The sequence below is a fragment of the Styela clava genome, chromosome 2, assembly GCF_964204865.1.
Source record: "Styela clava chromosome 2, kaStyClav1.hap1.2, whole genome shotgun sequence".
NCBI classification, from domain to species: Eukaryota; Metazoa; Chordata; class Ascidiacea; order Stolidobranchia; family Styelidae; genus Styela; species Styela clava.
The window spans coordinates 29,481,967-29,583,411 of NC_135251.1; the positions used below are offsets into that span (position 1 = coordinate 29,481,967).

At 35.2% G+C, this 101,445-nt stretch overlaps 7 protein-coding genes, 1 long non-coding RNA gene and 1 pseudogene across 10 annotated transcripts; 7 read left to right on the plus strand and 2 right to left on the minus strand.

Annotated features, from left to right (window-relative positions):
• The first annotated feature begins 11,664 nt into the window (after positions 1–11,664).
• LOC120335839 (1-acyl-sn-glycerol-3-phosphate acyltransferase alpha pseudogene) lies at positions 11,665–15,437 on the plus strand (annotated as a pseudogene). The gene is made up of 2 exons (XR_013474366.1): positions 11,665–11,930; positions 12,792–15,437. The product of XR_013474366.1 is annotated as a 1-acyl-sn-glycerol-3-phosphate acyltransferase alpha pseudogene (transcript).
• Positions 15,438–26,716: 11,279 nt separating this feature from the next.
• Positions 26,717–27,756, plus strand: LOC120336162 (calmodulin). The gene has a single exon (XM_039403773.2). It carries the CDS (start codon positions 26,766–26,768, stop codon positions 27,213–27,215), a length of 450 nt encoding a protein of 149 aa, XP_039259707.1. The 5' UTR covers positions 26,717–26,765; the 3' UTR covers positions 27,216–27,756.
• A 10,143-nt stretch (positions 27,757–37,899) lies between these two features.
• Positions 37,900–51,174, plus strand: LOC120330082 (anoctamin-10-like). Its single transcript, XM_078110114.1, has 14 exons — positions 37,900–38,320; positions 41,182–41,300; positions 42,394–42,525; positions 42,853–42,975; positions 43,334–43,581; positions 45,074–45,249; positions 45,578–45,726; positions 46,230–46,285; positions 47,446–47,520; positions 48,190–48,354; positions 48,481–48,672; positions 49,200–49,343; positions 49,616–49,732; positions 50,053–51,174. Exons 1-14 carry the CDS (start codon positions 38,154–38,156, stop codon positions 50,155–50,157), a joined length of 1,968 nt encoding a protein of 655 aa, XP_077966240.1. The 5' UTR covers positions 37,900–38,153; the 3' UTR covers positions 50,158–51,174.
• Positions 51,175–53,602: 2,428 nt separating this feature from the next.
• Positions 53,603–55,871, minus strand: LOC144417592 (uncharacterized). Its single transcript, XR_013473365.1, has 3 exons — positions 55,638–55,871; positions 55,236–55,352; positions 53,603–54,814 (listed from the first exon to the last, which is right to left on the minus strand). It is a non-coding gene; the product is annotated as an uncharacterized LOC144417592 (long non-coding RNA).
• A 1,469-nt stretch (positions 55,872–57,340) lies between these two features.
• On the minus strand, positions 57,341–64,481 carry LOC120335957 (cytosolic carboxypeptidase 6-like). The gene is made up of 12 exons (XM_039403569.2): positions 64,282–64,481; positions 63,505–63,627; positions 63,204–63,328; positions 62,509–62,603; positions 61,782–62,004; positions 61,417–61,546; positions 61,069–61,183; positions 60,503–60,614; positions 59,817–60,019; positions 59,326–59,438; positions 58,493–58,583; positions 57,341–58,024 (listed from the first exon to the last, which is right to left on the minus strand). Exons 1-12 carry the CDS (start codon positions 64,307–64,309, stop codon positions 57,889–57,891), a joined length of 1,494 nt encoding a protein of 497 aa, XP_039259503.1. The 5' UTR covers positions 64,310–64,481; the 3' UTR covers positions 57,341–57,888.
• Positions 64,482–73,845: 9,364 nt separating this feature from the next.
• Positions 73,846–77,529, plus strand: LOC120336585 (uncharacterized). The gene is made up of 4 exons (XM_078110109.1): positions 73,846–74,117; positions 74,986–75,198; positions 75,424–75,892; positions 76,431–77,529. The coding sequence occupies exons 1-4, from the start codon at positions 74,039–74,041 to the stop codon at positions 76,870–76,872; spliced, it is 1,203 nt and encodes a 400-aa protein (XP_077966235.1). The 5' UTR covers positions 73,846–74,038; the 3' UTR covers positions 76,873–77,529.
• A 2,801-nt stretch (positions 77,530–80,330) lies between these two features.
• Positions 80,331–82,131, plus strand: LOC120330469 (uncharacterized). The gene is made up of 4 exons (XM_078120245.1): positions 80,331–80,409; positions 81,342–81,554; positions 81,780–81,977; positions 82,112–82,131. Exons 1-4 carry the CDS (start codon positions 80,331–80,333, stop codon positions 82,129–82,131), a joined length of 510 nt encoding a protein of 169 aa, XP_077976371.1.
• A 19-nt stretch (positions 82,132–82,150) lies between these two features.
• Positions 82,151–83,557, plus strand: LOC144419994 (uncharacterized). The gene is made up of 2 exons (XM_078110288.1): positions 82,151–82,248; positions 82,787–83,557. The coding sequence occupies exons 1-2, from the start codon at positions 82,163–82,165 to the stop codon at positions 83,226–83,228; spliced, it is 528 nt and encodes a 175-aa protein (XP_077966414.1). The 5' UTR covers positions 82,151–82,162; the 3' UTR covers positions 83,229–83,557.
• A 6,295-nt stretch (positions 83,558–89,852) lies between these two features.
• LOC120329206 (ELAV-like protein 1) lies at positions 89,853–100,421 on the plus strand. 2 transcript variants are annotated; one of them, XM_039395744.2, is made up of 9 exons: positions 89,853–90,013; positions 92,381–92,575; positions 92,792–93,081; positions 93,266–93,419; positions 93,675–93,918; positions 94,695–95,177; positions 95,600–95,783; positions 96,622–96,747; positions 97,450–100,421. In XM_039395744.2, exons 2-9 carry the CDS (start codon positions 92,389–92,391, stop codon positions 97,492–97,494), a joined length of 1,713 nt encoding a protein of 570 aa, XP_039251678.1. In that variant the 5' UTR covers positions 89,853–90,013; positions 92,381–92,388; the 3' UTR covers positions 97,495–100,421. The 2 variants fall into 2 exon arrangements, with proteins under 2 accessions (XP_039251678.1, XP_039251680.1); XM_039395746.2 differs by lacking the exon at positions 94,695–95,177 and having other exon boundaries at positions 89,856–90,013.
• Positions 100,422–101,445: the final 1,024 nt, after the last annotated feature.

Below are 101,445 nucleotides of genomic sequence, written 5' to 3' on the forward strand. Positions count from 1 at the left end.
ATACAAGTAAGTCGAGATATTTGTTGTAAAAATTGACGACTTTCTCAATTAGATAAATAAATAATATACATTCATCATACATTTTGTAGCAAATACATTAGGTAGTTACTATCTATTTCAGTACTTTTAAACACTTATTGATAATAGTTTCTTTTTTCATGCACTACTTCGTTTCGGCATCCTTATCCATGTATTTCAGCTTTTGCTCCCTTGTTGGACACGAAGTGGACATAACGATCGTTTCAATATTATGTTGTTGTTGTTCTTGTTCTTTGACACGTTTTTAAAAAGTCGCTTTTCTCTTCGAATACTGGACCAATTGCTTTGAAATTTTCAGTGGTTAAAGATTAATTTTTTCGCTAGAAGGCTATTACTTTTATTTATTTCAAAATTTTGCGTGAATTCTATGAAATTTGATATTTCGTCTAAAATTTTGCTGTATTATTTTTTATCCATGGGAACACGGATTTTAGTCAGTGTCATGACTGGCTGTACGTTTTGATTCTGCAAAATTCTTGCTACTGGAAATTCAGAACTTTTTTGAGGGTACCGGTAGCGTCAAAGGTACCGGTAAGGACTGATTCGCTCTGGTCTAACGTGTCCATATATTTGTGCGTAGCTGTCTTGTTGTTATTGGACACGAAGTGGACATAACGATCGTTTCAATATTATGTTGTTGTTGTTCTTGTTCTTTGACACGTTTTTAAAAAGTCGCTTTTCTCTTCGAATACTGGACCAATTGCTTTGAAATTTTCAGTGGTTAAAGATAAAATTTTTCTCCAGAAGGCTATTACTTTTATTTATTTCAAATATTTCTGTTAGCTCTGTAAGATTTGTTTTGGTTTGCTATGACGTCACTAAACGTTTTACGGATCTCGGACGCCATTTTGTGTCCAACGGACCATCTTGCAATTTCAATTCACGCTGTCACAAGACAGGACCTTCTAAAGATAGAGAGGTTCTGGTACCGTAACACAGCGCGGTGACACTGAACTAACTCGTAGCTGTCAAAAGCTTGAAAATCCATACAAATATGAGAAATAAAAAGATGAAACTTGGCAGGTGGGTAGAATTGTGTTTCTTTTAACCATATTTGAAAGTTTCGCGTTTCTACATTTGAAGGAGGGGGAATAGGGGGTGTGCATTTCCGATACGTCGATAATATCTTTGTCAACCAATTTGCGGCCACCGTGTTTTCGTCTGTTTGATTGCTGTGATGTGGTGCTTTGTTTATAATTTAACGAGTTTTGTTCGAAATAACCGTGTTCTTGAAATATATGACGGCCAGAAATGCAATTAGAAGCCCAATATTTTCACGCTGTCACAGGACAGGAACTTCTAAAGATAGAGTGGTTCTGGTACCGTAACACAGCGCGGTGACACTGAACTAACTCGTAGCTGTCAAAAGCTTGAAAATCCATACAAATATAAGAGATAAAAAGATGAAACTTGGCAGGTGGGTAGAGTTGTGTTAACCATCTTTGATAGTTACTTCTCTCCCCCGGGATAAATATGTAAATCCTATCCTAATACGTCGATAATGGCGATCGATGGCGCGGCGGTGTGGCTCAACGGGCTAAGCGTTAGGAATACGCTCGCCACCGCACCTCTAATTACTCTGCGTGGGTTCGCAGGTTCGGATCCCATGCATGGATGGATATGTGCGAGAGGATTGCTGGACTCCTCGCCGTCGTTGGGTGGTTCACGTAACCGCTGGTCGGTTACGGCTTCCTCCACCACCAAGTCCATGCTTCCGAAAACAAAATATACAGTAAAACTAATCCCTTACCCGACTTGGAATGGTAACCGGACGAGAGGCCGTGGTTCGCCATATGGATAAGCCGTCTTATCGACTTTCCTCTCCCCCGGGGTAAATATGTAAATCCTATCCTATAATATCTTTGTCAACCAATTTACAACCACCGTGTTTTGTCTGTTTGATTGCTGTATGGCTGCGTAAGCGATAGTCTCGACGCAGCAGAAACGATGATCAAGGCTTGAAATCCGTGGTCGCACACTGGTCGTTCGGTCGCAAATACGTCTTTCGAGTGCCGTACTTTGGGGATTTGTATAGCTTTAACCCTTTGTCGTAGAAAGTTAATACGAGCTTTAGCGTGTAGAATGAATGCCGCCAATGCACCCACGGTGAAAAAATTAACGGGTTAGATATATTGGTTTTTGTTTTATAGCGGTTTGAATGAAATTGTCCGCAGACTGGCTACACCACCCTAGGCCTGGTGAGTTGTCCGTGTAGTCGAATTGTCCATCAGCCCTAAACGGCTATTACAGTCACTGTACCAAAAATTGTACCCCGATTCGGCTGGTGTTAAGTTGACGCATGTTATTTAGTAACGTTTTTATGTGAAATGTTTGACTGTGGTTCGATACCTGATCCGATAATACGGTACATAATTGACTCATATCACGAGATATTTCAACTGATGTGATGTTTCAATTGTCACAGGACCTAAAATATCTATGACAGTCCCTGTACCGTCACGGTACCCCGATACAGGTACTGGTAAGTCACCGCCGGTATGTTAGTCGTTGGTCACCGCATATGATTTTTGGGGAATTGTTCTGCGTGTCTATATATTTGAGCATTGCTCTCTTGTTGGACACGTAGTGGACATAACGATCGTTTCAATATTATGTTGTTGTTGTTCTTGTTCTTGTTGTTCTTTGACACGTTTTTAAAAAGTCGCTTTTCTCTTCGAATACTGGACCAATTGCTTTGAAATTTTTAGTGGTTAAAGATAAAAATTTTCTCCAGAAGGCTATTACTTTTTTTTTCGCTATGACGTCATCAAAATTATGTGACTCTACGTGTCCATATATTTGAGCATAGCTCTCTTGTTGTTATTGTTATTTGTCTCCGTCTACATTTTTAAAAAATCGCTTTTCTCTTCGAATACTGGACCAATTGCTTTGATATTTTCAGTGGTTAAAGATAAAATTTTTCTCCAGAAGGCTATTACTTTTTTTTTCGCTATGACGTCATCAAAATTATTGCCACTGGGTGGCGCTACGTGTCCATATATTCGAGCATAGTTCTCTTGTTTCCAATAGGATTGTTTTCATACGACGTTTTAGGCAAAAAAGTTGAATTCGTATATTTCCACCCTCTCCCAGTGTTGCTTGTCTTTGTTAATCGTTTTTGGCTAGTGAGAATTTGGTTTCATGACATATAATTTAAGATTTTAAGTGTACTTCACTATCTGATATTTGGACCAATTCGATCGTGCTACCCACAATACAATATATATACGAACATTTGGCATTACAGGCTATTGTTTGCTTATTTGAGTTCAGTTGGGGTTTACTCCACTAGAGTACGTCAAATAGTACTGGAGAAGAACACGCAGAATAGTGTCTAACTCCCCTATACTTTCATCTTTAGACGATGACCACCACAGGCGTCTAACCCATCGAAAATTCAGACCGAACTTGTTTCGCCAAGATGAGACCAGAATTAACTGAATTAATCTGCTGGTCTGTGCTGTAGGCAATTACTCAGATATAGTGAGTTAAAACAATTCACAAAATAAAAAATGACTGCTGAAGATCCAAGAACCCTCTGCATAAACCACAAACAGACGACATATTGAAAATAAAGTAGTTGCATTTTTGCGCCCAAATGAACAAACCCAAAGTACGACTCGGACAAGTCATATTCATTACAAACGTCATTTTATTTTCAGGCATCACGACAGCCATTATCCATATGCAAATTAGCAATATTTTATGAGATTGTCTGGCTTGCAAGCAGGATCACATACATCAGAAATTACTGTCGTACGGGAAATAACTCTTCGCGCCACATTATGTCGAGCGGAATTTGATGCGAATTTAGCTATGTGACAAAGTGTATTACAAGGTATGGCCAACTAACGCATCCAATTTCGGCATAAAATATAATTTATAGAATATTGGTGATGAGACCGCATTTCGGTGTGCAATATTACTATATGGTTAGGGCTGGGAATTTCAGGGAAAACACTATAATCGATAACCGGGTAAAATTAACCGGTTAACCGCAGCGTGACGTTTGACGTGATAGTTTTAACATTTTACGCCACAATGGTTACAAAGCAAATTCACGTGATTTTATCTGCGCACACTGAATAGACGATTTTGCAATAAAATCGTGAACAATATGATATTTTTACCGGAAACTGATTCAGAATTTATCATTGTCAAATTTTCATAATCAGCAATCTTGTTACTTTATTTATTTTTCACATTTATTGGGACCTTCCTTACCAATACAGTTAATGATATTCCTTTGAATTAAACGCAACAAGAGATAAATTTGCGATGACGCAATCAGTTTTGAAGAAATTGTACATTATTAAGATTATTTGTAACTGAGATGTAATAATGATTATATCGTAAATCTTTGCTGAAAACGCAAAGCGTGCAACACGGTTCCATTACATTTGAACCCATGACGATTGCACCTGTATGCTATTGCACCTATGGAATTTTTTTTGTTTCACGGATAGTTAAACCCATACTAACCCTAACCCATGGGTTTTAGCACCCGAGTATAGATTGAACCCGTGGATATACGCATGGGTTCAAATGTACATGGGTTCAAATGTACGGTCACCGTGCAACACACTTCACCATTAGGAATCCATTCCATATATATTGTTCTGTGTCCGCTGTACCTACACGCGAGCTTCTCTAGCAAACGGGGCAATCGAGGTGTGTAATGCCAGAGAAGACGCTGGTATCTGATTGGTAATTAAAGCAAAATGTAGAAGTCGCCGCACAGTTCTGAAGAGGCAGGCTTGTCCATTAACAATATATATACTCCGTGAAGGGGCTGATGGACACATTTATAATATTTATGAATATAAAGTTGACGAAGCCTGTAAATTTTGTTGTTTTGTATGTCTCTTCGTACATGTAGTCCTATTTAGTAGACGCTAAACCTAAATTTAACAATTTTTATTGAATTGTATTCCACTGGGAATCTCATGGGATGGTAATGGGACAGAAAAATATGTCCCATGGACAAGCCTGTGAAGAGGTGTAAACAGAATACCGTTATCGAATCCCGCGATTCGAATATTCTGAAGATTCTGCTCCTATGAACAGTTCCACTGCAGTGATCAAAGGGTCAAATAAAAATCTCACTCTTTTATGTGGTTGATACCGTTTTTAGACATATTCAATATTACGGGAAATGAACTCGTATTATCTGCCTCTTACCTTACTGGTTTTGCGCATATTACTTCCTACTACCACATTTGTATTTTAACGTAGAAGTCCCGCGACATGATACTCGTAAAGCGTCCTGCAAAATTAAAATGGTGTTTATCTCGCTGTGGGTCTAAAAATTGGCAATCTTTCACGTGTGCCCTTTCGGCTTAACTTCTGATGATGTAAAATTTAATTTGTTTAAATTTAAATTTTAAAAAGGGTAATTAATGAACATGGATATAGTGTCAGAACTTTGTCAAAAGTTCATTCCTACAAATTCGCTACGTTTGAACAAATTTATATATATGAGCTGCTTTGTTTGAATGTTTTTTTGCCAATTGTTTTTCTCATTCATCTCAGTTGTAACACTGTGTTTGTAGAGTATAGATATATGAAATACGCTGGCAGGAGTCTGTGTGAGACAATGTGGATGAGTTTTCGCTACCTCATCAATTATTTTGTATATTAAAAGGCGTGGCACAATTACGGGGAATTCATGCGATTGATCCATATGTAACCTTTTAAGTGTATTACATAGTGATCTCCTTACATCCCTCTTAAGGGGGTGAACAATTCCTAACTTAAATATAATTGTATTTAAATATCCACATAGTGCCGTATATAGCCTACCGGAGCAGATAGTCAGTCAAATACATAACACATTATTAAAAATAATTTTATCGCAAATAGAAAAAGATCCACCACCCCCTACACTGAGCACACACTTCTAAAATGAAAAGCTGAGTAGCAATCTGGTATTACATATCAGGTGCCGGCTAGCACAGTTTTTCTGTCGGTCCACGAGTAATTTTTTTTTTCATATTATTTTTCGCCAGCGTAACTGCATGGTTTCCGAAAATTTGAAGTTTTATTGCTTTTATAGACGATTTGTCTCCGTCGTAAATTGGTTTTGACAAGGGTTGCATCGATTGATCCGTCGCGAAAGCAATAATTATGTAGATTCTCGCAGGTGCCTAAAATTTAGAAAATTCACAAATACGTGTGTTTTAATTCACGTCTCCTCGCATGTACGCAATAAAATAAACAATACCTAAAATAAAAAGATGAAGCGTATTGTATTTCATTCCCAGTATCCTTCGCTCTGCAAACCAAGTATCGAAGTACTTACCAGCAAATAGGATTATTACTCGTTCCATAATTGATGAGAATCATTTGAGAATGTTAACTTAATTAGTGGGGAAATAACAGGTTACAGGAAAAAAACGAAAAGCGCGACAGCTCCCTCAAAAAATAGGAAGCAATGAATTGGTAACTTAATATGGACAGGTGTAAAGAAGTGCAACTTTTACAACCTCCATTAAATTTTGATTTCGGGGTCTAAAAAAGCCATATCTGTGACCCTGCGTCGCTATGCTCCCTATGTGTGTCGTTTTGAATTGCTTTGATATTTGGTCGGCCTATGACTTTACAATTTTTGTTTCTAAATCGTAGATTTATCAGTGAAAGCACGAGCGACCCCGGTATTGTTCTTAGAAAAAATTCATACTAAATTACTATCACGAATGCGCCAATCCCTTTTGAGGAGGCTGTGGGTGAGTAACGAAAGCTGATAGATATTTGCTAGCCTGTTCCCTTTCATAATATGAAGGTGTTTCACACGGTCAAAAATAACACAACAGCAAATTAAAGCAACAAAGGGCACTCAAAATGTATATGTTTTTTACTACATGCCTTGTTTCACTTAAGTATTAATGTAAAATTCTGCAATAATTCAACGTTGGACTTAAAACCACATCGGCGAAATACACAGAAATATATTTGAGATTCATCCATATTTATTCAGAAACTTCCATACTATTTAGTAAAGTAGTTTCCGCTTCCTTACAATCTTTCACGTTTTTTTAAGTTTGTGCTTCGCCGAAGAACCCGAAGTTCCAAATCTCTTAACTTGGTCGCGCTTTTCATAGGAGGCAGTGGCTTATATCCAATCTTCCGAGGGTTTCCCGTTTTTCCGACGCTTGGCATTATTATGCCCGCAGGTGGCATTATAGCGTCGCTAATATGAGATCCTGCAATTGCATATGGTTTTATGTATAATTATTGATAAACTATAATGAGCGTGAAAATTAACTTTTAGAAGCATCATATATTGGGTTGTTAAAAAGAGGTTGGAAACACCCTCTTCAGATGTATCATGCTTTGTTATTTAGCACCGAGTACTTTTCTTCAACGTTTGCCCACTTCTGTCGGATGATACAGCAGGCGACGACATCTGCCAATGGATAACTTGCACCGCAGCTGGCGACCAGTGTAATTTGGCTTTTCGAAAGTTATGTATTAGAATATGGTGACAGCATATATGAACCCATACATTTGCACCCGTATATCCACGGGTTCAATCCATATGCGGGTGCTAAAATCCATGGGTTAGGGTTAGTATGGGTTCAAATATCCGTAGGTGCAAATTTCCATAGGTGCAATTGTCGTGGGTTCAAACGTACGCGGGTTCAAATATAATGGAACGGTATTAGATTGATGTAAGCGTGTCCTGTTCATGTAGCTTATGTATTTGCATACAAACATTTTTTGAAATAGGAGAACCTGTTTTTGGGAGTTCGACACAATAACATCATTTTCTCAAAATTTCGAATACCAACATTGCTTAGCCCTGGACCCGATTTTGGTGTTATAGAATATATTGTTTATTATATATTGTATATCATTGTACATTAAACAATTGGAACTCTAGTCATAGTCAAGTTTATTTTTTTCCATCCAGTAAAAATAACATGCAAAGTTCAAAAGAATAAAATTGAATACACATTTCCTTGGGGAAGGGAAACGGCGTGAAATCAAAGCTGGTTATTTCGCAACGCCACCCAGGGTTCGAATATCCAATTGAACATTTGTAAGCTGTAAAATATTGATGAGCGAGGCTTTAAGAGTTACCAACCAACATCGCGCTATACAGATTACATGAGATTTACGATCGGTAAAATTTATGAAATAGCTTGGGTGGTAGGTTACCAATACTAGCTAAGTTCTTCTCATTGGTCTAATAGTAAGAAAAGTGTGTTAGATGCCACGTGTTAGAAGACATTTGATGAAATATTACAGAGATACAGTTAGGGGTGGGCAGAAATAGAACCACTGTAGACTAGGTACAGTAAGTAGGGGAAGGTGGGGCACGTTGGGACATGGGGCACAGTGGAAAATCAGCTCTCACACTGATACTATATCCGCAATCCCGTCCGCGGTTCGATGTTTCAATCCGCCCTTCGGTGAGTTACAACGTCCCCGCGAACGGACAACGGACGGGTAGAGCGGCGCAAGCTATGAGGTCAAATTGGTTTTGGGAGGTTGAAACTAAAATTTCACCGTTCCAGTTTTTTCTTTTTTCTACTTTAGACTTCCCAACATGACAAACCACCGTCTAATATTTTTCAGCTTTAGTCAACTGTAGAATATTCATAACGTTGGCGAGATGATGTGCCTTCCGAATTTCGCCGTGGGATGGTCTGAAAATATTTGTTTCTTATGGGGAACAATGGACCGGGGTTCAGTGGGACATGCCCTACAAGGCACAATTCGACAGTGTTTGATACAATAAGTGCTTAGAGACCTAGAGATGCGTTATATTTTGTGTAATATTATGGTTTCTTCCGACCCATGGCCCAATATGGAATATATATTCAAGAATCAATATTATTTTCAGATTTAGATTCGAGGAAAGAAATAATCAAATTTGTTTGCGAATTTTTTTGTCAAAATATCTGAACTATTTCAGTTGAACATTGACTTTGAAAATATTAAAGCTTCAAATTTAAAGTCTCCCTGTTCTGCAGGCGATTATTCTGATTAATTGCCTATTTTTAAAGGCATACTTCGTTGAATTTTGACAGACTGACCCATTGTGCCCCAGGGTCTGTCCGAATGTGCCCCACAAGTGGGGTACATTGGGACACTTGACAGACGTTTTTCAAAGCATTTTGGTAGTAAGATGTGTGTCGCAAAGGAATTTCTTATTTGCTGAATAAAAACTACATTTACCCCTCTATGCATTAGTCCCGCCAACTTGAGTGAATATGCAGAATTAAAGGCTCAAAATATGCAAAAGAAAAAAAGTGTCCCAACCTTCCCCACTTTCCCCTAATTCTAAAAGCTGGAGTGCTGTAAATGATTTGATACTACAGGCGTGAGTTAAATCATTTAGCATTTGAATTCACGTTGGCACAAGACGCATGAATCATTGTCACGGAACCTGGTAAAGCTAGGGCATTCCGGGTACCTATAAGTTAGAATGTTTCACAGTCTCAGCTTCGTCCAGCTCCCGCGTTTGTTAGTGTTTTCTTAGATTTCACTACATGTAAACCCTTTAATCATACGTTCAATATTATTTGTCACAAAGAATTTGTGTGTTGTATTCGGGGTAAGAATCGTAGCAGGATATAATAGTGTTCGTCCTCATTGGCGAAATGTATGATTTTTGGGGGAAATTGTGGGTAAAGTATTTCGTTCAGGATAGGCATTCGTGTCCATATATTTGAGCATTGGTCTCTTGTTCGTATTGGGTTTTATACTATAAAACAATATTGAAGTATTAATATAATACAAACGTAATAAAAAATGCAAAATAATAACAATTATATACATTCTATATCCCACTTATTATATATATATATATTTCAAATACTGAGAACTAGACCAGCAAGCGATACAGTACACAATTACAAATCATGTCGAAAAAATCAAATAAAAAACAAGAGAGCAATGCTCAAATATATGGACTTTAAAGGCAAAACGAAATATTTTATTCACAATTTACCCCAAAATCATATCCTTGACGAAGCCGTAACTTACTAGTACCAGTACGGCGTACGGGTACCCGAACTACCCTAGCTTCAGCAGGTATTGTGACAATCATTATTCATTTATACGTCTTTTGCCAACGGGAATGAAAATGCTGAATAATTCGACTCACATCTGTAGTATCAAATCATTCACAGTACTTAACCCTTTACATTACTGGTAACTTGCGCTTTTTCCGCCATCGAGTCCATACATCGGAAATCAAATAACTGACTGACTAATCTCATACCCGACATGGACTATCGACTTCCGCTCCCCGGGATACATATGTAAATCTTATCGTAGTCTACAGTGCGTCATCGGTATCGAAAAACTTCCGACGTTCGCGTAGCAAGATTTCGCACAATCAAAAAGGGAGACAACCGTCACGCTTTACGGATTAGAAAACCGTGTTCCCATGGATAAAAATAATACAGTTTTTTATTGGATTTTTATAAAATAAAACGACATTGCAGTAAACAATATTTAATCAATAATATTCCATCAATCATTAAATAAATTTCATTTTTTTCTATGTAAGTTTGCCAATCAATTACTGTAGATTTTTCATTACCACAAATATCATATATAAATTTAAAAAAAAACATCGAAAATCGGTTTATGCTTCTGAATTCGGTATCTATATATGTAGAAACGGGTTAAAACACAGTTAATAAATTGTAAATTAGGAACATTTATCAAAACCTGTGAAACATTTTTTTATACCGAGACGGATGTTCGTTTTTCTGTTTTGTAAACATTTCACTGGTTTATTTCAGTCCATAATCTACTTGTTTGGTAAAATAATAAAATAAATGCAATAAAGTTTCAATATCTTGTTTACAAAATTTAGACATACTAGTATCCATTAGTCCGAACCGAACCCACGTGATGTATTGTTGAATACTACCGTGTTTCCCCGAAAATAAGACCTACCCTGAAAATAAGACGTAAGCCTGAATTTTGAAAATGATTTTATTATAAGCCCTCCCCTCAAAATAAGACCTAGTTGGAAACGCGAATTTTTTTTTCATCTAGTCGATAGCAAGAAATCTCTCCAATACGTTTTAAATGGTTGATAATCTATGTTTTGCAGTTATTTTGAATTGAAACGTGTTATTTATAAGTAAATGGATATCGGTGTTCATATTTTGTATATTTGAAAATTTCTCTACCTTGTAATTTTGTTTTTAATAAATGAAAACATGAGACATTCCCCGAAAATAAACCCTAGTGTTATTTTTCGGAAGAAAAATGAAATAAGACCCAGTCTTATTGTCGGGAAAACACGGTATACATTTATGCAAAAAGTTTGATCTGAAAAGACCTTAATTTAGTTTCGATGGTTGATGAAAATCAATTTTCAAAATATTTCCCCGACTTCACATTGGGAATATTAAATGACTCTTGCCAAAAAGGCTTGTACCGTAAATAAATACTTTTTTCATTATTATTCCCTTTTAATAACAATTAAGCACTTTTACACAAGTAGATGTTACATCAACATCATTCCATTCCCCAGGAATACTACCGTACCTATAATATTATAATACGAATTATATTCTTCAACATTATACTGCACGCAACATTTTAAAATAAGTTTAAAATGAGTATAATACGCATCACTTAAAACTAAATCTTTCAATTCAGAAATACCATGTCCTTTCCAAATGGCAACATAAAAAGGTTTTCTGCAATATTGCAATAACGATTCATGGGTTCGTTTCGTGTCCAATAACACTTGTGCCACTCAGCGATCGTCCTAACCAACGAACGAAAAAGTGCCGAGAGTTGAGAGACGGACAAGAGCGGGATACTAAATATACTCAGAGATGTGCAATTCTGCTACTTTTGCCTAATTACGGTACGGCACAGAACAATACGATAGCCTACAACTATTACTGAGCACAGTAAGTGGGCATTTCATATTTTTAACTATGGTACTTTTGATTAGTTACGATAACAAGACGAGGCCTAGGGCCCTAGAACAAGGGAAAGAAAGTAGCGTACCGGTACCGTTAGTCTGTACACTGGTAGTTCTGTACCAGTAGTAAGTTTGTTGTTAATGCAGTAATGTGTTTGTTTTTCCATGTCTGTAGATAGCCTAGTTTGATCTAGGACTGTGGTTCTCAAACTTTATGCGCCTGTGGACCCATAATTTATGAATTTTCATACCGAAAACACAATAAAAGAACATAGTACAGAGCTATTCGAACAACATTTAAATTAGCTGCCACTCCGGCACTCCTGACGCTCGCAACACAAATAGCTTACTGATTTATCTTAGGTGGTCTTTTACATCAAGTTTGTTCCTTGCTTTCGTCTTGATTTGAATAAGTGTAGAAAACCCATGTCTGCATAAGAAAGTAGAGATGAAGGGGATAATATTTTAAATGCCATGACTGCATGGCGTTATGCTCATAACTACTTGTTTTTGTGCAATATATTCATGAATATGATATCAAAACTGAATTTTTGTTTTGCACTTCTTTCGAAAACTACAGCAAAAATTGCAGATGTAATGGAAAAAATATCAACGTTTTTTTGTACGAAAGGCCTAAATAGGGATAAGTCGTATATATAATTGACCCGGCTTAACAAAAAATCTCACATAAATGGTGTTAGCATATAACGGTATAGCAAAAATAATTGTAAAAATAGTACTGTAGTAAGCACATACTAATTTTGATCAATACCATGAATACTGTCCTCCATTCCTTTAAAAAATTTCAAGGCCGTAATGAAAGTTTTAATTTCGTTAATATTTACAGGGTATTGTTTTTGATCTCAAAAGACAAGTTTGAAAACTTCGAAATGTTATTTCCAATTGATATCAGCATTGCATCTCCAATTCACTGTCTCCTTGTAGCAGGATTCGCTTCCTTCTCATTAGTATACTGGACCTGTGCGGCCTTTCGCTTTAACATTAGGATGGGATTGTATTATCTATATTTTATTTGTATGGCAACAATGCTTTTACCTTTCATGCTTTGGAATGGGAGATCAAGAAAAAACATGTTATGGTGCTCGTTTGCACAGCGGGTGAGTGGATGGCTTTTTGGATTACATGGTGAAGTTAGTCATATAGAAAATCTAGTCACCAATGGACCTTCAATTATTGTTAGCAATCATCAAAGTGCAATTGATACTACTGGCATGGGCAAGCTATTCACTGAAAGATCTACCATTCTGGCTAAAAAAGAATTACTGTATGTTGGCCCATTTGGACTAGCATTATGGCTTTCTGGTTTCGTGTTTATTGAGAGATCAAATAAGAAGCAGTCATATCAAATTCTTGATGATGTTGCTAACAAAGTGAAAAATGAGGGTCTCTGCGTTTGGATTTTTCCTGAAGGGACAAGAAACACAAACGAAGAAATGTTGCAATTTAAAAAGGGTGCATTTCATCTAGCAATAAAAGCACAAGCACCTATAGTTCCTGTCGTATTCAGTTCTTACAAAAATTTTTTCAATCCAAAAGCCAATATTTTCACCAGTGGAAAGTATGTTATGGAAATCTTGCCTCCTGTATCAACAGAAAACCTAACGTTGGATGATATATCAAAACTTTCAAATGATGTCCGTTCTCAGATGATGGATGTATTCAATAGACTGTCTGCAAACAACTATAATTAATAATTGTGTAAACAAGTGCTGCTGGTTATTACATTTTCAATTTGTATACCATTGCCCTGTAAATTTCATGAATAATTTCGTTGCAACATAACAAATGAATCCAATCTACAGCTATTGATTACGGCATAATGAATAATTGAACTTTATAACGATGCTTACTTTAACTCTGTGATATAGGATTCTTGTTTGGGTGCTGGTGTGGAATGTCATGGTACTCACTAATTATCAATATTAAGTTTAGCTCTTCAATTCGAATATGTATACTCTGTTATTTTATATACATGATAATATTACCTTTACATCACGAACAAATATGTAATGTATGTATAATCTGTTATTTCATATACATGGCAATATTACCTTCACATCGCGAACAAATATGTATACTCTGTTATTTTATATTCTTGGCAATATTAGCGTAACATTGCGATTTTACTTTAAACATATACTATGGAAGGCCCATATTTCAAGCACAACCTTCGAAAATGCAAAGCTAAACACTAGTAATTTTCAGAAAACTAACTTCAAGTTGTTGGACCATAAAATAGGTTAATTTTATCGATCGTTGAGTAAAATAAAAGCAGATTAAGAAAGCTGTTGAAACCAGATTGTTGGATTTAGAAAAACTTGACTAAGCTGTCAGATATTTTGGAAATATTGCTTTCAATTATTTATTTTACGACTAATTTTTGAACATTCCAACATGCCATTAGTTCGCTACAATGATTCCTATATTATTGAGTATTTCTATTTTTTCCGTCATACTGCTTATATGTTTGTTCTGATGTTACTGGCACAGGGTGCACGATACTACTCTATGAATCCTGTGATTTTGGAAATGTTGAAGTTCACACAACACACTGTATTATTTAAATTCTGCTTTTATGTTTCCTATTAATATCTTTCCATCTTAATATTCTTCAGTATTGCATGATATGTTTCCAGAAAGGATTGGGGTAAAGTCAATTTCATCAAAATTTTATTATGCGAGTCTTGCCTTTAGCCATGATTCTTGACCTTGATTGGCAGTTTTATCATTTTTGTTTATTTCTTTTCGGTATTTTAAATCATTTTATCTTGTAACATTTATAATTTTTTTAAATTTGAAATTGAATGTTAAATTTATAATATTAATTAAGTGATTTTAAGTTTTAAAACTTGGGAGCTTGGCAAGGGTGTTTTGTTAATGTTTGGTGGTCTCTAGCCCTATTCCTTAAAGTGTCTGATTTTTGTGGGAATGCACTCAAACATTGAGCAGTAGCCCCTTTTCTACCATATTACACAATACAATTAATGCTTCTGAAACATTGCCATCGAGTTGAGTGGACCCCCTTTTATTTCCTTGAATGCAAAATGTACCTGTTACTTGGTTGTTACTGTGAAAAAAGATATTGCTCAATTTTTTTCTACATGTCCTATATTTCAACTCTAATTTTGCTGTTTTTATATATTTAACTTTTCATATGACATTCGTTACGTTTTTTTATTAAAATATTGGCTGATGTTGGGGTGGTCATATTAAATATTCATGTTTGCTCATTGCTCTTGTATGATCGGAATTAGAACTTAATATTACTGGTTTTGAATTGCTGAATGTCTGGCAAATTACTCAACAATTGGTCACAAACTGCATACCGCTTCCATAGTGAAACCCGGTAGAGAAGGGTTGGGACATCTTTCCGATGTGTTATTTAAATATATATTTCTTGTCTGTTCTGTAATCCCACATAATGTGGTTGTATATGTGTCTATTTGTCAAATATATGAATAGTAGGATAGTATTTGTATTCTGGTTGTGTGAGAAAGGTGGTGAACTGGACAGATAATTTTGAAAACTTTTTTTATACACACAAGTTAAGAACGGACAGTTCTGGAGAGCGATCAAAACCGAAATACCAGCACACGCACGAAAAATACAAACCTAGTTAAAGGAGGCTTGGATCAGAATCGGAAATAAACAATTAAAAAATATGCGAATGTATTGAACTTTTGGGATGTTTTGACTTAACTAATAATGACCGATACAATCTGATTTTATTTTGAATGCCTTGAAAGGGTGGAAATCTAAAATTCAATTTTTTGATAGCAAAATACAGGTATATGTTATTAAAAAAAGTACTGTTCATTTTGCGGTATTTCATAGTGGTATTGCGATAAACCGAAGATATTTTGCATCAAATGTAAACATTGTTTAACCAACCGATAAAATAATAATATTTCCAATTCTCCCAAAATTTGTACAATATGATCCTTACGGAATAAAACCCCTAACACCAGATTACTGTACAGCTGCCTAACGTTCCAATATCAGCATCCCAGTATTATCACCAAAGTAAACAAAAACATAAGGATGAATATCTTTTAAAAAACGAAATTTCGTGTCACTATGTATGAATGATTGCCTATATAATCCCTTCTATTCCATAATCACGTCTGTCTGCGATGTGATTCTGTATTTACCATAAGCCGATTGATTGGCTACATGTCTTGTACAGTCGTTGATTGTTTGTTGTCACGGGCCATTTTCTGATTAAATCAGAACTCTCCGAATGACAAAATGATCAAGTCAAATTTTGGTTTACACCTAAAAAGCACAATAAGGTAATCTCGAATAGGGTGTTAAGCTTAAGTGTTCTCAAACCGATCTAAAAGATGACATAGGGGCTTTATACACATTTCGTTATATCAATAATCACGGAATTAAAACAAAATATGCACCGAATTAAAACAATATGATACAACTGCACAGTCAATCAGAAATTATGACATGCTAAAATAAAATTTAAGTGGTCATGGTATTCGGAACATATTGGGTGAGGTTGTGAACATCTAACATTTATTTGTTCAACTTTGAAAACCAATTCGCAATTTTTAGCGATTCAAACCAGAGTTGTATCGATATCGGCCATATCATCCATTTTTTTGTTATAGGTATTCTTATCGGTATCGGCTTAATGTAGACCTATATTCAGCTCTTTAATGTGATTTAGAATGTTTTAAGAAATCAGTTAGAATACGAATACTAAAATTATTTTTTGCATGAAGGAAATATGTTCGCGGTATTTGCTTCGTTAACTCTGAGCCATGCCCCTCCCCACCCGTGAGTAGAAACGGGAACAGGATCCTGATCTGCTCTTTAGCTATTTTCGCTGCTAAATTTTTACATTGACATTTTTAATATGACATGGTAATTTAGGGTTGCCAACCGTCCTTTAATTCAAAGGACAGTCCTTTTGTTGAGATTTTTGTTCTTGTCCTTTTTAAGATGCTAATTGTCCTTTATTTTTTCCAACTTCGTTTTGCCCGATAGTTATAGTACTGTGTTTGATATCATTTCGTTTTTAAATCGCCTTTGTTTATGTATTTGCAAGCTTTTAATTATTCTTTTTCATTTCGCTTTGGTACGGCTCGAATAGCCAAAGAAATACCAATTTTATTAACAATTTCAAATATTTTACATTAATTTTCCGAAGATGGCAATAGTGGCAACACTCCAAGATTTGAGTGAATTCTAGTTCAATAACTGAAAATTCTATGTATAATTGGTCTTTAAGATTTTAGAATATTTCTCAACTCTGCGATAACGTATTTGGAAAAAAGATTTGACTTTGATGAAAATTCAACATTTGGAAAATTATCTCTTTTGGATAATCTTTCTCCAAAATATCAGACACTTGTAAAAATTGTAGAGCATTTGAAGCTAAAAGACAAACTTAATTTGAATATGTTTGACCTATTTGATGAAATTGCGATCATTCAAAAAAAAATTGGCACGATTCAAAGCACTTCACAGAATGCAGTTTGATTGCGTCAATCTTAAATAAACATTAAATGAAAAACACATGAAGATTTTTTAATATATCTCCTTAGCTTTTATACAGTTTGTATTTCATTGTTTTATATTGTTCTTTCCTGCAAGTTACAAAATAAATGATGACGGTAATCTATGTCCTTTATTGAGACTTTTCATAGTTGGCAACCCTATGGTAATTATATATGTAGAAATATATCAATCGAATATTATTGGATATCATTGTGTAAAATACAAAATAAGTTATATATATTGGCACAGAATCCTATACATTCATTTATTTTACCAGCCATAGTAGCCAAACCCTATAAGTTTTCTAATTCAACATCGAGTTTCCGAGCGCCGGTGCACAATGCATCTGGATCACAAACATCAATTTCTTATTATCTGGAATATCTCTTTTTCAAGCTGAAATAATGTGCACTACGAGTACTGCTCACACACTATTTTTTCAACCCGTCTGCCATGCACACTTAAGGTAATAATTAAATAGCACCGGAATATCGACGTATCGCGTTAATTCGTTGTTATCGGCAACAAAAAGTGGTATCGGTACATCTCTAATACAAACTCATAGACGCCTCATAGACATCTTGAATACCCAGGTAACCCGTTACAAAATTCCTGGCTTGTTTTGAATCAAATTTTTTCTGTATCTTTTGTATTTTTTATTAAAATACCTCTTGCAACGACGTGAAACTACGCCAAATGTTATGTTATGGATCTCCCAAAATATCTGCACCAAGATGGCGCACAACCTGAACATAGTATGTGTACCAGGTCAGGGTTCAGGTTTTGCGCCATCTTGGTGCACATACTTCGGAAGTGCCGACAGCTGCACACGCTGTTAGATTAATAACTTTGAAAACGTGAAAAAAAAAAATCTTGCGATGACTTTCACTTTCATTGTCAATTTAGTATACCTACACCACAGTCATAAGATTTTAACAGGAATGTTTAATTAACCGATATATCAGGGAGACGATTCGAGTAAAAAAGGCAAGAAAAATCACGAAACAGAGCTCGCGGGCCTACTACAATCCTAAAGCAGTTGGATCAGGGGCCTGCTCACCGCTCAAATTTGGCAAAACAAGTGCGTTAATACAATAATGGAGTAGGTTCGAATCAGGGCTTGATTTAGACCAGTGGCTCCCAACCGGGGGTCCGCGGACCCCCGGTTGTCCGCGAAGCATTTCCAGGGGGTCTGCGATTAAATTAAGATTTTTTAAGAAATTATTTGCAGTTTAATATCGTTTTTTTTTGTGATACGATCGAATATTTGCTGCCTATGACAATAGCCTACAAAAACTATTTTGATTTATCTCCCGTAGACCTATTGTGACAAATACGAGTTATTACATAACAATGATAATACGAGAATGCAGCTACGGTGATCACTTTCTCAGTTTTGGTGCGCCATTTTGCCATTGCGCTTTTGATATACAACAGCAGAAATCCTTTCAAGTGTATTCGATTTGACAAAATAAATAAAAAAGGCCACTCGTTTAGTGTTATTTTTGACTTGGTTAAATCTGTATGGAACATTAGGTTGCTGTTTAAGCTATTTCTAATAAAAATTTCAAACTAAACTTCAAATAAAAAACTTTTGAGGGGTCCGCGACCGCTTTGATAACACCAGAAGGGTCCGCAATGACAAAAGGGTTGAGAACCACTGATTTAGACGATGAGACACCCTAGCCTAGGCCACCAGTCGGCAACCTTTCGCATTGAAAAAGCCATTTGGCATCCCTCCCGTCAAACTCAAGCCTGTTCGGAGCCACAACTTCTACTGTAATGTCAGTCAGTGACTAATAAAATTCTCGGAAAACCACTTATGATGCAATCACTTTGGTTCTTACTAAGAAGAAGCCAAATAAATGATGCAATATTTCAGTTTACGATGAAATGAAAGAACTTGGAAAACCTATACCCACCGATCTCGACTTATACTTGCTGTGAGAAGTAATCGACTTTATGCCCCCGACTTTCATTGAATCCCCACTGCTTCTAACAAAAAACTGCTGTAGCCACACTGATTCACGGGAGATTCCTAGATTATGTACTATAACATCACAAGTACATTTAGCTACACGCAAGATACATACGTACAAAACGTCATTGCACCAGCAAACCCGACATCATAATACTCATTTTCAGTGGAATCTTGCTGAATAAAAATTATATATATTGACGCTTACATTCTTTGTTGCTTAGATGAATTAGTATATATATCTATAGATCAATATTTTCATAAAATAAAGGCAGTTAATTTTTAAATTAGAATATTTTGTTCGCAGTTGGAGGGGTTGAAGTTTTTCAAAGTTATACAAATTCATGTATACGGCCTCATTTCAATTTCTTGGTGATCTTTTGAACGGTAAATATATTGGAATTATTAACCTGAATGAAAATATGAGATCTATGAAGTTTTAAACTGACAATGTTCTGGAACAAACCTTTAGGCTACTACTTAAAAAACGATTTTAAGATTGATTGTCAGATTCAATTCAACGGTATTTCGAAAGTTGATCCACATATTGCTTCATCATTTTGGCAACAGGTTCCGGCTAAATTAAACTTCCAAATATGCTGAAAACCGTATTGTAAAAAACATTGTTACAAATTAAATTAATTTAATGCTTTTGTCTAATTACTGTTAAGAACGTTGAAAATTAGTGAAAGTGAAAACATTGTTTTCTGATTTGTCATATTTCTTTTAGTAACAAAGTTTCAATAATCACCTTCCATATACTGTTTCAGCTGTTCAGTGCTAACTCACCCCTCCCCTGACCGGCTGAACATACTGCTGGGCATTGAATATCGCAGTACGCGAGAGACGTCATTTTTCTATAAGTTACAGTACAGATAATTGCTTCTGTCGTCCAATGTGGGGTTGCCTAAAGTTAGGGGTGGCGAAAGACGCGAGTAGTTATTTAGTCAGTGATACTTTGTTGCTGAATTGCAGCAGCTAATTTTACAAAAGAAAAACTCAAAATGACATTTACCTAATTATAAAAAGAACGTTCACATATTCAAATTTTCTCCCAATGCCCAGAACGATATCTTTCATTCGAAATAATAAAATTTGTCCCCTCCAACAGTAAACGCGTAAATATATACTACTACGGTCAACGCCATTGTGGTTTAACAATGTTTTCCCCGACACTGTGTAATAATATTTGAGGTTACGCCACAATGATCGTGGTGGTTACAAGTCACAAGCTGGTTCTCTTAGTTTAAGTGAGGAAATTATTAGTAATACCGTAGTTTTATTGCGACAAGATTATTTGGCTTTCCCAAACTTTTTTGCCCGCGGACCCCTATTTGTATATTTTAGATTTTACGAACCCCCATTCTATGCCGTATCAATTTTTGTTTCCAACTAACGAAAATGATAATGTTTCATTTACAACTAGGGATGGCGGAATCGACTCCGGATTCGATTCTTCGTAGAATCGAGATGAAACAGTCTACAGTCCAACAGACCGAAATAGCAAAAGAACTCTTCCGTAGTAATAATGAAGCATGTATTGAAAATATGATCAATGATAGTATGAGTAGCTTTGAAGTGACTGGCGACGACATTGATGAATTGACCAGGGTGGTGAAGGCTTCAGCTGAGATATCAAAACATTTGAATGACAGAACTCTTGTCATATCTGCGACCCACGAAGAATTGTTGCAATGGTGGCAACAAAACAAAAAGATAAACGTATCCAGACATCGCAGTTCTCGTTCAAAAGTACCTATGTGTCCCACCAACGTCCGCTCATTGGTCCGCTGTAGCAGAAAGAGCATTCAGCTCAGAGAAGCTTCCCGTAATTTTCCCCAAATTTCGATCGAGCTTACAGGAAGACATGTGGACGAATTGAACTTTTTACTATGACAGTCATTCTTTGGACACAAAGTGGACATTCAGATCGTTGTGTTATTATATTTATGTTAGAATTATTGTTATTGGTATGAAAAAATAAGTTTTATCATTACCTATTGGACTAATTGCTATGAAATTTTCAGTGGTTGAAAATTGTAATTTTCCGCTAGCAGGCGTCACGTTTATTAATTTCAAGATTTTTGTGGGCTCCGAGGAATTCGTTTTTTTTGTGCAATTTTTCTACTGTGATATATTGAAAACCCATACTACTCGGTTTGGGCTTTCGTGTACATATATTTGAACATTGCTCACTTGTTTGATTTTTTAGTATTGTTTATTTAAGTGGGTATGTTTTCTAAGCTATGACGAGGAATCGGAATCGAAAATTTAGGAATTTGATAAGAAGCGAATACTTGTAAGTACTCATACTTAGCATTTTTATTTACAACACAAACCACGTCAATGTGATGAATGAGGTTGCTTTCCACTCCACAATTCTTGAAGCATTAAGTGACAAGCAATTCCGTAGTTCCGACTCTACGACAAGTCTCTTGACTTGTATTTTGCCTGAGCTGAAAGTGTTGCCTCACGCATGTAGTTAGATGCAAAGGGCAATAAAATGCTAATTGCCTTTTCTGACAGCATTGGATATTCGTTTGCAACGCTCAACCACAAAGATGCGATGGCTTTTTGATTGAAATCAATCACTGAAGATCGATCAGACTCTTTTCATATCACTGCGGACGCCCTGTGCAGTCATCACGGACCCCTGGGGTCCGCAGACTCCAGTTTGGGAAACCCTGCTCTATACCACAAACAATGGTAACACTGAGAGAGAAAGATTTAATGTTTCGTCAACCAGAAAACAAGCAATGGTACAATAAAATATATGCAAAAAAGTTAATTCGGTATAGACTGGGGGGAACAATACGGCCATAAGGTCATGTTCCCCCAAATTCACCATTAAGATTCACAGTTAATGTATATACATATAAATAAGCTACTTGTTGGAGGGTTGGCTGACTCTAAGCCTTATGTATTGAGCTCAATGAACATGTTTGTCACACCAAAGATCAATGCTGTTTTCTGCTTTGCTGGTTTTATCGATGCCAAAACACATTCCAAAATCCAGTAATAATATGAAGTTGTCCTGGTGATTTTGAATTTGAGGCGGATTGATCTACTCAGGTGCGTATTTTATGATCCGTTTGACACACAAAACATTTAGTTCTAATATACGAGAGAGCTATGCTCAAATATATGGACACGTATCACCACAAAAAATTTGATGACGTCATAACAAAAATGAAAATAATAGCCCTCTAGCAAAAAATATAATCTTTATTCACTGAAAATTTCAAAGCAATTTGCCTAGTAATCGAAGAAAAAAAAACGATTTCCTCAAAACGTGTCAAAGGACAACAACAACAACATAATTTCGAAACGATCGTTATGTCCACTATGTGTCCAATAAGTTGATAATAAGACACAAATTCAAAGAATTTGGGCGTTGATTCCTAAGAAAGAAAAGTATATATATATGCGAATTGTTGAATTCGGGCGTTGCGCTTGAAAAATTAAATAAAACACGGTGTAAACTCGAGCGTTAAACTTGAAGAGTTGAGTGAGTCATGTCTGATTGTAGGAGGTCCTGGTTCAGATACCTATTTATGTGTCAAAATTCTGTTAATAGACATAGCCTACCGCCTGAGACTGAAGATTGATTGTTTGCTTGATTCCAGAAATGTTGATGCGTTCTCCATTGATTTTGTTAATTATAAATATTCTCCTATTTTGATTGACAAGGGCATGTAAACTACACTGCCGAGATAAAGTGGGTTCCACTCAAAAACTAAATACTCCACTGCAACTCTTTTGGGTTGAAATCTAACCTATATTCGATGCCGTACTCCCACGCGCTCTCGTTTCATGGACAAAACATTGTGTTAGTTCCATATATCGATACCTTTGGATCGGAGAAATGCGCCGTAGCCTACTGCAGTGACACGTTTATCTTGACCATGCCTCGCACTTGCTCATTAATTAAGACAATATTAGGTGCACATTAAATTTGTGCTTGTCCAATACAACCAAATGCTCCAATCTCAGAGCTCATCCGAAGACATAATGAAAATTAAATTACTTCATTTACAACCTATTTTTGAAAACCTAACTGAAATCTGACAAATAACACGCAAAACCACAAAAACGAGCCAATGTTTACAACCATATTTTGAATATTCGCCTGCGGTTTGAAACTGTATAAAAAGCGACTGGCCCTATTCTTGTGAAAGCTAATTGATACGTCCCAGACCGAATGATTTCGGCTGACGGCCGTATCGGACTCGCGGACGGTGGGTTGCCTGACAGTGATAAAACAAGTGGCGCATCCAGAGGATATCGATTCATATCCCTGTTAGAGTGTATGTCCTTGAAATGTAACTCTAAAAACTCAACCTATGCTAAATAGTAACGCATCAAATTTATCTAAAATAATTGAAGATGGTTGTTTTTTTATAGCCTTGCACAAATTAACTTTCACTAGTAAAATTGTTGGAGTTCAGTGTAAGCTTGCTGAATAACGTAAGGGTTCGCAAAGGTTAAAAACCACTGATCTGGCATGAAATGCGGGTCATGCACTTTGGTGCTATTGTAATTTATTGTCACCACGTCTCAGCATGATCAATTTAAATTTTTATTGTATGACTTCTTTTGCATAAGCGACGAAGGAAAAACAATAAAAACAAGCTGGAAGGAGAGACAAACGATCGGTGGGGGGCTCGAAACTTGTTTCCCGATTAATGGAAGTTTGTTGTATCCACGGTGACATAGTTAATCCCTCGGAGGTATTTTTCATCTCTATTAGTCCTGTCTCAACTTCTTTGCACCCTTCATCAAAGCTTCCATTCTATCTGAAAAATGATGTCTGAAGAGTAGAATGTCCTCAACGCACAAAAGCTAATAGAATTCCATTGAATGTTTTTCAAGTTAGGATCCAAATTTGGGCGTCGGTTTCCATAAGTTAGCCCCAAAAAATCTATTTATCCTATTATCTTTTTTGACATCTTTTCACATACGAAACAACAAATTTGTCTTGACTGCTTCTATTCCGGGTATCATTATTTACGAATATATGATCGAAGCAACTAGGCCAGGGAGTTGACCAGTAGAAAATAACAATTCACAAATCGCAAGCTGTAGTAAGTCTTCAACATGTAGTAGTTTGCACGACGTGTATTTTCTGTATGACAGAGAAATAAAGCAAAATTTAGTAAAACATTTTAACTACGTTGATATATAATTTCTTGTTTAAAAAATTAATCTTAACTGAACATGTATTTTTCTTTAATTATTCTCCCAACTAAGTTTTTATGATAATTTTGTATTTCGGAATTTCCGTATTTTACTGTGATATTTATAGTTACTGTGCTATTTTTGTATTTGCCCGTGTTTATTGATTTGTTTGTAATACTTGATATCGACCACTAGGATGTGAATTTTTTCGTATGGGAATTAGGTTCACGCTTCATTTTTTCAACGTTCCATTTGATGCGAATTTGTCGCTGACCTGCTGTGGATGTGTTTTTCAGGCTGGAGTTGTGGGAAGTCTGTCTGTAGAAATAGGGATAGCGCCACTTCATTTTGGGCTGCAGGTATTTTCATCATCGATGCTACAGATATTCTAGATAATCAGGTACCGTTTTTACAATAATGCTTGGAAATGACCAAAATGTCTTCCCTGTAATTGCATAATTATTAATTGTGTGCCGCAGGTTATTAGACTACAGGTACCGGTACCGGTACAGAGAAAGGCGAAGAACTTGGAAGTGAACAAAACCTAAAAATAATTTTAAAACGACACTTTCCCAATCGAGAAAGAAAACAAATAACAGAAATAAGATTTCATCCTCACAATGCTGCAATGTCAAAGTGCATTAATTCAAGCTGAAACTGAAAATAATTTTACAGTTATTGATCGATTTGACAGGGTCAATTTGAAACACTGATGCAGTACCGGTAAAGGTTATTGAGGTTACCCTACAGACCCATGTTTATTTAACATCCATAACCAATCATTTTGCTACAAGTACGGTACCGTATATGCTCGTTTTACCGCCCGATCTTGATTAAGGGCCCGTTTGAATTGCCGCCCGTGTGAACAGAACATAAAAATAAATAAGGGCCGGTGCTTGAATACCTGCCCGATGTAAAAGCTGATTTTTAGTGGTAGAGAACAATAGGAAATAAGGAGCGCTTTTGTCACAACGCTGTTGAATTTTAAGCGCTGGTAGATAACACTCACACCTTAGGCGTCCAATTACATAACAGAAAGCATTAATTAATTAATAAACTACGGGTAATATGAGGGAATTACTCCTAAGACGTGAATATTTTGCGTTTGAAGTGAATAAATTGACATGGAAAAAGGATTAATGTCGTCAAGTATTTGTCTTCAAAGATACCGTAATTTTTGTGTATAATTTTACTTTAAAAATAACAAGCGCCCGTGCTTGAATAAGGGCCGGTTTGAATAAGGGCCTGGTTAGTGAGTTTGGTTAAGAAAAATATAGGCCCGGGCTATATTCTGATATTGCTAATGATGGAAGCAAATTTGACAAGATACAAATAAGAAAATGATATGAGCTGAATTTGAATTTCAACTAGTTATGTCAGTAGTTCATTTACCATTTCATAAAGAAAGCTGAGTTTCCCTCTGCTTGTTGTGATTGCACTGTTTTAGCAAATAATACTAATAAGGCCTGTATGCGTAATGCAAAATTACATGAGGTTTTCAAAATTTATGACTCATTCAAACCAAACTGACCAAGCTATGTAATTGTTTTTCATCCCCTTTTATTATTGAGAACAAATGAACCTTTACATTATGGCAAAGCATGTCTGCTCCAGTGTTCTGCCTAAACCTGGGTGCATTATTAAAGATGGGGTAATTGGTATTAATACTAGCAGTGTGTAGGCCAATACTTTATCAAGGGTACCGGTATGTCATAACTTGTTGATAAAAAAGGTAGAACATTTATCCTTTTGACTGTCTCGTTAGGTTAGTATCTATGTTACCGCATCCTACCTTCGTACTTTTTTTGCCAATTTTATTTGGTGTAACTCTAACTCAACGTGAACAAAATCATACAAAAAAGGTTACGATTACTGGTGGGGCAATAGCAGGATAGTACTCATTCTAGAAATTTATTCATTAAAAAGGGCAAACTTTTGAGACTAAGAATGGAGGCGAAACCAAAAAATAGAGTTTGTGGTCAATCAACTAAAAAGTTTTTGATACTGATCTCTCAGTCTCATCTCTTTTATGAATTAACTTGACCTGAAATTGTATATTGTGACATCTGTCAATATGTTTTTCCCCTTTATTAACTTTGTAGCAATAGGAACCAATCTAGAAATATTAAAATGGCTGACCAACTGACAGAAGAACAAATTGCAGAGTTTAAAGAAGCATTTTCATTATTTGACAAAGATGGCGATGGCACTATCACAACAAAAGAATTAGGAACTGTCATGAGATCACTAGGACAAAATCCTACAGAAGCTGAATTGCAAGACATGATAAATGAGGTGGATGCAGATGGTAATGGGACTATCGATTTTCCAGAATTCCTCACAATGATGGCAAGAAAAATGAAAGACACTGATAGCGAGGAAGAAATTAGAGAGGCGTTCAGGGTTTTCGACAAAGATGGAAATGGCTTTATATCAGCTGCCGAACTTCGGCATGTGATGACCAACCTTGGAGAGAAGCTCACTGATGAAGAAGTTGATGAGATGATTCGGGAAGCTGACATTGATGGTGACGGTCAGGTCAATTATGAAGAATTTGTCACAATGATGACAAGCAAGTGATAAAGTATGACTCAACAAACATTGTAATTTGAATGAAATAATTATAATATGCTGTTAAATTGTTGTTTATTGATGTTGTAAGTTAATTGTTCATTGTAACAGCATACAATATCCTTGCTGACCAAACTAATCCCTCTATGAATGTTATTGTTACACATATTCATCAAGCACCCATTCTCAATTGCATTTGAATAGCAAATGCTTTACATATTAATCGCATAATTCATAATAACACATGGCGTTGTAGGTTTCAATATTTTGTAATTTAGTAGAATATAGTTAAAGTGAAAGTACTGTTACACTTTCGGGTGGTGCAGTTCTTGGATCACAATAAGAGATATATTGGAAAAATGATTGATCATATTATTGAAATACTAAATTGAAACCGCAATTTTATTGATTACTTCTGGGTATGTGTCCAATTAGGTTTGAGTTTTAAATTTACAAATAAGTTGTCCAACATGCTGTTACTGGTTCTGCCACTATAAATATGTACATTTACACATGATACATACATAAAAATACCTGTCTTCTCATGGAATTTATTGAGTTATTTGAACCTCGGTTATCATACTCCATAGCAGGTTATGTCATATTTTCTACCTTGAGATTGAGTTTATTGACATACTTTGGACGTTCACCTGCTCATTGCAGACATGTACTTTCTTAGGAATAATCTTATTTCGTTGTACAGTGTTTCAAACAGTACATGTTAGGTTAACTTAACAGAAGTTTGTCGCCCCAAAAGAAATCAAAGAGCTGCTTTATTTTGGGGGGTTGATAAAATAAATATTGAGCCCTGATAGAATCAAGCCCACGAATATATAAACTTTTTTTGCGCCCGAATACGGACCTCCCTGAAAATGACGTTGACTCGCCAAGTCAGTGGTTACAACCGTTTTATGCCAGTGCAGCCTGGTTATCAATAGTTTCAGAATTGGCGTTATGTCGTTAGTCTTACCGGCGACGATCAATCATACTTTCTAGCCCTTTACTTCACGACCACGCCGTTTTGTCAATTCTCGCAAACGTTCAGAACCGCCGCATACGCCATTTGGTCGGCTCTCCGGGAAGGTTTGGTTGAGAACTCAGTTACGCAGTAAAATTCTATCGGCTTCAGATGATGGTAAATAATAATATATAAAAACATTCGATATATGGAAAAAATATATACATACTGTACTGTATATCAGTGGACAATGGGGATAATGTGGTGAAAATGTATCACCAGCGTGACAAATGATTAGATGAAGCTCAGTAGTATTACTAATATATTTAGGCCAGTAATAAAAATGCTATATGGAAACAGAACTCAAGAAAAATTTCTAATTGAGCACTTTGGAAACATTAATTTTTTAAACAAAGAAGAAAAAAGAATAGTAACATGACGACGATCAATAGCTCATCCAAATGATTGAGTTGATGAAATTATCCTTTAAATCAGGACTCTGCAAACTGCGGCTGCGAGCTAATTTGTTGCGGCCCTCGAACGATACATAAAACAAAAATTGACCCTAAATTTATTATCGTCTCTGCACGGATTTATGTGTTAACAAGTGCTGCTGTAGGCGCTTTGTTTTGTAGCAAGTAGCGTCAGTTGTATGTCGTTCGAGTTAATTTTGATTTTCAAAAATGCCTGGGAAACGGATTTAAGTACGCGACGAGGGTCGAACATTCCAAAGTGCTTTTTCGTGTGCATTTCAAAACCAGTTTGCTCGATATGCCCAGTCAGCATTGCATCGCAGTTATTAGGGGATTCGATGTTGAACTCGACACGAAGCGTGTCATCAGAAAATTCGACCTCGAGACGCGGGATTGCGCCACTGCTCATTTGTGCGATAGTGCAAAACATGTAATGTGCACGTTCTGAAGCATATATTGCTGTGATTCGCTTTCTTTAAAATGCTTTACACTTAGAATAAATTTCGTACTCGCTTGTCAGATCGTCATTTGGACGACGTACCGCAGGCAGGTTACCATAAAACATCATCCTTCACATTGATAATAAGTAATTAAAAACAATGTATTGTTGGACAATTTTTTAAAAAACGCCACAAACACATCTCATTGTGGCAGGCTTTCAACGCATCAATAGTAGGTACGAATGTCGAATGCGCCATAATATGATGTTTAATGTAGCGATTGTTAAAAAGCGGAAATATTGCGGCCCGCGCGCTACCGAAAATGTGTAAATTTGGCCCGCAAGTACATAAAGTTTGCCGACCACTGCTTCAAATGGCTAGATCTATAGCAGTTTGAAAATGATCTGAGTAGGACAGTAGTGGACAACCAATTTTGGCACGCGATACCTTTTATCCTTCAGATAAAAAGTTTCAAGAATCTGAATTATCTGATGAAAGTAGGTGTTCGTATTCATTATCGTTTATTAGCAATCCGTTATTTATTTCTCATTTTGTCCTTTGATGACACATGGCTACAAATAAATATATTATGACTTAGCAAGTGAGTGAGCTCTCGAGAAATTTTGTCGAGAAGAGCGCAGCATTAATTATTACTTATCAATCTTAAGATCGGTAAGTATGTTAAAAGGTATTTGTTTGTTTGTCTGTTAGATGCACGCGATAGCTCACGAAAGCGAGGTTCAATCTGCTCCAAATTTTGCATGTGCATTCATCATAGCTCGGATCAGAAGCCTATTGATTTTGGATGGATTATGTCGTATAATTAGCGAGTTACTAATTAATTAGTGATGGGACACACGGAGTCACTATGGAGTAAGACCACTGTTTTGGGGATCCCCTAACTTCGATCGATAAGTCTTCGGTTTACAACCGAATTCTAGTTTGGTCACATTCCTACGCAATATAGTTCGCCCACAGTCTACTACACCCTCTGTGCCACCCTTGCTTCATTTCTACTTTATTTATGTAGTTGTAAATCTCGTGTCGGTTAAATTTACTTGCTAACGTACTGTTAAAAATTGATCTCCTAAGAAATATATACGATTTCGGAAGGGAATACAAGAGAAAAGTGCAAAAATCAAACTATTGCGTGATTGGGACGCCATTCCCGAAAATTGTTCGTGTCTTAAGAACTCTGCAACGGCATTACTCCCCATGTTTTCATCTACATACGCTTGTGAACCTTTGTTCTCAGTTATGAACTTTTGCTTTGAAAGTAGCAAAGCATTGTTTTTAATATCGGTCGGCACGCGGAAGGATTTTATCGTTAAATTTAGCCAATTTTGGCACGCGAGTCGAAAAAGGTTGCCCACCCCTGAAGTAAAACAGTCAATTCTTAAAATTTTTTTTATTCAAATAGATGCAGCATTATTTAGTCATGCGCATGCCAGTTTCAAACTAACTTAAGATGAGGAAAATCAGTGAATTACAAATTTTTGTTTTGACTGAATGTCGAAATATAATACAAGATAAAATACTCGTAGATAGGCTATTGAACTCAGTTACAATAGCAACCGTAAATCTTTCAATGGTAAACAGTTGCAATGCAAATGTGAAATTTGACAAGCTAGTGATTTCATTGTCATAAGACATGAATGTAAGGGAGGTATTATGTACAAAGACAAAAAAATAAACGATTCATAAAATGGAAGCAAAAATATTAAGCCTGTTTGTTGGCGTCATTAACGATTTCCCTCCCAAGTTACCGTTACGTTTCGAAGTGTGTGCTACTGACATATAGGGCAATTACTGGTGTAAATTTTAAAATATCACTGATACTGATTGAGATTTGTATTGTAAAAGTATTGGCAGTTAAAATAAAGTTTGAACCCCCACCCAGATAAGGATAGGGGCCTTGAGTCAATAAAAAAGCCGTGACCGACCAGTGGCTACGGGAAGCACCCCTACGACGGCGAGGAGTTCAGCAATTCTCTCGCACATAATTATCTCCCACGGGATTCTAACCTGTGAAACCACGCAGGGTAAATACCGGTGCCATGACAAGCGTATTCCTAACGCTTAGCGCGATGCGCAACACCGCCGAGCCTACAAACAGGCGTACAATCGACCAGAAAAATTTGAGACCTTCCCAAATAATTCAAAAAATTTCTTGCGAGTCTGCAGATCTCGTCGTCCGAATTGGTGGTTTAGAAGCACCTTAGTTCTTGTTGATAAGGACATGTCATTCCAAACTAACTCGCGATAAATGAACCATCAGTATGGTGGCCCATCGTTATCACGTGTAAAATTAAAAAAAAAATGAAAAAATAAAATGAAAAAGCGAAAATTAAAAAATAGTTGTGAAAAAACATAAAAATAATTGAAAAAAAAGAAATAAAAAAAAAATTTAAATTAAAAAAAAAATTGAAAAATAAAACAACAAAAAAATTAAAAAAAAAATTAAAATTAAAAAAAAAAAAATTGAAAAAAAAAAAAAAAATTTGAAAAAAAAATTGGATAAAAAGAAAATAAAAAGGTTGACAACGATGGTCCGCCTCGTGGCCCATCGTTGTCACGCGTTTTTATTTTTGGAAAATTTGATGCTGCTTGGGACCAACGTTGTCAGACTTAATCCTACACGCACAAATGTGTTTCCTGGGTTTCTAACTCACTACTGATTTTCATGAGCAATATCCAATAAATTCAACATGAAAATGTTCTACAAATTCTCCATGCTACAAGTTCAACCACAAGCAATATATTCATAATAAGGATAAGAGAATATAGAATTGGATACGAAAATTTGTTTTTACGTGTAGAAGGTAATTTAATTGGAAAATGCTGCTTAACTGCTCAGACACTCGTGCGATGCCGGTACGGTATCGTCTGACCGTACCGGTACCCATGCAATCACTCGTGAAAGAATGGGAGATGATGAGTGATTGTATGGCTACCGGTACGGTCAGACGCAAAGCGACTATAACCGACTACCGGTATTTGGTAAGACGGTACGGTACCGGCATCGCGAGTGTCCAGTCAACTGAGTAGTTAAGCAGCATTCTCCAATTAAATTACCTTATACACGTAAAAACAAATTTTCCGAATTTTCGTATTCAGTTCTATATTCTCTTATCATTATTATAAATATATTACTTCCTGTTGAACTTGTAGCATGAAGAATTTATAGAACATTTTCATATTGAATATTGCTCAAGAAAATCAGTAGTGAGTTTGAAACCCAGGGAACACATTTGTGCGCGTAGGATTATGCCTGACAACGTTGGTCCCAAGCAGAAGCAAATTTTCTGAAAATAAAAACGCGTGACAACGATGGGCCACGAGGCGGACCATCGTTGTCAACCTTTTTATTTTCTTTTTATTCAATTTTTTTTTTTGAATTTTTTTTTTTTTTTTTTTTCGTTTTTATTTATTTATTTTTTTTTAATTTCAATTTTATTTTTTATTTTTTTTTTAATCATTTTTATGTTTTTTTACAAAAAAAAAATTATTATCGGTTTTTTATTTTATTTTTTATTTTTATTTTCAATTTTACGCGTGACAACGATGGGCCACCATACATCAGTCAAGTAGGCGTACTCCTAGTTTGCGTCACGTAACCTCATCCAAAATATTTTCACTGCTACGCTAAAATCACGTCGATACGAGGAGATGGCTGACTTCAGTGAATTCTATTTAATTCAAGACCCATTACATGAGTCCGGTATGTTAGTCGTTGCATGAGTCATTATATAAAATAAGTTACTTGATAGTCCATCCTAGTTAAAATAGCCCAATACAGTCGCAACGGAAGGAAAATTTGATGAATTGACAAATAAATTGGAATTAATGGAATCCAGAAATGCAAAATAATTGAAAATTAAGATTAGAGCAATTGTAGGAGATAACATAAGAGATATATTAATTCTATGACAACTACAAGAATTCGAAATGTTTCTCTATTTTACTTCATTTGTACTCAAAGTAGCTCGCGGTTGCGGCGACTCATGACAAAATAAACTCATTACAGATCTAAAATACCACATCAATCCCTGGACATACGGATGTGTGATCAACTGCCCGATAATATTTAGTTTTGATATATATTGCGCTCATGCAAATTCGTTATTGTCGTTAGAAAGATCTGGTATAAAATCTCAAAAGTATATGTATTCAATTTAGTACAATGAAATTATTAGTAAATCAGAAATACATATTCATCGCCCCATAACACCCTGGGTACGGCTCCTGGGTCAGCTGTTGAGATTACACCACTCGTTAAAATAACCGACTCTTTCAACGAATATGTATTAGTTTTGTTGTTGAATAAAACATTCAATCCATGATCGATATAAATATTTGAAATAGTTGCTTTATCCACACTACAGGTACAGGTGTGCCCCGGGAACAAGGCATATACAAGATTTGCGATGTCTAAGAAAGCGTTTTTGAACTGTCGCGTTCCATCCCATAACAAAACCAGTTGGTGTTTTCCGATTTAGTTTAAGTATTGTATAATGCCTTTTTTTTCCATCACGAATTTTTTGGTTGATTCACTTCTTTATTCTATCTTTAGCATCTCGTCGCTGATATAATAAAAACTAACTCGTTTTCCCCACAGGTGTCATGGTTCCATGCGAGAACGCAAAAAGTAATTATCGTGTCTTCGCGGCACAAAATATTTGTTGAGAGAAATTCCCGATTTAGGGAGATAAACACCGAAATAAAGATTTTACGGCTCAAATAACACGTCACGCGGGCGAAAACACTCGGAGATTTAAACAAAATGCAATTGCAAACGTCATTAGGGACTTTATTTTTTTTCAGCGCTCAAGGGCCGGCCGCTCAAAGTCCACATGCATAATTACTATTAACAATTAAACGTTTTTTTTATGCTACAAATTCATTCGCATTTCTCCATTGTGTAAACTGTATTTTTGATCTGGTGGTTGTCCAAAGGTATTGGTAATTTGATGAACTAACCCGTTCGTATTTTCACCATGGAACTACAGAAGACGTAATTTTCAGCTACCATTTCTGACTGGAAAGTTTTATTCAAGTCTTCGCAAACTCCTGCTCCCCATCCCAAAACAACAATACCTCACGTAGTTTTTCGAATAGATTTTTATTTACTTTATGATATTTTTATCGAGCAAGTACAAGTTCGTATGTAATTAATTCGTGTCAATATATATGGTGCCCATAAAGTCTCTTTTACAAATATTACAAAGCTAAATTATGAGATATCGCAGGGTTATTTTATGTTAAAAAGAAAATTTCTTAATCTATATTTAATTGAATTATACGAGCCGAACACCCATAAAAAGATTACTTCACAAAAAAACGCGCAATGTGTATCCCGGTTACTAATGCCAAATCATATGTTCAGACCACGCGAAACTACAGACGTAAGTATGGAAGAGACCCACCATCACGTCTTTCGGGCACAGGAAGTTTATGTAGACAGCGACAGTGTTTGATACGAGGAGTAATGGGCAACCAAGAACATCTGCAAAAAACATCGAGCGTGTAAGGCAAGCCTTCCAACGTTCTCCTATAAATTTCATCAGTACCGCTGCAAAACTATTAGAACTACCACGTTTAACAGTGCACAAAGTCCTACAGAATAATTTAATATTGTATTCTTACAAAGTGCAAGTGTTACAGGCACTTCAGCCAAACGACACGCCAAGACGAAGAATTTGCAGTGAACATGCTACAACAAATTTCTGAGGATGAAGCATTCCTCAAGCGAGTCTGTTTCAGTGATGAAGCTACTTTTCTTGTTTCAGAAAAGTAAAACAAACACAATGTAGGAATTTGGGGATCGGTAGGTACCCACGCGAGTAGAGAACCTAAGCCAAATAGTCAAAAGTGAATGTTAAGTGTGGAATCATGTACAATCGAATAATTGGGCCATTTTTATTCCACGAGGCATCAATTACTACAAATGTTTACTTTAACCTATTGACCGAATTTAGACCAAAAATAGATCTTTGACCATTTGATCCAGTTTTATTATGTAATCTTTTTGGATTTCAAACTCCACGTTTATAAAATTTTGACTTGCTTTCACGGCGCTTAGGTCAGTGTCTATTTTGGATTTGTTAATATGCAGTCCAATTTTACAACCAATTCATCATTTTGTAGGAACCTAGCTTCCAGTTTTTCTGCCATCTGTTTTGTTTCGTTCAGAACAGATTCATTGATTTGAGTTGATATTTACCTGTCATGTTCACTGATTGAGTCTTCTAATACAGTGGTCGGCAACCTTTTTCAAGGGACGGACCGGTAAATCCTGACCAAAATTTTGGCGGACCACCTTTATAAAAACGAACTAAGCCTATGCAATAAATTATACGCATTAGGAAATTTATGTTGACATATACTGAAAACGACGGTGATGCTATTTAATGTGATGTCTGTATTTGTTTGATGGCCATTGATTGTTCCCATATTCGAGATATGGTCGACATTGACGCACGTAACGTGTTTTTTACATCCATCCTACTTCGATATTTCGTTTTTGCAGTTATCAATATTGAAAACCAGGCCTCACATTAATAGGATTTCGGGAAAATTAACAATGCCTGTATCATTTTGTTGTGGAGATCTTATTCGGACTGATGAGAGACATTCTTATATGGGCGTAAAGAAAACAATTGACCCAGCATTATTGCGACATACTGACATGGCAATTGTTTATGAAGTTGGACATGCTGCTCAATAGTGTTGTGCGGTGGTCGGCAAACTTCATGTTCTTGCGGGCCAAATAATTCCGGTAGCGCGCGGGGCGCAATATTTCCGCCTTCGAACAATCGCTACATTAATTAAACTTCAAATTATGGCGCATTCGCATTGCTGACCTTCTATTGCTGTGTTGAAATCCTGTCCCAATGAAATGTGTAGGCTATGTGGCGTGTATATATTATCCAACAATACATTGTTTTTAGTTACTTATTATCATTGTGAAAAATGATGTTTTTATGGCAACTTGTCGTCCAAATGATGATCTGACAAGCGAGTACGAAATTTAATCCAAGTGTAATGCATTTTAGATGAAGGTGCTCAAAGCCATATGTTCTTCCGAACGTGCACATTACACGTTTCGCAGTGTCGCAAGTCTCGAGGTCAAATTTTCGACGACTCGTTTGGTAACGAGTTTAACATTGAAACCCTTCACAACTGCGATGCTGACTGGGCATATCGAGCAAACTGGTTTTGAAATGCGCAAGAAAGAAAAATATTTTTCGGTTCAAGCACTTTGGAATGCTCGACCCTCGTCGCTCCGTTTTAAAAATTAACTCGAACGACATACAACTGACGCTACTGGTTACATAACAAGCGCCGTGCAGCAGCACTTGTCACCACATAAATCCGTGTAGAGACAATAATATATTTGGAATCAATTTTTGTTTGATTCGGGTCGTTCGAGGGCCGCAACAAATTAGCTAGCGGGCCGCCTTTGGCCCGCAGTTTGCCGACCCCTGGTTTTGTGTTTGTTTGGTTTGCTGTTGGGTGCTGTTTTTTAGTCGTGGGGTTTGTGGTTAGATTGTAGAGGTTTTATTACAGCCTTGTCCGTTGTTGTGTCACCCCTCTGCGTACCGGCAGTAACCTTTTCGCGGACCGGCGATGGTCCGCGGCTCGATGGTTGCCGACCACTGTATAGATTGAATATTGCGGGACGAAAAAGGGGTATTATACCGTGGAAAAGCTGGCATTTTTAACGAACCGAAGACCGTTTCAGGAGACGTTGCATGGAAATTTTCGACTCCATCTTGTGACCTCTCGCGCACCCAAAAGGGGGCGCGTCCCCCAGTTTAAGAACCACTGGTCTAGAGACTTCCTTGGAGTGACTATGTGAATGGACTACAAATTGCAGGTGATATTCACCTGTGAAATTTTTAAGGAGAACTGGTCTTATCCTGTGAACTGCATTCCAGTAATACGTAATGCCAGTCGATAGCCGGTAAAAACTCTGCGTGTGGTAATTCCTTATATCCCTTTATCTTATATCGACGAAAAAAGCTTTCAATAAGCTCTACAGCTCTGTGAATATACCTATATAAAAATGAGGCACTATTCGATGCATTGTATTATATTCTTGGATATACATTCAAGCCTTTGAATACACGAATATAATTGATCAGAATATTATAGAATCAAATCTTTTGAGATGTCTGTGATTAACTTGTACAATTACGTAAATCAGGGGTCATCCGTAGTTGCATGTAGCCTACATCAGGTCCTTCAAACAGTTTAAACTATATCAATTTTTTTTCAGAATCTTTGGGGTTATTTGACATCAACTTTGGACTTTCTGAAATGAAAGAATATACATATCAAAATAGTAGCAGCTTAGAATAAAAATGTTAGTACGCCATAACAAGTTCTAACTAATAATGTTATAAGGACTGAATAGGCACCATCCCTATAACCAACGTTCGGCGCAAATTTCGTTTGATGAGTCGAAATTAATTTTTTGTGTCTGTAGGCTCAATTATGATTCTTGATTTTAACTACAAATCAGGCGGACAAAAATGCCTGCTAGTTTTTTAAAATAAGATTTGTTCAATGTATTTGTGTGTTACAACGGACAGGTAAAGCGAGCAACGCATATTACAGAGCAGTGATTTGTGATTAAATTGTACAATTAATTGAATCAGGGGTTATCCATAGTTGCATGTACATCAGGTCCTTGGAATAGTTTGAAGTCTAAAATCAACGACTAAAATCGAGCTGGCAATTTCTCTCGTTTTCTTGTAACGATACCGATAATAGAGAGAGATCGCTGGCGTTCGTGAGTACATCATAGTCGGCGGCACAGATGCCATTTCTCACGATTGTAGCTATACTTTGGCAAGCTCCATGACGTGATTGTGACGTCATTTTGGGAGTTAGGAATATTTTACGCAAAAATCATCATGTATATGTGGGCGCGTACTTTGACAGACTGACAGACCCCAAAATTGTAACCGACCGACTGCATCTGCAGCAAGATGCTGTTTTGCTGAATAAATATGTAAAATCCTACCTATTAATTCTGTAATTTATTGTGCTTGATTTGTAGTCTAGCATCATGGCGGACATTAATTCTTATGTGGCGTTGGAGCTACATAAGAACATTTCGGAAGATGCCATTTCATGGTTGATTGCAAAGATCCAAGCTGACAAAATGGAGCATGGATGCCAGCTGAATATTTCTAGTCGAAAATTGGAAGATGAAAAAACGTTGGCTTTAGTGAGGTATGCAAACGTGTAATTCCTTAAATTCCATACTTTTAAACTGATTAATGTCATTTATTTCAGTGCAGTCCTTATTACCGTGCATCCTTTTAGTACTGCAGTACCGTAAAAGCAGGTAACTTCGGATGATTTCACTATATTATGAACAATTTCTCCGCCGTTTATTGTTCAATTGAAGCCAAACTTGGAATATAATATATTGAAGCCTTTCTCCTCGCGATAAACTCGGTTTCATATCAATCAATACTTTTTTTCATTCAAATTATTGACTTTATTTGCCTGCCGATCTGTATTCCAAATGTTTATAACTTCGGATGGCCACTTTTCGCTTTGCGTCACTTCGTCGTGAGAGAGAAATGTCTGCGTGATCAGTGACGCGTGATAACGTCGCTGCGTAGAACTTACGACGCCGTGATTCGTTTTGCGTGTCGCACACTGACGTTCATCTATGATGGCCGTTTTTGTGATTATTAATTCTTCCGGGTCGGCGGACATCAAAGTTTTATATATCTGGTGTACCCGTGTGTTTACATCGGCAACAGCTCTTGAAGACAAGAAGGACTGATTTCAAAACCCAAATTAATTTTGTTCTGATTTAATCTTACGTGTTGGCTTTGATCTTACTTATCACCGTTTGTATACTATTAATCGTTCGAGTTTAAAGCGAACGGTGATATTATTATCGTCGCCGAGATGGAGATATTTATTAAGACGATGATTGATGTTGTTATGCTTTGCACCCGCGATTGTGCGAATACTGAATTTTTATTTATAATAATGATTGAATAAATCGGCCGTTATGCATTTATACTTGTCATAAGGCTTTTGGTCCTGATAGCGGGTCGGACACTAATTATAACTATTTCCCTCAAGTTTTAACTTTTTTGAACAAAACAATACCCCAACGGTTATTATAGCTAAAACCGTTACCGACTAATTCACAATTTTATCTGCGGAATTTGCGAACTCAGCACTTTACTCGGCGATTTTGACAGTGTCGCGCCATAATTATTACCGCTAAATGCTTCAAAATACAACGCATGTAATAATTTTGCCCAGCCCTATTCCTGACGTTTCGCAAAACTAAACCATTTATCTCTTGACTATTCTTAATTTCATGAAAGTGCTATATCTTGCTATTATGATCGTTTCAATACGAAACAAAAATGAGACAACATGGGACAAATGAAAATAAAAAACGGACGAATAAAATAAGTCGTAAAAGTAAAAATGGAAAACAATTTTTAATACAAAACAAAAATGAAACGAATGAAAATAATAAAAAAGAAAAATGGATGATGAATTACGGTAGGTAGTAAAAGTAAAAAAAATGGAAGTGGACAACAATATGGAACAGTGTAGCTTGTGGCCGTGTTGATAATTCAGATATAATGTATTCACAGGCAGATAGACATGAAACGGATAAAAACGCCAAAAACCTCCAATCTCCTGCTGTGTGCACCTGTGCAGAGTTTCATGCTCACCTGTGCAACATTCTACTCTTAATATATTATCATCGCCGATCGTAAAACCTTGTCATTGTGATAGTATAGATACGCGTATCTGGCTGTTCATCAGCCTTACGTATCAACAACATCTATACGGTCGAAGAATGCCGAAATGTTAACACACAAATTTAATGTGCATTAATCGGATTCACAATAAATAAACAGCATATGACCGGGGCTATAATTAAGTTTTTGTAGGATTTGGTGACGAGGATCAGGTAGGAGTTTTCACTTTATATTTAACTACACGTGGCGCCACATAGTCTGGCGTTCAAATGTCGCAGCGAGTTACGCAATGTGACGTCGGCCTTAAATGGAGCGAAATTGAATCACGTTGTTGACGTCACGTTCAGCGTAAGCACCGTAACGTCGATATTTTGACGAAATTTTTAAATCAAAATAATATATTTTACTTGAATCTCGTACGACATCTCGTGATCACTGTAATTTTCCTTGTACATTGTGTATGCCCTCTAGCGATTGACGGTCTTTTAGTGAAGTTAGCGTCGATAGAAGTCGCTATTTTAGCCGCTCAAAAGCGAGGTGTCAATTTTTGGCAAAAAGGTGATTTTTTGTGTCAAAAAATAAATCCTATTAGGCGACTGAATATGATAAGAGATTAAGATATATAAGGACTCTCTATAGAAACTGCCAGAAGCAGAATATGACGTAATTTAGTCGAGATATAAACGATTGAAAATTTCATCCGAAGTTATAAACCATCCGAAGTTACCTGCGTTTACGGTACCGGTACAGTACGGTAGGAAAGATATCATATTGAAATGCCATAATCCATTTTAATTCATATATATATATATACCATAGTCTATACCGAAAATAGTAGACTATATAGAGATACAGAAAGGAATGTAGCTCAGTCAAAAATGTATTGGCTCGGCGGTGTGGCGCATCGTGCTGAGCGTTAGGAATATGCTCGCCACCCCATCTCTAATTACCCTTCGTGGGATCGCAGGTTCGAATCCCATGCGGGGATAATCATGTGCGAATGGATTGCTGGACTCTTCGCCGTCGTAGGATGGTTCACGTAACCGCTGGTCGGTTACGGCTTCCTCGACCATCAAGTCCATGTTTCCGAAAACAAATAACTGGCTAACTAATCCCATACCCAACCTGGACTGGTAACCGGACGAGAGGCCGTGTTTCGCCATATAAGCCATCTTATCAGCTTTCCTCTCCCCCGGGATAATATGTAAATCCTATCCTAGCTGAGCCAGGTGCCCTAGCTACTGGAGTTTCACTACTGCAGTATTGCAGTATTAGTTGATGGTTGGTGCACTGATATAACCAGAACTTCAGATTCGGTTTTATGTTAAAACCTGTTTATAATTTCAGTGCATCTGATTTTCGTAAAAGAGTTGGAGCAGAAATATTTGGCATAAAGAAGAAATATAATGATGGAAGTATGCGAGAATTTAACATGGCAGATCAACATAACTTTATTGGCTATTTAGGTATGCTTTGTTTACTACTTTATATTGTAAAACGATCCTGTCTCATCTAGTCATTTGACCTCAATTCTATATGACCAAGCCTTGATTAGAGACCAAGTTAAGAGTGGAGATGGACAAAATCATATATTTTTATCAAATGGAATCTTTTAACGAATGACAAATAATTTTAACCTGAGGCTACGACGCTTAGGGTCAATACTCCCTTACTCCCTCCCATTACTCGTATAAGGCCGAAAAATTTGAATTTAATTCAAAACACAAACAAGTAACCATACAGTCATAACGTCAACCTGACTACATGTGATGTCACTACCTATTTATGTTCATTCGTCGTTCCCTGCCAGCTAAGCTAGTAGCCTATGCTATTGATATTCTCATCTTGAGGACTCAAGAAAATCTCCTGCAAACACTCATGGTCAGTTTCCCAGCTTTCCACACATTTACTTAGCTGTCAAAGTTATCCAAACATAGTCTCATCTATTTCGGTTGGATCGTTTGTAGGTAAGAATTGATAGTAAGCTTCCTTGATAAATCATGGCGAAAGTGGGCAACTAGATGATATTTGGATTAGTAATTTGGACATTTAGGATAACTTTTGTAGAATTAACCTATTAAGTGTTTTTAGCATCGATCGTATACATTTTTGTATTTGTATGAAAATATTTTTAAAACACCTTGCGGGCGCATAGGAAGCTGTCTCTGGTCACATACGACCCATAGGCCATACGTTGTGCAGGCCGACTCAGTCAAATCATGCTTTTCAATATGTCAATTTTCAGTTAAGTGGATTAATTGTGCCAAATATATCAAGTTTGGATTAAAATATTGGTTAGTTAGCAATGGTTAATAATATAATCAATGATTGGTCATTCAATCCATTATTACTGACTTAAATCCATATCTTTATTGAAATCCTGTTGAAGCTTGAGAATATTGTTGGCATTAGAACAGATAATTCTGATTTTATATTGTACAAAAGATGCAACTTTTTTTTTCTAAGCACATTAACTCAATGTTTTGTCTGATTTGAATACAGCATAAACCCCTTAATAATGTTAATCTTTTAGTTCGAATTTCATTTTATTTTCTGCAGATGATGATTTCATTACTGAAAGTGAAGCATTATACATTATTAAATCTGAACTTGATCTACTTCGTGCAACTGATGATGATGGGCATATACCAGGACATGAAAATATTCGACTTTATCCAGGAAAATCCATTTGTATGTTATTGTTAATCGGAATATACATTGTTAAAATGACCTACGTGATGATTGGAATTACATTCTGATTAAAAAATTTATTTTACTCGCATTGGTGATAAATGTAGAGACTCTGTCAAAACTATATTCATAATATCAATATTTGAAATCGCATTTCTTTGCAAATTTGGTCAATATAATGGTAATTTTCAATTGTATGAACTCTTGGAATTATTCTCATTTCAATATCAAAAATTCAAGTTGATTTCATAGGTTATTTTTGTATGAATTTAAAATTAGTGCCAGTCTTCATTTTCAAGGTTGTAAATACTTGTATTATTCATAAAGTGCGAAAGTTGAAAAGTTCGAATCTACTTACAAACATCGCATGTCTTCATAATCCAACCAAGCTCGATAAGTTGGGAATGGGATGGTATAAGAATAAATCACTGACCCTGGAGCAGCCAACAGGTAATTTATGCTTTCTTATTCTATCATTATTAATAAATACATATGTGGACCTGATAACCTCAAACTTCAATTAAATTTTTTTTATAGAACGTGGCGGAGTGGCTCAGTTTTACCTCAAATAACTTTTCTAAATTATCTATAATTAAAAAAAAATTGTTTTCAACGTGTATAATTTCAATTTTTTTTAACTAAATGATGGAGCTATCTTTAACCCAGCTTGCTGTGTGAATTCACTGCAGCTTGCATGCGTTCCAAAAATTTGGTATTGTGAATACATATTAATATTTCGGCATTCATTGTTTATTTAACTAAGGACTATATCAACAGTCAACACTAATAAAATTCCTGTAATTTTCAGATGAAATTCACAGTTACTTTGGCGACAGTATCACAATGTATTTTTCTTTTCTTGGCTATTACACAAAAGCCTTGATTCCTCTTGTTGTATTTGCCCTACCATTTTATTTAACTTCGAGCTACTGGGGCCAAGTTGAAAGTTATTCCGGATATGCGATGTTAAATCTGATCTGGGCATCTGTATTTCTTGAACTGTGGAAAAGAAAAAGTGCGGAACTTGCTTATAAATTTGGAACTTTCCAGAAAAGGGTAAATATTTTGTGTATATTCTTAAGCATCTGGGGGATCCATATCTAATATTTTGATATTAATCTTAGATGAATTGAACAAACATACTTTAAGCAATTTAATGTAGCCTACCTTAGCAATTTAACTAATGAGAAGTCATCGAACTATATTTAGTATTCTATTTCGATTTAAATCTCATTACTTTTATTTACACTGGGAGTGAATAATTGTGAAACATGGATTTTGTATTATAAACAATTTTTATTCACAATACCTGACTAACCTATTTAATTAATATTAACTTATCTGATGACACATCTTAATTATACTAACCACATTTGAATATTTTGGATTAGGAATTTGAATCTGTTGGAGCTGAAACTTCTGAAAGTATTTAGGTATTTTGCGATTTTAATTTTTATGCACATGCAAGCACTGATATATAATTTAGTTTGCACAATTCACTTTAAGATGTATATTGGGTTGATCACTATTCAAAATTGGTAATCCTATTTGTTTTTAATTTTGAATTGAGCAATCAGTTTCTAATTTGACAACAAAATTGCAGTGTTGTTGATGTGTATTACTAATGATTCAGCTTGTTAATATTTGCCTTTTTGCTTTATTAAATTAAAAGTTAAATTATTATTCTATGAGAAGCTACTCTGAATGTAAGAATCATGTTTGTGAAAACGAATAAGCAAAAACTTAATTAATGAAAGCAACTGTTTAATGCCTGTGATGTCTAGTCCAATTCAAGAATTGCTTGTTAGTGTAGGGGCAGTATGACATAGAACATTAATGGAATTTAGAATGTGACACTGCCTGTCTATGGATCATATTGAAACCAAAGTGCTCACAATAAAGATTGTGTAATCTCACGTAAGAGTAATTCATCACAGTTTATATGGAATAGTATGGTTTGCTACTTATTTCATTCACAAAAGAATCATTTTTTTCAACATCCTGATTCTCTAAGCAAAATAATTGATCTAATGCTGTTTGTATATTGTTCTTTATGTTGGCTTGATTCCATTCTTTATGTGTATGATTCCATTGATCATAAAAACATTGTACTTGTTTAAATATTCAAATAAATCAATAACTTAATATTGTCAAATGAATAAATTAGTTTTGAGGCTGTATTGATCATGTTAGTTGCGTTAATTGCACAAAGTATATTACAATTTAAGATCCACTAGGATAAAAAAAACGTTATCATTCAGCATGGATATTGTTACTTTCTTTATAATTTATTCATAAATTTTAAAATAAGTTTTAAACTAATTGAAAATTAACGTACTTTTCAAAATTTAAAACCTCTCCACCTTGAAACTCTGTTAAAAAGTATGGGTATGCCCATGCTCAGACCAAAAGTTAGTAATAACTAATAACCTTTCTTCATTGTTGGATATGAAGAATTATTTTAACAATTCCCTTCATCTTTACGATAGGTAAATCGCATCCAAGATCTTTGATTCAAGCATTATCATCTAATATTGATATTTTTAAGGAATGGGAGGAACCACGAGGAAGTTATCGAGGTCCACTTGGTATTAATCCAATCACTGGAAAACAAGAACCATCTTATCCAGACTGGAAAAGAAAATTAAGAATTTGTTTTATCACTGGACCAATCATAACACTGTGCATAATGTCTGCAGTGTCTCTAATGTTTTATTATTTCAGGTATTTTTCTCCGTAATTTTCATTGAATTCATTCCTTTTTTGTTTGGATATAAATAGATGGTGTAGATTGAAGTTATAAGCAGTTTTATCGGCATATGACATTTATAAAAGAAGTCATTCTATAAGATATTCATTATTCATACGATCTTTAGTAAAAATGTTTCAATCTAAAATTGGCTTGATATGTCGTCATTTTAGACCATTTGCCTTTAGTTCCATCCTATATAAAATAGGTTTGTGTTTCCATTTTTTTGTCAGTGGAAACTACCTATTTCACAAATGATAATACTCCAAGCAAAATAAGACTATCATTTATTTATATTTTCAGTTGGGATGCATATTTCGCTGCCAAGTATGACAAAGTTGGAACAATAATGTCAAAACTCCTCAGAAATATACCGAGCATTGTTTATTCAGTACTTGTTCTTGCAGCAAACTTATTTTATCGCAAACTGGCCGAATATTTGACTGATCGAGGTATAAATTATATCATTATATCAAAATATATTTAACTTGAACCATTTGTATTTATTTGTGTTTTACAATTTGTTTGAATTGATCAATATTGCATGAAGCCATGAAATCATAATACATCAAAATTTGAACCTATTTTTATCATTAAAGTTTCATTGGGAAAATCCATGTCTTTAATATTTGACCATCTTGAAACATTCATTTACTTCAGAATATTTAAATCTTGAATTTGTGAAATAGTAATATAAACTAATAATATACTAAACAATTAAACATAGTAATCAAGTTGTTCAATATTATCTCATTTATGTGTCATCTCTAACTGAGCTTTTTCTAATATCTGACTTCTTTCTGAAATCTTCAGTTTTGTTTTATTGAGGTAAATGCAGACATTTTGCGCATTGTCCGAAGGGGTTATGTAATTATGCCAGAACATTTCAAAATAGCTGTATTTCTAATCTGAGCTGATTGTCAGGGGTATTTGATCAAGTTTTTGTTTTTATTAGAAAATCATCGACTTGAGTCATCTTATCAAAATTTTCTCATAACAAAAATTGTTTTGGTGAGTAAACTTTGTTGATATTCAATTGAATTATCAAATTTATTATTTTGTGAATTTGAAAAGTTGATTTCTGAATTATTTTAAACGTGCATATTTCCTTCAATCAGTCTTAGTTGAAAATTAGCGATAAAAATCCAATCCAATTCCAATATTTTAAATGCAAGTTTGAGTTCAAATTACATCAAGTATTTATAAAAACATGTTATTGTGCATTGATGAACTATGATTTGTCATGATGACTTTTAGCCTGCTGTAGATATATAAAAATAACACTTGACAAAATAGTCGTTGACGCATTTTTTCACAGCTTCTATCTTAGTAATCTTACTATTGCTTAAAGCAGGCCTGCACAACGTACGACATGTGGCCAAGAAAGCTTTTTATGTGACCCCTCAGGTGATTTTAAAAAATGACTTATGCGTACAAAAATATAACAGATCGTAGCGAAGTACTTTCACACCCTCCATATGATTTTGACACTATGATAGTTTATTACATCATAATATCTTGTACACTGTAAGAGACAAATGCATGGCAATAGCATTTGCATTGTATGGCGTTTGCTATAGCAACGTTTGATTCCAGCATTTTTCAACAAAACCAAAAGATTCAACTTATCTCAGTAAAGGCTGGTTACGTAGAATTGTTAGACTGTTTATACGAAAAATATGACATTATATAAGTTACTTGGTAATAATGATAACATGTGGCCTGTGAACAATTGTTTTGTATGTTGTGGCTCTTTTGTTCAGAGTTGTACAGGCCTCCGGCAGGCTGCCTGCCTTACATAAATGATGTTTGTATTAGTTGTCAAGAGATAGCTAATACAGATTACATATGATTCAGATTTTTAAAACATGTTAACTTCAATGAAAGTCAAGTATTTCCTAAAAAAACAATTTTTTAATATTGTATTTCATGAGTGGACAAATGTTACACACATTTGCTTTATTACCAAATGAAAGATTTTGCTTCTTGCAATCATATTAAAGGTAGCATGTTGGATTTGTATATATCTATCCTACAGTGCCAGACTGCCAGTTGTGGGTCGATTCAACTAAATCTTCAGATATTTTACCATTTGTATTAGAATTTGCAGTCAATTGCAGATATGTGCTTATTAATTGAATAATGAGAAAAATATTGATGTTTTTTTACAGTTTGATTTTGTCAACAATTTTCTATGTCTGTTCTACATTGCTTTTGTTTACAATGATATGAAAATGTTATGCAGGGTAAGTACTAAATATATTTGTTTCTTCAATGTATTGAATTTTTGCCATAATACAAAGGAATGTTAGTCTCTAAATATGAATTTTCACTCTCCTGCAACTTGGTTCTTTAGATTAGTCAACTATTCCACACTATCGACATAGTTATGATCACTTTGTCTTATGTTTCAAATGCCTTCTGGGCTCTAAGTAACCCAATAACTACCATTGTGTTCAATCTCTATAGAAATGTGAAACGAAATACCGGTACTTCTTTCTGGAATAGAACTCTGCTTATGAAAAGATTTTATTTTTATGTGTCTTGGATAAAAAAAGTTCATCAAAAATTATGAATTAAGCTATCATAGTATTTTTGATGTAATATTTGAATCTTGAAATAATTATTTTTCTATTCCAAGAGTTTTCTAAGATTGCATCTAACCATGCAAAAATAAAGTTGTGCTGCTAAAATTTCAGGATGTATAAGTTGTCCCTTTATAGCCTTTGATAGGAAAGTGTGTGAAATTGCATTAGAAGTTTAGTGACTGTAATAGAAATTTTATGTCAACATATAAACGATTTCACTGCATAGTATTCTCACTCGTTATACTTTCAAAAATTTTAGAATATTTTGTATGAACCCAATTTTAGACGTCTTTAACGTATCTTGAAGATATTAAATTTTTACTACAGACCTTGAGAAATCTTTTTCTCATTCAAATCATTATTTCACAAACAATGGAATCGCTTGTACCATACTGGACTTATCGACATAGAGTTGGTGACACAAAAGAGAACAAGGAGAATGATGAACCTGAATCTCAGGCTGCAATAGATCTGAAACGAGATATCTATTCGGTTGGGTTTTTATTTGATTTTTGCTTCCAATTTTTGATATATTTTTGGGAATTCTGAAAATTGCCTAAATGTAGTTGATGTGAATACAAATGTCTTTTAAACTTTTTTTCTTTTGCTTTATTGCAGGGAACTTTTGATGACTATTTGGAAATGTGGTTGCAGTTTGGATATGTCGTCATGTTTTCTTGTGTGTTTCCTTTCGCTTCTATACTTGCTCTGATAAATAATGTTATTGAAATTCGATCAGATGCTTTTAAAATGTGCAAAGTATTCCGCCGGCCTGATAGTTTACCAACAAGAAATATTGGTGCATGGCAGGTACACTTGGCAAGGACTTACTTTACTTGTATGCTGTGCCTATTTCACATAAACATAAGTTCAATCTGTGATTGTGTGAGAAACGAGATCAGAATTGTATACCACAACCTTAATGAATCAATTTCTATGATGCTTTTAGCACGATGGTTGTATTCACAACTCAGTCATTGTATCATTTTCACAATTATGTGTGAATGAATAATTTCATTACAAATTATATTACGTCAGTTGGCCTTGTGCAATTTCTTTAGCAAATCAAATTTTCTTGTGATTAAATGGACTTAATGCACAAAATGGTTAGTTCAACTTATGAAGTCGATTTGATTTTCTTACCCCAGCCTGGCAATAATATTTAATTTTTAATACTGTTCAAGAAACATCTCATACTTGAATTATTTTTTGTTTGAAAATATTCAATAATCAATTCAGTTGTGGACTGTGGTGTATCTCCGCATCTTCTCCCAGACCATGTTGTGCTGGCTTTTTGTGTCCGTTTATAATTATTGTTATCTTTTTTTAACTTCAAGGTTGCATTTGAAATTATATCATATCTTGGAGTGATTTCAAACATTGCATTAATATTTCAATCAGAAGGATTTCAGAAATGGTTTTACACTCAAGATTCTTCTGCTGATGCTGTCACTTTGTTGATAGCTTTTTTCTTGGCCGAGGTAATTTTTTCTGTCATTTTACTACATTATTAGTAATTAGAATCGTAATAAAATTAGCAAAGACCTTAAGAAATGACACATATTAAATAATTTGTGTAAAGACTTTTAGAATATCAGAGTATTCATTTATAACCTTCTCATAACATAGAAAACTACTTTCTTACTTGCTGATTACCCGATATTAAATTTCATAGAAGGATTTTGTTCCTTAGGTAACTACCAGATAAATTAACTTTCAAATAATAAACTATATTTTTTTTTTCATCTTCCAGCATTCACTTCTCGCTGTAAGGTATGCCTTATCTACTTTGATACCTAGTGTTCCAGAACATATAAATATCGCTATAGCAAGAATGAAATACAGATCACTACAAGCTCTCAAGCGACAGGTTACTATTATTATATTTTATTGATTGTAAAGAATTTTAACCTCTTTGAAATGCAACATATAGGTAATTCCAGTGGCGTCGCACTGTTTAATAAATTTGGACTCATCGTTTTCCAATAACAGTTTACCTGCAATTTTGATCATTTGGGACATCGTGTCGCGTCATCAATGACTGTATGTGTTATAATAGATTCGGAAAAATTGAGATTAACTGTTAAGAAACTTCCACAGCAATGCAAAGAAATTAGTTTTTGCAAAATCGTAGGAAGTCTTTGTGGAATAATGATATATCGCTTCTTAAAATACTTCTCTTGATTTCAGAGATCTGCATCACTTCCTCCAAGTGAAATGTTGCGAAAAAAATTACATTTACTCCGTGCAAAGGCTGCTCGTAGTAATGAAACTAATGAATCAACTTCAGAATGATGTTGTTACTTTATAAGGCTCATGAAAAAGATGTTACTTGATAATCTTTTCATTTACTGCCAGCACAAGTATTTGTCCGAATATAGCGGAAATTTCTGTACTAATTTTGCTAAGATATATTCAATCATTATAATGGCACTTGTGCATTTTTCTAGATTTTATGGTTTTCTTTCCATCGATTAACCTTCATGAGTTACTAACTATATCTTACTTGCCATATCATAAATGTGATAGTAATACATATTCTATAACAGATCAGTACAAATATGCCTTTTGCTATGTCTATAAATTGCCACTTAGTATACCATACCAATGCAATTGAATTTTTCCAAAAATAGTTTTTTTTATATATTTCAAAAGCTCCATTCGTATTTATTGGTTCCTTTCCTTGATTTCATATTTTTGATGTATATTTTGCAAAAGTACTCGGGTGATTTTTCATTATGCAATCCTAGCATGTGTGGATGTTTATATTATCTTTGTATGCCTGGTGTATTCAGAATAAAAATCTGACACAACCTTAACATATAGTGAGAATAGCAGTCATTATGATGTATTTTGTTACTTGTGGCCGACTAACTAACTCATTTTGCAAAATGAAATGTCTTACCTCATATCTCAATAACCAATCCTTTCTATATAGAACAATCTTTGCCCGTTATAAAATTATGATGATATGCAACAAAAATGAGCAAACTTGCCACATCCGAAATATGGCAGGGACAAAAGTTGACAATATCTTAACTCATTTGTAAATTTGAACTTTTCTATTATTCATCTCACTTTTGGAAGACTTGAGTACATGCATGATTAGACAAATTAACGTTATTTTTTCCAGATTCACTGTATCTTTGTGCGAAAGTTAGGGGGCCGAATATATAGGATTTGTACAATATTTCTGTTTTCGACTGAAAAATTCTGTATCAATAATATATTTCAATAGTATCATAATTTTAGCTTATGTGCACAAGTAAACTCTAGTATGTTATATAGTGGAAATATATATATTTGGTTGAAGTTTTCTGCTTTTGTCAGTGTTACTAGTTTGGGTGTTATTTTGCAGTGGTTCCAGGCCTTTCCAATCCGACGAACTGGTAATATCTAGGGGGATTACAGGGATCGTAAACCCCGTTTGGGTTCCACCCCTTGTACCTGGAACAGACAACGTTTTACCGTCAGCCAATCACCGTTTCGTGGTGAAAACTATATTATTCTGTGCGTTAGACTTCCAGACTTCTGATTGTTTAGCAATATCTCATTTAGTTAGCGCAGACAATGACGCTTATGTCAGTGTGCCTAACGCATATTTATTCCGATTTGACAAGCGATTGCACACGGTTGTGAATCAAGTACCGATAATAAAATTATTTGAAACGCATGGTTTAGTAATGAACTGTGTCTGATTCGAAAGAATGAGGCTTAGAAATACATACGGTAATTTAAAGGTATTTCTTCTTCGAGAAAGAAGAGAAGTGTTATATGCATTATTAGCGAAGACTTTCTTTCTTTCCAAGCTCGCGAAGCAATCACTTTCATTATTACAAATCACGGCGGACTAAAAAGAAATACTACAGCATTTTCAAGCACATATAATGGATGCTACATGTAAACTTGTTTTTGTTCATATAGACCAGGGGTGGCCAACCTGTCTTCGACCAAGATCGACTAAAATTTCCGTAATACTATGCGATCGACTGATCGAACGTCATACAGAATTGACGATTACTGAATTTTAAGCCTAACCTCGAGGAGCAACTCCTAGCGACGCCAGAAACATAAGCAGTTTGCCGATAGAATGGTATTCAATTCGTTTTTTACTCCAGACCCACGAGGTCCCTTCATAAAACAAAATAAATAAATACACCTAAAAATAGGAACTGTTACTATATACCACAATGGTAGCAAATTGGTAAAATAATTATAACGGATGTCATATATATATATTAAATTTATACACGCTTCTCTCATATAAGAGTGGCCCCAGGAACTGAATTAAAACAGCACAAATTTTGAATTATATCTGGCCCTCAGTAGTTGCTTAGAAAATAGATTCTTTTTTCACAACAATAACAAGTTGAGACCATAAGGTAGGAGTGATGTATATATTTACAATATAAGATCACGAGACTATATTGTAGCCGAATAATGATTGCAAAAGACTGTTTTTTGTACTTCTGGGTCTCCTCAATAACAACCAAAGATTTTTCTATCGAATTCCACCCTAACAATCCTCCCAAATTTTTTGACGGTATCTGCCCCATGGAGATTATAGGGAGAATCATGCGCTTCTAATTCGGGACATCAACTAAAAAATAAAGTGGAGGTATTACCACTTACGCAGAATCGCCCGAATCTCTTGGTTCGCTCAGAATTGATATAAATTGAAACTGAAATATTGTCATCTTGTAGTCCAGCTACGGTGACGAATAACTACTTCTTATATACCAAAATTGACAAAATTTTACATGCTACCGAACTGAAGCATTAATTGATCTGAGTCGGCCCGTCTGTTTCTTATAATTCTCAGTGACGAAATCTGTAAAAATAGGTTTTGTCAAGCATGCGCCCAGACATATCGTTGTTGCGCGATGGACGTGTTGATGATAACTTGTTCCAAAATGGGAGGGGGGTGGTTAGAAATGTGTAGTATGACGCAAAGCAAAGAACTGCACGGATCGTGGTGCGGATTCACATACTGTTTTAATTAATGCTATATGAACGCATTTTCCAGTAGGTTGAAGTTGAAAACTTGGCTCTCCCGTAGTATGTGCAACACGATGGCGGACACATGAACATAATATGTGTACCAGGTTAGGGTTAGGTAGGGTTACCATATTTTTGTGACTTCAAATCGGGACGCCTCGAAAGACAACCCCCTTAGCTGTGATTTTGTAACTTCACATTTTCCGATTTTACTACATAGGCCTACATTCCTACATTTAAAGCTGTCTCGGCTGTCTTTATTGACAATATTGTTATCGAAATTTCATGCGCATATTCTCTGTCCAAATATCGGGTTCAGTTCGAAAAATAGGAAGGAATTGACGTTAACGATACCGGTACAAATAATTCGAATTTAGACTAATTAGTATTGGTTTTACATGCGATACGCTCGCCATCAATAGGAATCAGCGGGAAACGAACGCATTCACCTTCAGTAAGTAGGCTAGCGCTGCGCTACACAGAAACAACAGTAACGAGAACATGTTTGTGTATTATGCTGGAAAGGCGGGACTTTTGGCTGACTTATCGGGACGGCGAGACAAAACGATGAAAACTAAAGCGGGACTGTCCCGCCTAAAGCGGGACGTATGGTAAGCCTAGGGTTAGGCCATAATCCTATTTAGGCCGCGAGCCGAGGCCCTGAAAAACGCCTAGAAAGTGAGTTTCGTAGCGCACATCAGGTAACTACCTGAAAATGATTTTAAAATGTTCCTTAAAAATTTAGTAACAAATATTGCCTTGTTCCCACTTCCAAAAGTTGCACGTTTTACGGAAAAGACGCTTTTACTACAAGAAATATGTGCTACGATCTGTCCTATATTCTCTACATTGTCGGCACTGAACAATGACTTCTGCATGACGTAACAATTGAATTAAACCAGCTGTTAGCGAGCGGATGAATATTAGTTATTTCTGCTCGACCTTGCGCTGAGTTGGGCAGGCTTTCCATAGCCCTGTTTAGTTATTATTAGTTAAGTTATGCTAAGACGTTGTTGAAAAATGTATAAGTAAATTATTAAACACTTGTAGATCCTTACCACGGATATGGGCCGTGAGACGAAACCATGAAAACGCCCAGAAAATGAGTTTCGTAGCGCACATCTGGTAACTAAATAAATTCTTCAGTTTTGTGTGAAAACGAACATAATGAACGCACAACAGCTTGTTCCACAATCCTGGTGCGAAATTGAATATAAGAGGTTCCCGGAAATTCAATAACCATAAGTTTACAACGCATACATAAGAACTATACAATTCGAGAGCCCTACAGCACACTAACACAAATGTATTCCTGTAATGTTTTGCCTGACCAAAATCGGACTTCCTCAGTCAATCATAATTTATTAGGTAGATTACGAAAAATATGGCATACATGTAACCAACAACAAAAAATACTTTAATTGTGTGACAGGAGTCGGGAGTGACCTCGAAAGCAGCGACACCAACAACGCTGATTCACATTTGAGAATAAATTTTATGAAATAACCACAAGCAGTTCACAACAAGAACAGCATAAAAAGCTACATCCATTTTATAGAAGCTATCAAGTATCAAACGTATTTATTTTTAAGCAATGAAGTCACAAATTAACATCGTGAGAGCGAAAAACCAAAATAAATCAGTTATTTCTCACTTAGAAATTTACCGCAAAAGTCAAGAAAATTAAATGAATGTACAATATGTACATAACATAGTGAACAGAAATATTACAATTTACAATTAATCTTTTTTTAGTTTATGTGGTTATGTATTTGAACAAAGGCAATAATATTTCTAGAAACAGGACTACGACACTAACAAATGTCCGAAAAAAACAAACAAATGTATGATACTTATTAAATCAACTGTAATATCTAATTCACTTTCTTCTGAATTGTTTTCGAAATCCACTATCTCAAAAATCGACTTTTCCTCTATAGGTGTACTGTGATTTCTGCAGTCAATACAAAAACAAAAATCTGTGCAATTTAAGTTGATTTTGGCACACTTTCATAAATTATTTTGACTATTTTTCTTTGCAGTTTGCCAACTCAAGAACTGATTTGAGGGCCACATGCTTCTTCAGTGAATCATTGTTGGGTGGAGAGTATAATCCTTATGTTTGACAGTGTTAAATAGACGTGCCCTGGTATCATTTACATTCTTCATATCCTCTTCAAATTCCTCAGCTTTATTTATTAATACCTCGTTAACCTCAAAAGATCTTCATAGTCGAGGGAAAAAAATGAATTGAAAATCTCAATGAAGTCTCCAACATGAATTTGATGGGCAGTTCCAATTGCAGAAAAGTGCTAAAGTATTTCAATATGAATAGTCCATCCAAGCTGTTTGCAACTATTATGATTCTCATATACCTTTAAGCTTCAAGACTTCTTGTTTAATCCATTTTATAGCACTGATAGCAGCAGGGATCAGAGCCTGCGTTAGGTCGGATTGGTGGAACATTGCCGTTTTCTTTTGTAGTACAGTATCTAAAATAAGGAAGAAAATAATATTTGGAGCAGCATGATTTTAAAAATACCCCTAAATACTAACTAATACCTTGAATATATAATGCATTTTATCTGATGTACTAAATGAGCGTATATATGCTCATTGCATGTTCTACAGTCCAGCAGTGTTTGCATACCATTACTAGACTATATCTACACTAAATTTTGATATATCACAGTCTGAAATGTCCTATGACAGTATGAGTATGGACTATAGACTATATTTTGAAACATCAACTGTTTGTCTACAACTTCATTTCTCACCTTTCAATCATTTCCAATGCTACCTTTCTTTCCACTCCGGCATAACTTATCATTGCTTCCCAGGTTCTTGTCGACTCTATGAATTTAGATTTAGACCAACCGACATTAGTAAAATTGATTAATTTCTTCTCTTTCACACAACCGTGCATTACAGAAACAGCCATTCATTTATATTTCCAAATATGCTGTGGCCTATATAGTAGTATAAGTCTGCTGAATAGTCAAGAAGAGTCATCAAATTAATCATAAACATTTCATGCAAGCCAGAAAATATCGTTGTTTGTGACATATTATTCTAGGTCTAGCCTTCCTTGGAGTTACCGCACCGTACGGTACCTATTTAACAACGTCTTATGAGCTAGTGCTCAACTAAAATTGCTATTTATGGCAAGGATATACAAGTGTTTAATATCTTACCTATACTTTTCAACACCTTCTTAGAATAACTGGACTAATATTACCGGTAACTGAAAAAAACTATGGAAAGGCTACTCAACGCAAAAGCGAGCAGTTGAGTACATCTGATATTCATCCGACCACTGGGGATCCACCTACAGCTGACTAACTTGACTGTTACGTCGTGCAGAAGTCTGCGTTCATTGGCCCATGATACCGGAAAAGCAGAGAAAATAGGACAGATGGTAACACATATTTATTGTAGTAAAAGCGTCTTTTCTGTAAAACGTGCAACTTTTGGAAGTGGGAACAAGGCAATATTTGTTACTAAATTTCTAAGGAACATTTTAAAATCATTTTCAGGTAGTTACCTGATGTGCGCTACGAAACTGAAAGATAAATGGCCTCGGCTCGCGGCCTAATTCCAATTTTCCTTATTTTAGTACTATTACGTTACGACTTCGGGGACTAGCCAAGTGACTCTCGTAGTATTTGTACCTGAAATTATGGCCTAACACTAACCTGATACGAATACTGCGTTCTGGTGTCCACCATCTTGTTGCACATACCACGGGAGTACTGAAAATTTTAAATTCAATAACTGTCGGATATTTGCGTGAAACATAAAATTCGAGATTATAACAGTTGCGATGCATCCAGATGCATGCAGAACGTAACACAAACTGATAATCATAGATACTATGATGCGCGGCGCGGTGTGGCTCAACGGGCTAAGCGTTAGGAATACGCTCGCCACCGCACCTCTAATTACTCTGCGTGGGTTCGCAGGTTCGGATCCCATGCAGGGGTGGTTATGTGCGAGAGGATTGCTGGACTCCTCGCCGTCGTTGGGTGGTTCACGTAACCGCTGGTCGGTTACGGCTTCCTCCACTACCAAGTCCATGCTTCCGAAAACAAACAATACAGTAAAAAACTAATCCCATACCCGACTTGGAATGGTAACCGGACGAGAGGCCGTGGTTCGCCATATGGATAAGCCGTCTTATCGGCTTTCCTCTCCCCCGGGATAAATATGTAAATCCTATCCCTATCCCTATGCCCGTGTCGCACATTGTTTTTGGGGTGTGGCGGTTGCGAAGCCTGCAGAACTTTTTTCTTTTGACTTTTCCTCTCCCAATGATAAATATGTAAATCCTACCCTATATCGCTAATAATCGGGAACTAAATATTTGCAACAATTTGCACAAACATAGGAAACTTCCACCATGCAAAACTGCTCAACATCAGATATGTTCACCTGGTGTGCAACCTGAAATGTATTGAGTACAGATAGACCAACACACATGTCTATACGGCACAATCTATTGAGTACAAAGCTGGAAAAATGAATTAACAACATTTTAACCACGGTTACAGTGAACTTGAAAACTTTTCAAAACAGCATTTCACATATCTTTAATAACAAGATAAATTACAATGTTTGTGGAACAATGTCTAAATACTATCATGAAAAATACACAGTGACAATTCTATCAGGTCAAATTTGAGAGAACAGTACGATGAAAACTAATATACAAGACAGTGGAAATTTTATCAGGTCAACACTGGGAACATGGTATGATGAACTCTATTTATTTTATGAAGGAAATCTGACCATTTATCACAGACAGTTTCAAATGAAAAATCCTAACACATCAAAATTGGAGTAGGTTTGATGAATCATTTCAATTATTATTTGTGCATTTTAATCTTGTCAATGAATTGACTAACGAATCAGGTTTCCCATTACTTTGTCCAACTAAAATTTTAATTTATAATTCTTAAAATATGATTTATGACTATGCATCTGTTTGATGAGTATATATGATGACAATAACTATAGTATGATAAAACTTCATTTATCTCTTGAAAATCTTTGTTGAGTCTTTGGAATCGGAGACAAGTTATTACTATTGGCTGAACTTCCACCACTATTGCTTGTCGCACCACGATTACTTTTTCTGCGATTCGAACTTGGTCGCTCCTTATCTCTGTTTTTAAAAAAAATGGTATTATTTCTATTTGTTATTCGAATTGGAGAATCAAAAAAATTCACAGCATAGCCGGTGTCTTTTGCAAGAAAGAATATTCAGAGGATTCAGTTGAAAAAAAATATTGTTTTCACTATATTAATGTGAATTGATTCCCACAAAATCTCTTCTCGCATATTAGCTTGAGCCAGCTGTACAACCTGTTTCTAACTATTACACTAATAATTATATCAGCTAATTATGACTATTAAATTTGTTGTTTACATATTCTCTGTAGAACTAGACTAGTGTGAATTTCCCCCTTTATAGAAACGTGTGCCAAGGAAGGAATGTAAAAAGTATCGAAAAGTCTTTGGTGTTGACAGCTCTATTTGTTACATTTTTTTAAAGATATCAACTACATACAGATACCTTTTAATGTATTCAAGGTATATTAAAGCATTCAACAAGTATATGATATAAGCAAACCTGTTGAACCCAGCAGAGGGCTTAGGAATTAGACTTGACAGTTTATAATAATCTGAAAATGTCTTCGCTAAATTTCTTCCAACTCTGTAGTCTGTATTGAGTTGTGTAATTGAGGAAAATTCATTCTTATTATCAAAATGCTAATAAGCTATATGAAGTTCAAATCAAATTTGCTGGAGGTAGCACAAAACAAGTAACAAGGATATTGGCTATTCTTTTATCCATATAGCATAACAATAGATCACGGCCGTTCAAAAGTCAATGTACAAAATACATAGTTCTGTATAGGATTTCTTATTTATCTAACGATGAAAAAAGCCAACAAGATGGCGGATCATCTGATTGTCGGGTTAATTTTATGCATTGCTAACCTGGAAATTCATTCAAGATGTATGAGCTAGCCATTACGTGAACCACTCTGTGGAAGATAATAGTTCAACGATCCTCTCGCATATACGGTAATTATTGCATACAGGATATAAATTTACAAACTCAATGTAATTAGTAGTGCAATAAATAGCAAGCAAGCTCTTAACATGACGTTCACGCCCTTGAGCCGAATGTTAGATTCTACAACCATGAACACGCATGGCTCCTAATCTTGGGATCATCATTGGGTAATGCAACATCTGATGAAAAACCAATAAATAAAATATGTACTATGCTACGAAAAATGTTGTGGAATTGGAAAGAAATACAATATGTTTGGAGCTTGAATAATAATAAGACTAATGAGAGTCAGAGTAAAAGTTGCAGGTTAAAAATTCAACTAAATCCTTAAAAATCAATTTAATTTAACAATAAAGATTGGCAAGTAAACATTCAAAGGATACAGCTTTCTTCTGTGTATGGTATGGGATTTGGTGACAATCCATTATAATAACTATAAAAAGAAACTTCCAAAGTATAACAGTATGATGTTTCATCAAGTATTCCACCAAGAAACCTAGAAAGGAAGCCCAGCATTAGTCAAAAGTATAAATGACTGTGAAATGTTAGCACTGTTATAGTCCTGAGCCAACATACTAAATCCTTATTTGCAGTGCAGTGTATAACCCTGAATGAAATAAAAAAAATAACCAGGTTGAGGTGAGCTATCTCTTCTTTCCTAGATATTAGTTTAAAAGACAGTTTTAAAATCAAAAACTAAATACATTACATTCAAGTAAACTTGAATTGATCGAGTAATATCATTTGTTTCACTAGTCATTTATTCTAAATTAGCAGATAACAAAACAAAAACAAACAATACAAGATCCATTTAGTGTGTATAATTGATAAGGGTAAATTTGAGCCACAATGACTTTTTCACAGATATTATTACCTTCGACCAGTTCCAGCTTTTACAACATCACGATTGAAAGCAGTGTTTGCAAAACTAAAATCATCTGCATTTGAACACATCAATCTGGGAAATACAGCTTGTCGTTGAAACCTTTCTTCGTCATCATAAATATTTCCGTACATGAAACAATTACTTAGTGTTGAATGTGCATGAACATCAATGTAGAAATCCAGTACAGAGCTCTATTAAAACAAATTATTAGTTTGAAAAAAAGTTTAGTAGGTGATATCGATTCACAGATTTGGCTATAGACCACCCGCTCCTGTGATTATAAACATCCCCATATGTTTCTAGGCTTAAGAGCGTAAGATACTAGAATTTTTGCTGGTCCACTGTGAGTCCACTGTTTAAAAAGTAGTTTTCATCGCATGAAATTTGAATAAATTCAATTTTAAAGCACCAACAAAACTTGGAAGTTATCCTACACCATTAAGGAACCTGCAAGGTAATGAGTCTAAATGTCTCATGATTATGTCAGAGTGACCAGTTCTTAGATACCAATCAAATATATCCATAGCCGGGAAATACATATACATTTATACATGAAAAGAGTTTTATAACTTTTCGTTGTGTATATACCGTTAATTTCAAATTCAACTATGATTGAAAGATATTAAGTGGCATAAAACATCATATTCTATCATAAAATATACACTTATACAGACCGGATTAGAATGTAGATTCATTAGATATTGTTTTGTTGCATGCAACGTAGGATGCGCCCATGGTGATGGATCTTGCCAATGTCTATTCAAATCAAATCCCATTAATGAACACCTGTAAAGAAATTGATAAGATAAAGAAGTCAAAATCAAATTTCATTTTCCGATGTAAGTAGTTGTATGTTAAAATCAAATATTAATCCACAACATAATGATTAACATTTTATGATTACGATCTTTTGCATGCAAGCAGTTTTATTTGAATCACTAATTTTGTAATAGAAAATATTCTAGAATCAAATTTGCAAAGCAATATCAGAGATATAAATTGATGTATAAAATGAATATGCATAATGAATAATTAGCTGCATAATTACACATTCAAAGCAAAGTCTTTTTCTGAAAACAAGATCATTTTTATATCAAACATAAATTTGTGATATTCATGGAACAAAGCAAGGTGCAAAGGGCACAATTTCTTTTAATCCCATGTTATGCAATAAAACTCCTTGATAGATAAATAAGTTCTATATTCTATACCTTCCATAATAAATAACAAATTTGCAAACCTATAATTTCCTAAGTAGACTCCATCAGGATTGAGCATCGGTACAATCTTAAAAACGAGATGATCTCTTAATACTTTTGCTATTGGATGATTACTGATAACGAAGTCTAAAAAACCTGAAACACAACATTTTTTATAGCATGTGAAAGAGCATGCAAATACAAAATTGCAGTTGATATTTGCCATCTATGTGATGAACATTATTATTTATATCCAGCTTCAAGAATGCTGCACTGTAGCTTATACCAGTGATGCTTTTGTCACCAGAATAAAATTAACACTAATTCACTATAATTCGATAGACAACAACACAAAATCAGTACAGAGTCTGCTAAAAGCAATCAGGTACCTTGCACAACGTGTGAAGCCGGTGTTTCACCAGGATGAACTCGTCCGGTCAAAAATATAATTTTCTGTCCATCTGAATCTGACATATTTTCTGGTGATGTGACAGTGATCATATCTAATCGTCTTTGTTGCTACAAAAGGTAAAAATATCATGATGGCAAAATCTTACAATTGTAAAAAAAAGATGGAGCATAAAAATATCACAGAAATTTCGAAAAAGATAAAATATTCAATGCAAAATATCGATTATTAGTTTGAATATTTTATAAGGTCAACAGCAGGTTTCATAAAGATGACCATCTACTACTAAATTGTTTTTGAATTTCAGGATATTATATCATTATGTTATTGATAGAAAGCACATACCACAGTCAAAGTCAAGAGCTCTCGTTTAACGAATGGCAGGCACTTTCGCTCCAATTTATCCAAATATGTCTGTAGTCGTGTATATGTATACGGAAACGAATATGAAAAATGATAAACTTCGCAATCATCTGCTTTATCAAAACAGAATGCAAACGACATGACATAGTTTTTCCTATGATCCGGGCATCTGTAGTAAAAAACATTCTTTGATGGAATTCTTTGCCTGTAAAATAATTATAACAAGATAAGCATGTCCCTTCTATTATTTGTACATAAATATATATTGCTATTTTTGCTGAAATATCACAAGTCACAAACTGTCCAAACAATATTGAACAAAGGAGCCAAATAAACATCCTGGATACACACATGAATGCCCTTCAATAACACTCAGGGACTTTCCTGTATATTTTCCATCAAAAATTCTCATGATACAACCTATTTCTGTTCCAATCAACAGAATATGGATATGGACCTGGGCTGTAATATGAACTAAATAATAATGAATTGGAATTTACACTTTTTTAGTAAAAAAATGAAATGAATGGACTGTGCGTCAGTCACATTAACTAATCATGGTGATCATGATCACTGAAAACATTCAAATAGACAAGGTTAAGCAACCGCACCTAGAAGATATTGCCATAAAAATGGAACTGTAGCTCCAGCTTCGATTTACTTGAAGCCCATTTGTAATGTCAATTTCACTGAAGAAAAAATAGATTACCATTTGGGTCGACTTGTTGATTTGACCACTGGTGACATTCCCTCTCTATACAGACTCTTTGTTTTGCTAAAGTTGACAATGTTGAAAATAATTCGCTGAAGAAGAAAATAATATTTTACAGCAACCCATTATTAAAACACTGAACATTATCATTATCAGATTGTGTCCCTTCCATTAAAGCTCCATGAGGACCATGACATACGTTGCAACTGGGGATGGGTGCTGGACTGTTGGTTTATATCACAATGGCTTTGGCATTCGAACTGTGGCTCCTGCACCAGGGCTTCATTTATACCCCTAAGCAGGGCTCCGACTACAAAACGATTGACCTTTTTCTGGGTATGACCACTACCTTGGAACATGCAGTGATACAGTGTGCAGTTGTACTCAAAACCATGATTTAACTTGAAACATTCAAATTAACATTAGTAATTGAGTATTAAAAAAAAATTGGAAAATTATAAATAGGTGCAATTAATTTCTCAATTTTTATTATAAGCTTGGCTTTAGCTCCATGGCTACGGCTCCCCAGATGCATTGTGTGCCATCAAATACTAATTGAAATAAGACTTACAGCAGTTCAAATCAATATGATGATAAATAAGAACAGCTAGCTATACAATAGTAAATTCCACATAAATGAAGTTCTGGGAAAACACATTTGGCATAAAAATAATGATCACAAAAATCTTCACCTGATCAGGACGAACATTTTCAACTGTAAAATTAAACCAAACACGAAAACGAGGATTGCATGTATCAGGACGAACAAATAGATCATATTCATGTTCTGTTATATAATCGACTCTTCCCAAATTACCTGAAAATATAGAGAATATCACATAATACAAATATATACCTCGTGTTATAGAAAATATAGGCTATATATTGTATTTTCCGGCTATATTCCAATTCACCAACCTGTAGACAATATAAACCTATATAAAAATTCACTGCCCTATGTATATCAAAATTTTTTTTTGAAAATGAACGAACCGCTTTCAAAGCAGGCATCAAAGATCAAGTGCCCCTTTTTTGCTCTTCCTGAATATCCATGCGGTTGAACCAACAGTTTGTTGACATTGCCAACTACTGCATCATCACCACTATCTGAACTTCCTAAAAAGCAGAGATTGAAAAAAAGAGATTGAAAAAAAAATTCCTAAAAGCAGGGTGAGAGCACCCCATTTTGAGATTGAATTTTTGTATTTATCTTGAAGGACAAGAAGCCAATGAGGTGGCTCACTCATATGGCATACAATACCATGGCATCTTGTCCGATTACCAGTCCATGTGGCGGCTAGAAAATGGGGAAGCCATTACTACTGACTAGGGCTATATATATGCCTTTGAAACGTAAATAACTTTTAATACAGTAATATTAGATCCCAATGCTAAATAACGAAATAAAATAAATGTTAGAATTATTGATTGACACATTCAATTGATTCAATGTTCAGACATTTTATTGATATAATTAGCATAGAGCTTTAGCTTGCATGTATTTTGGATAAAATAGGATTTTCATATTTCAGTAGACATATTGCATTACACATTATAAACTTTATTCTCAAGTTTATTGTGTGTGTTATTTACCATGAACTAGCATGTGCATTACACGTTATAAACTCTATTCTCAAGTTTAGCTTATTTTCCAGACATTTCCGTTAAATCAGTAAATGTCTTGTTTGTTTCATTGAGTGTTATTTTCAGAATGCCGCAATAAATTGTATTGTTCAATCAGTATTGCAGTATGGAAGGAATTTCAATCACCTGAATCCACCCTTTTCTCGTCTCCCATGATTCTGTAATTCTTCAGTTCCTAGATTATCATCCTACACAGAAATCCCATGAGTTGCAACGGAAAAACAGCCTACAAGCAAAGCGATAATAAAGATAAATTGTTTATTATTATTATTATTACTATACTTTCGTAAGGCAAGCAGAAAATCGCTAAATTGGAGCTGACAGAACAGCATAAAATTCCCACGCGTAAGAACAAACGTCACCCCAGTCCTCACTGATTTCTTGTTAGAACAATCAGTAATGGTTCTGATACTATATTACGCTAAAACAACTGTAGAAGTGCATAATAAAATTTTATGATTTTTGAGGATCGTTTACGAATATAATCATCGCTATGTTTGACTCTGCGGTGTGGCGTATCGTGCTGAGCGTTGGGAATACGCCATCGCACCTCTGGGTTCGCATTCCGTGGGGGATAATTGCGTGCGAGAGATTTGCTGGACTCCTCGCCATCGTGGAGTGGTCCACGTAGCCGCTGGTCGGTCACGGTTTCCCTCACAATCAATGTGTATCCGAAATCAAATAACTGGCTAACTAATCCCATAACCGACATGGACTGGTTATCGGACGAGAGGCCGTGGTTCGCAATATGCTTAGGCCGTTTTATCACTTTCCTCTCCCTTGAGATAAATATGTAAATCCCATCCTGTTCTATTATATATAGCCATGTCAAAACGTGCTCCTACTGCCTTGTTCTAATAAAATTGCATTTATTCGTGTTCTTCCTTTCTCCCAATGTTGTCTTTAATGGAGATTTCACTACTTACTTTTTCAAAAACTATAATATTTCCAAATTTAGTCATTTTGAAAATCTTCCAGGAGACAGCATAAAAACATTCTGTGATATTATATTTTCCACAACTTATTCCAAAAGTTATAAATGTTGAGTTTTACCGTAAATAAATACTAATACGCATGACAACGTACTTGGAGGTAAATACTTGAATGTTTGGTAAATTCAGTCGAATCACACAATTTCTTCGAAATATATTTCGTCGTATTAAAATGCGCGTGGAGACTATTCGCAATGTGCCAAAATATTCTGGCTGAAATTTCTGTTAGCTTAACATATGTCATATTTCTATGGCAACTAGTGATGATCCGAGATTTGTATCCGGATTCGATTTCAAGTTTACGTCATTTTTACCGAATCCCTAATCAATTCTGTTTTTAGTAATTGACGCCTATACTATGTAGTCTACTTTAACATCTATAGAATTATTGAGTTAGTCAAGTCGAGTTTTTTTTTTCCAACCAGTAAAAAAAATCAGTTGACCACAAATTACGGTAAACTGATAATTACACGGGGAGGATTAAAACTACGCAAAAATTTGCACAAAAATTATGTTATTATGTATTTCTAGAATATGTTCCAAATGCTCTCCTCGATATTGAAGAAAGAATCGCAATTTTTTTGCAACATTGTCAATCACTCTTCTTTGGGTATTTCTCTATTTTATTTCTGCAATTGCAGCCCTGAGTTCACCAGTTTGAGGATTGTCTTGATACAAATTGTCTATCAAACGCCCAACATACTAAAATCTGAGAGGTTTTAGTCCGATAATTAAATTGCCCACAGGATGTCATTGCAGGCTGTTTTCTCAGGAAATGAAATGATGTATGGGGGGTCGCCTCGTCATGCTGGAACCTCTGCACTGCCCAGATTTTTCTCGGCACAACCATGTGATGTTTTGTATTCACCGTTTAAACACTTTCATTTCCATGTCCTGACAGCAGACGGCCCGCTTCAGCAGACAACTAAGTGAGTGGTTGAAAATTTTGCGAAACTTCTGAGTATACGCTATTTAATTAAGGTTTACAGAAACTTTAGGATAATATAGTAGTATCTATGTAGACTTGTAGAGTATGGATTCTTCCAAGCGTCCAATTCCTGATTCGCCAAGTACATCACAGGAGGAAGATAGCGCACTAATGGCGGTTATAACAAGCACTATTCTTCGCCAAGTACTGATACAATTGCCATCAATGATTGATGAATGTTTGACCACCAAAACAACACCATCCAGTCCATCGGATCTTTCAAGAGTTGCCGAGTCTAGTTTTCAACACATTCTGAGTTCACTAGACTCCTCATTGAAAGATATGAGAAGCGAACTCAGTGTGATTGCTAAAGCTCAGAGTGACCTCAGGGACAGCCAAAAATTCTTATCAGATAAATTCGACTCGATTAATAAATCTCTTAAATCCACACAAGATATGGTGAAAAAACAGCAGAAAAAGATTAAAGATCTAGAAGAACTTGTGGAAGACCTTGAGGATGATTGCGACCACCTGGAAGACCGTGTTGAAGACCAAGAGAGAAGATCACGATTGGAATGTCTCGAGTTCCACGGTATAGCTTATAATAATAACGAAAACACCGACCTGCTTGTATGTAAACTGTCAAAGATCATTGGAGTGAACATTACCACCGCAGATATCTACAACTCACATAGACTAGCACATGATAACTCAGATAAACCTTCTGCCATAATTGCTCGCTTCACCTCTAGGAGAGTCCGTACCAACATAATTACAAATAGAAAAAAACTGAGAACAGCAAAAGACCCTAATAAATTCTTCAACTTCTCCAAAATTTTCATTGCGGAGAACTTAACGAAAACAGCTAGATCGCTTTATTTTCAATCAAGGGAACTAAAAAGACAATGTGGATACAAATACCTTTGGACTAACAATGGGAGAATTTTTGTCAAGAAAAACGATGACACGAAAACAAGACAAATCAGAAATGAGAATGACCTAGCATTCATCAAATAGGTCAGTTGCAATAATATTTTATTACTCGCATCTTCTTATACTGATTCTCTATAAATTCATGATGTTATTCTCTTAACGTAAATGTCCAACAATTTTAACATTGTCTGCAACAATATTGAAGTTTCGAAATTGAATTCTATTCGTATGTCTTCTGATCTTATTATTTTTCATACTAATATTCGCTCTCTCCATAAAAACCTTGACCAACTAACTTTCTTATTATCCTGTTTCCCATTACCGCCACACATAATAGCTATAAGTGAAACCAAACTAGTTGATAATTATTCTTCAAATATTAACATAGATGGGTATACTTTCATCCATGCACCATCTCTTACTAAAGCAGGAGGCGTAGGTGCGTATATTAGAAATGATGTTACCTATACTGTAACCATAGAAAATAGCATTCGGTACTCTAATTGTGAAAATTTATGGTTTGAAATTTCTTTAGAAAATTTTATAGATAACCTGGTAATCGGTATTATTTACAAACACCCACGCAATGACATCTACGACTTTACGAACTTACTCGAACAATCCCTGTCTAAATTGGCTAATAAAAAATTCCTCATTGTTGGTGATTTTAATATTAATTTATTTTCAGCAACTAACAGCACCCAAGTTGCAAATTACATTAATATGCTTGTGTCACACAATGCTATTTCATTAATATCCGAAGCCACAAGAGTCACCCACACCTCAGCCACTCTTATTGACCACATATACACCAATTTGACACATCTAGAAATTGACTCCTTTGTCGTGCATTCCGATATAACTGACCATTTCCCCATACTTTGTTGTTTAAGAGGCATTAGACCCACAAAAACGAATGAGTGTGTATTGTCAAGAGATATGTCACTGTTCTCAATTGATGCCTTTCGATCTGAGGTACATAACATTATGAATAATCGATTTTCCTCAATTAATATAACTGCTGAGAACTTTGACAACACATTTGACGAATTCATACAGTCATTCGTTAGTACCATCGACCGGCATGCCCCACTTCGACCTCTATCGCGTCGTCAAAAAAGGCTGAGGCTAAAGCCATGGCTAACCAAAGGGTTAATCACTTGTATGAAACACAGAAATAAGTTGTTTAAAACCCATTTTTTACGTGGAACCCCCTTGCAACGCTCATACTTCAAAAAGTATCGCAACACACTTACTTCCGTATTAGACAAAGCGAAGCAAATTCACTACCAAAATCTTATTTCCCAGACCAAGGGTAACCCCAGGTCTACGTGGCAAATCATTAATCAAATCACAACCACAAAAAATAATTCCAAGCATTCGATAGCTGAAGTATGTCTTGAAAATGGCAGTACAGTTAAAGACGGTTGCTTAATCGCAACCGAATTTAATAAGTACTTCTCAACTGCTGGATCTAGCTTGGCAGCCAAGTTTTCTAATGACATGTGTGAATTTAAGCCATTTCTTCGTAATCGTGTTAGTAAATCAGCTTTTATGACTTTGGTCACAGAATCCGAAATGATAGTGGAAATTCTAAACTTGAAGGAGAGAAAGGCAGTTGGGCCGGATAACATTCCTCCCCGCTTCCTGAAATTCGTTGCTGACCCGCTTGCGCCGCTTCTAGTTAAATTGTTCAACTGCTCGCTCTCGCTTGGAATTTTCCCCTCATCCCTCAAAGTTGCTCGTGTAATTCCTCTCTTTAAATCTGGCAAAAAAAAACTTGTGTCAAATTACAGGCCAATTTCAATTCTTTCGTCAATTAATAAAATATTTGAACGTTTAATTCATAATAGGCTCAGTAATTTCTTTACAAAATATGACGTGATAAATAAACATCAATTTGGTTTCCAGAGTAATCACTCTACGTCTCATGCAATTTTAGACACCATCTCTTACATTTATGACAAATTAGAAAAAAAAGAATTTGTTAGTGCTATATTTTTAGATCTCAAAAAGGCATTTGATACCGTTAATCACAATATTCTAACCCAAAAGTTATGGCATTATGGTATCAGAGGTATACCAAATAAACTTCTCTACAGTTACTTGAGTGGCAGAACTCAATTCGTTCAAGTAGGAACCCACTGCTCCCCAGTCTTACCAGTGACTCACGGGGTCCCACAGGGTTCGACGTTGGGTCCATTATTATTCCTCGTCTATATAAATGACCTCACCCACTGTTCTTCTTTCTTCGCAAAACTATTCGCTGACGACACTATACTTCTAGATAGTGACAAATCTCTACCAGCTATACAGTCACGAGTGAACTCTGAAATTGTAAAAGTGGTTAATTGGATGAAGGCTAACAAATTGACATTAAATATCGATAAATCTAAGTCTATGCTTATTTCACCAAATAAACATAAAGCCAATCATAATTTATTAATCTGTATTGACAACATTACATTAGAAAAAGTCAATTCTTATAAATATCTGGGCATATATTTAGACAGTCAAATGAAATGGGATATTCATATAACTAACTTGGCTGCTAAGTTATCTAAGTCGGTGGGAATACTGTACAAACTCAGGCATTTTATACCAATTTCAACTTTACGTATGGTTTACCACTCGTTATTCCAAGCCCATATTCAATACGGTATTTCTGCATGGGGCTCCGCTGATAAAACTCTTTTACGCAAAATTGAAATAATGCAGAACAGGGCCATTCGTGCTGTCTCTGGCAGTGGACCTTATGCCCAACTTGATCCAATCTATTATAAACTTCGTATTATTAAAATGGTGGATATTTATAAATTAGAGATATTGAAATTGATGCACCAACATCACAACAAAAAACTCCCTGTTACATTCACTGATTATTTCTTGAAACAAAGCAGCGTGCATTCTTATAGAACACGATCCTCTGCCAGTAGTTCCTATTATGTAACTCATTTTTCAACCAAACGTACTCAAAATTCGATAAAATATACAGGCGTTAAATTATGGAATGCTGTATCCGATAACATTCGAATTATGAATTACAATTCATTCAAACAAGCTTTGAAAAATTTTTACCTGGATTCCTATGTATCCTTCTAGTCTGCTTCAATAAGTGGTATAGATCCCTTATAAGTATAGTAGTGTACCGTATACAACCCATGTCCCCCACCTTTTGTGTGGCTCGATTTTTCTATAACTGGTCATTCGGTCCAGGATCTCTATTTTACCTAAACGATCGTGACTTTTTTCACCTTTTAATGCCATTGGCATTGTCACCATTTTTCTTTATTGTCCTCACAGAGCACGACCATTATCACTGAGTTCGCATCATTGCCCAAAGTACATGTGGAATGAACTTTTCCCATCAAAACTGTTTTTCCTGTCTGAATTGTACTTATATATTTATTTATTTATATATTGCCGTATCAGTACCGATACTTAATCCAACCCGGCTTCCCCTGTTATGGTTGCTGGGAATTCCCCTTCAGTTGCTAAGTTTCTGCAGCGTCCTGCCAGTCAACAATTTCATATTGTGAATGCGATCACCCGAGCATGACGCTGCGAGACTGACATACTGATTTATCGTAAACGCGTTTTTTCTGACTTTTACTCGACACGATGGATATTTGTTCCCATTTAAACATTTCTCTCTCGATTCCCTTCACATTTCTTTTTAAACCATTCTCTTTTGACTTGCTCTCTCGATTCGATTTACGTTTTCTAAATTTCCCCTGAGCTAACTTAATTCTAGATTAATCATTTCTTCCCCGACTCTCTTGATTCCATTCATACTTTTTATTTAAACTTTTCTCATTTGGCTTACTCTCTCGATTCGATTTACGTTTTCCAAATTTTTGCCCTGATCATATATAACTCAACCTTAATCATTTGACGTTTTTTTGACGTCATTCAGCTTTAATGGTGTCGCTGACACGATGACTTGATAGTCTTTCGCGGCTCCTCGTTAATTGCAGTCGAAACATTATGTGTCTGTTGTTTTCTTTTGCCTTGATTTACTATGCTTGTGTTGTTCATAATGTTTCTTGCACGACGAAAATAAATTATCTGAATCTGAATCTATACTGTAATCGTACGCAAACAGAAGTTCAAGCGCACATAAAATTGAATGATATTTTTTGAGATACATATTTAAGAAATTTTTGGTTTCTGTTTTCTAGATAACCTGAATCTCCAAAAGCGAAAATGCACCACTACCATTAGGTTTATACTTTCAAACCCATGTTCAACCTTTTAGTGTTCTATCTTTTTGGCAACAGAATCAAATTAAAATATCTTCACGTGTGAGATCGGGTTAAAAGTTTTTTATTTCTTTTGCCAGCTCATTCCTGGTAGAGTGTGTATTTAGTGCAGTGACCGCACTTTTACATATCAAGAGAGATTCCCTCGACAGTGTCAGACGAGACTCAAGACTATTTTTGACCGAAATGAAGCCAGATATTATCAAACTGGTGGTATTTCGCCAGGCTCAACCTTCACGTTATGCTAATGATAGGTGAAGAATAAAGTTGCGTTGCTTTTTTTTGTCTGAGGGGCATTTGCTAGTTAAAAAGTCGTCCAAGGGGGCGCTGACAGAAAAAAGTTTGGGAAACACTGATTTAAACCATCCATAGCCAGTGGCGTATCTAGGGTGAGGCAGCCATGGCTCCATAGACGCCGATTGGATAGGGGTGCAAAAACGGTGAAAAGTTTTAGTTGTAAAACGTTTTAATAAAATAATTTCTAATTATAAATAAAACTTTGTCATGGGCGCCATTTTATACGACAATGTCCATAGCCATGTTACAAGAAGTATTACAAAAAGGACTTACATGCCTAAGTGTTTATTTTCAATCACATAAAATCGCTCAAAACAATTATTTCCAAATAGCCTACCAATAATTTCCGCTTCCCAATAACAGCAATGCATCCTAGGGTATGACAGTTCGAAAACCTGTGCAGTTTTCTATGACTCATTTCACCTGTGATTGACGATTTTTTTTGCTTCCCTATGTAAATGAATATTTGATTTCGTGCACGGTGATGAAATGAATATTACTGCTACTGATATATAACTATAAAACTCAGTTCCTATCGTATCTAGTTAAAAATTCTGGGTTATATTTAATATATATATTTAAAAAGCATAATATATTGGTGAAATATCACCCGTAACTTGTAACAAAATCGTTTTTGAATACGACGACGGATATCCAGATAAAATACCGCAAGTTAAAAATTATTGATCACCTATAAAGATCTTGCTGTCGCACAAACTCGAATACCTACTTGTACTAAACACCTGGATAATAAATCATTCATGTGTAGGACATATATCCAGTGGTGGGATTCAAATTTTTTGTCAACCGGTTCCATCACAGAAGGCATATTATTTGGCCGGTTCTGTTATAAGTTTTTTTTAGTAATGCTAACCGGTTCGCTGATCTCATAAAATTCCGCGAGACGGTTTTATAGAACCGGTTCGAACCGGCTGAATCCCGCCACTGCATATATCCCTTTTGGTAACATAGTCTACGAACAAAAGATAATATGTTTTAGGCTTCAGGACAATGTATATAAATTTTCGGTTCGCGTACAAATGAAACATGCTCATCCAAGAGTAAGTATTCGCTCATGCCTGATAAAAACGATTTCGTGTCGAGGTATTATAATTCGGAATATATACGAGGGATCAACCAAGGGGTCATTTTATTGATAACCCTTTCGAAATCGAACTTATTACGTGTAATCTTCTTCTTAAAAAGAAAGAAAGGGGTCGCAGCGTCGTCAAAATTGTGTTTTTTTCATATTGACATCTTGGGGTTTCAAATTCGACGTACCGTATATTGGCGTCAGTCGGTCACGTAATGACAACGTGCCTAATAGTCGCTCAGAATTAATGGTAGCCGGTGGCGGAAAAGACAATTTACAACCAGAACAAACATTTCCTTATATTCGCGTTTGTATTGTGACCAAAAACAACAACAAAAAGGTTTAACAGCTACCTATACCATTCGGCAAGAAAATACGAGCGAGATACGACCCTATGTTAATGAGAGCCCATTGCTGTACCGCAGTTATACTTACAGTGATATCGGTTTCACTCGAAGGCCTGGTCAATGATAGCTAATTACCTCAAATATATATACATAATTCATGATATATATTATAATGATATGGTAAAGATTATTATTCACTTATTTTCGGCAAAGCAATACAGAATCTACTGTTTGCGAAAAGCAATTTGACCCGAGAAAAATTAATCGATTTGAAAAACCAGGAAATTAGATTTTAACATATTTTAAAATATTTAATAGATTATGATTCATAGAAACTGACGCCACTACATTAATTTGTTTAACTTTCACTGATTGCACTGTCAAACAATTAAATTATACATTTTAGTTGGGCTAAACATATATATATATATATATATGATATGAATCAAAACCAATAATAGGGGACCAAAATGCAACTAATTACATATTTTTTATATCACACAATGATGTTCAATATGAAATCTCATTGTCTGTCATATTCAATGAATAATTTACACGACGAGGAGGGTCAGTTTTTTTTAAATGAACAGTTTTTGAAAATAAACAAATTGTGTCGGAAAACATGCAATATTCAATTAAGATTATTGGCCTGGCAGCTTTACTTCTTACGAAAGGTAGGATAACTGTGTAATGTTTCATTATTTCTTTTTATAATTTGTTTAATTCAATAATTCTGGTTAATTTAGTCGTTATCTGGTAACTGCCAGACCCGGCAGGCTTTTCATTGAGGGGATACCACTACTTTGTTTTGGGCAAAATTCATAAAAATAGTCTCAGTAATTCAATGCAATGTATGCTTACTTGTAGGAATATCGTATTTGGACGCCGAACCGTGTGAAAGATACCCACCCGATTACATTTATGATCGCAATGGGGAAATAGAATCACCGAGGAATGATAGTGAATGTGGAGGGTGGAATTATTGTCGTTGGCGATTTCATTTTCCCCTTCACGAGCAGACTATATTCAAAATGACTTTTACGTCAAACCAAACCCCAAAAGAAAGAGGCCTGATAAGGGTTCATAGTTTGCTCCCCGGAACTGGAATATGTAAGTGTATTTATTTATGGCTTACATGTTGTATTTAGAAACTTTTTTGAAGCCAATAAATTTTTCTGTTCGATTTTTAAGAAATCGTTTCGTTATCTATATTTTTCACTTTTTTGATTGGAAATTATACTTTGGGAGTCAAAGGTAAATTTTGCGGCCTTTTGTCACGGCCGACAATCTTTTATCTCGGGCCCAAAGTTGAGTCATAGTAAAACTCAAGTCCGAATTTTGAAGATTCAAATGAGACCTGACTCTGACGACTGATCTCGATAGAGGCCAATAGACCAGCGGTGTCCAAACTGCGGCCCGTCGGACGAATTCGTGCGGTCCGCGGGAAGATTTACAGCCGATCCTCAACCAGCCGTTTCCAATAAAATTTTCCAGAGCAAACCTAAGTGTAGCCCAGATAAGCACTATTCTTGTGTATGGTACTATCGTGATGGTATATTATATCAGAGCACGCAACCAAAGCATATTATGAATAAGCGACGACAAGAGAGGACGAAACTCGGCAGTTTTCTAAGTCTTATAATTTGAAAATACATTCCGAGTTCGCGCACAATGAAAATACGAAAAAAAACGCCGTACAAATTCGTCAAATTAAACTTCAATTTATGACAAGTTATTTAATGTGAGGTTCGCGACAAAAATAAAATATGATTTGCGGCCTCAGAAAGCATTTGAGTTGGACAAGGCTGTACTAGACAACAAGCAGATGTATCTAACAACATAAAACCATAAACAAACTTCGTATGTATAATTGTAATCAACGACCAGTATGGAAATCACACATAAAAACCCCCTTTTTAATTTAAGCGTATAACATTCATTGAAGAGAGAAAATAAATCCTTTTTCTATATTATACAGTACCTGGTTTTTCCTGGTATGGCTTCAACCCAGACTCTGATCAAACATGTTGGATCGGTTATACCTCCGATATCTGCTTGAACGAAACAAAGAAGCTTAAATGCGAAACTAGAAAATGGTTGTCCAATGTAAATGGTTCAATGGTCATATTTGAATGCAAACCTTCCAAATTACAATTCAAACTGTCCTATGAATACATTGACTGTAAAACAGGTAAAACTACTTTCCAATTTAGCTAAATAATAACACGCTCAATGCGAATTTATAACACACTCAGTGATCATTCACAGGTATAAGTCCCATAAGTATATATGATCACGTGCGCCGATTGAATTTACGTTAACATTACAGAATCTAGACTGCTCACGTCTTATGTCAAGTAAAAGTGTAATGTACGGATCATAAGACTTAAACTTACGCTCTCATCTTCCATTCCAGGAAAGAGTAGTCGTACCTCTCCAACCACTACATCCCCGGGTAAAACCAGCCAATCACCAGTAATTACTTCATCAATCACACAGGAAAACAAACATAAAAACCACACCGACCAGTCAGAAGATTCATCATCTCGGAGTACCACGTCGTTGCAAACAGTACACCAATCACCAAGAACTTCTGCACCAACTACCAATAAAGGTGAAAACACCAGCGATCAATCAGAATCTTCTTCTTCCGTGAAAACTACTCCTCAACAATCACTTGGTTCAACTTCTGCTATGCTTCCACAAGCAAGTATTCAAGTGTCTACGATTTCTGCGTCAACTCAACAGCAGAATGCTGAGTCTACTGAATTGAAAGCTAAACTTGTTTCTATCTCTCTTATGACAATTGCAATAGTCTCTGGAAGCATAGTAGCAGTTATAGTGATAGCAGGAGTAATTGGAGTCTGGATCTATAGGAAAAGAAGGTGAATTCACTTTTTGCGTTCTCCATCAGGTTGTGCAGTCACCAAAAAACGATGGTTTTTAATGTATTTTTAAATATTTGATCAAAACAACGACTACATAATAAAATAAGTCACTAATGAGTAAAAAAACGAGCAACCACATATTATGTTATATAATATAACGACGTTAACAAAAACTAAACACGTATAATGTCTTGCTATATTAGCAGGTAATAGATTTTCGTTCGGATTGGATTCGAATCCACAGCCCTGCAGTATAGGTAAATACCAACCAATTACAAGAATGAGTAGCATATTCTGTAAAAAACATTCCGGTCATTCCAAACTTATTAACTCTATACTTACTAGCAGTTGCTATCAGTAACGTAGGTCTCGATGTCAAATATTAATTAATCAAACATGAACAAATAATATATATAGCGTCATAGTGACAGCAACTAACACAGTAAAACGTCTTGCTTGAATAGGATGCTTTTCATAGCTTTGTCGGGAGCGAATAAATTAATAATAATAAATCTAAGAACATATTCGTTTCTAGACTTCAACATCGAGAAGAAAGCATTCCAGTGCATTATCGGAAACGTCCGTTAGCCACACCTCCCCCGGTGTACGAAGAGATAGGCATTTCCCGGGGACCGATACAACAAACCGAACCATCTGGCGATCATAAGGATGATTATCGCAGACCATCTTCTGAAGCTAAAATGGGGTCACAAATCAATAAATATCTTACAGCGATGTACTCAAGAGAAAATCGCCAAGAAGGCAATGTCAACGATGGATATGAAAATACTAGTTTTATTACAGAACCAGAATTTACTGCTCCAGTTGACACTCCACCTAATGGATATCTGGAACCAATGACGCACACGAGCCTTTCGCGCCATGAGGTTGTATACGAAGTTACATATGTCGATGGAGATTTTACTGATCCAGATTATATTTATCCAGAAATAGTCCCATCACGCAGAATCCAATAAATATCGTGTCGATTCCTTTCTGATTACGGGTCGGACAAATATACTTGAAGATCTTTTTTTTTTTTGCTTTTATATTTTGAACATTATTTGAAATTCATATTATAAATAGTTTACACTAGAATGTGATTAGTACGATATTATAATATTCTGTTCGATAGCAATTTAAAACCGAATAAACTGTTCATCTGGCATAAAAATATAACCATGTTTAACTTTTCACCAAAATGTTATAAATCATGATATAAAAACCAACGACAAATTTTACATGAAACATGACTTCATCTAAATTCTACAAAACATGAATTTTAAATGGAAAAGGTTTTGTTCAAACCAAGTTTCTTATCGGTAGTTTAATTTTATTGCACTATTGAACATTCCGAAAAAAAAATTAACATTTATGTCGTCGAACTTTGTTGTCGAAGATGCAGCCAAACTTTTTGACTGATAAAGAATCACGCTCAAATGAATTCAAGTCGAGATTTTGTCGGAGTCAAAATTATTACTAACTTAGGGTTAGGGACAGATGTTCTGTACATTCAAATCGTCGGGGTATTATTGAAAATTTGAACATTCCAAAAAAAAAAAAAAAATTAGAACCTCACAGCCATGAGCCATTATTGACTCATTAGTTTGTAGAATATCAATATCACCTCTTCCGATTTTGAAATATATCACCTATGCTTATATCACTTGCCGCTTTAATCCAATTTCCACGTACAGACATAAGCACCAACAAAAGATATCTTCTTAATAATGTTTTGAATACCTTTTTAATTCAGGCGACATGAAATCAATACAACGCTAATAAATATGATTGGAGCAAGTTTGTCAGCTGAAGTATTTTCGAAAAAGAATTCGATTTTTGCTGAAATTATTAGATTTAAGAATTCCAGAAACATAATTAACCAAAAAAATTTCGATTTTGTTTTCGAGTTGCTGTGCCTTTATTCGTGTCATATCACTTAACAAAAACTTGTGGCAAAAATATGGGATCACTAAATATTATTTTCTATTTTTCTCATTGAATTTTATTTGGATAGGGGTGCAAAAACGGTGAAAAGTTTTAGTTGTAAAACGTTTTAATAAAATAATTTCTAATTATAAATAACTGAAACCTGTATTTTTATTCAAATAATAACGTAGACGTATCTCGAACCAACAAAAGCTAAATATAAATTGTCAACCAACGATCAAAGGCGCGCATTTTTAAACTTTGTCATGGGCGCCATTTTATACGACAATGTCCATAGCCATGTTACAAGAAGTATTACAAAAAGGACTTACATGCCTAAGTGTTAATTTTCAATCACATAAAATCGCTCAGAACAATTATTTCCAAATAGCCTACCAATAATTTCCGCTTCCCAATAACAGCAATGCATCCTAGGGTATGACAGTTCGAAAACCTGTGCAGTTTTCTATGACTCATTTCACCTGTGATTGACGATTTTTTTTGCTTCCCTATGTAAATGAATATTTGATTTCGTGCACGGTGATGAAATGAATATTACTGCTACTGATATATAACTATAAAACTCAGTTCCTATCGTATCTAGTTAAAAATTCTGGGTTATATTTAATATATATATTTAAAAAGCATAATATATTGGCGAAATATCACCCGTAACTTGTAACAAAATCGTTTTTGAATACGACGACGGATATTCAGATAAAATAACGCAAGTTAAAAATTATTGATCACCTATAAAGATCTTGCTGTCGCACAAACTCGAATACCTACTTGTACTAAACACCTGGATAATAAATCATTCATGTGTAGGACATATATCCAGTGGTGGGATTCAAATTTTTTGTCAACCGGTTCCATCACAGAAGGCATATTATTTGGCCGGTTCTGTTATAAGTTTTTTTTAGTAATGCTAACCGGTTCGCTGATCTCATGAAATTCCACGAGACGGTTTTATAGAACCGGTTCGAACCGGCTGAATCCCGCCACTGCATATATCCCTTCTGGTAACATAGTCTACGAACAAAAGATAATATGTTTTAGGCTTCAGGACAATGTATATAAATTTTCGGTTCGCGTACAAATGAAACATGCTCATCCAAGAGTAAGTATTCGCTCATGCCTGATAAAAACGAATTAGTGTCGAGGTATTATAATTCGGAATATATACGAGGGATCAACCAAGGGGTCATTTTATTAATAACCCTTTCGAAATCGAACTTATTACGTGTAATCTTCTTCTTAAAAAGAAAGAAAGGGGTCGCAGCGTCGTCAAAATTGTGTTTTTTTCATGTTGACATCTTGGGGTTTCAAATTCGACGTACCGTATATTGGCGTCAGTGGCGGAAAAGACAATTTACAACCAGGACAAACATTTCCTTATATTCGCGTTTGTATTGTGGCCAAAAACAACAAAAAAAAAGGTTTAACAGCTACCTATACCATTCGGCAAGAAAATACGAGCGAGATACGACCCTATGTTAATGAGAGCCCATTGCTGTACCGCAGTTATACTTACAGTGATATCGGTTTCACCCGAAGGCCTGGTCAATGATAGATAATTACCTCAAATATATATACATAATTCATGATTTATATTATAATGATATGGTAAAGATTATTATTCACTTATTTTCGGCAAAGCAATACAGAATCTACTGTTTGCGAAAAGCAATTTGATCCGAGAAAAATTAATCAATTTGAAAAACCAGGAAATTAGATTTTAATATATTTTAAAATATTTAATAGATTATGATTCATAGAAACTGACGCCACTACATTTATTTGTTTAACTTTCACTGATTGCACTGTCAAACAATTAAATTATACATTTTAGTTGGGCTAAACTTATATAGTTGACTAAACTTATATATATATATATATTGGACCATATGATATGAATCAAAACCAATAATAGGGGACCAAAATGCAACTAATCACATAATTTTTATACCACACAATGATGTTCAATATGAAATCTCATTGTCTGTCATATTCAATAAATAATTTACACGACGAGGAGGGTCAGTTTTTTTTAAATGAACAGTTTTTGAAAAAAAACAAATTGTGTCGGAAAACATGAAATATTCAATTAAGATTATTGGCCTGGCAGGAGCTTTACTTCTTACGAAAGGCAGGATAACTGTGTAATGTTTCATTATTTATTTTTATAATTTGTTTAATTCAATAATTCTGGTTAATGTAGTCGTTATCTGGTAACTGCCAGACCAGGCAGGCTTTTCATTGAGGGGATACTACTACTTTGTTTTGGGCAAAATTCATAAAAATAGTCTCAGTAATTCTATGCAATGTATGCTTACTTGTAGGAATATCGTATTTGGACGCCGAACCGTGTGAAAGATACCCACCCGATTACATTTATGATCGCAATGGGGAAATAGAATCACCGAGGAATGATAGTGAATGTGGAGGGTGGAATTATTGTCGTTGGCTATTTCATTTTCCCCTTCACGAGCAGACTATATTCAAAATGACTTTTACGGCAAACCAAACCCCAAAAGAAAGAGGCCTGATAAGGGTTTATAGTTTGCTCCCCGGAACTGGAATATGTAAGTGTATTTATTCATGGCTTACAGGTTATAATTAGTAACTTTTTTGAAGCCACTAATTTTTTTCTTTTTCGATTTTTAAGAAATCGTTTCGTTATCTATATTTTTCACTTTTTTGATTGGAAATTATACTTTGGGAGTCAAAGGTAAATTTTGCGGCCTCTTGTCACGGCTGACAATCTTTTATCTCGGGCCCAAAGTTGAGTCATAGTAAAACTCAAGTCCGAATTCAGAAGATTCAAATGAGACCTGACTCTGACGACTGATCTCGATAGAGGCCAATAGACCAGCGGTGTCCAAACTGCGGCCCGTCGGACGAATTCGTGCGGTCCGCGGGAAGATTTACAGCCGATCCTCAACCAGCCGTTTCCAATAAAATTTTCCAGAGCAAACCTAAGTGTAGCCCAGATAAGCACTGTTCTTGTGTATCGTACTATGTATCGTACTATCGTGATGGTATATTACATCAAAGCACGCAACCAAAGCATATTATGAATAAGCGACGACAAGAGAGGACGAAACTCGGCAGTTACAACAAAAAATTGTTGTTTGCCTAATACTTCATATATCTTTTTCGGCCTTTTAAGTCTTATAATTTGAAAATACATTTCGAGTTCGCGCACAATGAAAATACGGAAAAAAACGCCGTACACATTCGTCATATTAAATTTCAATTTATGACAAGTTATTTAATGTGAGGTTCGCGACAAAAATAAAATATGATTTGCGGCCTCAGAAAGCATTTGAGTTGGACAAGGCTGTACTAGACAACAAGCAGATGTATCTAACAACATAAAACCATAAACAAACTTCGTATGTATAATTGTAATCAACGACCAGTATGGAAATCACACATAAAAACCCCCTTTTTAATTTAAGCGTATAACATTCATTGGAACAGAGAAAATAAATCCTTTTTCTATATTATACAGTACCTGGTTTTTCCTGGTATGGCTTCAACCCAGACTCTGATCAAACATGTTGGATCGCTTATACCTCCGATATCTGCTTGAACGAAACAAAGAAGCTTAAATGCGAAACTAGAAACTGGTTGTCCAATGTAAATGGTTCAATGGTCATATTTGAATGCAAACCTTCCAAATTACAATTCAAACTGTCCTATGAATACATTGACTGTAAAACAGGTAAAACTACTTTCCAATTTAGCTAAATAATAACACGCTCAATGCGAATTTATAACACACTCAGTGATCATTCACAGGTATAAGTCCCATAAGTATATATGATCACGTGCGCCGATTGAATTTACGTTAACATTACAGAATCTAGACTGCTCACGTCTTATGTCAAGTAAAAGTGTAATGTACGGATCATAAAACTTAAACTTACGCTCTCATCTTCCATTCCAGGAAAGAGTAGTCGTACTTCTCCAACCACTACATCCCCGGGTAAAACCAGCCAATCACCAGTAATTACTTCATCAATCACACAGGAAAACAAACATAAAAACCACACCGACCAGTCAGAAGATTCACCATCTCGGAGTACCACGTCGTTGCAAACAGTACACCAATCACCAAAAACTTCTGCACCAACTACCAATAAAGGTGAAAACACCAGCGATCAATCAGAATCTTCTTTTTCCGTGAAAACCACTCCTCAACAATCACTTGGTTCAACTTCTACTATGCTTCCACAAGCAAGTATTCAAGTGTCTACGATTTCTGCGTCAACTCAACAGCAGAATGCGGAGTCTACTGAATTGAACCCTAAACTTGTTTCTATCTCTCTTATGACAATTGCAATAGTCTCTGGAAGCATAGTAGCAGTTATAGTGATAGCAGGAGTAATTGGAGTCTGGATCTATAGGAAAAGAAGGTGAATTCACTTTTTGCGTTCTCCATCAGGTTGTGCAGTCACCAAAAGACGATGGTTTTTAATGTATTTTTAAATATTTGATCAAAACAACGACTACATAATGAAATAAGTCACTAATGAGTAAAAAAACGAGCAACCACATATTATGTTATATAATATAACGACGTTAACAAAAACTAAACACGTATAATGTCTTGCTATATTAGCAGGTAATAGATTTTCGTTCGGATTGGATTCGAATCCACAGCCCTGCAGTATAGGTAAATACCAACCAATTAAAAGAATGAGTAGCTTATTCTGTAAAAAACCTTCCGGTCATTCCAAACTTATTAACTCTATACTTACTAGTAGTTGCTATCAGCAACGTAGGTCTCGATGTCAAATATTAATTAATCAAACATGAACAAATAATATATATGGCGTCATAGTGACAGCAACTAACACAGTAAAACGTCTTGCTTGAATAGGATGCTTTTCGTAGCTTTGTCGGGAGCGAATAAATTAATAATAATAAATCTAAGATTATATTCGTTTCTAGACTTCAACATCGAGAAGAAAGCATTCCAGTGCATTATCGGAAACGTCCGTTACCGACACCTCCTCCGGTGTACGAAGAGATAGGCATTTCCCGGGGACCAATACAACAAACCGAACCATCTGGCGATCATAAGGATGATTATCGCAGACCATCTTCTGAAGCTAAAAAGGGGTCACAAATCAATAAATATCTTACAGCGATGTACTCAAGAGAAAATCGTCAAGAAGGCAATGTCAACGATGGATATGAAAATACTGGTTATATTACAGAACCAGAATTTACTGCTCCAGTTGACACTCCACCTAATGGATATCTGGAACCAATGACGCACACGAGCCTTTCTCGCCATGAGGTTGTATACGAAGTTACATATGTCGATGGTGATTTTACTGATCCAGATTATATTTATCCGGAAACTGTCCCATCACGCAGAATCCAATAAATATCGTGTCGATTCCTTTCTGATTACGGGTCGGACAAATATACTTGAAGATCTTTTGTTTTTCTGCTTTTATATTTTGAACAGTATTTGAAATTTATATTATAAATAGTTTACACTAGAATGTGATTAGTACGATCTTATAATATTCTGTTCGATAGCAATTTACATCCGAATAAACTGTTCATCTGGCATAAAAATATAACCATGTTTAACTTTTCTACAAAATGTTATAAATCATGATATAAAAACCAACGACAAATTTTACATGAAACATGACTTCATCTAAATTCTACAAAACATGAATTTTAAATGGAAAAGGTTTTGTTCAAACCAAGTTTCTTATCGGCAGTTTAATTTTATTGCACTATTGAATATTCCGAAAAAAAAATTAACATTTATGTCGTCGAACCTTGTTGTCGAAGTTGCAGCCAAACTTTTTGACTGATAAAGAATCACGCTCAAATGAATTCAAGTCGAGATTTTGTCGGAGTCAAAATTATTACTAACTTAGGGACAGATGTTCTGTACATTCAAATCTTCGGGGTATTATTGAAAATTTGAACATTCCAAAAAAAAAAAAAATTAGAACCTCACAGCCATGCGCCATTATTGACTCATTGACATTATTGACATTATTAGTTTGTAGAATATCAATATCACCTCTACCGATTTCGAAATATATCACTTATGTTAAGCCGCTTTAATCCAATTTCCACGTACAGACATAAGCACCAACAAAAGATATCTTCTTAATAATGTTTTGAATACCTTTTTAATTCAGGCGACATGAAATCAATACAACGCTAATAAATATGATTGAAACAAGTTTGTCAGCTGAAGTATTTTCGAAAAAGAATTCGATTTTTGCTGAAATTATTAGATTTAAGAATTCCAAAAACATTTCGATTTTGTTTTCGAGTTGCTGTGCCTTTATTCGTGTCATATCACTCAACAAAAACTTGTGGCAAAATTATTGGATCACTAAATATTATTTTCTCATTGAATTTTATTTGGAGTTGGAGTTGATTGCAGATGTATGTTTATCCATGCGTAACTGTCTAATTGTCTCATAAGTCTTGAATACTTAAGGTTTCTAAATGTATCCATAAAGAACTTACTATCATTTTAGAATGCCGACAAATTTCCGCTGAAAATGTCGCTTAATTTAAAGTACTGAAATTGCACCATACGTTGTTTGCTCATTCGAGTTTTTAACAAGTTTAAATATTTCTGCCGCCCGTTTTAGAAATGAAAGTTGCTGACTGCCTCTTTTATATCGACATAAATACTCCTCAAAAGTCAAAACAAATGATTGTATACAAGGTGGGTTTTGAGATGGAGCTAACTTATAACCAATTCATTTATTATTATATTACTTACCTTTGTGGGATAGAGTGGAACTATCTCTGACTGTCAGTATCAAAAGAATTTAACCTTTGCCAGTCGAACCTGAGACTGCGATTCCGATATTATCGGAAATCGTGGCCACCATTGCATTGCGCGTTCGGATGCTCGGACTGTCGCCATGGTATCTGAATCATTATCTATTCTTTGTTATAGCCTACCTTGAGTATGGAAGGATTGTATTAAATGTACATTTGTTTTATTCGCTTGACCTTGGTATATTATGGCCCGGCCCTATATATATGACTATACGTCGCTGATATCTATCTGACATCAGTTTGGGGTGACAGTGCTAGTTCCAATCTAAATCGTTAACCACGGTCAATTCATTAAACAACTTCATCCTATTATACATTTTTGCGAGCTGTGTAATTCCAAGTACAACTCCAAGGATTACAGATCGGCTTTAAAAAACGTTTAATTTTTTCATACATTTTCACTTGTTGGGACAATGGTGGCTGAATTTCTCATATTTTTTCTTGATAAGTTATATCTACTCCCATATTGCTCATTTCTGATGACGTCGACGATTCGTGATATATTTCACAGTATTTGTGTAATCAAATATTCCCAACTTACAGAAATCTCATCTGAGAGTTTATTATTAAAATGTCGTTACGTGGTTACTAGATTCAGTCAATAATTCCTTATTGCCAGCCATTAATATATATATATATATATGTCATTCGCTATGTATTTGCCGAGGTGGCAACACAACACAGTGAGAATTTGCCGTAGAGGCACAAGCTGTCATCATTGAAGAGTTTAAATGTCCAGTAAATATCAAGACACTGTCTCGTATACCTTTACAGTGTTTCTGCCATAAAACATATAAAAATAGATTAAATCAGCCGTTATAAAATTTTATTTTGTGTGTGACTGACAGAACACCAGAGAGTCAGCTAAACAAAGCAAACGTCGCTTATCAAAGAGAAAAAGTGGAGAGGAACGAAGAATTACATAGTGGAATGGAAATCGTGGATTCGAGTGCTGAATTTGTCTAGGGGCCTAGTTATGGTTATTTGCACAACCGATATGACAAGGCTTCTCGTCGTCTCATGCACTTATCCACAATGAACCCTTCAAAAACATTTTCATTCTATGATTCACGACGACTAACTGCGGACACGTATTAACTTCTTTCTTGCAAACAAAGCCCTGTTCTATTACGGTTTTTACCACCATCAAATCAACGCACCTGAAACAAATACATATTTGGTTTACGATTCCCCGTACCCATGGATTGGCAACCGGGGATAGGTCAGGGTTAGAAATATCATAAAGCTGTCTTTTCTTCTACTTCTCTATCCCATGTTATAGATATTTCAGGAATGGCCAACACGTCTCGAGTCGTCGATCGCGTCTGATGTTGAGTGAATTTAATAACATACCGCAAAAAATTGCCTTGAACCCGTTTCATGCAGCGCCGGTTGTGTAGGGTGACCATATTTCCAAATCCTGAAACGAGGACACATCGTTTGGTAGAACCATATTATTCCACCTCTGCCTGAGATATATAAATTATATATCTACTAAATTCTCTAGGATTAAACTTAGAAGCGAAAATAGACGATGTGACGACAATGCAATAATGCATTCTTGTCTTGTCAACGAGCAACTGTAGCCGCAAGTAATGCACTCCGCTTCGCTATCAGTTCGATCTTTTCTAAATCTAAAGCATGGATACTTGACGTAAAACATACTGGTGTAAACTATTTATGATATGACGTAAAAGATAATTGCAAAACAACACGATTTTTACGTGATAAAGTATGCATTTAACCGAGAGCAGTGGTTCTTAACTATTGCAGGTCTGCCAAACCCCGAACGCTATTGTGCAAGCTCCCTTTTAACCCCATTCCACGGTTGAAATTAGAAGCGCAATTAGAACTTCACAATAGGGAAGGAAATTTTGTGAAGGGTTAAAGAAAATGAACATTGTGATGTAACTAGGGTTGGATTATCCGGATAGCGGTTAACCGGATAACCGGTTAACCAAGAGGTATTTTGCTATCTGATATCCGGATATTATTGTAACGGTTAACCGGATACTAGAGCAGTATTAATAATGCATATGCGCATTAGTGATTTTTATATTTTTTGTTGAGTGGCCACCAACGACTAACATACCGGCCACTGACATCTCTCAGAGAATATAATAATCACTTATATCCACACTACTCGGCCTATATTTTAGTCATCCGTGTAATGCTGGAGTGAATTTGACTAAAGTATTACATCACAAAACACGCAGAAAAATGTGATTATTGCATATTTGCGTTATAGAAGAGCCCGACTTACCTTAAAGTAAAAGCATTTCTACTCTAGATATGAAAATAAATGGTAAGCTGCACGAACAAATCCAATTTCTTATTTTAGCGATCTTGAAAATTCATCAAATTTGAGCTGTTATTGCAATTCCAATGAGTATAATTTATTTAGTACAATAAATGCAGATATAAATTAGCTTATAGCGTAAATATAAACTGCTTATAGTTATATATCAACATTTTCGAGAGAAAAGTCGGGTTCAGTCTCGTCGGTATATAACGCCGATAATTGTTTTATTTCGCCCGGAACTGAAATGGCCGCAGTATGTTATCTATCGTCGTATCTATCTATCGTTAAGAGAGTAGATCTGAAACACACATTTTTGACTGAAAATAAGGAAGTGAATGCTAACGAAAATACCACGACTCTTGTTTTATGAGCCAGTGATAGATAAAACAAGACTCTATTTTAGGCGCTGTTGAATCGCCAAAATTTCGTAATAATTGTATTTAATGAATTTACAACAAGGGTAACTTTTCACGGGATGTAACTTCTTTTCAAATTAAAACTGCCATAATGCCGATGTTAATTCCCCAAATAATCACGCGACGCGGAAGAAAACGATCGGCGATGATAACAAAATTAGCCTGTAAAATTTGACCGCCTTTATTAGTGACGTTTTCGAAAATTTCAAAAAGAGGAGGAAAAGGCTGTTATTACATTTATGGTTTTTATGGAACTTTCACAAACAAATTTGTTTGAAAATGGTCTATAATATTTCAGCAAAGTTTAATTTGACAGACTCTGTATCGTGTCATGTTTTTCGTTTACTCATTTAGGGTGGTAAGTAAAGTTGTTCAAAAACTGGCGCAGCATTGTTTTGGCTCTGTTAATTTAGTTTAAAAGGTATTCGAATGGAAATAGATTTGAAGTTGTGGCCTAATTAGTACAAACGTGAGAATATTTACAGTGACATGTTAAATAAGTGAAGTTTTCAAATTAGAAGAAATTTCTGACCACTTCGGTTTTTTCATATTCATCAATTTGCTTTGTTATTAAAAATTTTGTTCAAATTACTTATATTTTCCTATACACTTCACGGAATTTGTCCCCCCTATATTCTATTTTTTTTGAATAATTCTCTCCCCGAAATAAAATGTTCGAAATGCACGATTTTTTGTGTTCATGATTTCATTTATATGTATGCTCTTATGGTATATATTAACAAAGTTTATTTCGTCGTGCAAGAAATCACAAAATATTATAGAACACAAAATACTATACATGACAATTTTAAATTTCATTGCAATTGATAGGAAGGTGCGGATGATCAGAAACGATCATTGTGAGTCTGCGACACTAAAATTTAGTACGAGTCAAAATTTAAAGAAAAGAGGCTCTGGACACAAAAAGAAACTTTTAAAAAAATTAACAATAAAGTAGAAATAATATAAATATTATTTACATATTATTTGAATAGTAGAAAATAACTTAGCAGTCGGGGGAAAAACAATTAGGACACAATATTTCCAAAAAATGTTTCATTTTATTATTCCGCTGTACATCGGTACGATTACTGAGCTTAAATTATTATTTATTGACACATGCAATATTAAAATGCACAATCATTCTTATTCAAGAAAAATAATACATATGTGAGTATTTACAACAGAATTGTGTGGTGGGTCCTTGGTCAATTCACCGCGAAAAAACCTGCGAAATCGGTTCTCTAAAATCAGCAGTAACTATCCAGTTAATCGGATATTTAAAATACGCAATACCCGGATATATCCGTTATCCGGATAGTGAAAATTATAGGTATCCGAACTAACCCTAGATGTAACCTTATAAACCAATATGTAGCGTGGAAATAGTCATTGTTGTGTCACTTATTTCCTACATTCAACCTGTTCGTAAAACTGAGCTACAATTTATTATAAGAATAAAAATGAGGCGCACGCACTAACTTAAAACCCCAAGGTTTGTCATAACAACCCAAAGTATTTTCAACCTATTTTGTATTCGGGGTTTATTAAAGTATTTATCAACCTATATCGTCACGCTAATAACCGAGTTGCGTAAGTCATTTTTGGCGGTTTTGAGTTTTTCATAAAACAGGTATTTATGTAATGCTACGCACGTACACGTGTCCAACAAGGAAAACGATACTCGGGGAAACATCCATAGATGTGAAATCCTATTATATATATATGAATTATTCCTACCATATCTCTTTCATGTTAAATTACTTCCAATACGTTAGCTTGTTTTAATGATAAGGAATAAACATTTTTTCCACCAGTTTTTGATTTTAATTATTGCGGATACATCGTTCGCGTGGTGATATTGTCTTAGCATAGACTGGGATCTACATGAATCAAATTCTTGGAGTTTTCTGAATCACATGCAAATAGTATGGAAGGTTAGAAAGGGTGATTTCAGGAAGGGTCGTTTTCTGTTTTTATTTATTTCATGTGTATCATTTTCTATCTTGGTTCTTGCATGACGGAAACAAATAACTGGAATGTATTACTGATGCAATCGTAAATACAACAGCTAGTTCAATTGGATTTTTGTAATGAAAAATGATCACATTCCTTTTTGATATTTTAAATTAAGTTAGTTGCATAATTTATTTTGAAGAACAAATTTGTGGAGAAAACCTTTTCTAGTGAATGGATACTTCGAGATCTTAACTATGATCTTTCATGCATATCATTATGCACGCATGCATTTTGAATAAATATTCATCCGCAGTATTTTTAAACTTACCAATAAAATATATCATCACATGTTTTACGCAATATCGATTTCATTATAATTGTTGAGTCACATAAGCAGTAAATTTCATGATATCATTGAAATAAATAATATCAATTGAAGGCATGATATATTTGTGCATATACACTGGAAGCAGTTCCATTTCCTGCATAAAATAACGATGCATGCCTGCCATTCCGTCGCTGGACTAGTTTTGTGGGCGTTTCTGGGGCAGTTTGTTTTTTCGGAGCCTTCTTGTTTCAAGTTTGTCGGTGTTATTTGAATTTTGTTCGCAGTGGATGACGATCGCGCGTACGGACTGGATGCATCTTTTTGTGTTTAAATATTTGGTGAGTTTAATTTATCTTTTAAACTTCAATTTAGCATTTTTTTTGCAGTCTGAAACCAAAGAGTTTCCTGCGCTTGTACCGGTACCGTACCAGTATCATCACATCTCCTTATCGTACAGCTGTGCGGCATGGATTTTGACATTCAGACATTTGTGAGTTTACATATTTACTGTGGCAGTATGGTACTGTCGTATGTTTTACTCATTCAATGGTCAGCTCGTGCAGTTATCATGTTATAGGCCTAATACGAATACCGACCCCGAGTCACTTCCGATCGGAAGTGATTATTCCCACATTTTACCAGTAATCCGTCCTCCGCATAACCACTCCATTGTCTGATTGCTGGATTGTGCAGTTGTGCCTAGCCTTGTCATGTTGATTATGGCTGTTTGAGAGATTGAATTAATCCCATCAATTTGTTACTGCAGTGTTGTGTTAATAATATACCGGTACTGATATAATGCTACTTTCCTAATCTGCTACGATAATGCAGTAAGGCTGCAATGATTTAAATTCAGAAATTGGGGTTGTTGACTGATTACAGGATTATGGGTTTATGCCAAGTTCTTCATTTGGTATTATTATTTGCAGTAATCTGGTAATGTATTATCGTCTTACTTTCAGACTTTATATAGTTCTATAGTCCTGTAGTCCAGATTGGTAAGAATTGAACCAGATCCTCAATTTACTGAACTTGAGATTTAAAGCAGTACCGTACTCCAGTACTGCAGTAAGTTAGTTTCTTGGCTGAATTTGAAGTCATAGACTTTTCTAAACTTATCAGATAAGTTTGCGCTTGACCCAAGGCTCATGGACAGTCTGCTTCATAGGTATAGCCTATATTACAGTATTAGGTAAATACATAACTGTCAATGATAAGGGAAAGAGCGAAAAGACAGCGTCAGAGCTCCGGCGAGAAACTCCCGATTGCTTGACAGAGAGTTGTAATCAAAGTTGGTTTGAAAAATAGTTACGTTTCTACTTTTTCTTAATTTGGCTTATTGATCATTACTTGCATTGCAAGACAGTGTATTCTAGCGCACACTGTATGTACACTAGACGAACTAGACGCTATACATAATAGCAAAGGTGGTTGGATGCGTTATCACATTTTAATTGAGGTTATGTTGGTCAACTTTTGCTATTTTCTCATCGAAGACTCAAATCAACATGAATTCACTTTGGAGTTTTTCTAAATGAGATCCTAACATGTAATGTAAATGTGATCATTGCAGCATTGGGGCTTTCTAAAATATGATAGATCGGGATACAATATGTAGTTGTGCTATTCTGGGAATTAAATCCATATATCCGCTGTTAACTGTTCCATCAGGAATAATGATGAGTGTCGTAAATTTGTAATAGAACCATATGCTAGGTATCTGAACTCTTTTTATATTATCGATATTTGGCAAATATTGCTTGCTGTATTTATACCAGTTACTAAGATACCCGGTCATTTTTCTGACGGGCTGTATTAGTTTAAAATTAATGGTGCAATACAGTATTCAGTGTTTATTCATGAGAAATTTTTTTGATATAATGAATTTACTTACCATACTTACTAATTTACTGAATCTCTGCTATAATTCTCAAATATACTGAAATGTTTGATTTATTGGCATGTCTTTTATTAGGATACAGACAGTACAAAATTATACTTATAACTGTGAGCACTTATAATTTTAGCTTATACAAGCTGTATTAGGTCATTATTTGCATTAGCACAAATGCCTAGATTTACCAAGGTTGCGTCTGTTTAATTCAATCTGTGAACAAGTCAAATTTCCCTTCAAGATCCCTTCAGTATGATTCTCATCTCAATCAGTTTAATAATGTTGATAAATATTGCAAAACTTGTTTTAGTGTGCTAGTCACCATTAGGAAAATTCTTTATGATTTATTATGCTAACAGAAGAATCAGGCTTCAAAGTTTAGGTAGCTGTTGACAATTGTATATATTAAATATAGATTTTTTTTAAAAATATATTTGTACTTGGGGATTAAATGAGTGTTAATGTTCTAATTTAAATTTTTATAAAGATAGTCTTGAAATTACAAAGTTGGTACAGCTTTCTAATTTTTTCATTCAGAATTATCAATATTAATTTGTATAACGAACAGATTGCAGTTTTTTTTTGGTGAAATAATAGGCCAACCCTGGGGTCATTTTTCATATCTAATAATGCTTAAATATTTCATCACTCAGTGTTTATGAATATGGCTTATGTAGGCTATATACAAGGCTGTCCCAAGTCAGTCTTTTTATTTGATGTTTTACATTAACATCATTTGTGAGCGTTTGGTTCTGACAATGAATTTTTTTGGTAATATATCTTTTTACCCCTAATGAATTGATCATTACAGATTTCAACATGAACAACATAACTTTAATTAATGGACCGAATCCTCTTGTTGATTCGTTAACCATGAATGCTCAGCATGCCACTCATCAGGTTGCAGCCCATGTTTTTTCCCAATCTCAACAACAGCCCCATCAATGCTCTTCTCCTGCTGTCATCTCAAATTCTAGTCCGGGAACGCCAGCTTCTTACTCATCAGGTATTTAATACAAATGCCAGTTTAAAATGCCAGTTTTAGAACTGTGCGCTGGTGACTTATTTCATAAATTTTGTAATTTAATTAAAGCATAAGGCTTTGCTTAAATCCATATTTGCTTCATATATATGTGCATAACTCATCAGAATATTCATTTGTTAAATTTAATCTCAAAAGTTTATTGTATGAATGAACATGATTGTTTATATTTGTTTTCAGTTATGTCAAGTTCTAATATGGTCAATGTCGGCGGAAGCTTGAGTTCTACACCAACTGATGACGAGTCCAAAACTAATCTTATCATAAACTATCTGCCCCAAACAATGACCCAGGAAGATTTGCGTAATTTGTTTTCTTCGATTGGAGAATTGGAATCATGCAAACTAATTCGAGATAAACTGACAGGATCAAGTTTAGGATACGGCTTTGTAAATTTTGTTAAAGCAGCTGATGCTGACAAAGCTATAACATCTTTGAATGGACTAAGAATGCAGCAAAAAACTATCAAGGTAAACATTTTATACTTGTTGCTGTGTAATTTGCTATCAATAATGTGATGGATATATATATATATATGCCATATATAAATATACAAGAATCTTGAATTTCTTTTCTGTTTCACTGGTGCTTTATATAGCATGGAATAATGTAGAGATCATATTTATAATATGCTTGAATATGTCCTATATTTAGGTTTCATTTGCTCGTCCTAGTACTCCATTGATCAAAGATGCTAATCTATATGTTAGTGGTTTACCAAAGTCCATGACTCAAGAAGATCTACAGCGTATATTCAGTCCATATGGTAGAATCATAACATCAAGAATTTTGGTAGATTTTTGCACAGGTTAGTCATATTGATACGCGTAAGTTTTAAATAAACAAAGAGGTCAAATACCAACATGAAAAAAAAAGTATTCTATTCGTCGAATATTGATGCGTTCTTTTTTATGTAATTTTTTTCTGTGCATTTACATTTTCAAAAATCGACTTTCATCTATCTAGTATAGAAATTTTGATTTAAAATGTTTTCAATACTATAAGTGCATGCCTCTGCTTTTACGCTTCTCATGCATTATTGATAGGCTTTTGTTTAATGCAGGTATGTCTCGAGGCGTGGGCTTTGTACGATTCGATAAACGTCCTGAAGCAGAAATAGCGATCAATGCTCTAAATGGGACTGTTCCCCATGGAGCAAAAGACCCAATCACTGTGAAATTCGCAAACAACCCTTCACAGAAAAATCAACAGGTTTTCCAAACACTGTATGCAGCCGCTGCTTCTCCCACGAGACGACTGGCTGCAACAACACCTGGTCCACTATATCACCAGGCTCGCAATTTCAGGTAAATATCCTATTCATTAAATTTCCGGATGTTGAAAAAACTTCGTACTAATTAGCCTTGTTTGTGCTTGTAAAATGAATATCATAATTCTAGAGTAAAATGGGTGGTGTCTATTAATCAATACTTCTAACCAGATTAGTCTTTGCTTTTCTAAACTATTTGTGGAACATGCCATAGTGACATGCTCTATCAATGGCCTCACTTCATCTAGATATGTACAATTCTTTTCATTTAAATTTTTGCCTTTTCCATAACATCAATTTTGCCACTGCAATTTGTAGTATTTTATATAATCTCAATGCTAGTTTTAGGTTTTGCACTCGTGATGTATTGTTCAAATGGTAGTTTATAAGATTTTGACTTATATGGGATCGTATGGTGTTTGTGATTTTAGATCTGGGGTGAACGATCTTCTCTCTAATGTGAATGTGGGCCTGGGGGTTAAGAGGTAATGCGGGTATCGTAAAAAAGTGCGTAAATCATCATGTAGTGCCATTGTGTATGATCTGTTTGTAAAGTGTTGTGTGCTTCCATATATGTCGTGAGTAATGTTAAAGTCAAAGAGCAAGTTCCCAATATTCATTTGTTTTTTAGTTTTCAACCTTATTTATTCACAGTTCACTAGTTCTCCTGCACATTCATTTTGGGCACTATTTATTAATCTGTTTGGAAATATCATTTTGAAAGTTTCAGTTTGAATTTTTACATATTACAATGCACTACTGGTAATGATTTGGTAGGATTTATTTCAATATTGGATATGTTTGTTAAAATAGAGCGAGTCCGTATCCAGAAGTAAGGCCAGGCACAGTGATTGCAGCTGGTTCAACTGCAGCTTTACAACCTCTGACTTTGGCGCCATCAGCAGAGCTAGCGTTTCCACCGGGTACAACTTTCTCGACATTACAACCAGCCTATGCACAGACAGCCTTGCCCGAACAGTATGCTTTACAAAATTTCACTGGATTACAGACTATACCTGGAACCACCCACCTTGCACTGCCTTCCACAGGCTTGACTTTGCAAGGCTTGTCACTCCCCACTATACAACCTGCCCCATTAGCCACTGCACCTGAAATTGCTCCAGCCACCCTCCCGGTTTCTGCACTAACACCTGCTGTTCCCGTATCACGGCAAACAGCCTCCACTTCAATTGGTGTATTGACAGCTCCCATCACTGCCGCTACCACTGCGTCACCAACCGATCCCTCAACTTCGACAACGGCGGTTTCAGGGACAACTGCCAATGGCAGCCAATGGTTAGTTTAACAAGACTTTTCAGTTATTAAGGAATTATCTTTTTTACTTTTTTTCTTCCAAAATACTTATTAATAATGAAAGGTAAAGCCATACTTTTGTTTATTATAAGCATGCAACTGGATTGTATATCTGCAATCTGGAGACGAAGCTTTAAAATGAGTGAGAGTATAGTTAATTTCAGATTGGTGTTAATTGACTTATTTTCATATTGCATGATTTTATTCGTTAGCATGGTGCTTGTGCAATTGTGTTTCATGGGTTTTGTGCATATTTCTCTGCTTTTCTTATAAATTAGCATGCCTTATCATAGTTGTTATTTTTCTATAGTTTTCTCATTTTTTAACACATGTTATTTTAATTTGTAATTTTTTGTTATATTTTTGCCAATTTCTTTGTGTAACTCAACACACTGTCATGATAGGTATTCAACTATTTCTCCTGACTTATTAACGATGGGCATGAACAATGCTTCTTCTTCGAATGTTCTTGGACAAGGAACTGCTGCTTTCGGTTGTTGCATATTTGTTTACAATCTTGCTCCCGATACGGAAGAAAATTTACTTTGGCAGTTGTTTGGACCATTTGGAGCTGTAACCAGTGTGAAGGTTTGTAACAAATATAAATAAATATTGGTCAATATTAGGAAAAAAAATAGGGATAGAGATTTAAAAAGGATACTGGGGTATTATTAATGTTTCCCGAGCATCGATTTCCTTGGTTTATTCCTGTAACCATATCCAATCAACAATGAGTCAACGAGTCAACAATGACTTAACAATTGCAATTTCACTACCACACAGACAGATATTCAATCGCGGTTGTGAACATTGCCTCGTTTTCGTAGATTTGAGTGTTGTCAGTTTTCATTTGTTTCCAAAATGTAGTTATAAATTGAAAAACTTGTCATTATGTCTTCATTATGCTTTACTTAGTCGCAGTTATCAAAATTAGTCTCATCAATGCTGTGATAGACCAGCCTAAAATAACATATCGGTACCAACCTGTAAGCGGCACTTGGTCGAATTATTCGAAAGTTTCAAACTTCTAAACCAGTTTATAAGCGGCAACACTCTGCTCTGGGGTCAAGGGTCTTGTAAAAGTTCATTGTGTACTGAACTGCAAGTCCTTTCTCCTTGTTTACTACCTACCTTGCATCCGTATGTGTCAGTTGCCGCAAGGATGTTTGAACGAGATGGTATTATACAGATAAATAGGAACAGCAAAATCTCCTTGCATGATTCCACGATCGTGCCTTATTTTAGCTAATATCCTCGAGACTGCGGCAATAATAAAACAATTTTAGTTATCAATTTTGAGAAGCTACCAAGTTGAACAAGACTTGAGGCCATACTTATGTGTTCTATATTAATGCAACCAGTTTACTATGTAATGTGTATATATAATCGGTGACTATTTGCCAAAACAGATTGTGTTTTTAATTAGGTAATTCGAGACTTTCAGACTCAAAAATGTAAAGGTTATGGATTTGTTACTATGACAAATTATGATGAAGCATTGATGGCTGTATGTACATTAAATGGATATAAACTTGGGGATAGAGTATTACAGGTGAGTTGTTTTGTACTGAGGTTGTCACACTTCTCATTTAACTTAGTTGAATGCATCTCTTTTTGTCTTGTGTGAAATTTTAGCAAGTTTGGGGGTATCTGAAAAAGATGGTGATACATCTTGCATTGCAATATTTCCATAAAATTTGATAATCCACATTTTTAACTTACCGTAATAAAAAGAGGAGGCCTATTTTACGTTTTCTTTAGCAACTCTCATTTACTTCCTTCTATGGCTAACTTTTTTACCTTAGTTGTTTTTGAGAGCCAATACATATCTGCCCAGCTGAACTAAAGATTTTATTTAATCAGTCCTTGTTATATGCTTCCACAAATGTTTTCGAATATCACAAACTGGGTCATATTTGAGAAGAAGAAAAATGAGAAAATGCTTAAGAGTTGTTCTCTGATTTGTTCCACCTATCAGGTTTTCAGATTTCACTGCACTTAAGATTTTTAGTATAATTAGTTCAAATCGTTAAAAAGTTTATTGGTCTGCAATTTAAGTAACAGGTTTGATGTTGAAGCTGCCACACCAGATGATATTCCAACATGATATGGCTTTTGTGTGCTACTGCATTTAGTGTTTCTTTAAATTAGAGCAATCATAATTGTCTTATATTAGTATTCCAGGATTTTAAATAAACACTCAATATAGTCAAGATTTTTACAAATGATTTAAATAAATAAATTAATTTTCTAGGTATCTTTCAAGACTAATCGACCAAATGTAAAATTTACACATTGAGAGTAAGTAAATGGAAAGTCAAACATGAAGCGCTGATGATATATTTCTTTCAAGTTCCAATTTTGTTTCTTTAATAACCCGTACATAATGTAAAGTAAATGTTGCGAAATGCATTAGTATTTATGTAGGTATCATATTCCCAAAGGCTTTGTGTCGTTATATTTCTGTTAGGCCTTTTATTACGGTAAATATTGCATCATTTGGGTTAACATATTTTGAAAAATGGTGGGTTATTTTGCTGTGGTGGGTGTTTATTTTTACCAAAGTACTGTCCATAATTAAAGAAAAAATGGTGTAAAGGTTATTGCTAAAGCCCTGTTACAATTTCAAAATTACCTGCTTACAATAAACTTGTTAGCAAGTCTTTATGAAAACCCTGTATATCCATTTTTATTTCATTTAAAATGTGCGTCCCTCTTGTTTTTGGAAAAATTAGAAAATTTAAAAAAGGTTTTATGGAGTCTAAATTAAATCATTTCAAATACTAATATAGTAAATAAATAAAATATGTCCATGTTCAAGTACAGACCACCAGGTTACAATTCTTTGGCGGTTTCCTTTGGTGGTGGGTGTGTGTTGAAAATAGTCTAATTTTTTTGTGTAATGATTCAATCAGTTACGAGCTTTGTTTCCTAGCGCACTAGAAACCTGGTAAATCAAACTAAGGAAAGCCATTCAATGAAATATTGTTGCGTAAAGATCTACTCAAGATATTTATATTTTGGGTACTCAAGAATTTCTTAGTAAGAACAGATCTGTTGGGCAGCAATATTGTTATGTATGGCAAAAGACCATTTGCAAATATTTTAGTCCCCAAGTTCACAAATAACTTATATCAATATTTCGTTAGCTATTGTATTGTTCTCTGTCAGTCTATGATTCTGATATTAATGTATTCTTTTCTGATGAAGCAAATATTTATGTTTGGATATATTGTGCATGATTTTGTTTTATGTGAAGCAGATTTATTGGGATATTGAATACCAACTGTCTCATTGTGCGACAGACTGCCAAATTTTTTGTGACGTCACACTCAATAATTGATTTCTTATTAATTATTAAAGACACATGAATGTGGGTTTCTGCTTTTTAGCTCAATTTTTACGTCCGAAACTTCTTAGCCAAGATTCACTTTCGTATCCTTTTACTAGACCTTGGTCCTAAATTGTATCCAGCCAAGCATAAGTCGTTGAAGGATAGCCTTTCAAAGGTGTGCTTCAACTATGCCTGTAAACTGGCAATTTGTGTGGCCTTGGCATTGGTAGATTTTAAAAGGAGATTTGCGTATTCTACAACTGCATTTCAAACATTTCCTACACCATTTTACTAGACTTACAGTTTTAATTATTTTGCATTATTGATTCTATCGCTCATGAAGAGATTAAACGTAGTCCATGGTAGGTATGCCTACAGAAATTATAATTACATTGCTACAAGCATTCTTTTTGTTGTATGTATGTTCTATTGTATAAATTTTAGTTTATTTACTATTCATTGTGTTTCGCTTCTTTTTGTCTTTAGTTTTGTTCTATGTGACGGATGTTTGTACATGCATTAATCGAATTCAGGTCATTTAATCAGTGTCAGATAACTACTTCATTCTCCATCTAAAACCATTTTTCATTTGTGAACATGTAAGCAGATGTAATTATTTGTAGTGTGTTACTAAATCACACCTACGCACTGTGGATATTTCCTCTTGTATACACAAACTCTTTTCCTGCCTAGCATATGCCATGACATGATATTTACAACAGCAATAGATATTAGATACACACTACGCAATATTACCAATTCCAAATCTTAGTGCAATATGACTGCAGTCTTACATACCCAATACTCCAATCTTGCCACTTTTTTGTTATGGGACTTGCAATTATTTATTTCATCTTTTTTTTTTCTGATTTCGGTTTTGGCATATCTCGGTCACATTCTGTGGCTTATTGATGATACACAATTTTTTGATGGCCCACAGATTGGCCATGTCTCAGTGTTACGATCCTTCATTGTGTCTCATGCATGTACAAGTGTGAGTGACATACACAATTATCTAAAATGAATACTAAATGCCTTTGCATATTCGTTACTCAACACGCTCCTCTTATATAAAAATGTTATTTCCTGTTTGTCTTCAAACTTTTCGATGCTGCAAACGATTGATTAATATGTTCCTTTATTACTGTGATGAAATTTTCAGGGATTAGGCGTTGCTGTGTCCATCAATTGAGACTAAGCTTTTATTGTAATTTGAGTGAACTCTGATAATCTTGTCCATGAATTTAGTTTAGTTTGTTTGGAATTCAATTTGATTTACGAACTCATGGTGTATGTTGGATTTTACATAGTGAAATTGGCATCCATGATTTCAGGGTTTATGAGATAATAAGACTGTTATTTTATCAACATGGAATTATATTATTCAATGATATACCCTTGTTTACATGTTTAATATTTTTTTCCCCATTATGTGATAAACTCTATAAAATACCAAGACTTGGGATACTATCGAACCCCAAACATTGCATTGAAGACAGCAACACCTATGCCTTGAAATTAAAAATACTGCCTACAAATGCCATTGTGACCAAATTACTTCAATATTCAGTTATGGATGCCTGATTTTTTGTTTTAAATTTTTGTTTCTCTTCAAGTCCTCGATATTAGACTGTGCTAGGAAAGACTGCTTGTTTATACTTCCGAATATTGCATTATTATCATCTAGCCTTATTTACTTTGAACTTACTGCCGGCGATCTTTTTGATTTCTTCATCAAAGCGTCAAAACGTTCCAATATCTGTTATTTTCTATTAATATTATTGTTATTTTCTTGTTTTGTCGTTATACCCATTTCTTTATTCTCGTTTGCTACGACCTGTGTTAATCATTATTAAACGGTTTCTTTGTACCCAGAGTCAATCACAACCGGGCTCTTGTGTTGTTTATGTTCTTTTTTGAGTTGAAGATTTGCCAGGCAGGTTTCAGTTGAGATTTTGATCATTCGGTTCAGTCCACCGTCCTTTGAATTTCTTTTTTACCTTTTTCGCATATATGCAGCTTTAGAATTCTCTTCACATTTTTATTTTTCATTATTTCCGTTTTTCATCAAATTGGGTTCAAGGTGCGCTTCTATTCTGTATTTAACACTAATTTATTCACTGTGCCAATCGCTGTTCGGGAATTTAAATTATACGTGTTCTTATTGTGCCAATTGTTATATTATCGGTCTAGGCCGCTTAAATAAATTTTTTTTTTTAATGAACACACATTTTTGCCGACAAGGGTCGCTTTTTTGCACAGTCTGTGCTAAGAGACTGTTCTTTTAGTCTGGTTTGGAGCGGTTTCAGTCGCTCGCCATAAATAATTTATGGATATTGAGGCTCGGGATCGAAGAATCTATCAATTAGTTGTAAGACTGCTCGTGTGATTGTGCGTAACTTTGTAGAGCCAATTAGGTGGATGCAGTTGCCTAGTCGTTCGTTTAGTGATAAAGGGTTGTTTATTAACTACTTGACAAATGTGGAATTATGGTGCTTGTGCTTTCAGTCAACGACGAGGCGGCTGCATCATCGGAAATGGTCTTCATGACCTGACGCCGAATACCAGTCATCTCCTGCCGGGCTAGTGAATATCTCATTTCCTGTTGCGATGTTGCTGTCCCACAACGAGCAATGTATTGAATGTGTCACTTCGGCTTACGCGAGGTATAATTAGTATAACACTCTTGCCGGATCGTTTGGCTTACAGACTTTGCCCCAGCTGTTTCGCTCCCTGCGGTAGTACCTTTCCGATCCCCGGTCGCCTCGTTCAAAAATGATAATAAATACGTAAATGTTTATTTACGGATATTCAATCCCCACATCGGTGACCTGTCCACATGTATATATCATTATTTTTAATTAAACAACTTCGCAAGTGACTGTATAGCAAAATCATAAGTCCATCAGTCTTTTG

Coding starts and splice junctions, on each gene's coding strand:
- LOC120330469 (XM_078120245.1), top strand. CDS start 80,331: ATGACTTTTACGGCAAACCAAACCCCAAAAGAAAGAGGCCTGATAAGG. Junction 81,555..81,779: donor ATACATTGACTGTAAAACAG/GTAAAACTACTT, acceptor CTTCCATTCCAG/GAAAGAGTAGTCGTACTTCT. Junction 81,978..82,111: donor TGCACCAACTACCAATAAAG/GTGAAAACACCA, acceptor TCAACTCAACAG/CAGAATGCGGAGTCTACTGA.
- LOC144419994 (XM_078110288.1), top strand. CDS start 82,163: ATGACAATTGCAATAGTCTCTGGAAGCATAGTAGCAGTTATAGTGATA. Junction 82,249..82,786: donor TGGATCTATAGGAAAAGAAG/GTGAATTCACTT, acceptor ATTCGTTTCTAG/ACTTCAACATCGAGAAGAAA.
- LOC120336585 (XM_078110109.1), top strand. CDS start 74,039: ATGACTTTTACGTCAAACCAAACCCCAAAAGAAAGAGGCCTGATAAGG. Junction 74,118..74,985: donor GCTCCCCGGAACTGGAATAT/GTAAGTGTATTT, acceptor TATATTATACAG/TACCTGGTTTTTCCTGGTAT. Junction 75,199..75,423: donor ATACATTGACTGTAAAACAG/GTAAAACTACTT, acceptor CTTCCATTCCAG/GAAAGAGTAGTCGTACCTCT.
- LOC120335957 (XM_039403569.2), bottom strand. CDS start 64,309: ATGGGAGACGAGAAAAGGGTGGATTCAG. Junction 63,628..64,281: donor CGAGAAAAGGGTGGATTCAG/GTGATTGAAATT, acceptor TCTGCTTTTTAG/GAAGTTCAGATAGTGGTGAT. Junction 62,005..62,508: donor TCAACAAGTCGACCCAAATG/GTAATCTATTTT, acceptor ATTATTTTACAG/GCAAAGAATTCCATCAAAGA.
- LOC120330082 (XM_078110114.1), top strand. CDS start 38,154: ATGGCGGACATTAATTCTTATGTGGCGTTGGAGCTACATAAGAACATT. Junction 42,976..43,333: donor GACCCTGGAGCAGCCAACAG/GTAATTTATGCT, acceptor TGTAATTTTCAG/ATGAAATTCACAGTTACTTT. Junction 45,250..45,577: donor CTAATGTTTTATTATTTCAG/GTATTTTTCTCC, acceptor TTATATTTTCAG/TTGGGATGCATATTTCGCTG.
- LOC120329206 (XM_039395744.2), top strand. CDS start 92,389: ATGAACAACATAACTTTAATTAATGGACCGAATCCTCTTGTTGATTCG. Junction 93,919..94,694: donor CACCAGGCTCGCAATTTCAG/GTAAATATCCTA, acceptor TTGTTAAAATAG/AGCGAGTCCGTATCCAGAAG. Junction 96,748..97,449: donor TTGGGGATAGAGTATTACAG/GTGAGTTGTTTT, acceptor TTAATTTTCTAG/GTATCTTTCAAGACTAATCG.
- LOC120336162 (XM_039403773.2), top strand. CDS start 26,766: ATGGCTGACCAACTGACAGAAGAACAAATTGCAGAGTTTAAAGAAGCA.